The following is a 144,179-nucleotide window of genomic DNA, read 5'->3' on the forward strand; positions in this document are numbered from 1 at the left end:
AGGAAAGTCAAATCAGAAATGAGAGGGGGTAGAGTAGAGCATATTTAGACTGGAAATAAGCAGAATTTTTCTTCTACATTGAAGAAAAATTTGTATTTAGTCACAATAATTATTTTCAAATTATGTTAAAAAATAATTTTTTTAATATTTCCTGAAGGGGAACCTGAGAAATATTGCATTGTTCTTGATTAAAAGTAATGTTAACAGAAATATCTAGACTATGTGTGTGTGTGTTTATTTCTCTTTATTTTAATTAAATGATAAGCTTACTTGTAATTACTGTTACTGCCTTTCCCCCATTTTGTAATAATTAACACTTATAATTGATGATTATATCTATTTTTACTTAGCTGTCTTTGACACTATTTGAAAGTGAATCAACATCCCTGGAAAAAATTAAAACAGATTCACGGGCTGATGTAGAAATACCCACAACACTTCCAGCTGTCCCAAGAAGATCACTGATTCCTTCTTTTGTGGTGAGATTTCAGGCATGGAATTGGCTCTGGCCAATATAAATTTTGGCAACATATGTTTTCAGTTTTCCTAATAAATCAAACTGTCTTACATTTATGGTGCCAAATATTTTCTCAACTCACATATATCAGTAGTTACTGAAAATTTTGTTCCATGCCCTGTGATCATGTTGCTGCTGCTGCTGCTAAGTCACTTCAGTCGTGTCCGACTCTGTGTGACCCCATCAGTTCAGTTCAGTTCAGTCGCTCAGTCGTGTCCGACTCTCTGCGACCCCATGAATTACAGCACGCCAGGTCTCCCTGTCCATCACCAACTCCCGGAGTTCACTCAAACTCATGTCCACAGAGTCGGTGATGCCATCCAGCCATCTCATTCTCCGTCGTCCCCTTCTCCTCCTGCCCCCAACCTTTCCCAGCATCAGAGTCTTTTCCAGTGAGTCAACTCGTCGCGTGAGGTGGCCAAAGTATTGCAGTTTCAGCTTTAGCATCAGTCCCTCCAATAAACATCCAGGATTGATCTCCTTTAGAATGGACTGGTTGGATCTCCTTGCAGTCCAAGGGACTCTCAAGAGTCTTCTCCAACACCACAGTTCAAAAGCATTGATTCTTCGGCGATCAGCTTTCTTCACAGTCCAACTCTCACATCCATACATGACCACGGGAAAAACCATTGCCTTGACTAGACGGACCTTGGTTGGCAAAGTAATGTCTCTGCTTTTTAATATACTATCAAGGTTGGTCATAGAGATCCATAATATGAAAAATCAGTATAACACATGAGTTTTTCATGAAGTTAATTTGATTTATTCTCAAAGACTGTCTTTTATTATAATGGTATTCCTTTTCTTCTTTTTAATGCTAAAATAAATTCTTCTGTTTATGAAACAATGGTGACAGTAGATGATAATTGTTTTAATGTGAACTTAATGGTTCTAATTTTACATATTAAAAGTATGGCACACCTATGTTTCTTTACTCATTTTCCACTAGAGAAGGACAGATTTCACATGTATTGGAATTCAGAAGTCTGAGACCAACTGCTGCATATTCTATTCTCTGCTTCAACTATTGTTTTCTAGGAAGTGTCTGACTCAAACTAGAGCTTGAAAGAAAAGCATAGAATGTCAAAGATGCTTTTCAAGTTGTAAACTAACTTCTCAGTTGTAAACTACTGGATACTAATACTTTTCTTTAAATGGAAAGGTGTTTCTGAATTGAAAAGAGCAGTGTTTCTGAATACATTTAGAAAGGATTTTCTTGACCTACACAAAAGAGTTTTAGGAGCCTCTCATTCTTTTAAGCTCTTCACTGTGACTTCAAAGTAATCATTTTCAGATTAATGAACCAAAGTCTGCCTTGGAGTTATAGTTTTTTCTTTATTAGGAAATCTGAGGTTATCTAGAACCCAGCTGGAGAACATGACTGAAGAAGGAAAAGCTGACAAAGTGAGGCAATGCTTAATTATTTCAATATGTGCAATTAACCATTTATACACACTTCTTAAAGGCAGAGAGCTGGAATGGTGGTATCTGCAAGGAAAAAAATATGTAATTAAGTACCCCTCAGTTTATTCAGTAAAATTTCACCATTGTATACACTTTATTGTTATTTTTAATTACTTGTTGCCTCTCCACTTTGCCCTCCCCACTTTTAGAATCTTTAGTTTGATGTTCTGATCGTTTTTTAAATGATCTCACTGGGAAAAAATCATTTTATCCTTTTTTTAAAATGTGGTTGTGAATATGGACTTAAGCTCTCACCTCGAACAGTACTTTTGGAAAATTTTGTAAAAAGCACTATCAAGGCACTCTAAGGATTGAACTTTAGTATAAATGTCAATACCAGCCTACTAATATAAGTTTTCAAAACTACTTTTTGTATAACCGCAAACTCACTTTGTGATGTTTTATGAACAGAGAGTTCAAATATTCCTGCATCTGTCCAATTCATAAATATCTTTTTCGTCGCCTGTTTCCCTGTTCCCTGCCTATCCTCCCGCCCCCGCCGCCCCCTCTCGCCCCCGCCCCCCTGCTGGCAGCTTTAGTTTTTCTTTTAATACTTCCCCTCGCCTCTGTAGCCTCTAGTTTAATTTCCTTTATTGACCATTTATGGAATGAATGAACTCCCCGACCGGGTTCCAGGAGCCTGGCTGCCCACTGCCCCACGCCGTGCTGCTTTCCCTGCTGGGACTCGGGTCGCTGCACACCAGCCAGTGGAGGAAGGGCCGAGGAAGCTGCTCCAGCGACCGCGGTCGGAGCAGGGTTGGCCCGGCGCCTGGTGGCGGACGGGAAGCGAGCCCCTCCGCTGGGGCTCGGAGGAGAGATACCCCAGCTCAAGAACCTAGAAGGGGAGCTGCGATCCGCGTAGGAGGCAGCTTTTCCAGCTGCGCGGCGGTCACCTGGGAGCAGCGCGAGGACCCATCCCGCCCGAGGGGAGCCCAGGGGGCGCTGGGCTGGGGCGCTGGGCTGCTGAGCGGGGCACAGCCGGGGCAGCGCTGCGGGCCCGGGGATCCCACAAGACCTGGGGAGACCCTGGACGGAGGCGTGGCCCTGACACCCTGCACGGTTCTTCAGGATCGAGGCGGGAAGCCGCTGCGTATCTCAGTCTTGGCCACCCCAGCTTCTCTCGGCTCGAATTCAGCCTCCAAGTTGCAGACACCGGACAACATCTGCCCCCGAGGGTGGTGGGGTACGCTCAGGAACTTGAAAGGCACCAGGGACTGATCCAACCAGCCCGGAGAGAACTGGTAGGTGCCTCAGAACTCCGCAGGGCGCGGCCTGCCGTCGGGGTTCAGAAGTCACTGTGTGCCGTGCTGCATTCCTCGACACCCCCCGGAGGCCCCTGAGCTTATCTCACGCTCTAACTGCTCATCCGCCAGGTGTCCTAGGCCTTCTCCCCAGCATTCTTTGGAGCAACTTCTGTTTAGAAGACTTTTGACTCAGTTTCGCAAGAGTTCTTCTCCCTCCCATAAAGGTTGGGGCGAACTGCAGGTGCTAGCCCTGCACACTGCCGACTGGTGGTCTCGGCAGAGAGGTGCCCGCGGGAGGGAACAATGGCAGAACCGGGATCTGGGCTGCCTTCTGGTCTTGCGGCCTCCACGTTTCTGCCGTGGCTAACAGGACTAGGGGCTGGAATGGTCTTCCTGAGCTTCTTGCAGAAACTCCTGTACCCTTACTTCTGGAGTGACCTCTGGTACCTGCTGAGGATGGTTCGCTGTGGACTTTGGACAAAGAAGCACAGACAGAAAGGGGAGCTAGTCACTGTCCTGGAAAAATTCCTGATCCAGGCCGAGAAGCAGCCCCAGAAACCTTTCATCATCTACGAGGGAGACATCTACACCTATGAGGATGTGGACAGGAGAAGTAATAAAGTGGCCCATGTCTTCCTGAACCATTCCCCGCTGAAAAGGGGTGATACTGTGGCTTTGCTGATGAGCAATGAACCGGATTTCATTCACGTGTGGTTTGGCCTGGCCAAACTGGGCTGCGTGGTGGCCTTCCTCAACTCCAACATTCGATTGGTCTCCCTCCTGCATTGCATCCGCAGTTGTGAGCCCAGGGTCCTCCTGGTGGGTGCAGGTAGAGTATGGGAAATGATCTGCTTGAGCAGAATGACAGCCCTGCCTCCTATCCCACCCCCACCCCGCTCCTTTTTTTTAGAACCAATTAGCAACTAGTATTCTGGGTATGTGATGAAGTGTGGATGTTAAGGGTACAAGTGGTTTAATTTCCCCTTCCCTCACTTCAATCACTGTTGTAGATGACTATCAGGACAGCTTCTGAAGAGCTTTACTGAAATCTCAGACTTTTCTGAAATCTTATTATTTTAGCAAAGGGACAGGATGAGTCTAAGGGGGCGCATTTTACTATTCTTGATACCTTCAGTGAGTACAAGAACACAGAGAGAGAGAGAGCTTGATAAGTTCTAAATTTTGTCAGATCTGACAAAATTATCTGATGTGAAGGAAGACGATCCTGTTTCTTTGTTGAATACCTTCTGCCTCTAATAGTAGCACTATCGAGGTTGACTGCCTTTGCAGAAGAATCATGTTTAATTAGAAGTGCATGAATTCCTGTCTTCATGTCTGCTCTTATTCTGCACTGCCTGCAAGCTAGGATTTGCCTGGCAAAGTTGGACTCCCACCTCCCAGCCAGTGGCAAGCTCTTGGCAGACTCTCAGTCTCTTTCTCCCCCATCTCCTTACCCCCCCCCCCCCGGTGCATCATTTTATTTTTCTTTCAGTAAGTACTGACCTTCTTCCTTCCCCTTGGATTTAGGTTTTGGATATGTATACTGACAGTGAACTATAAAGAAAAGTTTTTGGTTGAGTGCCTGACTAATGAAGAACCTAGGATGATAAGTTGCATAACAGGGGAAGCAAAGTATGAAAATTGATAACTTATTTGGTATAATCTAAGTGGTTTATGCATATGTTTCTTTCATGAGGGTAGGAAGGTAGAGGATCATGGCAAAGACCTTAGTGAAAATATTTAAGTATTTTAGGTTAATAGATACATTCTGACACCTCATATGGACTTTTCAGATGACACTAGTGATAAAGAACCTGCCTGCAAGTGCAGGAGACATGAGACGCGGTTTTGATCCCTGAGTCAAGAAGATCCCCTGCAGGAGGGCATGGCAACTCACTGCAGTATTCTTGCCTAGAGAATCCCGTAGACAGAAGAGCCTGGTGGGCTATAGTCATATAGAATCTTTAGATTCACAGAGAAATATGGGGGGGGGGGAATCTACATTTATATACATGTGATTTATAAAGTATAATACTTTGTGTGTACCCTTTCTTATATAATAATTGTATATCACATTAAAATGAGTTAGCCAATATATAGTAAAAAAAAAAAAGAGGTTATTTATTCAAGGCTTTCACTGTTTCATTTGTCCTTCCAGCTCAATTTGTGACTAGATGAAGCAAAATGTTTGTTATTTTTCATTTATGATCATATTTTTAATGGAAAGGCATTTTATTTTAAATATAGCAGTGTGTCCATGTCAATCCCAGACTCCCAAATGTGTCTTATTTCTCTTAAGGACTGATTTTATCTTAAATTACTGGAGTGGAGAAACCAGAAAGCCTCTCTTGTGGTTTTTCTTAAAAAATTCAACAGTCATATCCTCCAAGATTGAAATTCAACTCTTCACCTTGGAAAGAGGTTAGCTAGTGTGATAACATTTCTTTGAACTGCAGCGATAAGTAGAATAAAGGAGTCACACAGAGTTTCCATAACATGGTGAAACAGTGTTTACCTCTTGTGCCACGGGCAGTGATAATATGAATACAGCAGGGAAAACTATCATAGTTCATCTTTGGATATATTCTGACATTTTAGTTGCTCATTCTAATTTAGATTGCAGTTTCTGGAGCAAATCTAAACCTTAAATTGTGCAAAGAAATTAGTAAAGTCATAAATTCTCTTTAGAAGAGCAAACTAGAAGGGCCACAATATCTCTGAAAAGATTTCTGTGGCCATGATGTTGAGGTCAACCTGAGAAAAGTCCCATTTCCTGTCTCCTGAAGTGTGTAGGGCTGTTTAACTCTCAAAATAGTTTTCAGATTTTGGTGTTGACTGAGCTGTTGCCCAATTAGGACCAATTAATTTTGAAGTTTTACTTGTGCCAGCTTTTGCTTTGCTTGCCAATAACTAATTGCATTGTTTCCTTGTTTTTGTTTTTGCCATTACCAGACAAGTTTTGCATATGAAAGCCACATTGGGATGCTGGAATTTTAAGCCAAACATGTTTAATTACTTTGCTCAGTAAGTAGGTACCTTAATTCAACCTTAAATCCTAGTAACAGTTCTTTATAGTACACCTCCAAAATATATAAATAGCATATGTTTCTTTCAAAGAAGGGACAGTTCCCTTTTAATTAACTGCTAGTTTTGTTTTGTTTTGTAAGACAGCATCAGTCACTTTTCTGTATTTGAAGCTTTTACCCAGAAAACTGTATTCTTGGCATCTTGAGTCTAATCCATGAGCAATATATATATAGTTTTTAGAACTTTACATTTCAGAATTCTTAAATTCTCATTGGATGTTTCTAATGGAGATGTACTATTAAATCCTTATATCTCCAGCAAGAGTGTATTGAAGTAGAAAGACCAGACAGTGGTTTAGATAAGCTGGACAGCCCCAGGTCTCAGTTCTGTTCTGCCTCTTCTTAATTGTGTGATTGAAAAACAAGGTCCTCAGCTGCTTTGAGTGATACTTTGCTGTGAACTGGTGATAATACCATCTCCTTCATAGTGTAATTCTGAGGATTAAATGGCAGAGTTTTGGTAAAGTGACTAGCTGAGTCACTGCTGCTGCTGCCAAGTCACTTCAGTCGTGTCCGACTCTGTGTGACCCCATAGATGGAAGCCCACTAGGCTCCCCCGTCCCTGGGATTCTCCAGGCAAGAACACCGGAGTGGGTTGCCATTTCCTTCTCCAATGTGTGAAAGTGAAGTCGCTCAGTCCTTAGCGACCCCACGGACTGCAGCCTACCAGGCTCCTCCATCCATGGGATTTTCTAGGCAAGAGTACTGGAGTGGCTTGCCATTGCCTTCTCCGGCTGAGTCACTAGTGCATACAAAATAAATCCTTGGTGAATTGAATAATTGCTACTATCATTGTAAAGTCATTGGAGGCTTTTACTAAGGGATTTCACTTGAATTTTGATGCTACATTCTAATTTGGTATTAGCTGCAAAAAAGACTAGTAAGTCATCTGTTTGGTCCAGGACCTTTAACACTTTGCTATGTTTTAGGAAAATTCATAAGTTATATAAAACCAGTGTCAAACAAATTTTATAGGGAGGCCAGATAATGTCCATGGTGGTCCGTGGTGATAGATGACATTACAGTCATGACAGTTGCCTGATAGTTCTGTCTTCAGAATAAGAATAAACCGTTATTCTTGCTCTAGTTATTGCTAATAAAGATATCAACATTGGCATTTAGTCAAGGCTGACTATGTAAAAGGTACACCCAGTACCTTTTGAAAGGCAAGTGCACAGCTGTATTTTAGAAACTGAGAGGGGAAGAAGTTCACCTAAGGTCTAGGGTGACACAGCTTAGGAGGTGCAGAACAAACTCAGAACCTAGTCTCTGATCTAAGACTCTGCTGTATTATACATTATCGCCCATTGGTTTCTGGGGCTGTTAATCACCTTTTGCTATAACCATGAAAAAATTGCATTCCAGTTATATAAGTATAGTAAAATTAAAAGTTGCCAATGTTAAGATGTCAGGTTTTTCATGCTCCTATCACTAGAAAAAATGTAAATGCTTATAACACTACTATTCCTTTTTCTCAGTCTGAAGACTCAAAAATAGTTGCAAAGAAGTGTTACTGTATTTGTGTAGTTTGATTAGAAGATGTGTCAAGTGGCATCCCAACTTTCTCTGGAAAATTTCAGCACTTATTGAATATTAAATCATCTTAGATCAAACCTAGTCCTATCCCCCCAATATTTCAACTCTGATTTTGCTAACCATGCCTGTGGCCAATATTATCATCTACCTATATAGGCTTTTCTCTTTACTCAGAACAAACATAAAGTGTTGAGATATTTGTATGTAGTATTTAAAAGTTTATGTAATCCTATCCTTTGACATATTTAGCAATAATAAATAAATCTCTTCCATTTTTAGAGCACTATGTAAGTAATAAAGTGTTTTTGGACACATTGCCTTATGTCACCTTCACCGCAGCCATAGTCTAGTTCTAAAGAGGAGGGAAGCATGGATTGGAGCGTGCAGGTACTTTTCTCAAGCTCGTGGATTTAGGAGAGGCAACGTGGGAACGGGAGCCTGGATTTTCTGATGTTGAGCACATCGTTGTCTCTGGCCCCATTTCTGCTCCTGCCCACTTCCTCATGTCCGTCTCTCGCCTTTCTCTTCCCTTCCCTCCAGGCCCCTTCCTCCGCCCTGCTGCTTTCCCGTAGCTCTCTCTGTCATCTTCCATCTGGTCATCTACTTGGTTTCAGTAATTTTCCCACCAATCCTCTTGCCTCAGGCACTGTGCTCCATGGCTCTCTTAGTGACTTAGTGGAATGGTAAAGATGTGTTTGCCAGATCACGTGGAGGTACATGTGCAACTTGGAGGAACTGGCCAAGAGTTCAGATGTAAGCTCTTTGAGCTGAGGAACTTTGTTCTGTTTGCTGCTAAATTCTTAGAACTTAGTGTAAAAGAGATGCCCGATAAGTAATTACTGCCTGGATGAATGAACAGGTGATCAAATGACCTAATGAAAAACTTTAAGGTACACAAGGGGCATTCGGTAACTCTACTTACTTGCCTGTTTTTGCACAGGAATTGTCCCTGTGCTGTTCTTCTGGTAGCTGATTTTGGCAGTAGATATATCAATGAGTTACTGGTTATGTTATTTTATATAAGTGTTGCTAAATGTTAGAATCATGACTCCCTGAAAGTCAAAGAATTTTAAGCTTTGTAGTCTTTAGTTTCTAGACTTAGTATCCACAGAATTTCAGATTTACTTGCATTTTTGTGTTTTCTGGGCTCAGCAGTAAAGAATCTTCCTGCAGTGTAGGAGACACAGGAGACATGGGTTCGATCCCTGGGTTGGGAAGATTCCCTGGAGAATGGCATGGCAACCCACTCCAGTATTCTTGCCAGGAAAATCCCATGGACAGAGGAGCCTGGTGGGTGAGTCCATGGGGTTGCAGAGTCGGACACAGCTGAAGCAACTGAGCATGCATGCATTCATGCATGCGTGTATTTTGCACTCCTTTCTCAGTGCAAAATCACATATTAAATCATTATAAGTAAATAACTGAAAAGTATGTATTAATATTACCCTGGACCTTTTTACTTTAGATTCAATAGTATGTTGTGTCTCAACCTTCTGGGAAGGGTTTTGTTTCTTTTCACAAAAAGTACACTCTTATGTCAGTTCTCTAAACTTAAAATAATGCGTGCAGCATTGCCCTGTCCGTTTTCATGATCTGTTGCATTCACACTGTGCAGGGGCAAATGTTCAGTTAACAATTGTCAAATTGTCCAGTTAACAATCAAACCACTGTAATTCTCCAAATGACTTTCAACCGTAAAGACATCTGCTTTTCAAAGACCAAGAGGAATAGTTAGAGGAAAAAAGAAAAACCCTTTACGTTCTATAGAAAGTAGGACATATTCAGATAGATGAGATGTGGCTCATGTGAACCTGTATTATTTTATCCATGTACTATGCTAGCCTCGACATCTCTATTTTCATTTTCAAGGCATTTCTATACTTTTATGTAGAGTAGAATGAATGTCTGTTTTGCCTTTTTTTTCCTCCCATTTTAGACTCAGCTACGACTGAAGTGACTTAGCAGCAGCAGCATGTCAAGGAATACCTCCATTCCGAAAAAAAAAAAAATATATATATATAACTAATTTTGATTGTTCATGGTTTACTAGTTGGAAAAGGTAGTATTCTAAGAATGATTATTTTCTTCACTGATCGTGAGGATACTGACCCTGGAGTTCTTATATACAGTTTATGTTGAACATGTGTTTGCTGTAAGGGAATGAAACTTGAATACTGACCGGAGCAAAAACAATTTAAACAGGGACTGTGCCTCCTCAGAGAAGTGGCAAGGCCGAACTGGAAAAACACACATCTGAGTAATAATTATTTATTGGAAATAGGATGTGTTGAAATAACAACAAATGAAGTATTCTACATTTTACTTTCTTGCACAATTTTGCCTATAATAAATATACTGTCTATGCCCTAAAAGATATGGGGCACAGCTGAAAATGAAACCCAGAAACCCATTTACAAACTTGTGTGTACGCATTCAGAGCAGTTAATAAAATTGCTTCAGGGAAGAATATGTTATCATGAATGAAATACTTATGCACTTCCTAGGGCTATTATTCGGAGAAGGCAATGGCACCCCACTCCAGTACTCTTGCCTGGAAAATCCCATGGACAAAGGAGTCTGGTAGGCTGCAGTACATGGGGTCGCTACGAGTTGTACACAACTGAGCGACTTCACTTTCACTTTTCACTTTCATGCATTGGAGAAGGAAATGGCAGCCCACTCCAGTGTTCTTGCCTGGAGAATCCCAGGGATGGGGGAGCCTGGTGGGCTTCCCTCTATGGGGTCGCACAGAGTCGGACACGACTGAAGCGACTTAGCAGCAGCAGCAGGGCTATTATTATCAGTGAACTATTATTTGTAAAAATAACTGATACATTATTGATGATGAGATTAGTGTCTGGCCTGATAAGAACTATTGTTATCTGCATCATGATATATGTTGCTTTAGGATTGCTTACTTAAGCATCAGTTTTCTTAGGCACCAAAACCTGCCCAGGTGTTCTGTGAGAAACCCATTGAGCTGCTGTTAAGCAGCAGATTGGTAGTTAAGAGCATGTGATGAGATCTACAATTTCAATTTGGTTTCTGTGTAAATACTGCTTTGCAGTATGGAAATCTCATGTTAACGCTGTGTAGTCTAATTTTATATTAGTTTTAGTAATGCATAAAAGTTTATTTCTTTAATATAAATTTATTTTAATTGGAGGCTCATTACTTTACAATATTGTAGCAGTTTTCGCCATACATTGACATGAATCAGCCATGGGTGTACATATGTTCCCCATCCTGAACCCCCTTCCCACCTCCCTCCCCGTCCCATCCCTCAGGGCCGTCCCAGTGCACCAGCCCTGAGCACTCTGTCTCATGCATCGAACCTGGACTGGCGATCTGTTTCACACATGATAATATACATGGTTCAATGCTATTCTCTCAAATCATCTCACCCTCGCCTTCTCCCACAGAGTTCAAAAGTCTGTTCTATACATCTGTGTCTCTTGTGCTGTCTTTCATATAGGGTCATTGTTACCATCTTTCTAAATTCCATATATATGTGTTAGTATACTGTACTGGTGTTTTTCTTTCTGGCTTCCTTCACTCTGTATAATAGGCTCCAGTTTCATCCACCTCATTAGAACTGATTCAAATGTATTCATTTTAATGGCTGAGTAATATTCCATTGTGTATATGCACCACAGCTTTCTTACCCATTCATCTGCAGATGGACATCTAGGTTGCTTCCATGTCCTGGCTATTATAAACAGTGCTGCGATGAACATTGGGGTACACGTGTCTCTTGCAATTCTGGTTTCCTCTGTGTGTATGCCCAGGAGTGGGATTGCTGGGTCTTTTGGCAGTTCTATTTCCAGTTTTTTAAGGAATCTCCACACTGTTCTTCATAGTGGCTGTACTAGTTTGCATTCCCACCGACACTGTAAGAGGGTTCCCTTTTCTCCACATCCTCTGCAGCATTTATTGCTTGTAGACTTTTGGATAGCAGCCTTTCTGACTGGCGTGAAATGGTACCTCATTATGGTTTTGATTTGCATTTCTCTGATAATGAGTGATGTTAAGCATCTTTTCATGTGTTTGTTAGCCATCTGTATGTCTTCTTTGGAGAAATGTCTGTTTAGTTCTTTGGCCCATTTTTTGATTGGGTCGTTTATTTTTCTGGAATTGAGCTGCAGGTGTTGCTTGTATATTTTTGAGATTAATTCTTTGTCAGTTGCTTCATTTCCTATTATTTTCTCCCATTCTGAAGGCTGTATTTTCACCTTGGTTATAATTTACTTTGCTGTGCAGAAGCTTTTAATTTTAATTAGGTTCCATTTATTTATTTTTTCTTTTATTTCCAATATTCTGGGCAGTGGGTCATAGAGGATCCTGCTGTGATTTATGTCAGAGAATGTTTTGCCTATGTTCACCTGTAGGAGTTTTATAGTTTCTGGTCTTATGTTTATATCTTTAATCCATTTTGAGTTTATTTTTGTATTTGGTGTTAGAAAGTGTTCTAGTTTCATTCTTTTACAAGTGGTTGACCAGTTTTCCCATTACCACTTGTTAAAGAGATTGTCTTTTCTCCATTGTATATTCTTGCCTCTTTTGTCAAAGATAAGGTGTCCATAGGTGCGTGGCTTTATCTCTGGGCTTTCTATTTTGTTCCATTGACCTATATTTCTGTCTTTATGCCAGTACCATACTGTCTTGATGACTGTAGCTTTATAGTAGAGCCTGAAGTCTGCAGATGCTGATTGCAGCCATGAAATTAAAAGACACTTACTCCTTGGAAGGAAAGTTATGACCAACCTTGATAGTATATTAAAAAGCAGAGACATCACTTTGCCAACAAAGGTCCGTCTAGTCAAGGCTATGGTTTTTCCCGTGGTCATGTATGGATGTGAGAGTTGGACTGTGAAGAAAGCTGATTGCCGAAGAATTGATGCTTTTGAACTGTGGTGTTGGAGAAGACTCTTGAGAGTCCCTTGGCCTGCAAGGAGATCCAACCAGTCCATTCTAAAGGAGATCAATCCTGGGTGTTCATTGGAAGGACTGATGCTAAAGCTGAATCTGCAATACTTTGGCCACCTCATGCGACGAGTTGACTCACTGGAAAAGACTCTGATCCTGGGAAAGGTTGGGAGCGGGAGGAGAAGGGGATGACGGAGAATGAGATGGCTGGATGGCATCACCGACTCTGTGGACATGAGTTTGAGTGAACTCCGGGAGTTGGTGATGGACAGGGAGGCCTGGCGTGCTGTGATTCATGGGGTCGCGGAGAGTCGGACACGACTGAGCGACTGAACTGAATTGAACTGAAGTCTGACAGGTTGATTCCTCCAGTTCCATTCTTCTTGCTCAAGATTGCTTTGGCTATTCAAGGTTTTTTGCATTTCCATATAAATTGTGAAATTATTTTTCTAGCTCTGTTAAAAATGCCATTGGTAACTTGATAGGGATTGCATTGAATCTATAGATTGCTTTGGATAGTATACTCATTTTCACTGTATTGATTCTTCTGATCCGTGAACACAGTATATTTCTCCATCTATTAGTGTCCTCTTTGATTTCTTTCACCAGTGTTTTATAGTTTTCTATATATAGGTCTTTTGTTTCTTTAGACAGATATATTCCTAAGTATTTTATTCTTGTCGTTGCAACGGTGAATGGAATTGTTTCCTTAATTTCTCTTTCTATTTTCTCATTATTAGTGTATAGAAATGCAAGGGATTTCTGTGTGTTGATTTTATATCCTTCAACTTTACTATATTCATTGATTAGCTTTAGTAATTTTCTGGTGGTGTCTTTAGGGTTTTCTATGTAGAGGATCATGTCATCTGCAAACAGTGAGAGTTTTACTTCTTCTTTTCCAATTTGGATTCCTTTTATTTCTTTGTCTGCTCTGATTGCTGTAGTCAAAACTTCCAAAACTATGTTGAATAGTAGTAGTGAGAGTGGGCACCCTTGTCTTGTTCCTGACTTTAGGGGAAATGCTTTCAATTTTTCACCATTGAGGATAATGTTTGCTGTGGGTTTGTCATATATAGCTTTTATTATGTTGAGGTATGTTCCTTCTATTCCTGTTTTCTGGAGGGTTTTTATCATAAGTGGATGTGGAATTTTGTCAAAGGCTTTCTCTCCATCTATTGAGATAATCATATGGTTTTTATTTTTCAATTTGTTAATGTGGTGTATTACATTATTGATTTGTGGATGTTGAAGAATCCTTGCATTCCTGGGATAAAGCCCACTTGGTCATGATGTATGATCTTTTTAATGTGTTGTTGGATTCTAATTGCTAGAATTTTGTTAAGGATTTTTGCATCTATGTTCATCAGTTTGGCCTGTAGTTTTCTTTTTTTGTGGCATCTTTGTCAGGTTTTGGTATTAGGGCGATGGTGGCCTCATTGAATAAGTTTGGCAGTTTACCTTCCTCTGCAATTTTCTGGAAGAGTTTGAGTAGGATAGGTGTTAGCTCTTCTCTAAATTTTTGGTAGAATTCAACTGTGAAGCCGTCTGGTCCTGGGCTAAAAGTTTAAAGTTAAATGTTTGCCAGTGCTTTAAGAGCTATGAGCAATTACCTTTGAAAATACCAGTTTGTTTTATGTAGAATAAAGTAATTTATGGAGTCGGAAACTGCAACCCACTCCAGTATTCTTGCCTGGAAAATCCTATGAACAGAGGAGCCTGGCGGACTACAGTCCACGGGGTCACAGAGTCAGACACGACTGAGTGACTGAGCACAGCACAAGATAATTTAAAAATAATGTCTGTCAGTCAGACAGAGAAACACATGGTATCATATGGTATCACTTATATGTGTAATCTAAAAAGTGATTCATATAGATTCAAATGGACTTATTTACAAAACAGAAACAAATTCAGAGACATAGAAAACAAACTTATGGTTACCAAAGGGTAAAGGAAGGAAGGGATATATTAGGACAGTACTATATATAAAGCAGTTAATCAGCAAAGTCCTGCTGTATAGCATAGGAAACTACATTCAATACCTTATAATAAGCTATAATGAAAAAGAATATATATGTATGTATGACTGAATCATTTACTATACACCAGAAACTAACACAGCGATGTGAATCAACTATACCTCAATTAAAAAAAAAGTTTTTAATGCAGAATGAATAACATAATTCACACTAATGGTATATTCAAGGGATATATTGCATTTTTACTCATTGATTTCATAGTCTCAAGAATTTGAATGAAACATAGCAATGGTATACAAACAAGAAATTAATTTGAAGCAGAGATCATAATTTACCTCTTTTTATGCTTGCAACCCCACCTAAACCAGTGCATGTGAGAAACAGTGTGTATTTCTTGGAAGAATCTATTGCTTTGAAAAGAGAGATTCAGTCTTCTCCTGTGTTGTAGACTTTGTTAAATCTCATAGAATTTTCATCTGTCTCAATTTCTTATGGTAATTTACTGTTAATACCTGCACCTACAGTGGATCCCATGAGTTGCGTTCCATATCCAGCACCTTTGGTTGTGTGCCAGGCACAGCTGGTGAAAGGGTAGAATAGGACAGCCATTAGTCTTTTGAGGTGCTTACAGTCCTGTGGCTTTCAGTGGTAGGACACTTCACTAAGAGTAAATCTTCACAAAACACAGCCAAGTCTTCATGAAGTATTTAAACAAAAGCTATTTTTTGGGCAAGAATAAATATGTAAAATTTACTTTCAAAGTGACACTAAAACTTGCCATTTTATCAAGAAAACCTGACAGTGACAAGGAAATAATGATCCTTTATCCCTTACAAGATTTTTCAAATTTCTATCTCAATTTTCACTCTCCTCATCCATAATTCCTACCACTGTTAAAGAAATAACTTGTTTAGATAAAATTCTGTTTGTTAATTCTAAATGTCTCAGCTAAGTCAATTTCTTTATAATGTAGGAAGGAGATTAAATCGTATCTCCTCTGATTCCTAGGAATCCGCTCACTTCCTTTTTCTTGTAAAGGTCATCACTCTTAGTAAATACTATGATTTTTTAGATTCTACGGTTCCAACAAAGATTTTGATCCAGAGTTAATCATATTGTAATTTTCTTGTCACCTATTTTGCCAATTTAGGCACACATATTATTCAGTTCAATTCAGTTCAGTCGCTCAGTCGTGTCCGACTCTACGCGACCCCATGAATCACAGCACGCCAGGCCTCCCTTTCCATCACCAACTCCCAGAGTTCACTCAAACTCAGGTCCATTGAGTCGGTGATGCCATCCAGCCATCTCATTCTCTGTCGTCACCGTCTCCTCCCGCTCCCAACCCTTCCCAGCATCAGAGTCTTTTCCAGTGAGTCAGCTCTTCACATGAGGTGACCAAAGTATTGGAGTTTCAGCTTTAGCATATTATTAAGAATATATAAAATTTGTCTTGTTAGTTTACAGTTCCAGGTGACAGATTTGAAGTTAAGGGAATGAAATGGGTCAGTTCAGACTTGTATTTATACATTCAAATTGCCAGAAAGAATCATTTAAGCAAAATCTAGTGCTAAAAATTAAGAGAAAATACAAAGTCCAGATCATTTGCTTATCTTGCTTTTTCATTTATTTATGACTCATCCTTCCCCCAGCATTCCTTATGATTTTTTCACTTCTCCTTCTTACCACAGCAATCTGTATACAGCAATATGCTGTGTATGCTCAGTAGAAAAAGATTTTTCTCTGGAATCTGACATCTTATTTTATTTGAATTTGTTAAAAAATAAAAATTAATTCAAAAAATTTCAATCGCCAATTTGCTTCCCCAATCCTAACATATCAACTCCTTACCATTTTTTGTGTTTTCTTGTGAATTTCCTAGTCCAATTTGACATATCTCTCTTGCTGTTTCTTTGTAATCAATATGGATTATAGATTTTGAGGAGGTAAATCATGAGTTTTTTTCCAAATGTTTTGTATTTATAGTAGAACTAAGTCAGGGCTGATAGATGGCTTTTTGAAAGAACCAGACACTGCTTCACATTTCTAGAAAGATGTTTAATGCAGCACCCTGAATTTAACTTTAAAATAGAATATATCTAGTGATTATTTTTTAATTCTTGTTTACAAATTATTTTTAAAAAGTACTTAGATGGACAGGTCTATAATTATGTGGACTTCACCATTCTGACCAGGGTATATTTTACATTTAGTTGTATTTTTTATCATTGGCTTCATTTATGAGGTAATACATAGATTTTAGAGTTAGTTAGACTTAGGTTAGACTAACAGTTCTATTCATCAACTTGTGACCTTGGTTGAGTTAGCTTCCCAGGGCTGCTGTAGTAAAATAACACAAACTGGGTAAGCTTAAAATACAAAAATTCATTCCCTTTCAGATATGGGGACTAAAAGTACACAATCAAAGTGTCTGCAGGCCCGTGTCCCCTCTGAAGGGTGTAAGAAAAAAAATCTTCCCTATCATCTTCATAACTTCTGGTGGTTGCTGGTGATCTTAAGCATTCCTCACATTAACTCCAAAAGTCCACTGCTTAATGTCCCTGTGGATGTTAACATAGATTTTAAGGTAAATAATGTAGCACTCAGAAATCCCTTTTATCTCAAAAAGTATGATGTGTTGTAGGACTATGAAAATAAAACTGCAGCACCCATGTAGAACATGAAAGTGGACATGGTTAAAGATCCATGTTAAAGGAGGGGAGCATTACATTTTAAAATAATTTAAAGAATATTAAGAACTGTTTGTCTGTCTACTCTAAGGGGAAAAAAAAATGATGCCTTACTCACTTATACATCATCCAGGAATGATAATGCTCTGCTTCTTTTGTGTTCCATAGAGTGCCAGATACCCTCACACTAAATATTTCTTCCTCAAGGATTTGTACCCACCTTCCAACTCCCTCCTTTTCTACCAGTATTGTCCTCCTGGAGAGATGACAGTTTCTCCTACACTGAAGATCAGATTAAGAAGGTCTAGTTCAGTGTCCCAGAGTACCTCAACACAGTAGCCCCTACACAATCACTCTTTGGTTATCTGTATAGTAGATAATTCCTGAGATGAGTATCCCTTTGCCTTTCTCAAGCCTGGATTTCAACCCAGAACCTTGATATTGTGAAGACTCCTAAGCCCTTCAGGCCTGAAGACACCCGCGTTTGCGGTGTTTTTGACTTCTTTGCTTGACGCTGGATCTAATGAGGCCTTAGATCCCACTGCTACTGTGCACTGTGAATCCTGCCACCTTTTCTGGAAAGCATTCTTTTCCTTCTTTTCCTTCTTCTATTACCTTTAATAATTCTGATCCAGAGGAAAGAGCATCTCTAAATCTCCTCCTTTAACTTTTCACCCTGAAATGGCATCTAAGGCAGACTCTTGTGAATCCATAATCTGGAATCTTGTGCTTCCAGAGCAGTCAGATGTTTCTCCTGGATTGTTGCATTACAGTGGAACTGAGCAGTGACAGACAGATGGCTTTTTAGAATAATGAGATACTGACTTGTATTTCAGAAAGAATGTTCAGGGCAGTGTCCAGAATTTAAATTTAAGGCAAATTACAGAAACAGAGTTTTATTTAAAAACTGGGGGGAAAAAAACACAGCCTGGATAATGGGATCTCCAAATTTCACTTTGAATTGGATTTTTTACATTGATGAAATCAGGTAATAACTAGATTTTCCTTTAAGTTGGTCATGTTGAAACAGAATCATAAAATGGCTAGGATGTTACTTATCCAATGTGAAAAGGAAGTTGGCCTTGTATTTACATTTCATCCCTGTTCCAACAGGCAATAGAACGCACAAGGTGAGTGGTTTGAGATTTATGTCTTATTTACTTATTCCTATCCTTTGGTTTTTAGATTTTCTAGAAACTATAGAAGACATTCTTCCAAGCCTCCCAGAAGGTATCAGCGTTTGGGCAATGAAAGACTCTGTTCCACAAGGCATAACTTCACTCAAAGAAAAACTGAGCACAGCATCTGACTGTCGGGTGCCACGCAGCCACCATGCTATCTCAAACACCAAGACTATTTATCTTTATATTTTTACTTCTGGAACAACAGGTATGATCCATTTGTTCTTGAAACTTGAAAAGAATGAAGTGTATTATATGAAAAGCAACTGGTTTGGACAAATCTTTGCCATTTGTAGCTGTAACTGAGCAAAGGACTTGAGTACCCAAGGTACAGAAAGCCAATTCTCTGATAAGAGATTGCAGAAAAATAAGGATTTATTGCAGCCCACCAAGCCTCAGATACACTTCAACTTGACATTTGAGTTGGGGGTTTCTTAAAGAAGAATAAAGAAGCTAGAGTTAGTCATCAACTTGTGACAGTTCTGTGACAATTCAGGATGTCTCCGGTTTACAACTCTCTGGCAAGGTGGGCCATGGCTTGAGGGTCTGTGAGCTCATCTTGCCCTGGAGAAACAATCTGTTAATGATATCTTTGATAATCACTTTAGTGCTTTAACTGTGTCATCAGCAACAGCAATTTTAGTCATCTGACTCTGATTGATTACTGTTCATTTCCCCGAGGATTGAGGTCAGAGGGGACAAGAAAGGGAACAAAGCTTTGGATAGAGAGTTGGTAAAAGAATTTGGTTTTAGTGGGGCTCAGTTTCATAGCTACCAAAAATCTGAGAAAGCATGTATCCAAGAAGACCTGGGTTTCTTTAGATCTTTGAACTCTCAAACTTGGATGGAAAATGTAATTGCTTTACCTTTAGCTTGGCAAGTCACCGTGTTCACTTGGCCATTGTTGCAGGTGGAAAGATTTTCAAGTTTGGTAGTACAAATGGCACTGGAATATCTGAAGACTTGATCCAGCCCAGTTACTCAGAGTGTGAAATTTGGACTGCTTCTTTGGCAGGATCTTTGCTAGCTTCCCTTAGATGCCTGATATATAAATGAAAAGATGTTTAAATGTTTGTAATCATCCTTCTGAATTAAAAAAATCCATTAGTCTACTTTAAAACAGGTTTCTATATTGTTGTATAAAATGTTAATTCCTAAACACAATCCAAGTATAGAGCTGCCATTTAAATACCTGTAGTAAGCTCTCCTGGTTTTCCCTGGGTTGACTGGAACATGTGAGAAATAGGAAATCTTGATGTCTTTGCACGTTTGAGGGAGGTTACAAATAAGAATCAAGAAACTAACTTTCCTTTTATCAGGTAAACAACACACACACACACAGAATAATGAAACTACCTGGGAATTCAAAAGAAATGTTAAACTTAATTGATTCTGAGAAAAACTGAATGGTATTTATGGTAGTTTGAATAAACTTTTGTAATTAATTTGAAGATGACCGGGAGTTTGAATTGAGATATGTTAAAAGCAGGGTACAGTCCATGGGGTTGCAGAGTCGGGCATGACTGAGCGACTTTCACTTCACTTCAAAAGTATTGGTACTTATTTATAATGCACAGGTAGTATTGTAAGCAAAGCTACTATTGCATAGTGAAGTTTTCTTACTTTGTTCTTTCCTTTTTCCTATTTGGAGGCTAACAATAATCTCTTTTATACTGGAGATCCGTTGTGCTTTGTTGTTGTTCAGTTCAGTTCAGTCGCTCAGTCATGTCCGACTCTTTGCGACCCCATGACCTGCAGAACGCCAGGCCTCCCTGTCCATCACCAACTCCCGGAGTCCACCCAAACCCATGTCCATTGAGTCGGTGATGCAATCCAGCCATCTCATCATCTGTCGTCCACTTCTCCCGCCCTCAATCTTTCCCAGCATCAGGGTCTTTTCAAATGAGTCAGCTCGTTGCATCAGGTGGCCAAAGTATTGGAGTTTCAGCTTCAACCTCAGTCCTTCCAATGAGTACCCAGGACTGATCTCCTTTAGGATGGACTGGTTGGATCTCCTTGCAGTCCAAGGGACTCTCGAGGGTCTTCTCCAACACCACAGTTCAAAAGCATCAATTCTTCGGTGCTCAACTTTCTTCACAGTCCAACTCTCACATCCACATGACCACTGGAAAAACCATAGCTTTGACTAGACAGACCTTTGTTGGCAAAGTGATGTCTCTGCTTTTTAGTATCCTGTCTAGGTTGGTCATAACTTTCCTTCCAAGGAGCAAGTGTCTTTTAATTTCATGGCTGCAGTCACCATCTGCAGTGATTTTAGAGCCCAGAAAAATAAAGTCAGCCACTGTTTCCACTGTTTCCCCATCTATTTGCCATGAAGTGATGGGACCAGATGCAATGATCTTAGTTTTCTGAATGTTGAGCTTTAATCCAACTTTTTCACTCTCCTCTTTCACTTTCATCAAGAGGCTCTTTAGTTCTTCTTCACTTTCTGCCATAAGGGTGGTGTCATCTGCATATCTGAGGTTATTGGTATTCCTCCCGGCAATCTTGATTCCAGTGTGTGCTTCATCCAGACCAGTGTTTCTCATGATGGACGACGGAGAATGAGATGGCTGGATGGCGTCACCGACTCGATGGACATGAGTTTGAGTGAACTCTGGGAGTTGGTGATGGACAGGGAGCCTGGCGTGCTGTGATTCATGGGGTCGCAAAGAGTCGGACACAACTGAGCGACTGAACTGACTGACTGACTGACTCTGCATATCAGTTAAATAATCAGGGTGACAATATACAGCCTTGACGTACTCCTTTTCCTATTTGGAACCAGTCTGTTGTTCCATGTACAGTTCTAACTGTTGCTTCCTGACCTGCATACAGCTTTCTCAAGAGGCAGATCAGGTGGTCTGGTATTTCCGTCTCTTTCAGAATTTTCCACAGTTTATTGTGATCCACACAGTCAAAGGCTTTGGCATAGTCAATGAAGCAGAAATAGATGTTTTTCTGGAACTCTCTTGCTTTTTCCATGATCCAGCGGATGTTGGCAATTTGATCTCTGGTGCCTCTGCCTTTTCTAAAACCTGCTTGAACATCTGGAAGTTCAGGGTTCACACTGTTGTTGTTACTCTGTTTAAAACAGCTCTGATAAATGAACTGGGAAATGCTAATATGTATCAAGTTGTCAGCATAAAGATGACCTAACTTGACCTTGAAAGAGACAATAAAATTTTGGAAATTATATCTTTGTAAACTTCCAGCAAATGGTACTTGACAATTTATCTTTACGCTGTTTTCTTAGAAAAAGTGACTCTGGTCTTCAGAACAGTCTTTACCACTCTCCTCTCCCCTCAACCCTCCTCACCCCAAAGAGAATAGTGTGGAGCAGACTATTAACAACTCCTGTTCTTGAAGATTAAAACCAGTGTTTGATACATTTGCACAACAGGCTGAAAACAAAAGCACTCTTAATTTTTTATTTGATATTTATTCATATTAAAGTTATGCAGTACAGAGATGCAAAATGCTAATAGTTTTAGAAATATTAGAGAAAAGTACCTTGCTTCAGTTCAGTTCAGTTCAGTTCAGTCGCTCAGTCGTGTCCGACTCTCCGCGACCCCATGAATCACAGCACGCCAGGCCTCCCTGTCCATCACCAACTCCCGGAGTACACTCAAACTCATGTCCACAGAGTCGGTGATGCCATCCAGCCATCTCATTCTCCGTCGTCCCCTTCTCCTCCCGCCCCCAACCTTTCCCAGCATCAGAGTCTTTTCCAGTGAGTCAACTCGTCTCATGAGGTGGCCAAAGTATTGGAGTTTCAGCTTTAGCATCATTCCCTCCAATGAACATCCAGGATTGATCTCCTTTAGAATGGACTGGTTGGATCTCCTTGCAGTATAAGGGACTCTCAAGAGTCTTCTCCAACACCACAGTTCAAAAGCATCGATTCTTCGGCGATCAGCTTTCTTCACAGTCCAACTCTCACATCCATACATGACCACGGGAAAAACCATTGCCTTGACTAGACGGACCTTGGTCGGCAAAGTAATGTCTCTGCTTTTTAATATACCATCAAGGTTGGTCATAACTTTCCTGCCAAGGATTGCTTACCTGTTCCCAAACCAATTGCATTTGGTATTTTTCTTGTCATTCAGTTGCTAAGTTGTGTCCGACTCTGCAACCCTATGGACTGCAGCACACCAGACTTCCCTGTCCTTTACCACCTTCTGCAGTTTACTTAAACTCATGTCCATTGAATCAGTGATGCCATCCAACCATCTCATCCTCTGTCACCCCTTCTCATCCTGCCTTCAGCCTTTCCCAGCGTCAGAGTCTTTTCCAGTGAGTCAGTTCTTTGCATCAGGTGACCAAAGTATTGGAGCTTCAGTTTCAGCATCAGTCCTTGCAATGAATATTTGGGGTTGATTTTGTTTAGGATTGACTGGTATGATCTTGCTGTCCAAGGGACTCTCAAGAGTCTTCACCAACATAGATCTTTCTATAATCATCTGCATATATCTAAATAGCTTGAGAATTTTATTGGGTACTTAATAGGTGCCCTCCAAAATAAGTACTGCTTGTCCACAATGGAAGATGAAAACTTTATCTTCTTTTTTTACCACTCTCTCCCTCCAACTCAGATTTTTTCCTCTGGTACAGATACTTTCTCTTTCTGACATCACTCTATATATTGTTTCATAATAAATATTGGTTTGATTAGTTATCAGTATCATAACTTCATATTGATAGTTTGATAGTTATCAGTGTTATAACTATTTCTAGCTGCCCTCTATAGTATAATAAAATTATATTTATTTTCTTTCATGTAAAACTCTCCCCAATCTGGAATTAATCATTTGTTTTTTCATTTGCTTGCTTAGTTTTCTGTACATCTATGACCAGTTCGTACCCATACTTCTATCAAAAAATAACTCAACTTTAGACATTGAAAAGCTTGTCTGTATTTCGTCAAGCCTATGTTCTTTTTGTTGTTGTTGTATTTTGTTTTGATTGGGGTATAGTTGCTTTAGTTCTTTAGTGAAGAGGAACTAAAGAGCCTATTGATGAGGGTGAAGGAGGAGAGTGAAAAAGCTGAATTAAAACTAAATATTAAAAAAATAAGATCTTGGCATTCGTTCCCTTTACTTCATGGCAAATGGAAGGGGAAAAGGTGGAGGTAGTGACAGATTTCCTCTTCTTGGGCTCTAAAATCACTGAGGATGGTGACTGCAGCCATGAAATTAAAAGAAACTTGCTCCTTGGCAGGAAAGCTGTGACAAACCTAGACAATGTGTTGAAGCAGACATTACTCTGCTGACAAAGGTTCATATAGTCAAGGCTGTGGTCTTTCCATTGATCACGTACAGTTGTGAGAGCTGGACCATAAAGGAGGCAGAATGCCAGAGAATTGATGCCTTAAAACTGTGGTCCTGGAGAAGACTCCTGAGAGTCCCCTGGACAGCAAGGAGATCAAACCAGTCAATCTTAAGGGAAATTAACCCTGAATATTCGTTGGAAGGACTGATGCTGAAGCTTGCGCAGTATTTTGGTCTTCTGATGCCAACAGCTAACTCATCGGAAACATCCCTGATGCTGGGAAAGACTGAGGGCAGAAGGAGAAGGATCAGAGGATAAGATGACTGGATGGCATCAGCCATGCAATGTACATGAACTTGGGCAAACTTTGGGAGATGGTGAAGGACCTGGAGGCCTGGCGTGCTGCAGTCCATGGGGCTGCAAAGAGTCCGACACAACTGAGTGACTGAACAATAACAGCATATTGCTTTACATTGTTTTGTCAGTGTCTGCTACACAGTGAAGTGAATCAGCTGGATGTACACATATATTCCCTCATTTTTGGATTTCCTTCCCGTCTAGGTCACCACAGAGCACTGAGTAGAGTTCCCTGGGCTATACAGCAGGTTCTCATTAGTTTTCTGTTTCATACATATTAGCGTATATATGTCAATTCTCGATCACATCTTTCCCAAAGCTTTCCTCCCTATGATTTCAATCTTGACATGTCCTGGGTTCATTTCTCACCATCACCCTAAGAATTCCCTTCAGACCTTGTTTCTAATCCCTTGATTCTTAGATTCTAAATTTATTTCCTTTGTTTACCTTTCATTTTATCACTGTACTTTTTTTTAGCAGCTGCTTATTAGTAGGTAAGTTGAAGTTCTCACATGCCTGAATGCCTTTTTTTTTTTTTTTTTCTACCTTTACACTTGTATAGAAATCTAGGTAAGAAATGATACTGGTGCAGGGGTTTGAAGGCATTGCTCTTTTACCTTCTGTCTTCCAGTGTATATATTGAGAAGTCTTTTTTTCTGCTTTCATATCCTTTACGTCAGCCTGGTGTTGTTTTTCTTTCTTTTGGCGGGGGCGAGGGTGGTGGGGGGCAATGGGGAGGAATTTTTAGAATTTCATGAGCCTTCAGTATTCTATGACTTCAAGATTATTTGTACTTGGACTAGTCTTACTTATCCATTTTGCTGGTAAATTTGTCAGCCTTTTAAATCTAGAAACTCATGTCTTGCAATTCTAGGTACTCAAATTTTTTTTTAAATGTCTGCATATTCTTCTCTTTATTTCTATTTTTTTCTGCCCATTCTCTCCTATTATTTTGTTCATTTGTTCATTCTTTTATCTTTGGATCTCTAACTTTTTAAAGCTTGGCCTCCTTGAACTGTTATTAATTTTCTAATCTTTTCTATCCTATTTTCCTTCTCTTACCTTTTGGTTTAATTTTTGAGAGATTTATATTTTAGCCCTATGTTCTCTGAATATTTCCCATTTTGTAGCATGTTATTTTTGTATTATTGATACTTCATAGTCTCATACCTCTCAGAATAATAGTATTTTTTAAAAAATTTCTCCTCTCTACCTTGTCTCTATTTTCTCTAATGTCCTTTTACCCTTTATTTTACAGTGGCCTCTGTTCTTTACTCTAGAGGATTTCTCAAATATCTGTTGACCTTTGGCTGCTCATGTTTAAAGTGTAGCCACCAAAACACACACACCAAAACAAACAAAATCCTAACTAGAAGCTCTGTGTGACTGAGCGGGATTGTGAGCTGGTTAGTTTTGGTGTCCAGGACATTTTGTTGGCAGATTCATGACTATCAGTTTTACTTCTAGGTACTTTAGATTCCTCAGACCAGAATCTTGAAGGGAAAACTAGGAAACTGTAAAAAGGGAGCTGGAGGAGGATCCTCACTTTCTCTTATTCCTGCGATATGTTCAGTCTCTTTTCTGACATGTTTCCAGAGGTTCATCTTTTTCCAGAGAATACGTATCAGATCTTTACCAGTGTGGGGAAAGCAATCTGGTGCTGGAATTTCATTTTATTTTTTACATTTCAAAATGTCAAAAGCATTTGTTGACATTCTTTCAAATTTGGATTGTGAATGATCCTATATAGAAAAAGTTACACAAATATCATCTCTCTTTAGCTTGAAGTTCTGAGCAACTTGGGGTCTTATAGAGAGCAAAGCAACATACAGAATTGGGCATACAGTAGATGTCATGCTTTATAAATACAAAACTGTCAAAAAATGTAGCAAAATCACATTTGCTACAGACTAGGGTCCTTGGACTCTAATCAATAGGAAATGGGAAGGGATCAGATGAGGAATTCAGGGAAGGCTTGATTGGGACTCATGCCTCAGCACAGAGAAGTGAAAACAAGTAACAAGCACTCTTGCTGGCTTCCTAACTAGGGAGGGCAGGCTGGTTCCTAAAATGGGGTGAGGGTAGGGGTGGATTGGTGAGTGGGGCTGAAGGGGTGGCTTAAGTGGTCTACCCACCCCCTTGAAGGTGCTGTTTACAGGCATCATGTACAGTAACCTCCTTTTGCTCCTGGCACCTCAGAAATGGCAGTTGATTTGTGCCCCTTTTGAATGTTTTGCAAAATTGCCTCAACTGTACATGCATGCAGTTTTTAGTCCCTTATAGTTTCTTCTGTTCTGCCACTTGAGGTGCAGGTAGCCCAAGTAAAGTATCACAGGCTCCAGATCCCAGCCTATCTCACATTGAGCCTCTTAAAGATTGAATTGCTGTTTTTTATTAAAAGCATCTCTCTCTCTCTTCCCTGATCTCTCTCTCTAAACTGATGTTTTGCAGCTCGAAACCCAGAGCTGGATTAAGTGATCGTAGTTGTAATGATCATGAGAATTCATACAGTGGAAGTGAGAAATAGATTTAAGGGACTAGATCTGATAGATATACTGCCTGATGAACTATGGACGGTGGTTCGTGACATTGTACAGGAGACAGGGACCAAGACCATTCCCATGGAAGAGAAATGCAAAAAAGCAAAATGGCTGTCTGAGGAGGCCTTACAAATAGCTGTGAAAAGAAGAGAAGCAAAAAGCAAAGGAGAAAAGGAAAAATATAAGCATCTGAATGCAGAGTTCCAAAGAATAGCAAGGAAAGATAAGAAAGCCTTCCTCAGCGATCAATGCAAAGAAATAGAGGAAAACAACAGAACAGGAAAAACAAGAGATCTCTTCAAGAAAATTAGAGATACCACGGGAACATTTCATGCAAAGATGGGCTCGATAAAGGACAGAAATGGTGTGGACCTAACAGAAGAAGAAGATATTAAGAAGATGTGGCAAGAATACACAGAAGAACTGTACAAAAAAGATCTTATGACCCAGATAATCATGATGGTGTGATCACTGACCTAGAGCCAGACATCTTGGAATGTGAAGTCAAGTGGGCCTTAGAAAGCATCACTAGGAACAAAGCTAGTGGAGGTGATGGAATTCCAATTGAGCTATTTCAAATCCTGAAAATGATGCTGTGAAAGTGCTGCACTCAATATGCCAGCAAATTTGGAAAACTCAGCAGTGGCCACAGGACTAGAAAGGTCAGTCTTAATCCCAATCCCAAAGAAAAGCAATGCCAAAGAATGCTCAAACTACCTCACAATTGCATTCATCACACGCTAGTAAAGTCATGCTCAAAGTTCTCCAAGCCAGGCTTCAGCAATACGTGAACTGTGAACTTCCAGATGTTCAAGCAGGTTTTAGAAAAGGCAGAGTAACCAGAGATCAAATTGCCAACATCTGCTGGATCATGGAAAAAGCAAGAGAGTTCCAGAAAAACATCTATTTCTGCTTTATTGACTATGCCAAAGCCTTTGACTGTGTGGATCACAACAAACTGTGGAAAATTCTGAAAGAGGTGGGAATACCAGACCACCTGATCTGCCTCTTGAGAAACCTGTATGCAGGTCAGGAAGCAACAGTTAGAACTGGACATGGAACAACAGACTGGTTCCAAATAGGAAATGGAGTACGTCAAGGCTGTATATTGTCACCCTGCTTATTTAATTTATATGCAGAGTACATCATGAGGAACACTGGGCTAGAAGAAGCACAAGCTGGAATCAAGATTGCCGGGAGAAATATCAATAACCTCAGATAGGCAGATGACACCACCCTTATGGCAGAAAGTGAAGAGGAACTCAAAAGCCTCTTGATGAAAGTGAAAGAGGAGAGTGAAAATGTTGGCTTAAAGCTCAACATTCAGAAAACCAAGATCATGGCATCTGGTCCCATCACTTCATGGCAAATAGATGGGAAAACAGTGGAAACAGTGGCTGACTTTATTTTTTGGGGCTCCAAAATCACTGTGGATGCTGATTGCAGCCATGAAATTAAAAGACGCTTGTTCCTTGGGAGGAAAGTTATGACCAACCTAGACAACATATTAAAAAGCAGAGACATTACTCTGCCAACAAAGGTCCGTCTAGCCAAGGCTATGGTTTTTCCAGTGGTCATTTATGGATGTGAGAGTTGGACTGTGAAGAACGCTGATCGCCGAAGAATTGATGCTTTTGAACTGTGGTGTTGGAGAAGACGCTTGAGAGTTCCTTGGACTGCACGGAGATCTAACCAGTCCATCCTAAAGGAGATGAGTCCTGGGTGCTCATTGAAAGGACTGGTGCTAAAGCTGAAACTCCAATACTTTGGCCACCTCGTGCGAAGATTTGACTCACTGGAAAAGACTCTGATGCTGGGAGGGATTGTGGGCAGGAGGAGAAGGGGACGACAGAGAATAAGATGGCTGGATGGCATCACCGACTCGATGGACATGAGTTTGAGTGAACTCCAGGAGTTGATGATAGACAGGAAGACCTGGCGCGCTGTGATTCATGGGGTCACAAAGAGTCGGACATGACTGAGTGACTGAACTGAACTGAACTGAATTATCTTAAAAATCAAACAGATTTTCTCAAACAAAAAATCTTATATTGTTGATAATGAAGTAAGTGTTGGTGCAAGTTATGGAGTGATGTAAATAAGTGAGACTTAGAAAAGTTTAAAATGATAGGAGCAGAGTCCTTTCACAGGCCCTTTCAAGCAGGTTGTATAGGAGCCCTTTGCTGCTGCTGCTGCCGCTGCTGAGTCACTTCAGTCGTGTCCGACTCTGTGTGACCCCATAGACGGCAGCCCACCAGGCTCCCCCGTCCCTGGGATTCTCCAGGCAAGAACACTGGAGTGGGTTGCCATTTCCTTCTCCAGTGTGTGAAAGTGAAAAGTGAAAGTGAAGTCGCTCAGTCATGTCTGACTCAAAGCGACCCCATGGACTGCAGCCTACCAGGCTCCTCTGTCCATGGGATTTTCTAGGCAAGAGTACTGGAGTGGCTTGCCATTGCCTTCTCCGGATAGCTCTGCAGCCTGCGTTAAAGTTCAACAGTGGGGGCCATATCAATCACAGCATCTTCTGGACAAATCTGAGCCCTAACGGTGGTGGAGAACCCAAAGGGGAATTGCTGGAAGTCATCAAACGTGACTTTGGTTCCTTTGCCAAATTTAAGGAAAAGTTGACTGCTGTATCTGTTGGTGACCAAGGCTCCGGTTGGGGTTGGCTCGGCTTCAATAAGGTGCAGGGACGCTTACAGATTGCTGCTTGTTCTAACCAGGATCCCCTGCAAGGAACAGCAGGTCTTATCCTACTGCTGGGGATTGACGTGTGGGAGCATGCTTATTACTTTCAGTATAAAAATGTCAGGCCCGATTATCTGAAGGCCATTTGGAATGTGATCAACTGGGAGAATGTAACTGCAAGATACACGGCTTGCAGCAAGTAAACCGTCAGCCTTACCCTGAGTACACCAAGCTCTTTCTGACTATTTTTGTAGTAGTGCAGAGAACCAGATAAACCAGTAAGCTGCTCCACTGTAGTGTTTCTGAGTGTGGCTTGTTCAAATATTTGATAAAAATAATCCACTGCTTTGGATAATCTCTTTTAAAAGTTTATTAGGCAACTGTTTGAAAATGTTAAGTGCTTTGTATGATTTAGCCTTTTGATTGAACATTTTCTTCGGAGAGCTAAACTAGCTAGGAGGTGGTAGTTGTCATCATAAAATCATCAAAAAAACTTCATCCCCATGCAGCCTTTCTAATCCTGTTCAATCGCAGTTACAGAAAATCTAATCTTTTTTGCCCCAGTTGCTTAATAATAGAATATTAAATTTATTTCCCAAGGGAAATCTCAGTTTTCTATTGAAAATTGCTCTGTTAGTAATCCTCTGTCCAGTATTATTCCTGATAGTTACCACCCCGTGGTCTTTAATTATTTTCTGATCACACAGGGTTAACACTAACCATTTTATCATTAAAAATATATATGACTTGATTGCTGAGAATTGCTTTATTATGAGAAGGAAATAGTAGCGCCTCTGAATTCTTCCGTAGCAAGAAAAATGAAGAATTTTGTGAAATTTTGTCTTAAAAAAAAAAAATCCCTCACGCTAGAGGCTTCAGCAGTATGTGAACTGAGAACTTGGAGACATACAAGCTGGGTTCCAAAGAGGCAGAGGAACCAGAGATCAAATTGCCAACATTTTTTTTTAATCATGGGAAAAGCAAAGGAATTCCAGAAAAACATCTACTTCTGCTTCATTAACTACACTAAAGCCTTTGACCATGCACAACAAGGGATGGGAGTACCAGACTACCTGACCTGTCTCCTGAGAAATCTGTATGTGGGTCAAGAAGCAACAGTTAGAATTGGACATGGGACAACTGACTAGCTCAAAACTGGGAAAGGAGTACAACAGTACTCCACAATATACCCTGTCACCCTGCTTATTTAATCTGTATGCAGAGTACATCATGTGAAATGCCAAGCTGGATAAACCACAAGCTGGAATCAAGGTTGCTGGGTGGAATAACAACAACCTCAGATATACAGATGATACTACTCTAATAGCAGAAAGTGAGCAGGAACTAAAGAACCTCTTGATGAGGGCAAAGGAAGAGGGTGAAAAAGTTGACTTGAAACACAACACTAAAAAAACCAAGGTCATGGCATCTGGTCGCATTGCTTCATGGCAAATAGGGGGAAAAGTGGAAACAGTGACAGATTTTATTTTCTTGGGCTCCAAAATCATTGTAGATGGAGACTGCAGCCATGAAATTAAAAGACACTTGCTCCTGGGAAGGATGACATCAAACCTTTCCTAATCATTTTCCTACTGTGAAGCTCACCAAAGTATTATATCCATCGACCTAGGGACAAACTGAGAATGTCTCTGAGTAAGGAAAGGACTGGTGTCAATTTTTATACCATTCATGTGTCTTTGACCTGGGAGATTCTGTAAGATCTTGATGAACAAGAGATTCTTCCCTTATTTATGACTGGTGGAATTGCTTCTTAAACAGAGCTCCCATTTAGCTCCCTTTTTATAGTTCCATATTGATACCCCACTCTGGGAGGTACCTAGTCTCCAAGTTTCTGAGCCTTGCTGGGATTTTGTGGGAGCAAATCAACTTTCTTCAGGGCTCATCTTCTTGGGTCTGCTGTGTCAGTTGTCCACCTGCCTTTCTAAAATCGTGTTGCTGTCATCTCCAATTCCATTCTTTTTTGTCTTGAGGGCCTAGGTATGTGTTCAGTCTGCCAGTATCTACTTCTGAGGTGGCTCGTTGAGTTTGGTTAAGTACCTCAGGATCTCCAGGAAAGACTTTTTAACCCTGGAAACAGCAGCCTTGTGGTCAGCCACTCCTGCAAGCAGTGGAGCTGCCTTCCAGGCTGCACTGGGACCGGTTGCAATCACCATTAAGTTTATTTCCTTTTGTCTTGCCTGCTTAATCTTAGGGATTCTTTCCCTTTTCCAAAATCATCCTCAGATTCCCCAGATTTTTCATCCCTACCCATAAGTTGGTTTTCTCTTAATAACATCTCTTCTTCCTTCTTCCTGCGAATCACCAAATCACTGGACAGAGCCTCACTCCCCCCTTTATGCCTGGACCTCCTCTCAGTGGTCTCCCCACATCTGTGGACACGTGGAGAGTTTTAATGCTTGGGATCCACAGAAGGTTAGAAAAGCAAATTTTTCCAAGCTTGTGCCACACATATCCCTTCATGTCTACAAAGAAAAAAAAAAAATTAAACTTGAAGAGGTGCTTTATGACCACAGGAGTTTGAGAAACACCATTGAAAAAAACAGTAACATTTTTGTACAGTTGGGCCCCTCAAAGGCTTTAATATGGTAATGAACCAACTCTTCCAAGAGAGACTCTAAGCTGCAGTTTTAACCAGCTTCATTTATTCTGTTGGTCCGTCTTTCTTTAAAACTTTAAGCTGCCTGAACCTTTGATCATTTTCATTGTTGGATAAGCTCCTATCTGTTGTCTCCTTTATCAAAAAGTCTGAGTACCTTAAATTATTTATAATAACTTTTATAATAAGTTAATGAGATCATTATTCACTTAAAACTAACCAAATAAAGAACCAAAACATGAATAATTTGTTTGTTACTAAAGCACTTTGATGGACATGAGTTTGAGTGAACTCCGGGGTTTGGTGATAGACAGGGAGGCCTGGCGTGCTGTGATTCATGGGGTCGCAAAGAGTCGGACACGACTGAGCGACTGAACTGAACTGAAAGTGCTTTACAGGAGTGACATAAGCACACAGGTGAAAAATAACTAGATAAAGCATCCTTCATTTTTTGATGCACCTGCAACTGAAAAATTATTTTTAAAGCTGGGTTGCCATGAGATCAGGAACAATATGGAAAGTAGGGAATATAGTAACTGAAGAACAGCAGGTAGGAACTTCTCAGAGACAGAGAATGCATAAATATTAGATTCTCTGGATGAAGATGAGAAAAGCAATTACAGTATCAAGAATCAAGGATGCTAGTCTCACTCAAAATCTTTATAATGGCTTTGACAAGAAATTTTAGAGGGATTCTCTATCCACGTGGAGGACGATAAACTCTCAGGTTGTGAGATGCCTCGCTATCAGAAAGAGTCACAGAAATTTCTTTTGAAAAAATTTAATAAATGAATTTTATTTAGGATTGTAGGCAAGACGATGCCAATTTTGTGTATGAGATCAAGTCTCTTCCAGTTGATGAAACTGAAGCACAAAAGCTGTCAGAAAATGTCAAAGCAGGTGCAGCAACAAGGCAGACATGAAGCTCACTCTGGAAGAGTGTCCGGAACCTCACTGTAGACTGGGGTTTGCAATCACATGTGCTGCTCTCACTAAAAATCCCATAACAACTTTAGTTTTATTCAGTAAATAGGTCGAACCAGAGAAAAAACTGTGTATTTGGGGCATTTTTATAGCAAATATGGCTCTTTGAAGCTTCCTGGATTTCAAATTGTTATATAATTTTATCGTTTTAATCCTCTGGGTAGATCCAAGATTCTAGAGGTTAATTAAAGTCATAGCTGACATTTGTATGGCTCTTTTAACCAAGCATATAGACCAATTTGATGTATTTTTGTCTCAATTGCTGTTGCGGTTGATACCAACACACTATCTTTTCTGTTACATTTTTTTTTCCTTTTCTTCCAGGTTTACCAAAAGCAGCTGTGATTTGTCATCTGGCAGCTATAAGGAGTTCCACTGGATTATGGGCCTTTGGTTGTACTTCTGATGACATCATTTATATAACTCTTCCTCTGTATCATAGTGCAGCATCTCTTGTGGGAATTGGTGGATGTATTGAATTAGGTATGCTTTTACTGTCTGTTTGAATAAGTTTTCACAATGTCTAATAATTAGAACTTGTTTTCATTAAAGTTTGAAATGCTATCAGAATTCAGAGCAATTGTGCGCATGTTATATAACTAAAGGACACAGCTTCATTATCCACTGGAAAGAGCAGTGCTGTGGGAATTTGGCCTTGTGGTTGGAACTGGCTATTGACAGGATTTCCTTCTCCATATGATCACTCACTGTTTAGTGGCCAAGCCCTGCCTCCTTAAATGGAGGTAGGAGCTTTCTCAATCAGAAGCCTAGTATTTCTTAAGTCTTAGCTTTGGAAGTCACATGGATCATTTTATCTGCATTTTGCTGATCAAAGCAAGTCACAAGCCAGCTCAGAATCAAGATTTGACGAGTGGGGAAATAGACCCCACTTCTTGAAAGAAAGGGTGTCAAATCCACATTGTAAAGGTAAGTGCAGAGGAGGAGTTATTGAGGCGGTCTTTGCAAACATTGTACCCCAGATACCCAAGAAGTCATTTGGTGGAACTGACAACTCAGTAGATTCCATTGATAATCATGCTGAGATTATGTGTCTGTTACTAGGTCACTCAGAAATAATATTTAGAGATCACTCACCATGATTTATATATATCTAAAATACTATAAAGTAATTTTGTAGAATGGTATGTTTAGAATGTGATACATGACCACAGTAAATAAAGATGAAGTTCGAGACATTAGCATTTTCCTTGGAACATATTCATATGACTTAAAATTGTTATTAAAATTAGGTTGTTAAAATTAGGTTCTGCAGTCATCAACGAACCTTTTTGTTGGTGCTTTCTTATTAATTCTGCCTTGCTAACTCAACCTCAAAATATATTGAGGCTGCTTTAAAATTTTTTAAAATAAATACTATGTATATATTCAAGGTCAAAAGTAAGTGAATATTCTTGATCTCTGTGAAGAAGGATGACCCTTATCTATATTCATTCTCTACTACTTATAACTGTCCTATTTTTTTTGACTGCTTCTTTCATCCCATGTATTGTAAGAAGCGTATCTACAGTAAGATATAGAATTACTGCATGAACATTTTAAAAAGATTTATTGGACTGTAAAATTAATGTTTTCAAATGAGCTTGATATAAGTGGCTGCTGATAGATTATAAAAGCCTTGAAAGTGAACAAAACTCTTCTGGACAGAGCAGCATCATTTGTGTTTTATGTTAATTCTGCCCTTGAATTTTTTTCCCTTGTGCCTTTTTATGCCTTTTCTCATAGGTGCCACTTGTGTGTTAAGGAAGAAATTCTCAGCAAGCCAGTTTTGGAATGACTGCAGAAAATATAATGTGACTGTGTTTCAGTACATTGGAGAACTTTGTCGCTACATTTGCAAACAACCTAAGGTAAGAGTAATCCTTGCCGGAGAGAAAAAGTAATTTCAGAAAGAAAAAGTATTGAGAGATAATAATTTTGTTTGCTTATACTCCATTTTTTTCCAGAACATAGTTTAACTGACTTACAAGGATATATGCAAAACCCCAAAATAAAATAAATACGAAACAATCAAAGAAAATAAAAGAATAGCTATTTAGGAATGTACTAATGTGCTTTTTATTGAGGTAAGGGAAGAGAGACTCGCAATCCGGTCCACTTCATGCTTATACTGATTAAAATTTCTGTAAACAGCAGAAAAAATTTCTGTAAACATAGCATGCATCTGATTATGAAATTACTTTCTGTTTACGAGAGCAGTTATTCCAAGGGTTGAATTAGATCATCTTTTAAAATGTTGGTCTTTTAAAAAAAGCACAAAAACTAATAACACTGATACTTGTTTTTCTATTTTTTTTTCTTTTGAACAAGTGATTTCATTAAAATATTTTTTTGTTTGGTTTTGCTGTAAAGTTAAAAAGAAATGTTGCTTTGCACTTATCTTCCCGCTAAGGTGGTCATTTTCATGACCTTTTGATAAATCACCCCTTCTGAAAACAGATAGGTAGGGACAGTTGCGTAAGCCTGAAGGCTGTCTTTATATTAGTTGGTTTGCTTTTTTGCCTTCAGGAGTTATCGCGTTATCGTCCTTTTCCTGGTCTCATTTGTATTTCAAGATGCTTATTTTTCAACTATCTGATGGTCTAAACATACTTGAGGCTACAAAGAAGGGACTCTGTCTGTAATCAAATCTAGCCAGTCCCCTGAAGGGTGCTAATAGAGGATGCCTCCCTATGCAAGGTGGAGCAGCAGAGCCTGACTGATGCTTGACCTTTGAGAGAAACATGTTTTCTAAGACACCTCTCACTCATTACCTTTTCCCATCTTCACCCTGGCTTAAGGCTTGGATGGTGGACTGGAATGCCTTCTCTGGCAACTAAAATATGGATATGTAATCCTTCCTTACCCACAGCACAGCTGAGGCTAGACTGGAGGCATTTAAATAAGACCATATTAAAGATATGGAATTACACTGGAGAGATAACACAGAGAAGAATCAGAAACTGGAGAATCTTATTTACAAAATGCTTGTCAATTTAAGCTTGGAGTTTACCATCGTGAGACCTCCCATCTGACTCCTGACCTGCCTCCTTGTAGGAGAGGCCATCCTACCCTTTTGTTTGGTCAAGAGTGCTTCAAATCCCTATGGATTCCCCACATTCACAGCTTAGACAAGGAGTCTTATAAAAGTGTTTCAGCTTTTTGACTTTTATTCTTCTCTAGGAGAGTTTGCCAATATCAGAATTGTGGTCTTACCTGAAATTCCCAGTAGAATAATTATAGTGCTACAAACTGATTTATTTCTTCTTACAGATTTTATTGTATTTTTTGATGACGTGATACCTGAACTATTTGAGGAATTAATGTCCTCCAGTAAAATGAACGGAGAAGGCAATGGCAAGCCACTCCAGTACTCTTGCCTAGAAAATCCCATGGATGGAGGAGCCTGGTGGTCTGCAGTCCGTGGGGTCGCTAAGGGTCGGACATGACTGAGCAACTTCACTTTCACTTTTCACTTTCACACATTGGAGAAGGAAATGGCAACCCACTCCAGTGTTCTTGCCTGGAGAATCCCAGGGAAGGGGGAGCCTGGTGGGCTTCCGTCTATGGGGTCACACAGAGTTGGACATGACTGAAGTGACTTAGCTGCAGACATCGTAAGCACTACCTGACAAACCTCTTCATAGCCTTTCTAGACCATGACCCCAGCCATTCCTATTTCCTCTCATGCTTTATTAGCGAGACCATTTGCTCTGTAAGTCGTTATTAAATGGTTGGATACATTCATTAATATTTTTCTGTAAGTTTTACCATCTTAAATGATGCTATATTTAGTATCTTCATGGAATATAGTCAATGTAGGACCTCAGAAGTGAAGGTAGTCAAAGAACATGGATGTTTTGGTGATTTTTATGGCATGTTTCCAGATTGCTGTTCAGAGTAATAGATGTGATTAAGAATCTCATTGACAATTTGGAGTATGCCCACTGCAGTCTCTTATTGATACTGAGTGGTATTAAAAATAATGGTCTTCCAGTGTCCTTCATGAAAAACTAGACACTAGTCGTTTTTGTCCTTGTTGTTGTTAGTAATGCTTACATTTTGTTTACATGGGTAGCACTTAAAATATGTTATGCTTTGTAAGTTTCTTCAAAACATCCCTGTAGGATGGAGAACAGGGAGAAAAGGCCAGTCTTCCTGGCTCACTCTTTCAGATATAGTGGATGAAACCCAACTTGTTTGGGCTTTGTAGTAATATTGTTTGAACAAAGAATGTTTCTTTAAAAAAAAAATGAAGAAAAGAGTTCTAATTTTATTTCAAATTTTATAAACTAGAAGCTAACATATTTTTAATTTCTTTATTAAGATTACTGGCAAGATGGGGTAGTTTTTTAGCTGTATTTCCCTTTTAAAATACCTCTTTTACTTATCTCTTTGTCACATGTTTTATCTTATTCATTTGAGCTCCTGTTTCATATAATAAAGGAATTAACAGTTTGTTATATTTGCTATAAACCTTTTTTCAAGGTGTTTTCTTTGATGTTTTTAAATGAGGTGAAATATTCTTTTCTCTTCTCTAAACTTGTACTGCACTGATTTGGGGAAAATAACTGTAGCTGCTGAAAATTTGAGAGAACTGAATTAAAAGCAGAACTCCTGGTTGCTTTTAGTTAATTAAGTATTTTAATTCTTAAAGTTCTTTGAGGAAAGGCACATGTTTGTGAAATAATCTCTAAGCACTTACCTAAAGACAAGTTGATGAGGAGAGAGAGAAATAAACATATTTGGGGAAAGGAAAGCGTAATGATATTTTTTGAACAGAGATACATTGTATTACCTAATCTTCTTTGTTGATTTCTCACAGAAAGAGTACAAATAGTTCTTGGCATTAAAGATTGGGAAAAAAAGAAAGTCATTTTGTTATGACATCTTATCCCTTCAAGGGGATCTTGTTCTCTTGCTGTCCAGTGTTCATTCCTTTCAGTGAACTTGTCCTGAAAGGAAGTGGCAGTGTGTGCTGTGCAGCCGACATAGCAGTGGGTTCAAGTAGGGCCATAGAGTTAAGAAGTGACACAGGCCACACACCCTCAAAGAAAGCAAACTGCATGTCTCATGAGACGTGGTTTTAAGCCCCATAGATATTTAATAGACATATTTAAAAGAAAGCAAAACCGCATATTCTCTATATCTAGAGTTGTTGTCCATCTCAGGGTAAATAATATATTCTGGACATTTACCTGAAGGCAAGAAGCCACAGTCTGAGTTGAGTGTTTGTCTGTAGTTGCATAAAAACCTCCTGGAGTTGACTGTCCCTAGCTGAAAGCACTTATCCAACCCCCAACTCAACCCCATCGTTTTTCTCTTTTTAAAAACTTCAGTTACAAATTTTCCTTTGGCATAGACATTTGGATGTACCTCAAACTGCTGGCAGCAGCACTGTCCTTAAAGAAAATCTAAAAAAAAATAGCTGAGGTACTTGCTCCTCTTAGTCATGGAGTGTTAGGGGAATTATCCTCTTCCCCAAGACTAGAAAAGCAGCTCTTTCCCCATCTTCCAATCTTACATATTTTCTACATTACTGAAGGCCATCATACATTTTATCATAGATATAGCTCCATATTTTCTTAATATTAGGGCTTCTCAGGTGGCCCAGTGTAAAGAATCTGCCTGCCAATGCAAGAAACACAAAAGACACTCAGGTTCAATCCCTGGGTCGGGAAGATCCCTTGGAGGAGGAAATGGCAACCCACTCCAGTATTACAAAAGTGATTACAGATAATGATAAATATTATGAAGAAACAAAACCTTTTGAGGTGATGGAGACCAGTGAGCGGTAGGAGTGAGGCATTGCTTATTAGATTGAGCGGTCAGGGAAGGCTTCGCTGACGTGGTGACCTGTGAGCTGAGGAATATCATGATGGTGTGGGTGGGATGCCGCCATGGGAAACTAGGGGACTGCAGTCATGATGGAGTAAACTGAAAACAACGCGGCCCACGGAGGACACACCGCTGAGTGCTTAATGAGATGCAAACTGTGGCTGGGCCATCCATGGGCCAGATCTTCCGAGGCTCAGTAGATCCTGGAGGTGAAATTTGGATTTTGTACCCTTCAGAGTATTTGCGAAAAGATGAAGGTAAACTGGAAAATATACCAATTCGGGAATCCATTTTGAAGGAAAGATAACAAGATAATAAGATTCCTATTAGTTCAGGAATAGGGAGTGAAGAGTGAAGAAATGGATAGAATCAAGGAAGAGTGAGTCCCGGGATTGCAGTTCAAATGTCTAGGCAAATTGTGAACTATTTGTCGAGATAAGGAAAACTGAGATCTGAGAAGTGAAAATTAAATATCTTTTGGGCATGTTAAGTTTGGTGTGTTAGACATCCAGTTTAAGTAGTAAAATAGGCAGTTGAATGCAGGAATCTGGAGCCCAAAATGTACAGGAAATGGGGCCTAATTAACAAAGCCCTGTGTTATGATGCATATATAGGATGCCTCTTTTTCAAGTTAACATTATAGTTTATCATTTACACTGTATAGTTTGTCTATAGCTCTCAATGTGGAATACCGACATTTTGACATTCTCAAAGCATTGCTTATATTCTTTAGTATATGTACATTGGTATATATGTTTTCTATTAATTATATCCTATTTCCTTTATATTATTTTCTTAAAATTTAAGAAATTTATTGGGAACTAGAAAATATACTTATGATTCTGGATATTATAGTGGATATTAATGTTGAATATTGGAGAAGGCAATGGCAACCCACTCCAGTACTCTTGCCTGGAAAATCCCATGGACAGAGGAGCCTGGTAGGCTGCAGTCCATGGGGTTGCACAGAGTCGGACACGACTGAAGCGACTTAGCAGCAATGTTGAATATTAAACTTTGACATATTAAAACTTTGACATATTATGCTCAACTCTCATCATGAAGAGAGACATTTTAAACATATTTGATAAATATTTATTGAATATTTTCATTAAATATTAAATATTCTTCATTCAATTCCATCTGGATTATACTAAACTTTCATTAGTAATGTTTAGACAGTCCTGCAGCGAGCCCCTGTTTGGTGTGTTTTTTTTGAAGGGAGCAAAATGAAAATGTTGACATTGATGATGTGAGATTTTTTTAAGACTTCAATGTGAAAAGGAACCTGCTTTACTTTCTCCAAAGAGAATCCATCATTTCTTTCAAGCTTTAAGAGGTTTCCTTCCATGGACAGAGAAGCCTGGCATGCTACGGTCCATAGTGTCGCAAAGAGTCAAACACAACTGAGCAACTAACACTTTTACTTTGTCATATTTAGATAAGATGCATGGACAGAGGAGCCTGGTAGGCTGCAGTCCATGGGCTCGCTACTAGTCGGACACGACTGAGCAACTTCACTTTCACACATTGAAGAAGGAAATGGCAACCCGCTCCAGTGTTCTTGCCCGGAGAATCCCAGGGACGCCGGAGCCTGGTCGGCTGCCATCTATGGGGTCGCACAGAGTCGGACACAACTGAAGCGACTTAGCAGCAGCAGCAGCAGCAAGGATAAAGACAATTCAATAGTACTAGAGAATAAAATTCCAGTTCTTATTGTTTAGTCCCTAAGTCCTTTCCTACTCTTTTGCAACCCTATGGACTGTAGCACGCCAGGCTTCATTGCCCAAGGGGTTCTCCAGGCAGGAATCCATAGGTGGGTTGCCATTTTCTTCTCCAGGGGATCTTCCTAATCCAGGGTTTGAACCCCCCTCTCATGCATTAGTGGGCAGATTCTTTACCGCTCAGTGACGAAATGATGCTGACTTAACCTAGATCTCTTGAACGTGTATATTTGCTTTACCAGTTATGTTTTTAATGGGTCTGAAGACAGTTACAGGCTTTCATTGGCATTACCTTGTCCCTGATTCAGGGCATTACCATTTATTCTTTTCTAATTGAAAAATGAATATTTTTAAAGCATTTGTTCTTTTATTGTGTTTTCATTTTCTTAGTCTCTGTATAACTTCAAGTGTTTTACCATTAGGTTTTACCCATTTCACATCTTGTGAAAGATGTAGTTTCTCAAAGCATTAAGCTTTGGAAACTTTTCTTATCACCTGTAGTAACTTCCAAAGAATGACACTTTAAAATTAATGTGAATTTTAGTTGTTATTAAGATGTTCTGATTTAGTTTCATTGCCATTGTCTTCTTGACAGCACTCAAAATAATTGATTTTATCCCCAAGACCTAGTTGTTTAAAAATATTTAGTACTTTTTAAATTTTTTCTTTTCCTCAGATATTTGAAGCATATTTTTACATAGTTAAGAAAATCAGTTCTTTTTTAAAACCCAGTTTTCTTGAATAAATCAGAGATGTGTTTACTATTCTCATACTAAATATGAAAGCTTTAGAAAAGTTGGCAAGGAACCAGAACTTTCTTTTTTGCTGAGAAAGTACAAATATAGAAATTTGAGGGACTAATATTTTAAAAATAGCTATTAGCAACCTAAATGTTGGTAGAATTAGAAGGGAATTAATGTTTTGGAAAGTTTTAGAACTGTGTATATATTAAAGGCTTTTTATAAATGCATTTTTAATACTTAGTGATTCATAGTTCATGGGTAGTGGTACATATAAAGCATACATAATTTTTCTGTCTATCTGCTTATACCTTTCCTCCTGTCATCTCCGCTAGAATACATATATCCTTTTTTACTAGATTTCCCCACAAATTTGCTTTATATGGAAGGCCATCAGGTGTGTTGGCTGTGGAATCAAAAGATACAGGCTCAGTTCAGCCTCTTATTGTGTGACTCTCTACCGGTCTCTTCTCTTGGAGCCACAGGTCCTGTCTATATTTGTTGTTGTTCAGTTGCTCAGTAATGTCTGACTTTGCGACCCCATGGACTGCAGCACACCAGGCTTCCCTGTCCTTCACAATCTCCCTGAGTTTTCTCAGACTCATGTCCATTGAGTCAGTGATGCCATCCAACCATCTCGTCCGCTTCCGTCCCCTTCTCTTCCTGCCTTCAATCTTTCCCAGCATCAGGGTTTTTTCCAGTGAGTCAGCTCTTTACACCAGGTGGCCAAAGTATTGGAGCTTCAGCATCAGTCCTTCCAATGAAAATTCAGGGTTGATATCCTTTGGGATTGACTGTTTTGATCTCCTTGCTGTCCAAGGGACTCCTAAGAGACTTCTCCAGCACCACAGTTCAAAGGCATCAATTTTTCAGTGCTCAGTGTTCTTTATGGTCCACATCCATACATGACTATTTGGAAAAACTACAGGTTTGACCTTTGCCAACAGACCTTTGTTGGCAAATATCTCTGCATTTTAATGTGCTGTCTAGGTTTGTCCCTGGTGGCTCAGAGGTTAAAGCGTCTGCCTGCAATGCAGGAGACCTGGGTTCGATCCCTGGGTTGGGAAGATCCCCTGGAAAAGGAAATGGCAACCCACTCCAGTACTCTTGCCTGGAGAATCCCATGAACGGAGGAGCCTGGTGGGCTACAGTCCACGGGGTCGCAAAGAGTCGGACATGACTGAGCGACTTCACTTCACTTCAGGTTTGTCATAGCTTTTTTTCCAAGGAGCAAACGTCTTTTAATTTCATGGCTTCAGTCACCATCTGCAGTGATTTTGAAGCCCAAGAAAGTAAAGTCTGTCACTCTTTCCATTGTTTCCCCACCTATTTGCCATGAAGTGATGGGACCAGATGCCATGATTTTAGAATGTTGAGTTTTAAGCCAGTTTTTTCACTCTCCTCTTTCACTTTCATCAAAGATTTCTTTAATTCCTCTTTGCTTTCTGCCATAAGGGTGGTGTCATCTGCATATCTGAGGTTATTGATATTTCTCCCAGCAATCTTGATTCCAGCTTGTTCTTCATCCAACCCACCATTACATGATATACTCTGCACATAAGTTAAATAAGCAGGATGCCAATATGCAGCCTTGATTTACTCCTTTCCCAATTTGCAGTTAGTCTGCTGTTCCATGTCCAGTTTCTAACTGTTGCTTCTTGACCTGCATACAGGTTTTGCAGGAGTCAAGTAAGGTCGTCTGGTGTCCCCATCTCTTTAAGATTTTCCTGCAGTTTATTGTGATCCACACAGTCAAAGGTTTTAGTGTAGTCAAAAGTTAATTCATGTTTTTCTGTGACATCTTATGGAAAAATCTGAATGAACTTTTTGGCTAATCCAATATAAAATAGATAATACCTACCTCTCCTAATTTGGCCATTGATTCTAATCATCCAGTTATGAGATATATGTGAAAAAATGTGAAGTGATAAGCCAAACACAAATGGAAGGATATTAATTTTAAGCAGAATGTGGTAATGTTTTCCATGAATGCTATTATAAAATTAGAGTAATTTTGCAGTGTTAAAAAATATTTGGCCTTTCAACAATAAAAACCATGCAACATTGATTGCATAGATCAATTTAGATCATTATCATTTTAAAATAAAGCTTTACTAATGTTAAAATGTTAACAGGTTTATATTGCACTTGTCACACAAAAACATTAGAAATAAAGACACAAAATCAAAAACCCTGAAAATATACCTGTTTCCTCTTGGGGTATATCCTGCTGTTACCATAAACATGGTGTATTAGTCAGGTTTTCCTACCTTCCATATTGATTTAACATTTTAAAATTTATATTCAAGATTATTTATTTTACTATTTATTTGCTATTTTCCACATTTCCTCTTCCTTTAATAATCTGTTTCTAATGTCCATGCTATGGACATATGAAGTCAAGGTCAGAAATGATGGATCTCTGCCTTTCTAGTAAAGCTTACCAGAAAATACAAGATTCTTTAGCAAATTAGCAGCCTGAATTTTCCAGCTGATGATTTTATTCCCAATGAAAGAAAGACAATGAATTTAAATAAAAAAGTGTGCTTTAAGTCCATCTTTTCCATTAATTCATCATGTGGCATGTCCCTGGAGTTGGGGAGCTTTACATTCAAGCCTGTCTTCCCTATCTTATAAGCTCTGTGATCATGGACAAATTGTTCAGCTTCTCCGAGTAGCCCCCACACCAGGTTTTTCATCTACAGGATGAGTATAATAACAATTACATCCAAAGCTGACATAAGTGTTAATGAGACAGATATTGAAGTACAAATGGAGACAGATGGGCCATAATGATGGGGTCTCCTGGAAGAGGAGACAGCCTTCTCCAAAGAAGCCTCATGAGATGTTTTTGTTATTGTAACAAATGTGCCAAAGTTGTTCTAGTCTCCAGCCTGACAGGTTCGCAATCACATCTATCAGCCCCTATCTATATTAGACTCATATAAACCAGGTTCAGGAATGCCAGTTTATAACTTTAAATTGGCTCTACTGCTGGGATCTTCCTCAGTTTTCCTGACCTCTAAATGTTAGCATGTTCAGAACTCTCAGTGAAGCCTTTCCCTTCTCTCTATCTCTGGACGTGTTCCCAGCTGCAAATACCATCTACAACTTAACTCGTAAACATGTATCTGCAGCCCTGTCATTAATCTTCCTTGCAGCTTCTCTTTTTCTCACACCTCCATGAGCACATCCTGCAGTTTCAACGTTTAAATATATCCAGACTCAAACCTCGTCTTAACTGCCCTGCTGCTCTCATCTGCATTGGTACAACTTCGCCCCCCAAATCCCAGAAATGGCCTCTTCTGAACTCCATTTTGCCCTTCTAACTTTGATTCTTACGTAGCAGTTGGAATGATTCTGTTAAAATGTAAATCAGATTATGTTACTTCACTATTCAAATCCCTCTGATCGTTTTCCTAGAGGAAAATCCAGATCCCCTTAGCATGGGGCCATACAGCTCTGTGGGATCTGCTCGCCCTGCTAGGATCCCCCCACCCCCACCCGGACACACCTTCTGCTTGTTTCATCCACCCCAGCCTCAGTGGCCTCCTAGCTTTTTCTTCAATGCACCAGGACTCTCAGTTCCTCCCCTTGAATGTTCCCCCAGATATTTGCATGTCTCAGTTCAGTTCTGTTCAGTTCAGTCGCTCAGTCGTGTCCGACTCTTTGTGACCCCATGAATCACAGCACGCAAGGCCTCCCTGTCCATCACCAACTCCTGGAGTTCACTCAAACTCATGTCCATCGAGTCGGTGATGCCATCCAGCATCTGTCGTCCCCTTCTCCTCCCGCCCCCAATCCTTCCCAGCATCAGAGTCTTTTCCAGTGAGTCAACTCGTCGCATGAGGTAGCCAAAGTATTGGAGTTTCAGCTTTAGCATCAGTCCTTCCAGTGAACACCCAGGATTGATCAATCCTTTAGAATGGACTGGTTGGATCTCCTTGCATGTCTCACTCCCTGGCTATTCAGAGCCCTTCCTCCTCCTCTTCAGAGAGGGCTTCTCTGGCCACAACCCATATTTATGTCTGATACAAGTCACCTTCCCAACTCACATGGACCCCACACTCAAAATCGGGTTGTAGTGTTGAGACTGATGATATCATACGTGCACTAAGAGAATGTGAATGGATTTTTTACTCACATAATGTGACTTTCTGGGGAGAGGAGGACAGGGGCCCAAGCAGGTCAAAGACTGGCTTGAGATAGCAGAGGAAAGAGACCAGTTCAGCTTTTATTGTGCAAAGAGGCTGGCACTAGGGTGAGGGACTTTGTGCACGTAGGGTTGCTCATGTGCTTTGAACTTCCTGTTGCTGCCAAAGGAAGGAGCCCTGGCCATTCTCAATAGTTTACCCAGATTTAGGGGAGAAGGGGTAGGGGGGTGGGGGTGGTTTGAAAGCTCTCCACAGTCAAACATAAAGAATGGAGTCAGGCTCTTCACTACAGTCTCCTAGTTCTCTTTCACTGCCTTATTTTCCTCATAAAACTTATCACCTCATTATATATTTCATAGATAATTTTTATTTGTTTTCATTTAATCCCCCCACCCTAACTATTATGTAAGTTCCAGGAAAGCAGGAGGTTTATCATTTTTATCTATAGTTATATCCTCAGTACTCAAAATGGTGCCTGACATCATAGTGCTCAATAAAAACTTATTGTATTATTTTTAAAAATAAAGTAACAAATATGAGAAGACCAGTTGCTGGGACACACAAGTGTTCATGATCGGCACGGTCTTTGCCTAGTCCCAGACCTGAAAGGGAAGCTCAATTGCAATGAGAAAGTCAGAGTTCCTGGGGAGGTCAGAGTCCAGGGAGAGTTCAGAAAAATCAAAGTCGGCATTATTACCTAAAGGGCCTGAGGCCATTGCTGCACTCAGCGCTCAGCAGAAATTATCCTGCATTTTTCAGAACATTTGTTAGTGACTCATGGCACTTGTGGCTCAGGTGAACTTTTTCTGGGTCTGCAGGGAAGATCATCCTCCCTTTTAGGTGAGTGAACTCAGTCATTTGGGTTAGAGGTGAGTCTTGTCAACTTCTGGAGCTGGTCTCTCTCTACAAGGCCACTTTGCAGCGTCACTGGTCTGAAGCATTGCTTTCCTCCCATTTTCAGGTCTCCCAGTGCTGCCAGGACAGAAGGCACCTGTGCAGAGTGGTCTACAAATGGTAGTCTTGATTACTTATTATTTTCTAGAAAATGAGTGGAAATAAGCCCACTAGGTGTCACGGTGTGATTGGAAGGACTGATGCTAAAGCTGAAGCTCCCTTGATGCAAAGAGCCAGTTTATTGGAGAAGACTCTGATCCTGGGAAAGATCAAGGGCAGGAGGAGAAGGGGGTGACAGAGGATGAAATATTTGGATGGCATCACCGACTCAGTAGACATGAGTTTAAGCAAACTCCGGGAGATAGTAAAGGGCAGGGAAGCCTGGCGTGCTGCAGTCCATGGAGTCGCAAATAGTAGGACTTAGCGACCGAACAACAATGTGATGCAGCTTTTTGTGGTAACACTTGCAGTCACAGAGGTCTTTTCTTACTGTTATTTATGACTTAGATTGGTTTGTTGAAATGATGACTGTCATCTCTGAAATTGTGGCTTGAAAACCCAGACTGAAAAGGCAGCTTGATCGTGACTTTTAGGGGCAACTGAGCCTATACTGTCTTAGCAATAGGGAACTCTGCTTTCAAATCCTCCTAGGTCCTTTCTTGAAAGAGTCCCTGGCCTCTCCCCTCCACCATTCCTTTCCTGCTTCAGTGTAAAATCTGCTCTTTTGTGCCTGTTTTCTTGTCAACAGGATTCTCTCATACCCTGTTTGAACTTAAGTTTCTTTGTCCCTGTTCTGTGACTCCCACTGAGCTTGCTGTCTGTATTTTTCCAGTGTGTAGCAGTAGAGTGTCCATGAAAGAAGCAAACTGTTGGAATGTTAGTCATTCTTCTTATTACAAGGATGTGTGGGTGTGATACTTGGACAGTGGGTTTTAGAGAAAAGAGGTCTTCTCTTAAATAGAATCAAGATGGAAGAATCGTAATCCCTAACACATGTTGTTGTATGTTTTTGATGATCCTTTACGAATTATACCATACTTTTGTTTTGTGTCTTAAGTCACTGCTTATCCAGGGCTAAAAGGTAGAATAGATTTGCCCCTTTGTTTTCACTGAGTTGTTTGGTTTCTTTTTGTCCCTTCATCTATCAACAGTCTTTGTTTCCTGAGAAATCAGGGTTGATACACAAAATTACCTGTATTAAAACAGAGCCTCCAGAGTTTCACTTTTCACAGGTATATAAAGAGGCTATTCAGCCTGGGTGTGTTGTAGATTCACTGAATAGGATTAAGCACGTGGTCTGGAAGAAGGAGGCTTTGTTTCTAAGAAGCATTGTTAAAGACCGGCATATTTCAGCACGGGAATAAATCTCTGACTGGGTAGGAGGTAACTGCAGTTCAGCCACTCCCTCAAATACAGAAGCTCAACAGACATTCCTGGAAAACAGCTCCCAGAGGATATTTTGAAGAAACAAGAGCCTTGGTACAAATTCCTGTGACTCCTCCACTGCTATGGTACATCATTGTGATGCGTGGCACTGAAACATCTACTGGAAACTGTGACCCTGGAATGTCGGCATTGAAAGCTCTGATCCATTGAGCAAGTTCTCTCTTAAATTTCAAATGGGATAAAATGTGTCTGTTCCGTGTACAATGAAGTGGCTTACTCTGTGTGTGCACCAGTGTGTAAACACTTGAGCCTTTACTGCTAAGTTAGAATTTTCTTTTTTTATTACTACTAAATAGTTTTATGCATTTATTTACTTTTGGCTGTGCTTGGTCTTTGTTGCTGCGAGGGCCATTCTCTAGTTGTGGAGAGCGGGGCCTCGTCTCTAGTCGTGGTATGAGGGCTTCTCATTGCAGTGGCTTCTCTTGTTGCGGAGCACAGGCTGTTGCAGGCTTCAGCAGTTTGGGCTCCCAGGCTCTAGAGCACAGCCTCAATAGCTGTGGTACACGGGCATAGTTTCCCCACGGCATGTGGGATCTTCCCACATCAGGGATCAAACTCATGTCTCCTGCATTGACAGGCAGATTCTTTACCACTAAGCCACCAGGGACGCCCAGACACCCAGGTTTCAATTGTTTTCTATTACTAAAATCATGCGGAAAGGCTTAGGAAAATAGGCAGGAGCTGTTGAGGTGTCGAGCTGGTTTTCTCCCTGCTCCCGTGCTTTCTTTCCTTCCGTCCGTTCCTCCTTCCTCCCTTCCCTCTCTGCCCACAGAGCACTTAGGCTTTGATGAGTTCACATTCTGTCTCTGTTTATTTGATGTTTGACTTTGGACCTGAACTTCATTATCCCAATGTGCAAAATGGGGATAATGCGTCTTATTTCATAGAGTTTTCATGGTGATTAAAATGAGATAATATAATAACCTGGTCACGGGGTACAGACATGCTTCTTCTGACATGACTGCAGGCTTGTCTTTCGTCCCCGTCCCACACTGTCCAGATTTCTGCTCTGCCCTCTTTCGTGGGCTCTCTCTGTCTTGGTTCCTGATCGTCAGCCTCTTTGTTTGCTTGTGTCTGGTTCTGCGTGCCTCCACACTGATGCCTCTGTGTGCAGCTGTGCGTCTCTGTGTATGTGTCTTCCAGGATATCCATGTCTTGTTTGTATCTTTTTGTTGTTGTTTTGGCTTTGTGTGTGTGTGTGCATGTGTATGTGTGAGAGAGAAACATCCTGTGTGCGTGCGTCTCTGTCACTAGTTCTCACTCTGTGTTGTGGGTCTCTGTGCTGTGGGACTGTCTCACTTTACAGCCCCACGCGCGCGCGCATGTGTGTGTCTTCAGCTCTCTGGGTGTCTCTGCTTCTCTCACATGCAGATGGGCCTCTTTCTGCCTCTGCATATGTCACCATGTCAGCGTTTCCGTGTTGCTCTATTTCACTGTTTCTTTTCATTTTTTTCATATTCTCTCTCTCTCTTACTCTCTGCCTTTCGTCTTCCCGTCTGTCTCTTTGTCTCTGCCGCTCTGTGTCTTTCTTTTGTGTAGGTGCTATGTGTTCATTTGTTCATTTAATTGTGCGCATATTCATGTGTGCTCTGCTCATCCTGTTCCCAACACAGCCTAGATATCCAGTGACATTTAGGTAGTAACCTCATAACTCAGGAAGAAGTGAAAGGAATTGGAATTTGTCCCAAAAGAAGTCTTTAAGAGACTTTCAGACAGAGGAACTGCTTTAAATTATAGATGGGCATTAGGAACATTGAGACTTCCCAGGTGACACTAGTGGTAAAGAACCTGTCTGCCAATGCAGGAGATGTAAAAGACAAGGGTTCAGTCCCTGAGTCGGGAAGATCCCTTGGAGGAGGGCATGGCAACCCATTCCTGTATTCTTGCCTGGAGAATCCCATGGACAGAGGAGCCTGGAGGGCTACAGTCATGGGGTTGCAAAAAAAGAGTCAGACACAACTGAGGCAACTTGGCACACATGCATTAGGAAATTTGGTTGCATTTTAGATGATTTACCACTGATTTCACAAATCGCCTTCAAAAAGGACACACATGAGATTAAGTGTAATTCACAACCTCAGACTCTCCTCTCAATTTCCGTATCAGTTCAGTTCAGTCGCTCAGTTGTGTCCGACTCTTTGTGACCCCATGGACTGCAGCATGCAAGGCTTCCCTGTCCATCACCAACTCCCAGAACTTGCTCAAACTCATGTCCATCGAGTTGGTGACGCCATCCAGCCATCTAATCCTCTGTCATCCCTTTCTCCTCCTGCCTTCAATCTTTCCCAGCATCAGTGTCTTTTCCAACAAGTCAGTTCTTAGCATCAGGTGACCAAAGTATTGGAGCTTAAGTTTCAGCATCAGTCCTTCCAATGAATATTCAGGGCTGATTTCCTTTAGGATTGACTGATTTGATCTCCTTGCAGTCAAAGGGACTCTCAAGAGTCTCAATTTTCATATATGCCAGGGTATGGTTGAAGTCTCCCTTTACCAATCTTGATAATTTTTTCTTCCGTACATTTGTCTTTTTGCTGACCCTCCTTTACCATTTCTCTGACCATATAGTGGGTTATTCCTGTTTTATCTGGATCATTTTATCTTTTATCTGGATCATTTCAGCTGCTGTCTGATGCAAAACTCTCAGTCCATCATGCCAGTGGTGCCAGCTTACGTTGTCATTACCTCAGGCTCTGCTTGATACCTCCCCTTGGCTTCCAGTCATCTTGCAGAGTCACCAAGAGAGCTTCCCAACATCACTAGGAGGGTAGGATTTTTTTTTTAAGGCTCATCTGAACAACCTTTTGCCCACCAACCAATGTGCTTGTATACATAAGAAACTCTTCACCTGCTTTACAAATAAAACCAACTCCCCTTTATTTCCAATAAGATAAAGCCCTTCTTTTAGGAAGAAAACAAAATGAATCTGGATGAAAAAGCTTAATGAACTAATTTGTAGCACCAGTGTGTTGTCCAGTTTACCAGGTGGTGTTTGCTATGTGTTAATATTGTTGCTTTTCTCACTTTGTGTATAATTTAGGGCAGAGGTCAATAAGTTAGTTGACTTAGTTCTGCATCTGTATTGCAAAAGCAGGGTAGACAATTCAAATAAATGGGTATGATTCTGTCCTAATAAAACTGACTAAAAGAGGAAGTAGGCTGGATTTAGCCCCAGGATTGCCGGGAGAAATATCAATAACCTCAGATATGCAGATGACACCACCCTTATGGCAGAAAGTGAAGAGAAACTAAAAAGCCTCTTGATGAAAGTGAAAGAGGAGAGTGAAAAAGTTGGCTTGAAGCTCAACATTCAGAAAACAAAGATCATGGCATCTGGTCCCATCACTTCATGGGAAATAGATGGGGAAACAGTGGAAACAGTGTCAAACTTTATTTTTGGGGGCTCCAAAATCACTGTGGATGCTGATTGCAGCCATGAAATTAAAAGACGCTTACTCCTTGGAAGGAAAGTCATGACCAACCTAGATAGCATATTAAAAAGCAGAGGCATTACTTTGCCAACCAAGGTCCATCTAGTCAAGGCTATGGTTTTTCCCGTGGTCATGTATGGATGTGAGAGTTGGACTGTGAAGAAAGCTGATTGCCGAAGACTTGATGCTTTTGAACTGTGGTGCTGGAGAAGACTCTTGAGAGTCCCTTGGACTGCAAGGAGATCCAACCAGTCCATTCTAAAGGAGATCAATCCTGGATGTTCATTGGAAGGACTGATGCTGAAGCTGAGACTCCAATACTTTGGCCACCTCATGTGAAGAGTTGACTCACTGGAAAGAGTCTGATGCTCGGAGAGATTGGAGGTGGGAGGAGACGGGGACGACAGAGAATGAGATGGCTGGATGGCATCACCGACTCGATGGACATGAGTTTGAGCGAACTCCGGGAGTTAGTGATGGAGAGGGAGGCCTGGCGTGCTGTGATTCATGGGGTCGCAAAGAGTCAGACACGACTGAGCGATTGAACTGAACTGAACTGAACCCTTAATAACATCTTGATGGCATCTATGACAGCATCTCCCTGGGTATTATATATCTTTCAAGTAAAGTTTCCACTCCTGTGTAATATAGTCTTTTAAAAGCTTCTATTTCTCTTCTCCCCTCACCTCTCCATATATGTGTATATATGTGATTTTGTGTGGGTATATGCCAAGTATAATTATATAGTTTGGTCTTGCTCCAGAGCTTCATATATTTTTATATCATTATTATAAATAAAAGAATCATATTATTTTCATTTCTATATTTCCATGCTCATGATTTTAATCAGATAAACAAAATATCTGAATAATGTCATTGAAACTTTAGATTATATCTCCGTAAACTATAAAATAACTGTAATTTATATGACTTATATTAATTATGTCATTTGTATTTTACTCTTAGGAGTATATGCATACCAACAACAGAAGAAATATTCATTCTCTTTTTTCCCACAACACTAAATAATGAATCTGTTGACCTTTCTTCATACCCCTCAAAGCGTGATCTCTGGGTTTTCTTTTAAAGGAAAGAAAAGTAGAATAAATATTTAAACAATTTAAATATATACATATCTGAAGAGTTAAATACATGCATTTAATATTTCTAGACAAAAGCCTTATCCTAGTTTTGGTGATTTTATTTTCTATATCATTGTATGACTCTGAATTAATATTCTTATTTATTAGTAGTAAGCTTATATAGCTGTAGACCACACAGGTTAAAATCTATGTAATTGGGTTTGTAAACAGCCTTCTTACTGGTTTTCCAGAGTGTGCCAGTTCATTTTATAATTAATGATACTTGCTAAAACTCGTCTCTTACCTGAAAAGCATCCAGGAGTCATGCCGTACGAAAGATTGTTCTCTGTTAAAGCAGAATAAATCCTAAGATTTGCAGGACTACTATTTTATATACGGAGATGGAAGTGAAAAATCCTTGAGCTGGTTCCATGCCAGGTGGGCAGTATTGGACATGCCCATGGCAGGAGAAACCAAGACAGAATTGCTCCTGGTTGTATTTAGTGGGAGAGAAGAATCCTCTGTTTTGGAAGAAGAACTGAACCGTGATTGAGTGACGTTTTTGTTTGTTTATTCATTTTGTTTTGTTTTTGTTTCTCTATCAGTGGAATATTTACCTTAAGAGTTTACGTTAAGAGTTTAAAGGCCTAAGGAAATCAGCAAGTCAGATTCTGATGTATCCATAGCCCTTGGCTCTTATTTTATTTTTTTGATTTGATTTTTATTTTATTAAACTAGTACTTTTACAATTTTTTAAAAAATCAGATAGTACTCTCAAGAGAAAACGGTACTCAATGCTGTCAATACTTGATCTCTAGAGGTAATTATAAATAATTATTTTAAGATATTTTGATTATTATTTACTTCCATATTTCTTTTACAAAAAATAATTTTATTTATTTATTTTTGACTGTGCTTGGTCTCCGTTGCTGCACGGGCTTTTCTCTAGTTGTGGCGAGCAGGGGCTACTCTCTAGATGTGGTACATGGGCTTCTCATTGCAGCGGCCTCTCTTGTGGAACATGGGCTCTAGGGCACCCGGACTTCAGTAGTTGCAGCTCCCAGACTCTAGAGCACAGGCTCAATAATTGTGGCACAGGGGCTCAGTTGCTTTGTGGCATGTGGGATCTTCCTGAATCATGGATCTAGCCCATGTTCCCTTCATTGGCAGGAGGATTCTTTACCACTGAGCCACCAGGGAAGCCCCTACTTCTATATTTCTTAATAAAACATGTATGTTACTACTTCTTGATTTTTCAGTTTTAGCTGTCATCTGCTGCCCTTCCTACTCACATAGTCATTCACACACACATATGTTTCTTCTCCCTCTGTGGCACCAATCTAATTATATTAATGTTTTAAAATATTTTGTTTTAAATATGCTTTAAAATATGTTGATGATTAGTTGTTTTCATTTTAAAAAGTCATATATAGCTTATTCATAGCTAACACACAGTGTAATTAAAATATAATGATAATTTTAAGCTTTTATCCCTGGTACTAATTGACTTCTAAAATTTTGTTTTCTAAATGCCTGTTACTAATTCATCTCAAAACTTTCCATTATAGCAGAAATTTCTGAACATGATTTAATAACACTTCAAGTGTTTTTAATCAATTTTATTCATTTTCTTCTTGAAGATATTCCCCTAGGTATCATCAAAAATCAGTCATTGTCCTACCAAATGTAAACAGTATTCTGATTTCTACCTCTGCAGATTAGTTTGGCTCTGAGATTCCCACCACTTAATATATAGGCTTACACTGAATCTACTGTTTTCAATAGATTCCTACACCTGAAATTGTATCTGGTTGGCCTTCTCCTGAGAGTAAGTCTGAAGTATTTGACCAATGTGCAGAGGGCAAACTCCTAGATACATTGTCTGTATTAGGATGTCTCTGAGTGCAACTGCTTCCTAAACAAATCTGCAACAAAAATTTCTGCCTTCCTCATGTTTTTCTGTTTTTTGTTTTGATGCTTTGTTGACACACTCTGGAGTGTGTATTGTGTTCCCAAATCCAGGCTTAGCGTTCAAAATTATCCACTCTGCTTAGTCACATGCCTCTTATCTCTTCACTTTTCAGGTTGAGAAATTACCTTCCCCATTCTCTGTGTTCTTTAAAGTTAATAGATTAAAATCTCCTTTAAGACTGAGAAGGAACTGAGATAAAGAATGTTCATTCGACCATTTTTAATTGTGTTAGGGACATTGTGTTCTCTACCTTATTATTATTGCTGACTTGTTATTATTTCTTGTTATTTTATATTACTTTTGTAAGAATGATGGTACATCAGAGGGAATCATGGTTTTACCATGACTAAGCTGATATTATATCCTTACTGTAACTTTCAATTGAGGTATAATTAACATCAAAATATTAGTTTTAGGTATGCAATATAATGATTCAGTATATTGTTTGTATTGCAAATTGATCACCAGTGTAAGTCTAATTAGTTTCAAATTTTGTTTTCCTTGTGATAAGAACTTTAAGATTTACAGTGACCCTTGAACAGCATGGATTTGAACTGCAAAGGTCCACTTATTCGCAGATTTTTTTCAGTAGCAAATATCAAAGTATTACATGATCTGCTGTTGTTGAATCTGGGAATGTGGAACTGATGATACTAAGGACCAGCTAGAAGTTATGTTTGGATTTTCTACTGCATGGCGGGTCCTTGTCCTTAATCTCCAGTTGTTTAAGAGTCATCTCTGGTGGCTCAGACGGTAAAGCGTCTGCCTACAATGCGGGAGATCCGGCTTCAATCCCTGGGTCGGAAAGATCTCCTGGAGAAGGAAATGGCAACCCACTCCAGTATTCTTGCTTGGAAAATCGTATGGATGGAGGAACCTGGTAGGCTGCAGTCCATGGGATCGCAGAGTCGGACACGACTGAGCGACTTCACTTTCTACTCTCTTAGCAACTTTCAAATATGCAGTTCAGCATTGTTAATTATGGTCACCACGCTTTGTTGTGCATCCCCAGGACTTGCTTATTTATGACTAGAGATTTGTACATTTTGACCCCCTTCACCAGTTTTTGCCCACTCCTTACCCTGACCCTGGCAACTACCAATATGTTTTCTGTTTAGGGTTTTGGGTTTTTGTTTTTGCTGCTGTTGGTTTGTTTTTCAGATGCCACATATATGTGAGATCATACAGTATTTATCTGTCTTTGTCTGACTTATTTCATGTAGCATAATGCCCTCAAAGTCCATCTGTGTTGGTAAGATTTCATTCTTCTTTATGATGGAATAATATTCATGTGTATCTAGATCACATTTTCTTCATCCATCTGTTGATGGGCATTAGGACCTTCCATGTCTTGGCTTTTGTAAATAATGCCGGAGTGAACATTTGTTATTGCTGTTCAGCGGCTCATTCACGTCTGACTCTTTGCGACCCTGTGGACTGCAGCACTCCGGGCTTCTTGTCCTTCACTCTCTGCTCGAGTTGTGTCCATTGAGTCAGTGATGCATCCCGCCATCTCATCCTCTGTCGCCCCCTTGTCCTCTTGCCTTCAGCCTTTCCCATCAGTGTCTTTTCCAATGAGCTGGCTCTTCTTATCAGGTGGCCAAAGTATTGGAGCTTCAGCATCAGTCTTTCCAATGAATATTCAGAGTTGATTTCCTTTAGGATTGACTGGCTTGATCTCCTTGCAGTCCAAGGGACTCTCAAGAGTCTTCTTCAGCACCTCAGTTCAAAAGCATCAATTCTTCGACGCTCAGCCTTCTTTATGTTCCACCTCTCATATCCATACATGACTACTGGAAAAACCATAGCTTTGACTATATAGCCTTTTGTCAGCGAAGTGTCTTTGTCTCTGCTTTTTAAAATGCTCTCCAGGTTTGTCACAGCTTTTCTTCCAAGGAGCAAGCATCTTCTAATTTCATGGCTGCAGTCACTGTCCACAGTGATTTTGAAGGCCAAGAAAGTAAAGTCTGTCACTGTTTCCATTTTTTTCCCCATCTTCATGGGGTGCAACTATATTGGATCACATGGTAGTTCTGTTTTTAAATTTTTGAGGAACCTCCATTCTGGTAAGGAAGAAAATATATATCAGGGAAAATAAGACTCCAGCATCTCAAATTTAGGAAGAGATTTTCCCAGATATAGGAAAATAAAAGCTGTATTACTCTGGGCCAGTGTTAGCTCATTAGCTACAGGACCCAGTTATGCCACGGACTTACATAAATTTTTTTTACTCCTTTCCATATACAACTTCTGGATGGTTGCCATTTAAGTAATAGCAATGAAAGAAAGAATTGGGAACTGGAATTAATAAATTAAGAGCAAAATATTTTCTTCTAACAGAGGGAAGGAGAAAAGGATCATCGGGTGCGTTTGGCAATTGGAAATGGAGCACGCAGTGATGTATGGAGAGAATTCTTAGACAGATTTGGAAATATTAAGATGTGTGAGTTTTATGGAGCTACTGAAGGAAACATTAGCTTCATGAATCACACTGGGAAAATTGGATCAGTCGGGAGAGCGAATTTCCTCCACAAAGTAAGTACAATATTTTCTTTAAAAAAGAGATATATTAAGATCCGTTAATCTCTCTTCTAGACTTTATGCTGTAACTTATAGTAAATATTATCACTTTTTTTTAAAAAAATTAAGAACTCCAATAAATAACATAGTTGCCTCTAGGTAAACTGTGGTGCCATAGATTATGAAAACCTTGCCTATCTCCCATCTTTTCCCTCTGTAATATGGGGATAATGATAGTTAATTCTTTTGTTCAGCTTTCAAATTTAATGATAAAATGTATAAACAGCAAGCATAGGTCCTGCTATATATTTGATTCTTTTCATTTTCTGTATTTCCCATCCACAATTTATACTGTCATTCATTTTTATATCACTCAAAAATTATATGTAGGCTTCTAATATATAGTTTCCTTAAAAACTATGCCAAGATATTACTAACATTTTAAAAGTAGCCAAGAAATTACCTTCTTAGGAGTAAAATACAGCTGATTTCTCAATAGCAACTGTGGAAGACAAAATATAGTGGACAGAGACCTTCAACTTGCTTGGAGAAAATAATTATCAAATAGAATTTATATTCAATAATAGTATTTTTAAAGAATAAAAATGAAAATTGGAAATAAGCAAATCCTCAAGGGGAAATAAGCAAATCCGGAATCATAGCAGGGTATTTTAGTTCTTTGATACAACATGCAAAAATTTTTTTCAATGACATAATGTATTAAATAATAAAGAAACTACTTGCACTGATGAACATACATAGGACACTGCATTTAAAAACAGCTGAATATCCGTTATTTTTAAGCATTTACAAAACATTCACAAAGATTACAGGACCACTTAGTGAATTCCAACAAATTTCATAGGATCGAATACAAGGAGATCCAACCAGTCCATTCTAGAGGAGATCAATCCTGGATGTTCATTGGAGGGACTGATGCTAAAGCTGAAACTGCAATACTTTGGCCACCTCATGCGACGAGTTGACTCACTGGAAAAGACTCTGATGCTGGGAAAGGTTGGGGGCGGGAGGAGAAGGGGACGACGGAGAATGAGATGGCTGGATGGCATCACCGACTCGATGGACATGAGTTTGAGTGAACTCCGGGAGTTGGTGATGGACAGGGAGGCCTGGCGTGCTGTGATTCATGGGGTCGCGGAGAGTCGGACACGACTGAGCGACTGAACTGAACTGAACTGAACTGATGTTCTCTGATAACAGCTTAATTAAGATAGAAATGTTTAAAACAACAGCTAGATCTTTTCCTAAATATTTGAAAATGAAGCATCTCTAAATATCTATGAGTCAAAGAAAAAATTATAATAGAAAAATAAAAATAGAAAATAATTTAACCAAATGATAATGAAAATGTTACATTGAAGAATAAGAATAATAACTGAAAATTAGTGAGCTAAATATCCATTTCTATAAGTTAATTTTTAAAAACAGCTAGAACAAACTCAAAGAATATAAAAGGAAGGAAATGATAAAGAGCATAATTTAAAGAAGTAGAAAAGAAGCATTTAGTGAGTATCAAAGGAGATAAAAGTGTAATTTTTAAAAGTAAAGAAATAGATTCAAAGCTAGTATTAATTGCTCTGATATTTGAAACTTAAAGAAGGTACAAACTGTTTTTATAAATATGTTCTTTGGGATTGTGAAGGTCTTATTTACATTTTAGAAATTCATGTGCATTGTGAACAAAAATAATTGGTGGAATAATAAGTGCTGATATTATCAAGTACTGCATTCTTTACGGTTAGTTTTCTCAGTGGATTGCACTGGTTCCATTAAAAATTTGCTATTGATATTAAACATTTTTGGTGAAGCTGAGTCATTCCTAAGTAATTATGTAGTAGGAATACAATGAAGCTTGACTTCATTGTAATTTTCTAATATATTAAAGTCCCTGTCAGACTGTTATAATGTCCACAATGCAGGAAGTTATGATTGTCTCCAGTTCATTTGGAAAAACTTCTGATTTTTTTTTCCACTTTGGAAATGGAAGAAAAAAAAGTACCTAATGCCATATGAATTCTAGTCTTTTATCATTTCATTTGCATATTGTTTCATTACATAACAGGTAATCAGAAAAAAATTAGACCAATAATTGTTTCATAATTATATGAGGAAATTTGATAAGTGTGTCTCTCAAAACTTTAAACCTATTGGAGGCTTACAGTTACTCTCTCAGAAAGGAGTCAGCCTCTAAACAGAGGGAGGATGTTATAACCAAGAGAAAAAGATGAAGCAGCAGCACAAAGTTCGTGCTACCCAAATGTGCTTCTTGTGTGATGTGTTTCCTATTTATTTAAATGCATGAAGGGAGGTGTGTCCCATAAATGCCTCCAAAGCAAATAATATAAAAAATCTGGTGACAGCCCAATTTTACGTCCACGTAAAAGTTGTAGACTGCCTTCTCCTTTTCTATACCCAGTAATTATAACTGGGAAGGAACAAACATGAAACTGAAAGAAATAAAACTTTAAAAAAAGAAGGACTTAAATGAATCTAAATAAAAAACTGCTAAAAAAAATGGATGAATATCAAAATAAGTCCCCCCAAATAGCCTGAAAATGTTTAGAAAAATAATTTCCCATGGTTCAAAAACTTGTAATAATATTCTGTTTAAAAATAATAGCCCAAAGGAAAGTGCAGGAAAGGCATAAATCAACAAAAGGAGTTGAAAAGTAGCCATGCTCAACCCAAAGGGGAAAAATATAAGGGAAAAATGAAAATGTTACAGAGCTAAACATCACATTGAAGGACTTAAAAATAAATAAGACTGTAAACACTACTAGGGAGCAGGATGGATGGGACTAAGGAGTCACACAAACAATATAAAGAATAAGCAAATAATAATATAAAATAAATGAAAAAGATAAAATGAAACCATAGACAATGATCCGACTTGTGCTTAATTTGTGTTCGTTCCTACAGAAAAAAAAACCTCAAAGTGAAAAAAACTACTTGAAACCTAGTAGAAGAAAACTTCCTGAAAATAAAGAGTTGAATGTTTAGCAAAGAGAGCACATATTTCAGGGGTGGAATATATGGTACAGAATGATTATCAGAAAATATTTTCTGGTGAAATTACTGAGTATAAATTGAAGAACCATAAGCAGATGCTAAAGCAGAAAAATCAAAAGACACACAAAGTAGAGGATGAAGATGGGAAATGGCTCAGGCATCTTTCAAAACGAAAACATCACACCCAGTTCCCCCCAAAAGGGAAAGTAATGTTTTCAACTAAGAATGACTGTTTAACAAAGTTGTCCTGCAAGTCCAAATGCAACAAGGTGGCATCCTCAAACTTTTAAGAAATCAGAGAATGTAATTCCTATGTACTTACAGGAATATGCTGCTGCTGCTGCTGCTAAGTCACTTCAGTCGTGTCCGACCCTTAGCGACCCCACGGACTGCAGCCTACCAGGCTCCTCCATCCATGGGATTTTCTAGGCAATAGTACTGGAGTGGCTTGCCATTGCCTTCTCCGTACAGGAATATACTACTGCTTTATATTCACTGAATGAAAAATTCTGGTGAACATGAAGATAAAGCAGTCTTTAGAAATGAAGGAACCACCTTCTATTAAAAGGTTTGGTTGAACCCATTTAAATGTAGAAGATTTAAAATTCTGAATTACGTTTGTAGATGGAATGGAAATGTAAATCCTGCCAACATAAGAATATTCATAACTAACAAAAATGGGAATTGGGTGGTAAGAAAGAAGAAGGTATGAGTGCTAATTATCTCATCTTTCATGGTGGTAAATCCATAGATACAAAAAGTAAAGTATGAAATTTGGTAAAAAAGGCTTCTTCCCTTCACATTTGTATAAACATTTTTATTGTCTTAGAGTAAGCATCTTTTGAGCTTTCTTGGTGGCTCAGACAGTAACGAATCTGCCTGCAATGCAGAAGACCCAAGTTCTATCCCTGGGTTGGGAAGATCCCCTGGAGAAGGGCATGGCAACCCACTCCAGTATTCTTGCCTGGAGCATCCCGTGGGGGAAGGAGCCTGGAGGGCTGCAGTCCATAGGGTTGCAAAGAGTCAGACAGGACTGAGCAACTGACACTTTCACTTTCAAGCGTCTTTTAAAGACTAGGAAATTTAGTCAACTGTGAAGTTAGAAAAAAGTTCACACAGGACCATCTTCACACCTGACTTCAGTTGCAGTTGGGGGTCCCTAAGACCACCTTTAATAATTTTTGATAATTCAGTATTGAAAACTCATCAAAAGTTGATATAATAGTTACATGTATTTCCAGGTCAGGAGGCTTACCCAGTCTTGATGTCCAGAGTTTTTTGGGGGAGTGGGGGTGCTCAATCATTTAAATCTAGTTGTCTGCCTCTGTGGTCAGCCTCCATCTCTTGTCCTTCAGGAAGTCAAGATGTGTGACTACAAATCTCTATCCTACATAACATTATTGACCTGGCTCAGAGACCCACTCTCAGTGTAGTTACTATCTGGCTGCCCAAGGTCCTTAGGCAAGTAAAAATAGTACTATCCATCATGATATTGCAAGGACTTAAGAGATTATCCCATCCTTCTGGGTTGTCCCAGGGCACTGGCTTTGAATGCCCTGTTTCATGCATCAAACTTGGGCAGGTGATCTATTTCACATATGGTAATACGTGTTTCAATGCTATTCTCTCAAATCATCCCACCCTCGCCTTCTCCCACAAGTCCAAAAGTCTGTTCTTTATATTTGTGTCTATTTTGCTGTCTCGCATACCGGGTCGTCGTTACCGTCTTTCTAAATTCCATATATATGCATTAATATATTGTATTGGTGTTTTTCTTTCTGACTTAATTCACTCTGTATAGGCTTCAGTTTCATCCACCTCATTAGGACTGATTCAAATGTGTTCTTTTTAATAGCTGAATAATATTCCATTGTGTATGTACCACACCTTCCTTATCCATTCATCTGCCAATGGACATCTAGGTTGCTTCCATGTCCTAGCTATTGTAAGCAAGGCTGTGATGAACATCAGGGTACACGAGTCTCTTTCAATTCTAGTTTCCTCAGTGTGTATGCCCAGCAGTGGGATTGCTGGGTCATATGGCAGTTCTATTTTCAGTTTTTTAAGGAATCTCCACACTATTCTCCATTATGGCTGTACTAATTTGCATTCCCATCAACAGTGTAAGAGGGTTCCCTTTTCTCCACACCCTCTCCAGAATTTACTGTTTGTAGACTTTTTTGATAGCAGCCATTCTGAAATGGTACCGGCGTGAGATGGTACCTCGTTGTGGTTTTGATTTGCATTTCTCTGTTAATCAGTGATGTTGAGCATTTTTTCATGTGTTTGTTAGCCATCTGTATGTCTTCTTTGGAGAAATGTCTGTTTAATTCTTTGGTCCATTTTTTGATTGGGTCGTTTATTTTTCTGATATTGAGCTGCATGAGCTGCTAGTATATTTTTTTTACATTCTTTGTCAGTTGCTTCATTTGCTATTATTTTCTCCCATTCTGAAGGCTGTCTTTTCACCTTGCTTTTGGTTTCCTTCATTGTGCAAAAGCTTTTAAGTTTAATTAGGTTCCATTTGTTTATTTTGGCTTTTATTTCCATCACTCTGGGAGGTGGGTCATAGAGAATCCTGCTGTGATTTATGTCGTGAGTGTTTTGCCTATGTTTTCCAATAGGAGTTCTATAGTTTCTGGTCTTATGTTTACATCTTTAATCCATTTTGAGTTTATTTTTGTGTATGGTGTTAGAAAGTGTTCTAGTTTCATTCTTTTATAGGCAATTGACCAGTTTTCCCAGCACCACTTGTTAAAGAGATTGCCTTTCCTCCGTTGTATTTTTTTGTCTCCTTTGTCAAAGATAAGCTGTTCATAGGTGTGTGGATTTATCTCTGGGCTTTCTATTTTGTTCCACTGATCTATATTTCTGTCTTTGTGCCAGTACCATACTGTCTTGATGACTGTAGCTTTGTACTATAGTCTGAAGTCAGGCAGGTTGATTCCTCCAGTTCCATTTCTTGCTCAAGATTGCTTTGGCTATTCGAGGTTATTTGTATTTCCATACAAATTGTGAAATTTATTCTAGTTCTGTGAAAAATGCCATTGGTAGCTTGATAGGGATTGCATTGAATCTATAGATTGGTTTGGGTAGTATACTCATTTTCACTATATTGATTCTTCTGATCCATGAACATGATAGATTTCTCCATCTGTTGTGACATCTTTGATTTCTTTCATCAGTGTTTTACAGTTTTCTATATATGTCTTTTGTTTTTTATGTAGATTTATTCCTAAGTATTTTATTCTTTTCATCGCATTGGTGAATGGGATTGTTTCATTAATTTCTCTTTCTGTTTTCTTATTGTTAGTGTATAGGAATGCAAGGGATTTCTGTGTATTAATTTTATATCCTGCAAATTTACTACATTCTTTGATTAGCTCTAGTAATTTTCTGGTGGTGTCTTTAGGGTCCTCTCTGTAGAGGATCATGTCATCTGCAAACAGTGAAAGTTTTACTTCTTCTTTTCCAATATGGATTCCTTTTTATTTATTTTACTTCTCTGATTGCTGTGACTAAAACTTCCGAAACTATGTTGAATAGTAGTGGTGAGAGTGGGCACCCTTGTCTTGTTCCTAATTTTAGGGGAAATGCTTTCAGTGTTTTGCCATTGAGGATAATGTTTGCTGTGGGTTTATCATATATGGCTTTTATTATGTTGAGGTATGTTCCTTCTATGCCTGCTTTCTGGAGAGTTTTTATCATTAATAGGTGTTGAATTTTGCCAAAGGCTTTCTCTACATCTATTGAGATAATCACATGGTTTTCATTTTTCAATTTGTTAATGTGGTGTATCACATTAATTGATTTGTGAATATTGAAGAATCCTTGAATCCCTGAGATAAAGTTCAGTTGGTCATGATGTATGATCTTTTTAATATGTAGTTGGATTTTGTTTGCTAGAATTTTGTTGAGGATTTTTGCATCTATGTTCATCAGTGATACTGGCCCATAGTTTTATTTTTTTGTGGCATCTTTGTCTGGTTTTGGTATTTGGGTGATGGTGGCCTCATTGAATGAGTTTGGAAGTTTACATTCCTCTGCAGTTTTCTGGAAGAGTTTGAGTAACCTAGGTGTTAGCTCTTCTCTAACTCCATCTGGTCCTGGACTTTTGTTTGCTGGATGATTTTTGATTACAGTTTCTATTTCCATGCTTGTGATGGGTCTGTTAAGATTTTCCATTTCTTTCTGGCTCAGTTTTGGAAGGTTATACTTCAAGAATTTGTCCATTTCTTCCATGTTGTCCATTTTATTGGCATATAGTTACTGATAGTAGTCTTTTCTGATCCTTTGTATTTCTGCATTGTCTGTCATGATTTCTCCATTTTCATTTCTAATTTTGTTAATTTGGTTCTTCTCCCTTTTTCTCTTGATGAGTCTGGCTAATGGTTTGTCTATTTTATATATCTTCTCAAAGAACCAGCTTTTAGGTTTGTTGATTTTTGTCATAGTCTCCTTTGTTTCTTTTCCATTTATTTCTGCCCTAACTTTTATGATTTCTTTTCTTCTACTAACCCTGTGGATCTTCATTTCTTCGTTTTTTAGTTGCTTCAGGTGTAAAGTTAGGTTATTTATTTGACTTTTCTCTTGTTTCTTGAGGTAAGCTTGTAATGCTATGAACCTTCCCCTTAGCACTGCTTTTACTGAATCCCATAGGTTTTGCGTTGTTATATTTTCATTTTCATTTATTTCTATGCATATTTTTATTTCTTCCATGATTTGTTGGTTATTCAGAAGCATGTTATTTAGCCTCCATATGTTTGTATTTTTAGTAGTTTTTTCCTGTAGCTGACATGTAATCTTACCGCATTGTGATCAGAAAAGATGCTTGAAAAGATTTCAGTTTTTTTTTAATTTAATAAGGTTAGATTTATGGCCCAGGATGTGATCTATCCTGGAGAATATTCTGTGTGAACTTCAGAAAGAGGTGAAATTCATTGTTTTGCGGTGAAATGTCGTATAGATATCAATTAGGTCTAACTGGTCCATTGTATCATTTAAAGTTTGTGTTTCCTTGCTAATTTTCTATTTGGTTGATCTATTCATAGGTGTGAGTGGGGTACTAAAGTCTCCCTTTATTATTGTGTTACTGTTAATTTCCCCTTTCATACTTGTCGGCATTTGCCTTACATATTGAGGTGCTCCTATGTTGGGTGCATATATATTTATAATTGTTATATTTTCTTTTTGGATTGATCCTTTGATCATTATGTAGTGTCCATCTTTGTCTCTTTTCAAGGCCTTTATTTCAAAGTCTATTTTATCTGATATGAGTACTGCTACTCCTACTTTCTTTTGGTCTCCATTTGCATGAAATATCTTTTTCCAGCCCTTCACTTTCAGTCTGTATATGTCCCTTGGTTTGAGATGGGTCTCCTGTAGACAGCATATATAGGGGTCTTCTTTTTGTATCCATTCAGCCAGTCTTTGTCTTTTGGTTGGAGCATTCAACCCATTTACATTTAAGGTAATTATTGATAAGGGATAGAAGCAAGGTCCGGTGCTGTAAAGAGCAATATTGCATAGGAACCTGGAATGTTAGGTCCATGAATCAAGGCAAATTGGAAGTGGTCAAACAGGAGATGGCAAGAGTGAACACAGACATTCTAGGAATCAGTGAACTAAAATGGACTGGAATGGGTGAATTTAACTCAGATGACCATTATATCTACTACTGTGGGCAGGAATCCCTTAGAAGAAATGGAGTAGCCATCATGGTCAACAAAAGAGTCCGAAATGCAGTACTTGGATGCAATCTTAAAAACGACAGAATGATTTCTGTTTGTTCCCAAGGCAAACCATTCAATATTACAGTAATCCAGGCCTATGCCCCAAGCAGTAATGCTGAAGAAGCTGAAGTTGAACAGTTCTATGAAGACCTACAAGACCTTTTAGAATTAACACCCAAAAAAGATGTCCTTTTCATTATAGGGGACTGGAATGCAAAAGTAGGAAGTCAAGAAACACCTGGAGTAACAGGCAGATTTGGCCTTAGAGCACGGAATGAAGCAGGGCAAAGGCTAATAGAGTTTTGTCAAGAGAATGCACTGGTCATAGCAAACACCCTCTTCCAACAACACAAGAGAAGACTCTACACATGGACATCACCAGATGGTCGACACCGAAATCAGATTGATTATATTCTTTGCAGCCAAAGATGGAGAAGCTGTATACAGTTAGCAAAAACAAGACCAGGAGCTGACTGTGGCTCAGGTCATGAACTCCTTATTGCCAAATTCAGACTTCAATTGAAGAAAGTAGGGAAAACCACTAGACCATTCAGATATGACCTCAATCAAATCCCTTATGATTATACAGTGGAAGTGAGGAATAGATTTATGGGACTAGATCTGATAGATAGAGTGCCTGATGAACTCTGGACGGAAGTTTGTGACATTGTACAGGAGACAGGGACCAAGACCATCCCCATGGAAAAGAAATGCAAAAAAGCAAAATGGCTGTCTGAGGAGGCCTTACAAATAGCTGTGAAGAGAAGAGAAGTGAAAAGCAAAGGAGAAAAGGAAAGATATAAGCATCTGAATGCAGAGTTCCAAAGAATAGCAAGGAGAGATAAGAAAGCCTTCTTCAATGATCAATGCAAAGAAATAGAAGAAAACAACAGAATAGGAGAAACAAGAGATCTCTTCAAGAAAATTAGAGATTCCAAGGGAACATTTCATGCAAAGATGGGCTCGATAAAGGACAGAAATTGTATGGACCTAACAGAAGCAGAAGATATTAAGAAGAGGTGGCAAGAATACACAGAAGAACTGTACAAAAAAGATCTTCACGACCAAGATAGTCACGATAATGTGATCACTGACCTAGAGCCAGACATCTTGGAATGTGAAGTCAAGTGGGCCTTAGAAAGCATCACGACGAACAAAGCTAGTGGAGGTGATGGAATTCCAGTTGAGCTATTTCAAATCTTGAAAGTTGATGCTGTGAAAGTGCTGCACTCAATATGCCAGCAAATTTGGAAAACTCAGCAGTGGCCATAGGACTGGAAAAGGTCAGTCTTCATTCCAATCCCAAAGAAAGGGAATGCCAAAGAATGTTCAAACTACCGCACAATTGCAGTCATCTCACACGCTAGTAAAGTTATGCTCAAAATTCTCCAAGCCAGGCTTCAGCAATATGTGAACCGTGAACTCCCAGATGTTCAAGCAGGTTTTAGAAAAGGCAGAGGCAACAGAGATCAGATTGCCAACATCCGCTGGATCATGGAGAAAGCAAGAGAGTTCCAGAAGAGCATCTATTTCTGCTTCATTGATTATGCTAAAGCCTTTGACTGTGTGGATCACAATAAACTGTGGAACATTCTGAAAGAGATTGGAATACCAGAACACCTGACCTGCCTCTTGAGAAACCTGTATGCAGGTCAGGAAGCAACAGTCAGAACTGTACATGGAACAACAGACTGGTTCCAAATAGGAAAAGGAGTACGTCAAGGCTGTATATTGTCACCTTGCTTATTTAACTTATATGCAGAGTACATCATGAGGAATGCTGGGCTGGAAGAAGCACAAGCTGGAATCAAGATTGCTGGGAGAAATATCAATAATCTCAGATATGCAGATGACACTACCCTTATGGCAGAAAGTGAAGAGGAACTCAAAAGCCTCTTGAGGAGAGTGAAAGGGTTGGCTTGAAGCTCAACATTCAGAAAACAAAGATCATGGCATCTGGTCCCATCACTTCATGGGAAATAAATGGAAAAACAGTGGAAACAGTGTCAGACTTTATTTTTTGGGGCTCCAAAATCACTGCAGATGCTGATTGCAGCCATGAAATTAAAAGACGCTTACTCCTTGGAAGGAAAGTTATGACCAACCTAGATAGTATATTAAAAAGCAGAGACATTACTTTGCCAACCAAGGTCCGTCTAGTCAAGGCTATGGTTTTTCCTGTGGTCATGTATGGATGTGAGAGTTGGACTGTGAAGAAAGCTGATCGCTGAAGAACTGATGCTTTTGAACTGTGGTGTTGGAGAAGACTCTTGAGAGTCCCTTGTACCGCAAGGAGATCTAACCAGTTCATTCTAAGGGAGATTGATCCTGGGTGTTCATTGGAAGGACTGATACTGAAGCTGAAACTGCAATACTTTGGCCACCTCATGCGACGAGTTGACTCACTGGAAAAGACACTGATACTGGGAAAGGTTGGGGGCGGGAGGAGAAGGGGACGACAGAGAATGAGATGGCTGGATGGCATCACCGACTCTGTGGACATGAGTTTGAGTGAACTCTGGGAGTTGGTGATGGACAGGGAGGCCTGGCGTGCTGTGATTCATGGGGTCACGGATAGTCGGACACGACTGAGTGACTGAACTGAACTGATGATCCCATTGCCATTTACTTTGTTGTTTTGGGTTCGAGTTTATAAACCTTGTTTGTGTTTCCCATCTAGAGAAGATCATTTAGCATTTGTTGAAGAGCTGGTTTGGTGGTGCTGACTTCTCTCAGCTTTTGCATCCTGGGTGTTCATTGGAAGGACTGATGCTAAAGCTGAAACTCCAATACTTTGGCCACCTCATGCGATGAGTTGACTCACTGGAAAAGACTCTGATGCTGGGAAATGTTGGGGGCGGGAGGAGAAGGGGACGACAGAGAATGAGATGGCTGGATGGCATCACCGATTCTGTGGACATGAGTTTGAGTGAACTCCAGGAGTTGGTGATGGACAGGGAGGCCTGGCGTGCTGTGATTCATGGGGTCGCGGATAGTCGGACACGACTGAGCGACTGAACTGAACTGAACTGAAAGCTTTTGATTTCTCCTTCATATTTGAATAAGATCCTTGCTGGTATAATAATGTGGGTTGTAAGTTTTTCTCTTCCATCACTTTAAGTATGTCCTGACATTCCCTTCTGGCCTGAAGACTTTCTATTGAAAGATCAGCTGTTATCCTTATGGGGATCCCTTTGTGGGTTGTTTGTTGCTTTCCCCTTGCTGCTTTTAATATTTGCTCTTTGTGTTCGATATTCATTAGTTTGATTAATATGTGTCTTGGGGTGTTTCTTCTTGGGCTTTCCTGTTTGGGACTCTCGGGGTTTCTTGTGCTTGGGTGGCTATTTTCTTGCCCAATTTAGGGAAAGTGAAATGAAATAAAAGTGAAAGTCACTCAGTTGTGTCCAACTCCTTGCGACCCCATGGACTGTATAGTCCATGGAATTCTCCAGACCAGAATATTGGAGTGGGTAGCCTTTCCCTTCTCCAGGGGATCTTCCCAACCCAGGGATCAAACCCAGGTCTCCCGCATTGCAGGCAGATTCTTTACCAGCTGAGCCACCAGGGAAGCCCAGGAATACTGGAGTGGGTAGCCTATCCCTTCTCCAGCAGATCTTCCTAACCCAGGAATTGAACCAGGTTCTCCTGCATTGCAGGCAGATTCTTTACCAACTGATCTTTGAGGGAAGCCCCTATTTTAGAGAAAATACTTGATGAGATAATAGTTGAAAATAAATTTTAAGGAAGTTTTCAACTATTATCACTTCAAATATTTTCTCATGCCCTTTCTTTTTATCTTCTTCTTCTGGGACTCCTATGATTTGAATATTGGGGTGTTTAACATTGTTCCAGAGGTCTCTGAGGTTGTCCTTATTTCTTTTCATTCTTTTTTCTTTTTTCCTCTCTGCTTTATTTATTTCCACCTTTCTGCCTTCCACCTCACTTATCCTATCTTCTGCCTCAGTTATTCTACTTTTGGTTCCCTCCAGAGGACTTTTTATACCATTTATTGCATTATTCATTATTGATTGACTCTTCATTATTTCTTCTAAATCCTTGTTAAACATTTCTTCAGTTCAGTTCAGTTCAGTCGCTCAGTCGTGTCTGACTCTCCACGACCCCATGAATCACAGCATGCCAGGCCTCCCTGTCCATCACCAACTCCCGGAGTTCACTCAAACTCATGTCCACAGAGTCGGTGATGCCATCCAGCCATCTCATTCTCTGTCGTCCCCTTCTCCTCCCGCCCCCAACCTTTCCCAGCATCAGAGTCTTTTCCAGTGAGTCAACTCGTCGCATGAGGTGGCCAAAGTATTGCAGTTTCAGCTTTAGCATCAGTACTTCCAATGAACACCCAGGACTGATCTCTTTTAGAATGGACTGGTTGGATCTCCTTGCAGTCCAAGGGACTCTCAAGAGTCTTCTCCAACACCACAGTTCAAAAGCATCAATTCTTCGGCGATCAGCTTTCTTCACAGTCCAACTCTCACATCCATACATGACCACGGGAAAAACCATAGCCTTGACTAGATGGACCTTTGTTGGCAAAGTAATGTCTCTGCTTTTTAATATACTATCAAGGTTGGTCATAACTTTCCTTCATCTTCTCAATCCTTGTCTCTAATCTATTTATCTGTAACTCCATTTTGTTTTCAAGATATTGGATCATCTTTACTATCATTATTCTGAATTCTTTTTCAGGTAGACTCCCTTTCTCCTCCTCTTTGGTTTGGTTTGGTGGGCATTTATCATATTCCTTTCTCTGATGAATATTTCTCTGCCTTTTTATTTTGTTTAGATTGCTGTGTTTGGGGTGGCCTTTCTGTAGGTTGGAAGTTTGTGGTTCCTCTTTACTGTGAAACCTGCTCCCTTTGGGTGAGGTTGGACTAGTGGCTTCTCAAGGTTTCCTGGTTAGGGGAGCTTTCATCTGTTTTCTGATGGGTGGAGCTGGATCTCTTCTCTCTGGAGTGCAATGAAGTGTCCAGTAGTGAGTTTTTGGGTGTCTGGGTTTGGTATGGCTTTGGGCAGCCTGTCTTTTAATGCTTGGAGCTGCGTTCCTGCTTTGCTGGAGAATTAGCGTGTATATCTTGCTCTGGAACTTGTTGGCTCTTTGGTGGAGCTTGGTTTCAGTCTAGGTATGGAGGCTTTTGGATGAGCTCTTGTCTATTAATATTCCCTGGAATCAGGAGTTCTCTGATGTTTTAAAATTTTAAGACTCCTGCCTCTGGCTTTCAGTCTTATTCTTATAGTACTTCAAGACTTCTCCACCCATACAACACAGATGACAAAACATCTAGGTTAATGGTGAAACAATTCTATTCTCCACAGTGAGGGACACCCAGAGATTCATGGAGGACCAGGAGGAGACAAGGGGGACTCCAAAGTGAAGAAAGCAATCTAGCCAGTAATCAGTTCCCTAAGTGTTCTCCACAGCCTGGAACACCCGGAGAGATTCACAGAGTTAAGTAGAGAAGAGAAGGGAGGGAGGAGATAGAGGTGATCTGGGGGAGAAAAGGTGAGTCAAAAGGGGAGAGGGCAATCAAGCCAATAATCACACCCCTAAGTGAAAATGGGTACTGAAGATTGGATTCTTAAAGGTACAAAATTGGTAACAAATACCAAAAAGTAAAGATTAAAAATCTAGAGTAGAGTTTAGACTCTCAAGAATACAATATTAAAAATACAAAACAAAATCAATCACAAAAATTATAAAATATATACATGTGAAATTTGCTTTAAAAATAGGGTCTTTTTTTTGCAAGGTAATAGTAGGTTATAAAAATGAAAATTAAAGAAATAATAAAGAACTTAAATTAAAAAAAAATTTTAAAGTGGTAATAGTAAAAATATATCTAGGAATTCTTTGGAGCTGTTGTGGGCAGTGTGGGGTCAGTTCAGATAGTTCCATGTTCCAGCTTGTACTTGTTCTTAAGGTCTATAGGCCCCCTCCAATGCTTAATCAATGTTAACTGCAGGATTTTAATCTGTTGCACCTGTCACTTCCAGAGTGGTTCCCTCTTCTTTATTTTGGCTTCCTCTTCTTGCAAATCTCTTTGGTGTCTAATTTCCGGTGTCTGAGGGGGCGAGGGTGGTCACTTATTTAGGCTCACTTGTTCAGTTGTGTTGTGGGGAGGGAGGAACACTGCAAACAAATATCACTGGCATATGTGGGGAGTGCTCACAGTGTATGGACCACACTGGGTTTGCCCCAGCTCACAGTGGCGTATGCTTTCCACGTCTACACTGATCAGGCTCCAGGGTGTTCTGCAGGGCACTGTCCACAGTGGGACCTGCATTTCACGCACTTCCCAGGTCAGAGCCGCTCAGGTTCAGGTTCTCAGGTTCTCTGCAAGGGCACAGACTCAGTTGGGCATGCACTTTGTGCCCTTCCCTGGTCTGAGGTGACCAGGTGCTTGGTGAGCGCACTATCCCAGGTAGGCTGTGCATTTTAATCACCTCCGCGGTCCTGGCCGCTTGGTTTCCCGAGTGTGCTGCGAGAGCATCATCTCAGGTGTGCCATGTATCTCCTCTGGGGAGCTGATATCAGGCTGCGACCCTTCTGGCAGATGTCAACCATCTAAGATCCCAGGAAGACATGGTTAGCAACTGAGAGCCTGCTCACAGTTTGGTGGAGGATGCTGATCTCTGGAGCTGAGATTGGAGCAGCCCCTTGCCTTCAGACTCTGAGTGTAGCTCGCCTGCCTCTCCTCCTCCGGCGGGGGGAGGGGCCTGTACGCAGCCGGCTTGCTCTCCTTTGGTGTTTCTTTGTTTGTGAGCAGGCCAGGCTGCGAGTTAGAGCCTTTTTCAGGTCAAGTTCTCTCTCTCTTTTTTTTCCCCCTCTCTGGCAATCCCACAGTTTGGGCTGCTATTTCACATTAGCTCCCTCAGATTGTCCTTAGGGCATTCAGGCCTGGTCCTTACCCTCAGAACTGATAATGCCACCCACGCCTCCCTGTCCAGCCCCTGCTTACTGGCGGCAGATGTGAGCGTCTGGACTACTGCTCTGCTGGGAGTTGCGGTTAGGTACCTATTCTGTGGGCTTTTTTTTTTTCCTCCCAGTTATGTTGCCCTCTGAGATTCCAAAACTCCCCACAGACCCGCCTGTGAGAGCGTTTCCTACTGCTTGGAAACTTCTCCTTCATGATTCCCTCCCTAGGTCGGGTCTCCATCCCTAACTCTTATGTCTGTCTTTTGTCTTTTATATTTTGTCCTTCCTCCTTTCGAAGAGAATGGGCTGCCTTTCTGGGTGCCTGGTGTCCTCCGCCAGCATTCAGAAGTTGTTTTGTGGAAGTTGCTCAGCATTCAAATGATCTTTTGATGAATTTGTGGGGGAGAAAGTGAACTCCCCATCCTATTCCTCCACTGTCTTGGGACCCTCCCTCCCAAATGACTATTTTTTAAATATAATTCTGTGAACCAATCAGAACTATGCTGTTGCACCTAGAAATATGTATTCATAATGGCTCAACTTTATATAATATTACATGTTACTATATATAAATATATATTTATAACAGATGAGAAGTTTATATTTGTGTGTGTGTAGGATAAATGATGGAGAAGGAAATGGCAACCCACTCCAGTACTCTTGCCTGGAAAATCCCATGGACAGAGGAGCCTGGTAGGTTGCAGTCCATGGGGTCACTAGGAGTCAGACACAACTGAGCGACTTCACTTTCACTTTCATGCATTGGAGAGGGAAATGGCGGCTCACTCCAGTATTCTTGCCTGGAGAATCCCAGGGATGGGGGAGCCTGGTGGGCTGCCGTCTATGGGGTCGCACAGAGTCCAACACAACTGAAGCAACTTAGCAGCAGCAGCAGCAGGATCAATGAGCTTCTGATGTACAGGTTTAGGCAATGTGGTATAATGTTGAGGCCAAACATCCCAAATTGGAATCACTGTACCTAGGGCTTAATTCTAGCTCTGCCACTACATGACTTTCTGACTTTGACAAGTCACTTTCTCTGGATTCAAAGTATACTCAAGTATTAATAGAGGAAATAATTTTTGTGTTCCCTTTCCAACTTCTAAATTTACAAATTTGAACATGCAGAAGCATACAGGTGTGGGAACTCTAAAGGCCAGTGTTCACAGCCACACAAGTGAGTGCCACCCAGTTCTGGGGACCCATTTGCCTAGACTGTTACAAGTGAGACCCCCTGCAGCTGTGTTCTAGACATGCATACCTCTTCCTATACCTACACCTGTATGTATACATTCAGGAGATATGAAAATGTGGCATCTACTTTTTATTTGTGTTGTTATAACACAACCATTTTTATAACCTTGTGGGACCTCTTGAAGGTAAAGAAAAAAACAAACAAACACAGAAATCTTTATAGCCGAGATTTAATACTCTGATCCAGGCTACTTCTAGAAGATGCTCTGCTATGTTTAAATTTCATTTGTATTATAAAATTACTTGATTTCTGACCATCAGTTCCCCTGTATCCAATAAGGAGTGCACTGACAGTGATTTGATGCAGAATGAATCTTACTCATGCATGCGGTTGCCAAATTAATCTCAAAGAAATAAAGTTAAAGCTGATATATTACCAGTTGCCGGGCAAATTTTTCAAGATACAAAGCATGCTAAAACAGGTAAAACAGGGGAGAGAAAGATGGGTAATAAACAGAGTTCTGTTCTTGTTTGGCCAAAATGACAAATGCAATTCTGGAGTTTCTGGAATCTTTCTTCTTACCAGTTATTAGGAAGTGGCCAGTCTCTTGTTATGCCAATTAAAGATGAAAACCAACAAGATGCAAGCTTGCATTCTAACAAGAATCTTTATGTCTAGAGTAACAATATATTTTGCTTTGCTGTCTCTTTCTTTGGTCCCCATCTTAAAATAGGATAATATTAACTTCTACCTCATAGTGTGTTTAATGATTAAACTAAAAGCTCTTAGCACAGTGACTGGAAAACAGTAAGTACTCAGTTACTATTAGTTGCTCTCATTTGTATTTAATTGAAATTCATTAGCTCATTTGAATTGTGATTGTGGTCACATGTTGATTATCCAGAGGCAGCGGTGTTTAGTCTTTGATAGCAAATAGCATTATTACATTTAACTCACTGATCTGTATCCATCTTTTCTCCTTTGTTCTATGTTTGTTCGTTTCTCTCCTCTTCCTCATGCTCCTCCTCCTTCTCTCTTGCTCTCTTTTATTTGTCCTTCCTAATCATTTTTTTTTTTTTACTTTATTACCTTCGTTTTAGTTTACTATGTGCTGGTTCAGTTTAATAAGATTGCTTTTTTAACTGATCGGGAAAACCTCAATTTTCTTACGTATGATATGAGGGAATTGGATTGAACCAACCTGCAGTTCTCTCCCAGGGTCAGATTTTGAGGTTCTGTGAATCTGTATGATATGGCAATATGAATGTTACAGGACCAGAGGAGAAGGAAATATGGAGAGTCAAGGAGAGATGTCCAACTAGCTTGTTTCCTGATGTGATAAGTGTGTTCCAAAAAGTTCCCATCTTACACAATAGTGTGCAAAAGTGCTGAGGGTTAGTTTAAAGACATTAAGGTGAAAGACTGGGGAAAATGTCTAGGTAAATGACAACAACAGTACTTTTAAGGCATCTCATCCCTTCTCAGAGGATGATAAGTTAAAATATACAGCAAAATCCTCGCATTCCCATACTATCTATTTTGTTGTTTTTTAGTCACTAAGTTGTATCCGACTCTTTTTGCAACCCTATGGACTATACAGCCTGCCAGGCTCCTCTGTCCATGGGATTTTCCAGGCAAGAATACTAGAGTGAGTTGCCATTTCCTTCTCCAGGGTATCTTCCCAGTTTACATTTTAGTTCTATTAAAATTTCCATTTCGAAGGATGTTTTGAAAGATTGCAAAAAGATAAGGCAAGAAAATGGTCCTCTTAACTGTAGTTAACAAAGTATGTGATATAGTACACAGATTGCTTCCTGGTATTCATTCAAGATTAAAACTAGTAAAACTTTTCTAAGGTAATATGCAACATAAAAAGTGAAAGTGAATCCCAGTACAGGAGTGCTGGTTACTAACAACTTCAGTTTTGATTCTGAAATATTCATTTAATTTTTTTACCAAGAAAGCTTACTTGTTTTTAGTAAATCCACATTCTAATTCTGTATTTCAATTGTTCTTGTTGTTGTCCAGTCACTCAGTAATGACCGACTCTTTGTCATCCCATGGATGGCAGCACGCCAGGCTTCCCTGTCTTTCACTATCTCCTGGAGCTTGCTCAAACTCATGTTCATTGAGTCAGTGATGCCATTGCACCATCTCGTCCTCTGGCATCCCTTTCTTGTGTTTTCAATCTTTCCCAGCATCAGGGTTTAAAGTTCAGTCAATTGAAACAAACAGTGTTTCAACTGACTGAACTTTAAATCTCCTACCAGTGGATGTTGCTACACAAATAAGTTACTAAATTTTGTTTTTAATTTTGCTTTTGCAGCTTTTTTTCAATTTTCACTTGATAAAGTATGATTCTCAGAAAGATGAACCCGTTAGAGATGAGCAGGGCTGGTGCAGTGATGTGAAAAAAGGTAAGATTATTGTATTTGAAGATGCCTTTTCAGGTAAAGTTTCTGAATTTCTCTTTAGTTACTGAATTTAGAAAAGAAAGAGTGGTTATTTCTGATGTATTTGGATTTTTAGTGCAAGTAGAATGGTTTAATTGTTAAAAGTTAGAGGCCCCATGTGTGTCACTCAGATGGTAATTACAAAAAGTTCCAAGTGGTTACTGTTGGGCTTAAAGTTTTCTTAATCCACCACTCCTACAGTGGCATATGTCTAATGTCCTATGTCATCAAGATATAAAAATGAATGGCAGTTTATGATTCTATGTACAGAGGAAAGTGAGACAGACTTGGATTTAAATCTGGGCTCTCACACATAGAAACTGTCCAGCTTTGGGCAAATCACTTAACTCATCAAAGTCTCATTTTCTTTATATGTGGGGTAGCAGTGACAATATTTTTTCATTAGGTTGCTGTTGACAGCTAAATGAGATGATGTTTGCAGAGCCCCATGGAAGGCCTGGCATGTAGCTTGTTACCTCCCTCCCTTTCTCTTCGTCATCCAGCTCCTCCTTCTCCAAGCTAGTCTTTCTTATGGTTTTGGGTTAGAAAAATTTTAATCAAAGCAAGTGCCCCAATTAATAAGCAGCTGCATATAATCAAGGTAGAAAATTTAATGTAGAGATGTACCCTTAAAATTGGTTTGAGATCCAGTCTGAGAAAATCAGGCCAAAGTTACTTTTTACTGCCTTATAATGTTTCAACTGCATTTCAGAAGATGACTTCAAATATGGAGACAAAGTTCATAGACCTGTTCCCCGCCTCCCCTCTGCCCCACACTACCTGAAAGATTGGACAAAAAGATGAGCCTTATCTATGAAAAAGCAAATAGTCCAGTCCTCTGAATTTCAAGCCTAAGAGCATTTATCAAGTGTTTTTTTCTAATTAAACTCCAAAGACAGTGTCTAAGGGAAAAGTCATTTCTAAGGAGATTGAAAAGACCTTTGTTTATCTCCACTTTTCTAGTGTGTTATATTTATTATATTTACCGTAATGTGATATTGGAACTTGGATCCCCAAACTGCTTATGAAATCTCAGGGTTTTTCAAAAGCAGATTGTCCCCAAATATCTACTTTATAATTTTGCAATTCTCGAAGAGGATCGCTCAGTTTTTTTCCCATTAAAGCATTGTATCTTTCTCTGTGCTTTGACTGCAGTGAGGCATGGGTTTGATTGCTCCCTAGTTGGGGAACCAAGATCCCACATGCCACGCAATGTTGCGCCTCCAAAACAAAATCATTGTGTCTTTCATAAATTATTCCTAAGAGGGAAAGATAAGAATACACTCTAACCTTCTTAGCATTTGCAATAATTAATTTGTCAGGTAAGGAACTATCACCTGTGTCCTGAAGAAGAAAAAGAAAGAATATAAATTTTAAGGAAAATATAAGAGGCTTAGAAAATTCTGAAATGTATATAGGAAATGTAGATTGATGGAATAAGCAAGGGAGGAGAACCTTTGGAGTCAGATGAAAGTGAAAGTAAAAGTTTCTCAGTCGTACCCGACTCTTTGTGACTGCATGGACTTTACAGTCTGTGGAATTCTCCAGGCCAGAATGGAGTGGGTAGCCTTTCCCTTCTCCAGGGGATCGTCCCAACCCAGGGATAGAACCCAGGTCTCCTGCATTGCCGGTGGATTTTTTGCCAGCTGAACCACAAGGGAAACCCAAGAATACTGGAGAGGATAGCCTATCCCTTCTCCAGCGGATCTTCCCAACCCAGAATCGAACCGGGGTCTCCTGCGTTGCAGAAGGATTCTTTACCAACTGAGCTATTTTTTTCCCCTCAATTTCTTCACCTGTAAAATGAAGATAATAAGAGGGCCTGACTCAATAGTCCATCAGAAGATGAGACTGAGATGGAATACATATGTAAAGTGCTCAGAATAGTGACTGGTACCCAGAAAGTGCTCCTAAAGTGTAACAATGGCAGTGATGATGATGATGGTATTGGTGATGACAGTGACAGAGAGGGGTCTCTGCTGAAGCAGGGCAGGCGAGTTTTGGCAAATGGCTTGTGTGCCCTGGGAACCCTCAATGTCCAGAAGGAGTGGGAGCAGTAAGAGTGGAAAGAGTGTTAAAATAACAGAAACTGCTTTAGAGTTTGCTGGAATATAGCCTCATCAGACTCATTACATAGATGTTAACTGTCTTCACAGTGGCCAAAATAAGTCATTGGCCTTGAAATCTTCTGGGGAAGTGATTGCTGGTCCCCTTTGTCTTCTACTATTAGAAGTAGTTTTTTACCTTGCTGACTGCTGAGCATTATCTTGATTAATTTGAATATACCTGATTAAAAATTATTTTAGATAATGTGTCTAAATATAAGTAAAGCCAAAAAAAATTCATGGCTTATCTCCTATCTATTGAGGATTTCCAGAGGAATAAACATTTTCTTACACTTTTAATAACATATTAATTAAATCAAATCTAATATTATACAGAAAGATCATAGAGACTTGAATTTGAGTTCTAGGCCCCTTCCTTTCTATCTGCTGAACTTTACTAATATACTTCACTCTTTTGGGCCCTAGCACCTTCCCTATGAAATAGGGATTATATTGATCAACTTCAAAGAATCTCTCTGAAAAAGTAATGACAGTTGCATTTCTCATGGGACTTGCTCCACAGTAAGTGCCCAATAAATAAATATTGCCACCATCATAATCTTATTTAGTTGTTATTTATATTATGGCCATTATTATTGGTGTTAGAATCTATGAAATCCAAAACATAGCCATTAGTGTATCCACTCAGGATGTAAAATAAATTTAAAATTACTTTTTTTACCTTCTATTTCCTTTTTGTTAACTTTCCCAGAGTTATTTATACTTTGGTAAACGGAGAAGGCAATGGCAAGCCACTCCAGTACTCTTGCCTAGAAAATCCCATGGACAGAGGAGCCTGGTGGGCTACAGTCCATGGGGTCGCTACTAGTCGGACAAGACTGAGCAACTTCACTTTCACTTTTCACTTTCACACGTTGGAGAAGGAAATGGCAACCCACTCCAGTGTTCTTGCCTGGAGAATCCCAGGGATGGTGGAGCCTAGTGGGCTGCCGTCCATGGGGTCGCACAGAGTCGGACACGACTGAAGTGACTTAGCAGCAGCAGCAGTCTGTAAAAGGGTATGCTAGACTTAGGCACCCAGAGTAATTGATGTCAAGTATAATAAAAATAAGTTCAGAGGAAAGAAGGATAAGCTGCACTGGATGTATTGGTCAGATGTAACAAGGTCCACACATAGTGTGTGTAATAATAGTTTTAATCAAATCACTGAAAATGCCTCTCTCTCAGGGGAACCCGGACTTCTCATTTCTCAAGTGAGTGAAAAGAATCCCTTCTTTGGCTATGCTGGGAATAAGAAGCAGACAGAAAAGAAATTGCTTTGTGATGTTTTTAAGAAAGGAGATGTTTACTTTAACACAGGAGATTTAATGGTCCAAGACCAGGATAATTTCCTTTATTTTTGGGACCGGATTGGAGACACTTTCAGGTATGGAATAGCATTGGTTGCAAAGCTTGTTTTTCGATTGTGAATACTGCTCTGAGGGAGGCTCTGTGGAAACATTATACACACACCTGCTCTCTCCCTTCAGGGCACAGAGTGCTTTTATCTCAGTAATGGCTCCCCATTTAAAAATTCACTGCCCATCTGTTTCTAGATTGAAACATAAGTTACATTTTGATGTCATTTTTATAATTATCTTAATGAATCACTTGGGTCAGTTCAATTCAGTTCAGTTTAGTCGCTCAGTCGTGTCCGACTCTCCGCGACCCCATGAATCACAGCACGCCAGGCCTCCCTGTCCATCTCCAACTCCCGGAGTTCACTCAAACTCATGTCCACAGAGTCGGTGATGCCATCCAGCCATCTCATTCTCGGTCGTCCCCATCTCCTCCCGCCCCCAACCCTTCCCAGCATCAGAGTCTTTTCCAGTGAGTCAGCTCGTCGCATGAGGTGGCCAAAGTATTGCAGTTTCAGCTTTAGCATCAGTCCTTCCAATGAACACCCAGGATCGATCTCCCTTAGAATGGACTGGTTGGATCTCCTTGCGGTACAAGGGACTCTCAAGAGTCTTCTCCAACACCACAGTTCAAAAGCATCAATTCTTCGGCGATCAGCTTTCTTCACAGTCCAACTCTCACATCCATACATGACCACGGGAAAAACCATAGCCTTGACTAGACGGACTTTGTTGGCAAAGTAATGTCTCTGCTTTTTAATATATTATCAAGGTTGATCATAACTTTCCTTGGGTCCAAATCAGTGACTTCTTTTTTTTTTAAGAATATGATACAGGCAGACTGATGTGAAGTCTAAATTGTATGGTTAAAATAGAAAAACTAATACTGTCTAATTTTTGACTTTGTGGCAAAAATAGAGAAATAGTAAAACTGACTTTTCTTATATGTTTTTTTAATTCTTTATCTTAGGCTTATGAATTTATTTTGCTTTCTAATCAATGACTATAGAACAGTGGAGGACCAGATTATAGACAGTCCAGAAACATCCTTTTTCCTCACCTTCTTTGTGTCATGTTAGAAGGGCACCTTATGCAAAATCATTTAAAAAAAATATTCATTCATATGCATTAAAAGAGCCAAAGAAGTTAATCCCTAGAAATTAAAGAGGCGCAATAAACTGAAAGACAGCTATAACTTTCTTTTCAGGTTTTCTATCATTATATCTAGAGAATGTTTTATACTTAACTGTTATTATCAATATATTATAAAGCAGAGAGATTTGTAGTTATTTTTATGACATTTGAAAAAAACACTTTACAGTAAGCAATTTATACCAATAAGACAACAGATGAAGTAATTTTAACTGGAAACAGATACTGATTTTGTTGACTTACAAAGTTCTTCCTTAGAAATGTCTTTCATTTTGAAAACTGCCATTATTTTTGGTAATTAGGTGCCTGCACAGAGCCAAATGCAGGGCACTAAAACTTAAAACTGGTTCTTCATTCTTAACATATAGGTGTACTAACTGGAACTTGTTTTTTGTTTAGGTGGAAAGGAGAAAATGTAGCAACCACAGAGGTTGGTGATATTATTGGAATGCTGGATTTCATACAGGAAGCAAATGTCTATGGTGTGATTGTGCCAGGTATGAATTGATTTCAGATTTAGGAGGGATTCTTAGAATGAAATGAAATTTTTCTTTCATTTGCAACACTCTTGCTAATTGAACATTTCATTTTTCACATATTAAGACATCTCAGTTTTGGCTTGGCAAAGTGATGTCTTAACCCCAAGCTAGCAAACTTCACAGTCACACCTGGGAAATGGTACCAATTGTGTTTTAATGCATGTGTGTATTTTTAAGCAGAGCTTTTGAAAACTGTGGTCAAGTTATTTAGTGCTAGAAATAGTTTCAGCTTTTCAATGGCCTATTATTTTTCTCTTGATGGTGAGAAAAATGATTAGAATTTATACATACCACTATGTGTAATGATGAGATGACTAGAGTTTATACATACCACTAAACAGGAACATGTTCTAATTTAAATGTTTAATAACATTGACTTGTAGTTAAGTTGAATCTTTTTCAGAAATCATTTTAAAAGCTGTTTGGCCTCATCTTTATAAATATGTATATGAGTATTGTCTCATGTTGGCGAAAATGGCAAAGAGAAGTAACCAACTTGAAATCACAGTATAGCTATTCCCCTTCACCATGTTTTTGTGTGTGGTTTTTTGTTTTTTTTTTTTAACAAATGACAGTATTTTCCAACTGATGTTTGCATGTGCAGGGGATACTGATGGTGGGGATGTTTGGATAGGGCAGCAAAGAAAAAGTCTGTTTAATAGTCTCTGGGTCCTGGGGAAATGCTACAAGAGATTCTGAACCCCTGGGGAAAAAAATGGGGTGTTAAGCAGTAAGTGATCTGTGGATTTAGTCATGGAAATATCAGTCTCTAGTTTCTTATTTTTTTCATTGATACTTAATGTGACATTAAAAAAATATATTTGTCTTTAAAATGTTTCATCTTAATATTTCATATTAATAGCAATGGCATACAAATTATGGGTAATTTATGGTGTTTTCTATTCCACCTATTTCATTTTTGTAGTGTAGGTAATTAAACATAGATTCTGCACTTTCTCTTTCCTAAATCATTTCTAGAGAGTAAATCATAAGCTCAAGGAAAGGCTACTGTTGCCTTGTTATTACTGCAATAGATGTAATGTGTATATTTGTAACAGTGTATAATGAACAGGATTTTTACAAAAATTCACCTACTGCTTGTAAAACTAACTCTATTACAAACTTTTCTTTCAGGTTATGAAGGAAAAGCAGGAATGGCTTCTATTAGTCTAAAACCAAACAAGTCTTTAGACTTGGAAAAAGTTTATGAGCAAGTTATTACATTTTTACCAGCTTACGCCTATCCGCAATTTTTAAGAATTCAGGTAATTTTACCTACCCCTAAAATTTAAGACCAGGAATTTACAAGATAGTTTAATTACAAAATAATACTTACCACTTAGACAATATGTCCATTTTGTTTTTATTAGAAAGTTTCAAGAACAATGAAAATCATTAGGATGCTAATTTATGCCATATTTGAAGCCTAATTACAGACAAGAGCACAATAAAATGCTAGAGTCTTTGCCCTTGTCCTATTTGTTGCCCTCCTCCTCTTCAATCTGGATAAATGATGTTCCCCGAGATGGTGGCAAGACAAACCCACATCTTACATGTGCCTTTGTGCTTTGTGAAGATATTTGATGCTGTATACCTAAAATTAGATCCCACCAGGCCGCCTCAGAGCATCTGCAGAATGTGTGTAGACCCTCAAGGCAATTGGTTTTAAGCAATATTGCTTTTAGTTTTTATCCTCATTCTGTCCAGTCTCCCTCAGCGACTATATATCTTGGGGGAATTCTGAAATCATTTGTTTTGAGAGGTGTGTGTGTGTGTTAGATGCTTACTCGTGTCCAGCTCTTTGTGACCCCGTGGACTGTAGCCTACCAGGCTCCTCTGACCATGAGATTCTCCAGGCAAGAATACTGGAGAGGGTTGCCGTTTCCTTCTCCAGGGGATCTTCCTGACTCAGTGATCAAACCCGTGTCTCCTGCATTGCAGGCAGATTCTTTACCATCTGAGATATAGGGAAGTCCTTTGTGAGATGGGCCCTCTCTTGTTAGGTTGCTGGAGAAAAGTCCAGTAAAAAGAAAGCAAATTTACTCAGCTGCTAGGTAACTTACATGCTCATTTAGTCAGCCATTTATTCATATAATACTGTGCCTCAAAAATAATTTCCCCAAACTAGTCTTCAACATCTCTTAACATCAGTTCAGTCACTCAGTCGTATCTGACTCTTTGTGACCCCATGGACTGCAGCACACCAGGCTTCTCTGTCCATCACCAACTTCCAGAGCCTACTCAAACTCATGTCCATTGCATCAGTGATGCCATCCAACCATCTCATCCTCTGTCGTCCCCCTCTCCTCCTGCCTTCAATCTTGCCCAGCATCAGGGTCTTTTCAAATGAGTTGGTTCTTCACATCAGGTGGCCAAATTATTGGAGTTTCAGCTTCAGCAACAGTCCTCCCAATGAATATTCAGGACTGATTTCCTTTAGGATGGACTGGTTGTATCTCCTTACAGAGACTCTCAAGAGTCTTCTCCAGCACCACAGTTCAAAAGCATCAATTCTTCGGCGATCAGCTTTCTTCACAGTCCAACTCTCACATCCATACATGACCACGGGAAAAACCATAGCCGTGACTAGATGGACCTTTGTTGGTAATGTCTCTGTTTTTTAATAAGCTGTCCAGGTTGTTCAGAGCTTTTCTTCCAAGGAGCAAGCGTCTTTTAATTTCATGGCTGCAGTCACATCTGCGGTGATTTTGGAGACGCCCCAAAATAAAGTCTGTCACTGTTTTAACTGTTTCCCCATCTGTTTGCCATGAAGTGATGGGACCAGATGCCATTTTCTTGGTTTTCTGAATGTTGAGTTTTCAGCCAACTTTTTCACTCTCTTCTTTCACTTTCATCAAGAGGCTCTTCAGTTCTTCTTTGCTTTCTGCCATAAGGGTGGTGTCATCTGCATATCTGAGGTTATTGATAGTTCTCCTGGCAATCTTGATTCCAGCTTGTGCTTCATCCAGCCTGGCATTTCGCATGATGCACTGTGTATATAAGTTAAATAAGCGAGTGACAATATACAGCCTTGATGTACTCCTTTCCCGATTTGGAACCAATCTGTTGTTCCATGTCTGGTTCTAACTGTTGCTTCTTGAGCTATATACAGATTTCTCAGAAGGAGGGTCATGTGGTCTTGTATTTCCATCTATTTAAGAATTTTCCGCAGTTTGTTGTGATCCACACAGTCAAAGGCTTTGGCGTGGTCAGTAATGCAAAAGATGTTTTTCTGGAACTCTTGCTTTTTTGATGATCCAGTGATGTTGGCAATTTGATCTCTGGTTCCTCTGTCTTTTCTAAATCCAGCTTGAACATCAGGAAGTTCATGGTTCACGTTCTGTTAAAGCCTGGCTTAGAGAATTTTGAGCATTACTTTGCTAGCATGTGAAATGAATGCAATTGTGCAGTAGTTTGAGCATTCTTGGGCATTGCTCTTCTTTGAGATTGAAATGAAAACTGACCTTTTCCAGTCCTGTGGCCACTGCTGAGTTTTCCAGTTTTGCTGGCATATTGAGTGTAGCACTTTCACAGCATCATCTTTTAGGATTTGAAATAGCTCAACTATTTCTTATCTTAACATAATCATGTAGAATTTTTCTAGGTATATGTGTCATATCACTGTTAGATCCCTAATAGAGCAACAGCTGACTTAATATTCTTTTTTAAAATATTTGCTGAGTAATCACTGTGGCCAAGTCACTGCTTGGCCAATGAGATGTATCATCTAAACTGTCACAAATACATATCCATTTACATCGTACTTTAAGAGCTTTTACATATATTATCTCAGATTATTTTTATAGCAATGCTCTAAAATGATAAATGTAGTGCAAAGTGCAAGTTCTTCAGTTGTGTCCAACTCTTTGCGACCCCATGGACTTTACAGTCCATGGAATTCTCCAGTAATTATGAAAAAGAAGTAACACATTTTTAATTGAAATTTTTGAAATAATTGTAGATTCACATGCATTTGTAAAAGTCAATACAGAAAAATCCTCTGTGCCTTTTACTTAGCTTCCTCTAATGGTACCATTTTTCACAATGATTATTGAATATTGACAATGATACAGTCCACTCGTCTTATTAAAATTTCCTCTGTTTTTACTTGTACTCATTTATGTGTATGTGTGTATCATTCCATACATTTTTATAACCTTTATGGCTTGTATCAATTACCATAGTCAAGATGTGAACAATTCCACTACCACAATGCTCCCTCCTGTTACCCTTTTATAACTCTACTCAGCTCCTTCTGTCCCTCCCATCTTGCCCCAGAAGAATATATTTTAATGGAGTAGAAAGTTGATGGATCAAATAATATTTTAAACATGTAGCTACAAGGGCAACTTAAAATTCACAATCATTAATCAGAAGAAATATTTTGGGCACAGGACTCCTCCAAAGATTAAATCAGTCTTGTACAAATTTAGAAGATATTTGAGAATCATTAAACACCTAAAACCCATGATCCATGAGAGTTATGTTTATTATAGTATTTGCTATAATGTCATGTATCGTGCATGACAGTTGGCAGCATGATTATTTAATAAATAAATAATATAATAATAAATAAATGATCTGATCTAAGTAACTCAAAAGTATGAGTTACTTCTGGCAAAATGAATAGAATGACTATTTATTAAAAATTTGTTTAGCGCATATTTTAAAAGGATCCTTTTGCCAGTAAATTTACAAAAAATTTTCAAATGTGATATTACTCAATATGGCTGAGATGCAGTTAAACTGGTCTTTTCAGTCTGCTTGTGGAAGCACAAATTGCTATCATCACTTTAGAAAACAATTTGGTAAATGTGTGATCATACTCTTAAAATCTGCATATATTTTGATTTTGTAATTTCAGTTCCAAAAATTTACTCTTAGGACATAACTAAAGATGCATAAATGTTATGTATAAAATGTTATTCCTTATAGTAGTAAAATTTTTTTTCTGTTCTCTATAAGTTCAAGAATGAGTGTAAGGTTAATTAGCATATTATACTTAGAGGAACTCTTATGAAACCATTAAATTGTGATATTTTGATGAAAATTACCTAATCTGGAGAAAAATACCAAGTATAATGTTTCTGTCATTTTTTTAAAAAAAGGCAGAACATTAAATTTTACGTAGTGAACTTCTAGTTTTCTAAAAGAGAAAAAATAATATATGCTTCTACACAGTTACATCTAATTCTGTGATGACAGTGTGGGATAGGGGATGAGATTACAGAAGAAGGTTCAAAAAGAAGTAGATTTAGTTGAATTAGCTCATAAGGATGTATAAAAATGGCCAAACTACTCATAGAACCTGTGAGTTATATGGACCCTGCATGTCATCTGACTTAAAACAAGGTTGCTTCTTTATGCCTGAAACTACCACACAGATCCTTTAAATTCCTTGTCTCCTTTAAATTCTTGAAAGCAAAGATTCGTAAGCTTTCTAGATCCATAGGACCTTTAGTGTCTTAGTAATTATTTCATGGCACTCTTGGGTCAAAACCTACGGCTTCCCTGTGGCATCTATCTGCAATGCGGAAGACCCAAGTTCGATCCCTGGGTCGGGAAGATCCCCTGGAGAAGGAAATGGCAACCCACTCCAGTATTCTTGCCTGGAAAATCCCATGGACAGAGGAGCCTGGTGGGCTACAGTCTGTAGGGTCGCAAAGAGTTGGACATGACTGAGTGACTTCACTTGGGTCAAAACAAATACCTAACCATTCATTTATTCAGTAGTTAGGACAAAGTAAAATAAATATTTAGGTCTAATAAATTAGTTGCTATTTGTAAAGATAACGCATATAAGTAGAAATAAAATGCTTTTATTTCATATTTAAATAATCAGATGTATTAAGGAGATGTTACATTGGGTATTACACAGCTCCTCAAATTTTGGAGTTACATTATATTGAACAGGACCAGACTAATTCCATACTCCACATTGATTTTTGATTATGCTTGCTTTTTATGATAGCAACCACTGAAAACCCTGTTTCCCAGAGACATGACATCATGGAAAAAAATGTATCACAAAATAATATTGAAACTGTGAACTGTTCAGTACCTTGAGTCAGTAGTTTTCTTATGTGATATCAGATGTCACTGGATTTACCTTGAAAAATTTAAATATCCCGTGGAGACCCTGGAAATTCACTGAGGTACCATGAAGCACCTCAGTGTATAGTTTGGGAACCCAAGTTTTAGATTACTCCTTATGCTCTCTGGTTCTTGCAGTATTCTGCCTTGTGGAATAGATTCCTGTCTTTTGTAACTTTTATCTCCTTACAGTCTAGTAGCATTCTTTGTACATGATATTGTATTGATGTTGGACTGGAGAGATAAATCTATATGTTTTAGACATATTTGTAATCAGTTATAATCAGTTATTAACTATATTCATATTTTTTATATATTGAATGAAGTTTACAGGAAAATCAAGGTAAAGATTTAAGTGTTCTAAAGGGCACTTAGAATTTAAAAATCTAAAAATTTTTAATGTTAAATTATTAGTAGTAAAAACAGAGATGCTTACTGGATATAAAAATGTTATAATTAAATATTATGGTCTGTATTGTTGAATATTTTATTTGTATATTATAGATAATGTTAAATGATTCCACTAATCCAGGTCATTGCTTTATAGGAAAAGATGGAAGCAACAGGAACATTCAAACTAAAGAAGTTTCAGTTGGTGGAAGAAGGATTTAGTCCACTGAAAATTTCCGACCCACTTTACTTTATGGATAACTTGAAAAAATCATATATTCCCTTGACCAAAGAAATTTATGATCAGATAATATTAGGGGAGATTAAACTTTAAGATGTTTTTATATATGGGATTTTCATACGCTGCTTAGGAGGGATGAGAGGAGAGTGATTCTTTAATATGAAAAGGGGAGTGGGAACTGACATTAATTAAGCATGCACTGTATTTCCTTAATATGAAACAATTTTTCCTTAATTAAGTAATAATTTAAATTTGTCTCAATTGATAACAAACTTTAGTTGATTATTCTTTTTACATATTTGGGATCCAAAGTGCATAAGTAAATATCTGCCTTAAAGTTTTTAAATAATAAATAAGTGGTTAACAATTTAGACACATGCTAAAAATATACATATTAATATTTAAAATTTCTAGCTTTGAGTGAAGGGTTGAATTTTACTCAAATATTTGATTTTTATGTGCCCTGTCTTACAACTCAAAAAAACTATCCTTATTAATATGAGTTTTGAGGTTTTGTTTTGATTTTTTTGATTGTAAATTTTCATTCAAAGGAAGGTAACTGACTAAATGCATGCACTCCTATATCCTTTTTTCTAAATTCACATGAAGATGCTAGAAGAAATGTAAAAATATGAAACAATAAAGCAGGAAAACTGGTAAGCCCCAAGCATTTAGGAATTTTGGGAAGATATATAAATGGGATCAAGTTGATGCTAAAATCCAATGGAGCTATGCTTGTGGTGGTTTAGTTGCTAAGTCATGTCCGACCCTTGCAACCCCATGGACTGAGCCCACCAGGCTCCTCAGTCCATGGGATTTTCCAGGCAAGAATACTGGAGTGGGTTGCCATTTCCTTCTCAGGGGATCTTCCGTACCCAGGAATCAAACCCAGGTCTCCTGCAATGCAGGTGGACTCTTGCATTGCAGGCAGATTCTTTACTGACTGAGCTACGAGGTAAACCCTCAACAGAGCTATAGAAACCACTAACAATACAGTGAAATGATAGACTAGAATAGGACCCATGTGTTAACACCAAGATCAGATGCATAAAGGCTTTGAATGTGAACAGGTTTTCTGAATAGTTAACCAGGAAATATATCACAAAAATTGTGTAATAATCACAGTGGTACTTATCTCCATCTGGAAGCACCAGACTCCAGTGTTTGGCTGAAGCCAAAAGCAGGTGAAAGACTCTTATCAAAGTAAGCTAAGGAGTGGGTGGTGGAGCTGGTCTTAAAAGTACTGTATAGCGCAGGGAATTCTGCTCAGTGTTATGTGGCAGCTTGTATAGGAGGGGTGTTGTAGTATAATGAATACTTGTATATGTATGGCTGAGTCCCTTTGCTGTCCACCGGAAACTCTTGCAACATTGTTAATCAGCTAAACTCCAATACAAAATTGGAAGTTAAAAAAGAAGAAAAAAAGCAGGCCCAGCAGGCAACTCCTTTGCCCATAAACCTAATTCTCTGTACAACCAGAAGGAAATTTAGCTTTGTGTCCTGTTGCTTCCCCATACTAAAATGTTTATTTTGCCTGGAAGAGAAGTTGCAAATAGTTCCTTTTTGTCATTGTCAGAAAAATATATATTATAAAGGTAAAATATTTTTTAATGTAAAGATTAATCATAAGTAGCATATAAACAAAAGGTCACTCTTTCTAATGAAGAAAATAAAAGAGAAAATAATGTCAACTTTGAAAAAATCCATAATTTAAGAGAAAAATTTTAAATGAATAGGAATAGAAAAAGTTAAATAAATCTAAGGGTATCCATGTTCTTACTATGTAAATAAAAATGGATTATTGTCTTTATTAAAAATTTATGAAGTAAATGAAATTTTTATTTAATTTTTGTATTGGTTATCTGACTGTTATTTACCTTTTCCATTAAAAAACTGTTTTGCTTTTATGTTTATATTTTAAATTTAGATTAACATGCAATAAATTTGAATGAACTTTTTTTATACTAATTCATAGCTCCTTAAAATCTTTGGAGGCTAGATTGAGAGACAAGATGATGGAGTAGAAGAACATGAGCTTACCTCTTCTTGTAGAAACACCAAAATACAGCTAACTGCTGAATGACCATCAACAAAAAAAAACAGTGGGATCTACCAAAAAAGATGTCCTGCATCCAAAGACAAAGAATAAGCCACAACAGGATGGTAGGAGGGGTGCAATCATGATAAAATCAAATCCCATACATGCCATGTAAGCAACCCGCAAACTGGAAAATAATTATAACACAGAAGTTTTCCCACAAGATTCAAAGCTCTGATCCCCACATCAGGCTTCCTATGCTGGGGATGGCAGGGGGCAGGGAGCCGTCTGTCAATGGGAGGAGGAACCCCCAGAGGATCTAGCTCTGGTGGTCAATGGAGTTGGAGCTCAGGAATTCCACAGGACTGGGGGAAACAAAACACTCTTGGACGATGCATACAAAGTCTCATGCACACCAAAGCCCAGGGGAAAAAGCAGCAACCTCATAAGAAACTGGACCAGACCTATCTGCTAGTATTGGAGGGTCTTCTGAGAAGGTGCAGTTTGGGGGGTGGCATGAGGGGGTGCAGTTCACTACTGGGACAAAGACAGTGGCAGCAATAATTCTGGAGAGTACTCATTGGTGTGAATCCTTTTGAAGGTCACCATTTTCTTATCAAGATGTAACGCCACACAACAGTCTGTAGGCTCCAGTGTTGGGACTCGTCTGGTTAAATAACTAATAGGGAGAGAACACAGCCCTACCCATCAGCAAACAGGCTGCTTAAAGTCTTCATCAGCACTCAGCTACGCAATAAATAAGCTCCTTGACACAGCCCTGCCCACCAGTGGGACAAGACCCAACTTCACCCACCACTGGGCGGTAACCAGTCCCTCCCACCAGGAAACCTGCACAAACCTCTTAGACAGCCTCATCCAGCAGAGGGCAGACACTTGAAGCAAGGAAAACTACAACTCTGCAGCCTGCAGAACATAAACCTCAGTCATAGAATGTCACATAAAATGAGACAGCAGAGGAAAATGTCCTAGATGAAGGAACAAGGTAAAATCCCAGAGCAACTAAATGAAGTAGAGGTAAGCAATCTACTGGAAAAGGAATTCAGCATAATGATAATGAAGATGATGACCCAAAATTTCAGAAGAAGAATGGAGGAGCAGATTGAGAAGATACAAGAAATATTTAACAAAGACCTAAAGAACAAACAGAGAAGAACAATACAATAACTGAAATGAAAAATACACTAGAACAAATCAATAGCAAAGTAACAGAGGCAGGAGAATGGATAAGGAAGCTGTAAGACAGAATGGTAGAATTTGCTGCTGTGGATCAGAATAAAGCAAAAAGAATGATTAGAAGCAAAGAAAGTAGAAGAGACCTTTAGGACAACATTCAGTCAGTTCAGTTCAGTTCAGTCGCTCAGTCATGTCCGACTCTCCGCAACCCCATGAATCACAGCACGCCAGTCCTCCCTGTCCGTCACCAACTCCTGGAGTTCACTCAAACTCATGTCCACAGAGTTGGTGATGCCATCCAGCCATCTCATTCTCTGTCGTCCTCTTCTCCTCCCACCCCCAACCTTTCCCAGCATCAGAGTCTTTTCCAGTGAGTCAACTCGAAATGCACCTAAATTTGCATTAAAGGGGTCCCAGAAGGAAAAGAGAGAGAGAGAAAGGAACTGAGAAGGTGTTTGAAGAGATAGTAGTCACAAATTTCCCCAACATGGGAAAATTAAACAGTCACCCACGTCCACAAAGCGCAGAGAGTATCAGGAAGGATAAACCCAAGGAGGAGCATGCAAGACACTTAGTAATCAAGTTGACAAAAATTAAAGACAAAGAAAAAACATTAAAAGCAATGTATAATGTATTACAGAATTCCTATAAGGTTACCAGCTGATTTATTAGCAGAAGCTCTGTAGGCTGAAAGGGAAGGGCACAATATATTTAAAGTGATGAAAAGATAGAACAACCAAGAATAATCTACCAAGCAAGGCTCTCATTCAGACTTGACAAAGAAATCAAAAGGTTATAGACAAGCAGAAGCTAAGAGAATTCAGCACCACCAGACCAGTTTTGCCACAAGGACTAAAGGAACTTCTCTGGGTGAAAAAGAAAATGCTCAACTAGAAACAAGAAAATTATGAACAGAAAAGCTCACTGGTGAAGCCAACCATATAGTAAAGGTAGGAAATAATTCATACACAAGAATGATATCAAAACCAGCAACTGTGAGGAGAGCACAAATGCAGAGTTTTGGAAATGCATTTGAAATGAAAAGACCAGCAACTTAAAACAATTTTGGCTATATAGAGACTGCTTTTATCAAAATCCCATAGTAATAATGAACTGAAAATCTACAATGGATACACACAGAAAATAAAAAAGAATCCAAACATAACACTAAAGTTAGTCATGAGATCACAAGAGAACAAAGGAGGAAGGGAAGAAAAAAGACCTATAAAAAACACATCCAAAACAATGAACAAAATGGCAATAATACATACCAATAATTGTCTTAAAGAGATTAAGTGCTCCAACCAAGAGAGATAGACTGACTTAATGGATACATAAATAAGACCTGTATGTATGCTACCTACAAGAGACCCAGTTTAGATCTAGGAAGACATCCAGACTGAAAGTGAGGAGATGGAAAAAAGTATTCCATGAAAATCAAAAGAAAACTGGACTAGTAGTACTCACATCCAACAAAATATATTTGGAAATAAAGACTGTTATGAGAGACAAAGAAGGAAACTGAATAATGATCAAGGGATCAACCCAAAAAGATGATATAACAACTATTAATAAATATGCAAATAATATATTTCAATATTTAAGGCAGGTACAAACAGCCATAAAAGGACAAATCAACAGTAACACAATAAGTGTGGGAGACTTTAACACTTTCATCAGTGGGCAGATCCTCTGGACAGAAAATCAATAAGGAAGCACTGGCTTTAAATGACACATTAGGCCAGATGGAAGTAATTGAAATTTAAAAAGCATTCCATCCAAAAGCATCAGAATACACATTCTTCTCAAGTGCACATGAAACATTCTCCAGGCTTGATCACATGCTGCACAACAAAGTGAGCCTTGGTAAAATTAAGAAAATTGAAATCATATGAGACATCCTTTCCTACCACAATTCTATGAGATTAGAAATAAACTACAAGAAAAAATACTAAAAAACACAAACACGTGACAGCTAAATAGTATGGGAGAACTGAAGCTCCAATACTTTGACGACCTGATGCAAAGAACTAACTCATTGGAAAAGACCCTGATGCTAGGAAAGATTGAAGGCAGGAGAAGGGGATGACAACCAGATGGTTGGATGGCATCACTGACTGGTTAGACATGAGTTTGAACGAGCTCTGGGAGTTAGTGATCAACAGGGAAGTTTGGTGTGCTGCAGTCCATGGGGTCACAAAGGGTCAGACATGACTGAATGACTGAACTGAGCTGAACTAAGCAACCAATAGATTACTGAAGAAATCAAAGAGGAAATCAAAAAATACCTAGAGACAGATGAAAATGAAAACACATGATATAAAACCTGTGGGACAGAAGCAAAAGCCGTTCTAAGAGGGAAGTTTATAGCAATACAATCTTAAATTATTTACTTAATAATTTACTTGAATTATTTACTTAAATCTCAGTAAATAAAAATCTCAAATCAATAACCTTAACCTTACACCTAAAGCGACTAGAGAAAAATAACAAACAAAACCCAAAATTAGTAGAAGGAAAGGAATTATAAAGATCAGAGCAGAAATGATTGAAATAGAGATGAAGAAAACAATAAAAAATATCAATGAAACTGAAAGCTGGTTCTTTGAAAAGATAAATAAAATTGATAAACCTTTAACCAGACTCATCAAGAAAAAGAGGTAAAGAGCTCATATCGATAAAATTAGAAATTAAAAAGAAATTACAATGGACACCACAGAAATACAAAGGATCAAAAGAGACTACTCAAGTGGCACAGTGGTAAAGAATCCACCTGCCAATGCAGGAAACACAGGTTTGATCCTTGGATTGGGAAGATCCCATGGAGAAGGAAAAGGCAACTCACTCCAGTATTCTTGCCTGGCGAGTGGACAGAGGAGCCTGGTGGGCTGCAATCCATGGGTCAGAAAGAGTTGGACACAACTTAGGGACTAAACAACAGCAAAATGCAAATAATAATTATAGCAATGACTGTGAAATTCAATGGAAAAATTATAGATATTTATGAAGCACTGGGGAAAGAAATCTTAAAGTTCTTTACAAATTAGGAAACTCCAACTTAAAATAAGGATGAGATACTTTTTACCAATGAAAGTTGAACAATTATAAAGATTGGATGGTTCTAGAGCTGGCATCATACTGAAAATAGAACACTTATAGGTATCAGTCAGTTCAGTTCAGTCGCTCAGTCGTGTCCGACTCTCCGCGACCCCATGAATCACAGCACGCCAGGCCTCCCTGTCCATCACCAACCCCCGGAGTACACTCAAATTCATGTCCACAGAGTCGGTGATGCCATCCAGCCATCTCATTCTCCATCGTCCCCTTCTCCTCCCTCCCCCAACCTTTCCCAGCATCACAGTCTTTTCCAGTGAGTCAACTCGTCACATGAGGTGGCCAAAGTATTGCAGTTTCAGCTTTAGCATCAGTCCCTCCAATGAACATCCAGGGTTGATCTCCTTTAGAATGGTCTGGTTGGATCTCCTTGCAGTATAAGGGACTCTCAAGAGTCTTCTCCAACACCACAGTTCAAAAGCTTCGATAGGTAGGCCTATAAACGAGTACAACTTTCTGGAGACTAGTACCTGTCAGAATGTAAAATGCATATAACTTTGACCCAGCTATTCTACTCCTAGGAATAAAAAGTTATTGATAGCGAGCCAGTATTTATGTTATATTAGATTCAATTCAGGGCAATATTATTAATGGAAGACAACCGAAACATAGAGAAACTAAATAAATCTTGGTAGAATCTATATTTTGTGATGCTCTGCAATGATTACAAAAATGAGATCAAAATGTCAGTATGTGCTAATGTGGAATCATTTCCATGTTATATGAGTAAGTACAGAGTTTGCAGAGAGTATCATTTGTTAAAAATGCATTGAGAAATACAAGTATCTGCAAGGACATAGCCTTAATTAAGAAGTATAGAGTTGGATGGGCAATGGGTGGGTTTTTACTTTTTACTCTATACGCTCTGTGTCATTTGAATTGAAAAACTCCGCTTATGTATACTTTTAAGACCGCTTAAAAGTTAACTGTCTTTTTTAGAAAAAAAAAAAAAAAGTTAACTGTCTTGACACCTCTAAGGAAAGCATAAGATAGATAGCAGAGAATTGAATTGTGTTGTTACAGGAGAAAATGTAATATACGCAACCTTTCTCAGTGGAAATAATTTTTAGGTTGTCATCTTCTCTTTCAATATATTTTACTTCCCTGTAGATTATACCACTTCTTGACATAAATAAGATGAATTAAGACAGTTCAAGAGAAGAATAAAAAAAATTTGTTATTTTTTTATAAACTTCATACATGAGTGTTATCTTCTTGAGGAAGCACACTCTGGCTATTAATTCTGCCTACATTTCAGTTACTTTGCAAGTAAATTTTAAAATATGTAACAGAAACCAAATTTGAACCACATTCTTGATGATCTTTCATGATTTGTTACACCTGTTTTTTTTTTTAAACTGGTGAAAGGATTTATCATTGGGGCTGTAGTTTCCAGACCAGAAAGCTCTGGGTAACATCTTCACCAAATTAAAAGTCAAAGTTAATATGCAATATTAAAAATGTCTGTGGAGTTTATTGACCTCTTGCAGTGCTCTCATTGTCTTTTCCTTAGTCAGAATTTTGGTTTCCTGATTTAAACTGACATTTCATCCATGTGAGCTATTTGACTCACTTCCTTCTGGAGAAAGGGGCATAGCTGTACTATTACCATCTGTGTACTCTGTCATATTTCAACAATGAGGTAAAAGGGTGAAAGTGGGATTGCATTTCCCAATCAGCACAGCCTGACCTTGTGAAGAGAGATGATTTCTCCTCTTCATCTGATTACTACAGGAAGCCTTTATTGCCACAGTCCTCAGCCTCCAACAAGAGGCCATGATTCTCAGGGTCAGAGTGAGCAACAATCATTTGTGCATCTTTTAATATGTAGATTCTCAGGTGCTCCCCCAACTCTACTAAATCAGGAACTCTGTTGGATATAGGTCCTGGGAACTTGCATTTTAAATATCTCCTCTAAGATTCAGTCCCAATCTTCATTAAACCAACTGGTCGCTCATGTTTTCTTTACTATGTCATACTTCTCCATGCTTTCCCAGTCTTCCAGCCCACATCCACCCCATTGCATTCAGTTGACAGCGTGCCTCACACTTATTGAGAACATACAAGTCACCATCTGGGGATACCACTATTTTCATAGCACTTGAAAAATTATAAGTCCACATGCCAATTACTTTCATTTTTCTTGCCATGGAATGAACGTTCCTTTTACTATCAAAAGCGCTTACCTTCTATGTTCTGGAAGTCATCTTCTCTCCCCCAACTTAAGAATTCTTCCAATTTTAGCACACTTAGTGGCCCATCACTTCCTTAGACCTGGGAATGAGCCTTCCCAACACTGCGGGACACAATGGCCATGAAATGGTGTCACATGGTCAGATATGTGACTATGAAGGGATCTTGCTGACTGGAAGTTGGTTCTTGCCAGCTGCCTCTACAAAGATTACATCATGACCATTGCAAGCTGCTGACCTTCAACACCCCCTGAAAGAAGTTCAGGGTGAAAATCAGGAATGAGGCACTCTGTGCTCTGAAAAAAAAAAACAAACTGGCAGAACAGGCCTTCAGATAGTTAGATCTTTTCAGAAAAAGGTTTTATGAGTTCCAATTCTTACATCTTCTCATACCTAGAAAAAGGCTGACGTCATTAATGGGGAAATCTGCTTTGGCTATTAAAAAAAAAAATTTTTTTTTTTTTTTCAATTAAAAGTCAAAATAGAGTAGCTATGGTTCAGACATCCTGGGAAATAACTATTTCCCAGATATCCTGAAAAATGATATTATGGGTGTGATTTCAGATTAGACGCTGTGACCTAATGTAGAACTTAATGCTCCTGTAATGCATTTTTGCTTCTGTACTTTGCTTGCTGTTCGTAAAACCAAAGTTACTCCATTTTAAGATAAGGTTGTTTTTAAGTAAAGATTCCTAAACTTGTTTTTGAAAAAATAAAAATAAATAAATAAATAAAACCTAAAAAAAAAAATTCTTCCAGATTATCTTCCTTTCTCTTCTGAATTTAATCTCTCCTCTCTATTCAATTATTTTCCTCAGTATATAAATATGACCTGTTATTTTCCACATTTAAAAACAATTCCTTTTTCTAGAACTATACTAAACTAGAACTCGGTAATTTTAAAGTATGTGTGGAAAAATAAGCAGGCAAAAGTATCTAAGATAATTTTGCAAAAGGATGAGCCATGAGGGCTAATGAGTCATATCTCATATTAAAACATTTCATAAACACTCAGCAGTTAAAGCAGTGTTTTCCTGGTTCATGGATAGACAGGTCGGCCAATGGAAAATGATCAAAAGGTTGAAAGAAAGACAAGAATTTTAATGATGTGGGTAACCATGATGGTGTGGTCACTCACCTACAGCCAGCAATCCTGGAGTGTGAAGTGAAGTAGTTCTTAGGAAGCATCACTATGAACAAAGCTAGTGGAGGTGATGGAATTCCAGCTGAGCTATTTCAAATCCTAAAAGATGATTCTGTTAAAGTGCTGCACTCAATATGCCAGCAAATTTGGAAAACTCAGCAGTGGCCACAGACTGTAAAATCAGTTTTCATTCCAATCCCAAAGAAAGGCAATGTAGACTTACATTTTTCAAGTACTATGAAAATGACTTTGTTTCCAGATGGTTACTTGTATATTTGCAAATTACTGTACAATTGCAATCATTTCACATGCTAGAAAAATTATGCTCAAAATTCAATAAAAATTATGCTCAAAATTCAAGCTAGGCTTTAGCAGTACGTGAACTAAGAATGTTGAGATGTACAAGCTGGATTTAGAAAGGGCAAAGGAACCCGAGATCAAATTGCCAACATCTGTTGGATCATAGAAAAAGCAAGGGAATTCCAGAAAAATATCTACTTCTGCTTCATTGACTACACTAAAGCCTTTGACTGTGTGAATCACAGCAAACTGGAAAATTCTTAAAGAGATGGGAATACCAAACCACCTTACCTGCCTCCTGAGAAACCTGTATGCAGGAAAAGAAGCAACAGTTAGAAGTGGACACATAAACACAGACTGGTTCAAAACTGGGAAAGGAGTACATCAAGGCTGTATATTGTCACCCTGCTTATTTAACTTCTGTGCAGAGTACATCATGCGAAATGCCAGCTGGATGACCCACAAACTGGAATCAAGCTTGCTGGGAGAAATATCAACAACCTCAGATATGCAGATGATACCATTTTAATGGCAGAAAGTGAAGAGGAATTAAAGAGCCTCTTGATGAAGGTGAAAGAGGAAAATGAAAAAGCTGGCATAAAACTCAACATTCAGAAAATGAAGATCATGGCATCGAGTCCCATCACTTCACAACAAATAGATGAGGAAAAAGTGGAAATAGTGACAGATTTCATTTTTGGGGGCTTCAAAATCATTGCAGACAGTGACTGCAGCCATGATGCTCGCTCCTTGGAAGAAAAGCTATGACCAACCTAGACAGCATATTAAAAAGAAACATCACTTTGCCGATAAAGATCCATATAGTAAAAACTGTGGTTTTTTCAGTAGTCATGTACGGGTGTGCGAGTTGGACCATAAAGAACATTGAGAGCCGAAGAATTGATGCTTTTGAACTGTGGTGTTAGAGAAGACTCTTGAGAGTCCCTTGGACAGCAAGGTGATCAAACCAGTCAATCCTAAAGGAAATCAATCCTGAATATTCATTAGAAGGACTGATGGTGAAGCTTAAGCTCTATAACTTTCACCACCTGATGCAAAGAGGTGACTCATTGGAAAAGACCCTGAAGCTGTGAAAGGTTGAAGACAGAAGGAGAAGGGGCGACAGAGGATGAGATGGTTGGATGGCACCATTGACTCAATTGACGTGAGTTTGAGCAAACTCAGGGAGATAGTGAAGGACTGGGAGGCCTGGCTTGCTGCAGTTCATGGGGTCACAAAGAGCTGGACATGACTTAGGGACTGAACAACAACAAATGACAGCAATAGAACATGTTTAAATAAATGGTCTTGAGACAAAAAGATTACCATCTGGAAAAGATAAATTCATACCACATACTGTATATGAGGATAACCTCTAAGCACATGAAATATTTAAATGTGAAACATTGAAAGAAAACATGAGCCAATATCTCTATAACACTGGAGAGGCAAAGGCCTTTCAAATATAACTCAAAATTCACAAATCAAAATGGAAAGATAAAAATATTTGATGACATAAAAGGAAAGAAGGAAAAATGAGGATACAGCAGAGGGAGATGATGGGGAGAAAGTATGAAAGAGAGAGAAGAAGAGAAGTTGGAGGAGGAAGAAAGAAAAGAGAAATTCCAGTTTGGGGAAAAGAATACCACAAAATCAAATGACAAATGAAAAACTAGGGGAATATCTGCAACTCACATCACATATAAGGGATAATCTCTTAAAGATCTCTTCGAAAAGGTAAGTAGTGTGGTACATATATACAATGGAATATTACTCAGCTATTAAAAAGAACACATTTAAGTCAGTTCTAATGAGGTGGATGAAACTGGAGCCTATTATACAGAGGGAAGTAAGTCAGAAAGAAAAACAGCGATGCATTATATTAACACATATATATGGAATTTAGAAAGATGGTAACGATGACCCTGTATGTGAGACAGTGGAAGAGACGCAGATGTAAAGAACAGACTTTTGGACTCTGTGGGAGAAGGTGAGGGTGGGAAGATTTGAGAGAAAAGCACTGAAACATGTACATTACCATATGTGATAGATCACCAGTCCAAGTTCAATGCATGAAGCAGGGCACTCAAAGCCAGTGCACTGGGACATCCCAGAGGGATGGGATGGGGAAGGAGGTGGGAGGGTGTTTGGGATGGGGGGGACACATGTACACCCATGGCTGATTCATGTCAATGTATGGCAAAAACCACCACAATATTGTAAAGTAATTAGCTTCCAATTAAAATAAATAAAAATTTTTTAAAAGAAAAGATAAGTAGACAGTTAACAAAAACAACAACAAAAAATAAATGAAGTTTATAAAATAAACAGTTCAGAGAAATTACTTTTCTCAAGTGTATAAAAAATGTCCTTGCTTATTCATAATAAGAGAAGCACATACATACTGAAAGTACACTTTGCTTCTATTTTGCACTTATATTGTCAAAATTCAAAAGTTTCCCAACAGTTGGCAAGGGAGTAAGAAAACAGGCCTTCATATATTGCTAATGGAAGTATAAAATTATATAACCCCATAGAAATCACTCTAGCAATATCTATAACTTGATAAAGCAGGTATCTTTGGTCTATTGATCTCATTTCTGGGAATTTATTCTAAGAAATGCACCTGGACATATACAGAAAAATATTTACAAGGTCACTGACTTGGGCATTGTCTGTAGTAGTACAATACTGGGAACAATCCAAGTGTACTTGTCTCCACCAGTTTAGATCTCAGTGGATGGTCTGAGTTAGAGAAAAAAATTGAAATTGCCACATAAATAAGATATTTAGAATTAAGGAGCTCAAGGACACTCAAGGAGCTCAAGTAGCAGAATGAGAGTTGACACAAGACCAAGCTCAGAAAGCCTAGGACCAAAGTATAAAGAGAACCAACAGAGATCAGGTGGAGATAGAAATACAGGAGTGATCAGAGAAGGAAGAGGTGAGTGAGTGCTACCTTGTCACAGACATGAAGGTAAAGTTCAGCAGTGTAGAATGACTCTGATTGATCTAGAAAGACAAGGCTAGAAGGAAAACTGTTACATGGGTTTGGCAAAATGGGTATCAGTAATGACTTCAGAGGATGAGATGGTTGGATGGCATCACCGATTCGATGGACACGGGTTTAGGTGAACTCCGGGAGTTGGTGATGGACAGGGAGGCCTGACGTGCTGCGGTTCATGGGGTCGCAAAGAGTCGGACAGAACTGAGCGACTGAAACTGAACTGAACTGAATGACTTCAACAAGAGTAGTTTTTAACTGCTGGGGAGGCAATAAGACAGATTCAAGTAGGTTGAAGAGTGAATGGTAGGTAAGAAAGTGGAGATAATGAAGTTTGCATTAAATGGGGACAGAGATGAAGAACTTGAAGAGTATGTGATATCAAGAGAGAACTTAAATATTTGTATTTTCTTTTAAATAGACCATATTGTTTTAAATAAAGCAAAATATAAAGCAAGATGAAAAAATTACACAGCAAGTCTTGGTTTCATCCTCATTTGTCTCTCACCCATGGTAGGGAATCATGTTTATTTATTTCTTGGGATAACTTTCAGTATGTCTTTATGACAATATAATAAATAAAAATACATGTCCTTATTTCTGTGCCCATTTCAAGCATATAAAATGCTATTCTGTTTTCCATTTAATAATGTATATGGGAGATCTTTGCAAATTAGTATGCAAGGAGCTTTCCTATTTTTTACAGTAGTTTTTGATGCAAATATCATTGTTTATTTAAGTAGCCCAATGGCCCCCTCCTCCCCAAGTGTCCTTAGCACACTCTCAAAAACTTAGATCCAACGTTAAGAGAAATTATAGATGTAAGAAAAGTCAAAACTGCTTGAAATTAAGTGCTGCAATCTTGCCTTTTAAAATGGAAATTAATTCTGGCTTGAACTGAAATTTAAATTCCCTAACCTTTAATTCTTGACATAGAATTATAAACAGCCTCTCTAAAGACATTCAGAGGACTGTTTACTGACTGTGCTTCTTGGGGTCTTCTAGTATGATTCATGGAGCAGATCTCTTAGGATTGACAGCTATTTTACTTCTTTCCCGTTGTCTGTGAATTAGGTCTGGAATAGGAAGCACAGCCAAGGGACTACTATGGCCTCATTGTGCATGATGAATTTGAACAAGGAAGCCATTATGAGTAATGGTGTGTCAAAGAAAGACTTGTGCTGACACCGAGCTGCCGTGTGTGGAAATGGAAATAAGTAAGGCATTTGCTATCTTTATTATCATAGCTCTTTGTGCTACTTCTTGAATGTACTATTATCTGTAAGTGGACATCTGAGCCAAAAAATGACGTTTTCTATAGATATATGTTTTATAAATTGTCAATAGCTTAATTGAAATTTAAAGCAATTCTTCATTATTAAGAACTGCAGCATGGAGACCAGATATTATATTATCGTGCAGACATCTTAAAATTATTGAAGATGATACATGAAAGCTTATGCCAAAGAGGCAATAACATAATGAAAAACTTCTATCAGATTGAGTTTAGTAAACAAAAAGGAAATTCTTTTTTGACATTGCCAAGAAAGTCAGTAAGGGAGAAATATGAACTAATTGGTTTATAACAAAACTAATGATCAAACCTATGCCTATAAATCCTGTGTCAAATATTTTGGTGATTGATAAGCAAGACAAACTATTAAGCTCAAAAAGGAAATCTATGAATAGTCAACTGTTTTTCATCTTCATCAAAATACCCGATTTTACTATTTAGTTGCCTTCAAAACCTATTTAAATAAAAAAAAATTTGGCTCTTTTAAGATCTAATTGTGTGCTATATGAAAACATGAAAGACATTTAGCTCAAATTGAGTTTTGTAGTAAAATGAATGAAATTTGTATAGGCTATGTGGGAAAGTTCTGTATACAAAGAGAGCAAAGCAATAATACAGACTTCTTATATGTTTTCCTTAGACATTAGTTACTGACTCAGAACTAAAAAAAAAAGACAACATGTGGACAATAACCTATAGATAACCCTATTATTATCATGAAAAAAAATTAAGAACTTTTTACAAAATACCTGTCTTGTACTCCTTAAAACTACCATGGTCGGTAAACACAAGGTGTTTAATTAAATAGCAATTAAATGAATGGATAATGTATGGTATATTTATTTACTTTTATGTAGCAGAAGGAAATGGCAACCCACTCCAGTGTTCTTGCCTGGAGAATCCCAGGGACGGGGGAGCCTGGTGGGCTGCCATCTATGGGGTCACACAGAGTCGGACACGACTGAAGTGACTTAGCAGCAGCAGCAGCAGACCCCTAAAGAGAGAGTATGCGCTTGATTGGGGAGGTTTGCAGGAGGGGCATAGGAAGGAAAGAATCAGATATAAGAAATTTAGAAAAAGCCTGCTTGAAGCTCCATGCTGAGGGAATAAGCCCCCAGGGTATAACTGGCAAGAGGCAGAAGTAGGGGTCTCTACTAGAAAAAATAAGTTAATAAATGACCAATCTGTTTAATTTCCTAAATCTGTCTGAATTGCTGATGATAGTGATGATGATGATGATTTTCTCCTTCTACTTATATGATCTGTGTGATTGATCTCATGGGGTAGAAGTGGTTGGTCTTGCTATTGCCTTTACTAGTGACTTGTTAAGAACAGAAATAAGCTTCATATTCTAATTAATGAGAAACCAGGGCAGGTTTTCTGAGAAAGTCCTTCCTTACATTTAATGGAGAACAATAGAAAGCCAGACTCTCCAGCCAGACATGAATGAATGAGGATGCAGGATGCCATTACTGTTGATGGCAACATTGTTGATGACATTCTGTTACAATGATGAGGGGAATCAAGTTAAAACAAACAAGCAAAAGAACCTGACACCTACAGAAGAACAGGGCTTCCCTGGTAGATCAGCTGGGAAAGAATCCACCTGCAATGCACCAGACTCCAGTTCGATTCCTGAGTGGAGAAGATCTGCTGGAGAAGGGATAGGCTACTGACCTCAGTGTTCTTGGGGTTTCCTGGTGGTTCAGATGGTAAAGAATCTGCCTGCAATGCTGGAGACCTTGGGTCAAACCCTGGGTTGGAAAGATCCCCGGGAGAAGGTAACGGCAACCCACTCCAGTAATCTGGCCTGGAGAATTCCATGGACAGAGGAGCCTGGCAGACTTCAGCCCATGGGGTCACAAAGTGTGACTGAGTGGCTTTCACATGGAAGAACAGAGTTTGACAACTGCAGAGAAGTGGAGCTGAAGCCCTAATTGGACCACTCTACAATTTGTTCTTCTTCTGGACTGTCAGTTATAGGAGGCAATAAATTCCTGTTAGTTTGAGCAGAGTTCCTGTTACCTATCACTCAAAGTATCCTGAAGTGATCACTGTCTACTAGGAATCACATCAGGGACTTCCAGGAGGGCAGCTAAGTCAGGTTCATGCAGAAGTCAAGCAGAGTCTGAAAGTATTAGCAGCAATAGTGAACCATAACCAGAAGGAAAAAAAGGAGAGTAAAATTAGAAGTGGCCATGATTAGGGGGGAAAAATCACTTACAAGAACACATTTTGCTGCATATTACCTTATATAAATTGTACTTTAAAGATGGATTAAATAGGCTTTCAAATGCCAAAGTAAATTACACGAGTGAAGATATTGGTGTACTGCTTTGCTGCTCACTGGTGTTAGTAGCTGGCACCCTAGTTCCTGAGTGCCCAGAATAGCTGGGGTTGGCCTGTGTGGCCCAGACAAACATGCCCATGTTGCCAGCTTCAGACTGTTCCCTTTACAGACCCGTGGCATCACATTATTCATAGGCATAAGCAGACTGTGTACTTATACCAGGAGACTATAAGGCTTTTATGTACTGGTGCCTGGATCCTTTTCCTGTTACTATGTAGAATAAAACTTACACTGTGCTTTGAAAAATACAATCCTCTAGCAAGAATACAAGTATTACTTTAGCAACCATTTGTTTGTTGTTTAGTTGCTAAGTTGTATCCGACTCTTTGTGACCCCAGGCTCCTCTGTCCTTGGGATTTCCCAGGCTAGAATAGTGGAGTGGGTTGCTGTTTCCTACTCCAGGGGACCTTCCCGACCAAACCCAGGTTTTCTGAGTTGGCAGGCAAGTACTTTGCCTCTGAACCACCAGGGAAGCCCCTTAGTGACAATATAAAATTATAAGTTTAAGAAAAAAAGAGAGAAAGAGAACTCCAGTTCATAATATTTGATAAGTTATAAAAATGAGTGGATTTTCTGCTCCAACACTTTCCATTCCTCATAGCATTAAAAAAAAAAAAAACTTAACATTTAACTTATTTTAAGAAAAATGTTAACTTCTAACTTCTACAAAATGTTAGAAGTGAGTTTAAAATATTAACTGACATTAAGAGTTATTATTCATTTTATTTTACTGATCTTGAAAGTAAAGGTAATCTACCAAGAGCTAGTGCATGTTGCTGCTGCTGCTGCTAAGTCACTTCAGTCGTGTCCGACTCTGTGTGACCCCATAGACGGAAGCCCACCAGGCTCCCCCGTCCCTGGGATTCTCCAGGCAAGAACACTGGAGTGGGTTGACATTTCCTTCTCCAATGTGTGAAAGTGAAAAGTGAAAGTGAAGTCGCTCAGTCGTGTCCGACCCTTAGCGACCCCACCGACTGCAGCCCACCAGACTCCTCCATCCATGGGATTTTCTAGGCAAGAGTACTGGAGTGGCTTGCCATTGCCTTCTCCGAGTGCATGTTAGAAAGATGTAAATAAAATTAAGGCTGTGGTGGACAGAATAAGGTCTCCCCCACATACACCCTAAGGTGTCTATGTCCTAATTTCCAGAACCAGTGAATATGCTACCTTCAATACAAACGGTTCTGAATTTGGGAAACCTAGATCCCTCAGTTGATCGCTGTTTCCACAACAAATTGGTTGCACTGACCCGGAAAAGGGGGCCACAGTTTTTCTCAGTTTCTCAAAGTAAGTCTAGAACCTAAAAAAATTTTAAGAAAGAAGCACTACATTAGAACCACGGTTTATTGTTCAATTTAATAAATGGTCTTTAAATCTCCAGTTATCATTAAAACTGCAGTTGTATGAAGATGTGAAATAACTGAAGCTTCAATGACTGCTCATGAGTTCTTTCTGACCTGCTGAGATGTCTGAGTTGTGCCCGCTTACCACACAAGGATGCTCTCACGGATGCTCTGGATCTCCTATCAGCATAGTGAGTGAGAAAGCTCAGTTGTGTCCGACTCTTAGCGACCCCATGGACTGTAGCCTACCAAGGTCCTCTGTCCATGGAATTTTCCAGGCAAGAGTACTGGAGTGGGTTGCCATTGCCTTATCCAGGGGATCTTCGTGACCCAGGGATGGAACTCAGGTCTCCTACATTGCAGGCAGAAGCTTTACCATCTGAGCCACCAGGGAAGCCCTCCTATCAGCATAGTGTTGGTAATTAATGGACTCTGGGATTTGTGGTCAGACACCTTGGAAGCCATTTAACTTAACGTGTTCTAGTTTAATTCTTGGAGCTTCCTAGGGGGTCACAAAGAGTCTCTCCTGAAGCACATGACTAATCAGAAGTGATCTGGGATTTCAATGCACACCAGAATTTTCACTGACTCTAGGAAGTTAACTGGTGATGACGTTGGGTTGGTGGCTGGAGAATGAATGGGGGTTTCTTAAGTACCACACAAGGAAGGAGATATTTTGAGCAGCTAGGTCAAGCTGGGCAGTGGTTCTCAGGAGTGGTTCTGGAGCTGCGGCAGCAGCATATGAGAAGTTGTTAGAAATGCAATTACCTGTTTCTTCTCCAAACCTACTGACTCAAACTCCAGAGGCAGACCCAGTAGTCTAACAACCGTCCAGGTGTTCATAAGGTGAAAGTTGGTGAATCATTGAGCTAAAGCATAATATCCCTGACCTATCTATTGAATATTTTGCATTGATTTTTTTATTCAAGAAACAATATTCAAAGTATTGGTTTTTCAGGATAGGAAGAGAGATAGGGAAGGGAAAGAAGGAAGGCAACATAAGTTAACAGAAGACAGAGAAATTAATTTGATTTCCTTTTTATCACTGATTTTCTCTCCTTGTGTATGTGCATGCTAAGTTGCTTCAGTCATGTCCGACTCTTTGCATAGCCCACTAGGCTCCTCTGTCCATAGGATTCTCCAGGCAAGAATACTGGAGTGGGTTGACATGCCTGCCTGCAGGGGATCTTTCCCGCCCAGGAATCGAACCCACATCCCTTCAGTTCAGGTCAGTTCAGTCACTCAGTCGTGTCTGACTCTTTGCGACCCCATGAATCACAACTCGCCAGGCCTCCCTGTCCATCACCAACTCCCGGAGTTCACTCAAACTCATGTCCATCAAGTCGGTGATGCCATCCAGCCATCTCATTCTCTGTCGTCCCCTTCTCCTCCTGCCCACCCCCCAATCCCTCCCAGCATCAGAGTCTTTTCCAGTGAGTCAACTCTTCGCGTGAGGTGGCCAAAGTATTGGAGTTTCAGCTTTAGCGTCAGTCCTCCCAATGAACACCCAGGAATGATCTCCTCCTGAATTGACAGGCAGGTTCTTTACCACCACTAGTGCCACCTGGAAAGCACCTTTTCTCTCCTTAAATATTAATACAATCCTTTCCTAATCACTTGTGGCTGCAAATAAATGCTTCTTTCTAGGGCACTGGGTTTTAACCTAGGAGCTAGGAGACTGTGAGAAAGCTTCCAGGGCCTTATGAGCCTCTTAGACATTTTTCCTGGGATAGATTTTTATCATCAGGTCAATAGTTCAGTCTTAGCTAATTTACCATAGTCTGAACAACTAAAGTTATATTACCAAGAATAACAAGGTCAAATTAGATAAAAGCAAATTACATTGGGAGTGGCTTAGGACAAATTCCAAAAGACATCACCATCTGATTTAAAATTCTTGGCATCCTAACTTGACATATTCACTCAACTCCAGTGTGACCTTTCTCAGTGTAAGCATTCCACTGCTGCTGCTAAGTTGCTTCAGTTGTGTTAAGTTGCAACCCCATGGACTGTAGCCTGCCAGGCTCCTCTATGGGATTCTCCAGGCAAAAATATTGGAGTGGGTTGCCATGCCCTCCTCCAGGAGATCTTCCTGACCCAGGGATCTAACCCATATCTCTGATGTCTCCAGCCTTGGCAGGCAAGTTCTTTACCACTGGTGCCACCTGGGAAGCCCTTCACATTCAACTGCTGCTGCTGCTAAGTCACTTCAGTCGTGTCCGACTCTGTGTGACCCCATAGACAGAAGCCCACCAGGGTCCCCTGTCCTTGGGATTCTCCAGGTAAGAACACTGGAGTGGGTTGCCATTTCCTTCTCTGGGATCTCCTAAATAGATAAGGAGGCTGTAGAGCAGGCAAACAGGGATGTGTGATCTCTGACTAAATTGCAAAAGTTAATATGAACGGAAGATTCCTAGGTGCAGCGAGTTGTAGTGAAAGCTTCAAAAGCTCTTTTCTGAGCTCTTATGTTGTATCATATCTTTAGTCATGTCCTCTTCTTTGGCTTCTGCTGTCTCAAATATTCACCCTGTCCTGAGGGACTGTATGTACTTAAAGTCTCAGGGTAGCCCATCCAATGAGAATATAACCTTTGTGGAACATGAGCAACTCCCTTATATCCCATAATTGTCATTCAACCTCAATCTTGTGCACAAGATTTTTATTAAAATCTAATGATTGGATTTGTTCACAGTATAATTTATCTTATTTAGATACTTTATTATGTGGATGACTATTATAAATTGTCATTCCTCGTAACTGTAACATCTACATTAAAATCAACTTCTACTGAGTTTTCAGAGTGCAGCTTAATTAATCAATATATCTTGCTCGGCTTAGGGTCTGGGTCATGCATCATCTACACAACTCATCTTCTATAAACATATTCACATCTGTATCTTCCTTAAGCAATTTCACCTGTCCTCAATTGTTAAGCATGTCCTTCTACTTTATAACCAACCACTTTCTATTACTTTCTGTTAAGCCCCCCTTTCTCACTTGGTATTTTCCCCAGCAGTTATGAACATTTTCTCCTGTGTGTATCCTATCAGTCTCCTGAGCCTTCCTCAGTCTCTAAGTTTATTCCTTCTGGCGGAAGAAAAAGAAACCCTCCCTCAATCTTGCATTTCTTTACAGCTGCCATCCCATCTCACTGTAACTGAGACAGTGAAAGTCTTGAAAGTCTACTCCGACCTTATTTCCAGTTACTTACTTCCTTTGCATCTTAACTCAGTGATATCTTATTTTTGATGCCAACGTTGCTCTCTAAAAGTCCTTACTGATCAACATACTGTTAAATCCAATGATTCTGCAATATTTTCTGTTTAGATGTAGACTTTATTTGACATCTTTGAGTGCTTATTTCTTCTTGAAACTCTCACATCTCTCAACTTCTAAGACACGACTTTCTCTGGCTTTTCTGTGTTATCTCAAAGTGCTTTGCCCCTCTTTCTCAACTTATTTCTTAAATATTGATGCATCACAGGATTTCAACCTACTACATTTCTGGTAACAGTAAATGGCACCATTATCCATCCACACAATTACTCAAGTCAGAACCTTGTGTCTTTTTAGAGTCAGAAATTGCTCCTTTGGCGGTCACATAATAATATCTTAAAATATATCTCTTAGATGTCTCCCTACATCAGTTATTCATCCCCTGTGCCCTTCTCAACATTTCTAATTCATTCTCATTATTCAATAGTCAAAGTTTTTCTTTATCAGGAAATCTTCCTTAATCCATAAACAGTTTCTGAACAAAACTGCATTAAGCAAAACTTGAAGTATTAGAGTAACTGAGACCGTCTCTTGCCAATTGACTGCACATTGTTCATTCACACTAAGAAAAGCAACTGAAAGCCTTTGAGTTATTTAAGACTAACTTCTATTTATTTAAGTTCTGGTAGCTGTCTCATCCAGCCTGTTAACTGGCTATACCATCTGGCTTTGTTTTCATTATCAAGAATAGCCAAGCATAAAGTTGTGAAACTGAGATGGGAGAAATATCCACATGAGCCCCCAATTCAACATTATTTGCATACTCGAAAAACTGCAAGCTATTCTAGAATAGCTGCAAAGAGCTGTAGCAGATCCTAGGAATACAGAGAGACAGTGGAATTTGTCTTCTACACATATCTACCTTAATTTCTATCCTTCCTTTTAGCTTCATAGTATTCCTGTCTTGTTTCTTCTAAGCTACAAATATTTGGAGTCCACTTTCCCCATATCCCCAATATTTTATTTGTGCTCCCTATATTTTTCCTTCATGTTAGCTAAGGTAAAGGAAGTTGATGTTAAACATGTTTGCATAAAATTTATGCTTGTTTTAATATTGATAGAATTGGGTATGAGGCATTGCATACCATGAATCTGTTAAACTCTTGACTTATAAATATTAAATAAAATACTAATGATTGAATTCAGAGATTCTGACTTTCAATGAGATATTATGCTATTCTATTAAAACTCTTAGTTTTAATAAGTTTAAGAAATAAATAAACCATTTAAACTAGATTACAAAGAGATGAAATGATAGTTCTTACACACATGAAAAACAAGAGGGGAATTATCTTTGTTGGTAGTAGCAAATTAGGTAATTAAGACCACTCTTCTCACTGAAACCAGCCAGAAAACTTGCATAAAATTTGTTATAAAACATTTATTTGAAAAGATCAGTATCTTAACAAGACAGTAAAACAATTAGTGGCTGAGAAGACAGAAATGCTGAGAATTAAGTCTTGACACAAATGCAGAGACATGCAGCATCTCTTTGGGATTTTGGTCCAGTGGGTCTTTGATCAGCCCTGAAGTCATGGTAGGGAAGCTGAGCAACACTCTGGAAGAAACTGGGAGGATACGGGACAAAAGTTATCTTCCAGAGCTCACCAATGATGGGGAACATTATACACCCCAATGCTATAAATTAAGGCACAAAAATTACATTCCAAAAATTAGGGTAAATGGAATTAATCAGCTCCTGCAGAGACTATAGAATAGCTTTAAGACATCTGAGATGTTCTGAAAAAGCCCAACCCTAGCACTTAGTAATTTACTTTTAATATAATTATTATTTGAAATTATAACCAGTATCAATAGTATTTGAATTAAAATTTACCATCTTGCTACTTTCTTTCTACATAGCGTGTCTCTTTGCTTTTCCTTTCTCAACTGTTATTACGTCTTTAAACATCTTCATATTTATCTGCTACTAGCTTAAATTTATTTTGATTAATATCTGAGTTTCTTGAATCTAACGATTGAAGCCCTTCATCAGTTTTAGGAAATTCTTAGCCATTATCTCTTTAAATATTACTTTTGTCTCATTCTTTCCCTCTCTCTCTCCTTTTTCCTTTCTCGGACTTTAGTTAAATGTGTGTTAGATCTTCAGAAAAATACAACTTACTTAAGCCAATGCAAAAGAAAATGGTAAATCTGAATATCCTTCTATTAAATAAATTCAATTTTTAATTAAAGGTTTATCATACAGTTAAATTACTTTTGATATTATCATAGCATCACAGACAAAAAAGTAAAAGAAAAAAGAAAATAGGGAAATCATAAACATACCTGTATGCATGTAAATTTCTGATTTATGAGAAAAGTAGCACTAGAGAGTGGTGGGGAAATTGCATCGATTTCAAAATATTATGTTACGAAAAATTGGATATCCATGTGGGAAGATAATGAAACTTGTTTTGACATCATGCCACAACCAAAAATCAATACAAGTTGATTGCAAATCTCAGTGTGAAAGCAAAAACAATAATTTTTTAGATAATGAGAGATTAGGAACTCAGGATGTGAAACATTTGAATAGAACCAAAACACTATGAAGATGGCTAATATCTCTAATTCAGTTCAAATTAAGATCGTATGTTTCTCTAAATTTATCATTAAGAAGATGAAAATTCAAGCCACAGATGATGAGAGAGCATGAACACATGCAGAGAACTCACTTTTTATTGAAAAAGAATACTTACCATTACATATATGGCTAGAAAGGGCTTCCCACGTGGTGCTGCTGGGAACCCATCTGCCAGTGCAGGTGGACGCAAGTCTGATCCCTGGGTCGGCAAGATCCCCTGGAGGAGGGCGCAGAAACTCTCTCCTGCATTCTTGCCTAGAGAATTCCACGGACAGAGGAGCCTATCAGGTTGCAGTCCATAGGGTCTCGTAGAGTCAGACACAGCTGAAGTGAGTTAGCACGCAGGCGTATGGCTAGAATAGCAAAACTCATTAACCTTGTATTAAACTTATCTTTGAATTTTACCTTGCATGAGCATGGGTATTTTTATATTGCAGTCATAACTCACATGATGTAATGGATGTAAATAATAAGCTATTATGCATAATAAAACTTGAAGCTAATGTATATTAACATTTTAAAGAAAAGGAACTTTACTGGTGCACAAAAAGTATGGCATAAGTGATAACATTTGGAAAATACTAAATAAATTAGTTTTACCATTTTATATTTTATGGTTTCCATTACAAAATTGGATAGATTAAAGCAACTTAAGAAGAGCTTTCAGATTTAAAATTTTGATAACATTTTGTGAAATTAAAATTTCCCTGAGGTAAAGCCTTAATGTTTAAATTAAATTTACACCAAATTATTTAGAAAGTAGAAGAGTAAGCCCATAGTCATAACAAACATTAACAATATATAGTTATAAATAATGGAAAAATATTTCTAAACTGAAGATGAAATTTTCATGTGATGGTTTAAAATTCTAGAAGAACATGACCTTGAAACCATACCATTCAAATTGTAATTTGATTCTTGTTTGAAAATCATCATGGACTACTACTGTAATTAATCTTAATTAAAATATTTAAGCCTCAAAGTTATTAGATATAATGTAAGATTATGATCATGGAAACTAGATTCTGTTCCATATTCTGCCACTTATACCATATGTGACCTTGGATACACTTAACTTCCCTGTGTCCAAGTGCTCTTTATTATATAAAGATACTTATGTGACAAAGATTATACTTTTTAATTTATAATACATTTTACATATTTGTATACCTGATTTATGCATGTGTACATTTACAGGAATATGTAAGAACACAATGGTAAGACACTTCTCTACGTAAAATTGTTTTTTCAGATTTTATGTTCATTGTTCAGTTCAGTTCAGTTCAGTTCGGTCACTCAGTCATGTCCGACTCTTTGCAACCCCATGAATCACAGCACGCCAGGCCTCCCTGTCCATCACCAACTCCCGGAGTTCACTCAAACTCATGTCCATCGAGTCAGTGATGCCATCCAGCCATCTCATTCTCTGTCGTCCCCTTCTCCTACCACCCCCAATCCTTCCCAGCATCAGAGTCTTTTCCAGTGAGTCAACTCGTCGCATGAGGTGGCCAAAGTATTGGAGTTTCAGCTTTAGCATCAATCCTTCCAATGAACACCCAGGATTGATCTCCTTTAGAATGGACTGGTCGGATCTCATCCACATAAACTTTCTCTCAGCAATTACATTCTACACAGCAAAATAAATACTTCTAGTCCAAAAGGGATAGTTTGCTCCTCATGATAAATAGTCACCAAAACCAACTAGTTGTCAGGCACTGTGTTCAATGCTGTCTTCTGAATGTAAGAATATGTGAACAATTTTATTTTTTTCATTTTAAGAATTTTCATAACTGTCATTTAAATGAGTGCCAGTACCAACAGACATGAATTACCAAGTGATGTATTTAAGATGCAGACTCTGATTTTGTAAGTTTCAAGACTCAAGTTTTTGCGTCTCTAACAAATTCCCAGATGATCCCCATGCTGCTAGTGCAAAAATCATGCTTTGACAGCAGGAGCGAGTCTCCTTCACTGACTTCTGTTTAAAAGTTCCCCATGTGTTTTTCTTTTCAAAGGCTTATTCCCCTTGGTGTTTGGCAGTCTGTACTTCTTTCAGGGTTATTTCATTAGTTCCTGGTGTCACTCCTCTTGAAGTTTAATATATATATTAAAAGATATCCCCATACTTTCTCATTTATAATTTATTTTTCAGCCAATTGTGCCATCAGTTAATGAAAAGGGTTGCTCTGTGAAAATTCCCATCCTTGTAAAAAAATATTCCCTTTCTTTTTATAGATCTATCTTCAGTAGGGGAAAAATCAGTTGGGACCAAATAAAATAGATGCCAGAAGCACAGACACTAGACTTCAGTCCAAATGAGCTCAGGGGCTTATAGACCACACAGGTAGGACAGACGGGAAGAAGATGAGGTGGAAATAGATGAGAAATACATTTACTAAAGGAGTCTGGAGTTTAAATTTAGTCAGCCCCACAAGGGAATTTAATTTTGCAGATCTAGAAAGCTATAGACATGCCTGGGATAAAAGTAAACTGTGTCATATCCTGGTGCCCAACTTTATACAGACTACATAAGAGTTTTAACTTCATCACATTAATTTGGCAAAATATTGAGTATTGGAAGGCCCTTGTGTCTATCTTTTCCAGGTATTGCCCTATCCCTAGTTTAGCATGAATAAAATGCCTGACTCATCATGCTCACTGGTAAAAGTCACAGAAGAATTATCACTAAACTAGTATTTTTCAGCAGTTCTTAACTTCCTGAACTGGCCTCCTAGTGCTGCCAGCATTAGCCCATACATACCCTAATGTATGGTATGTGTGGGCATATGTGTATGTGTCTGTTGGACTTTAACTTGGTGACAGGTTTTCATTTCTAGAGTAGCTACATCCAAATTTGAAGTAGAAACTGATGACTATTATGCAGAGATCCAAGATATTGAGCTTAATGACATGACTGAGTGGGATTTTTTTTTTATTCTACCACGCAGTATTCAGTTTATTTAGTTCCCCAACCCAGGATCAAACTCATGCTCCCTACTTTGGAAACCTGGAGTCTTAACCACTGGACCACCAGGGAAGTCCCATGAGTAGGATTTTTGGATTGTCTTTCTTGGAGTAGGGGTAAATGTAATCTCTTTGTGGGGCAAAGAGTGAACCATGGAACCAACATTTTTATAAACAGAGTGACAGCTTTAGGTAGTCACTACGCTCTTTGCCAAATATCTCCAATTTCTTTCCAGGCATATCATGGAAAGTCTGTCAGTTATAGGTGGCCATGAAATTTGCTGGGGACAACCAAGTGTGGTCAGAAATGATGTATACCAACTTGAGGAGAAAGCTCTGATCACAGAAGCTTTCACCTCCCAAATAACTGCATTGGTCAGAGCCTTCTCTAACCCATACTGAATATGTAATGTACATAAGGAAAATTATTTATTTGGTTAGGTCATTATACTAGGGGTTGTCTGTTACTGAAGCATGAACTTTCACGTATTCTGACTCAGGTAGACTTTAATTTGGTCAATTTCTCTTCTCCTAATCTTTTCTGACTCTTCTCTTTCTTACATCTGTCTTGTGCCTCCCTCAAGCTTAGAGAGAGTTCTTTCAGTCTGTACCTCACCAGCTGTGAAGAATGAGTAGGCTTTTTCAGAGTCTTTCAGTAAGTCAACATATAAGGAGCCTCCAGTATCTACTGTTAGGGTCAACCCTAGGAGACGCCACACTATTCAAGTGAAATTCATACAGACAATATAAATGATCTATCATCTGGAAATGACTCACATTAGCTAATGACTGACCTTCCAAGTGCTGGCCACATGTTTTTGTTGTAAATACCATTAACTGCAGTCATTATCTAAATTAGCAGATATTTAAGCCTGGATGAGCAATACGAAAATCTTTGACAACTGGCAACGTGTTTAGATTCTTTTGTGTTTACCTGCAGGGAAGGTGAACAACAAGAGATTCAGTGCAATTGCATACGTATGTACTAAGTCACTTCTGTCATGTCTGACTCTGTGCTACTCTATGGACCATAGCCTGCCAGGCTCCTCTGTCCATGGGTTTCTCCAGGCAAGAATACTGAAGTGGGTTGCCATGGCCTCCTCCAGGGGATCTTCCCAACCCAGGGATCAAAGCTGCATCTCTTGATTCTCCTGCATTGGCAGGCAGGTTCTTTACCACTAGAGTTACCTGGGAATCCCAGTAAGCGATAACAGTGTAACAATTTCTTTAGTAAGTGCTTTAAATAGTTTAAATTCCAATTAATCTTCAAATCCCCTTGAGAGATGATTATCTCAACTAAAAATTAGACAATGTGCAACTTGGCTAAGAGCTCCAACTTATGAGGACCAGAAAAAGTCAGTGAAGTGAAGTCGCTCAGTAGTGTCCAACTCTTTGCAAGCCCATGGGCTGTAGCCTAACAGGATCCTCCATCCATGGGATTTTTCCAGGCAAGAATACTGGAGTGGGTTTCCATTTCCTTCTCCAGGGGATCTTCCCGACTCAGGGATTGAACCCAGGTCTCCCACATTGTAGACAGATGCTTTACTATCTGATCCACCAGGGAAGTCCATGAAGACCAGAATCCAACATTCAAATTTGAATATATCTATCTGTCCTTGACACTTATGTGGTCTGAGTTCTGGGTCTATATCCCCACTACATTGTTTTTTTTTAATATCCAGTTTTGTTTCTTTTGAAAGATTGATGTGGCAGAGACTGTTCATTAATCAACAAAAGGTTAGATCCTCTTGTATCTGAGTACATAGCTTGATTACATTCCCCAGCCATCTTTCAGTTAGGTGAATGATGAGTTTTCACCATTGGAAGGTGGGGGAAGTTATGTCTGTCACCTCTAGGTTAAAGTTTTAAGTGAATGTAGCTTCCCTGTGCTCTCTTTCCTCTTCTGTTTGCCAGGTGCAGATGATGGTGGCATAGGGTATGGCAATGCTTTAGAAATGCATTTAGAAAGAAGTCTTCTCATTTCTAAGTCATCTCTAAGTCAGGTTGTCTAGGAAAGTCACCCTACCCAGGCTACCTGAGTACTTACACAAGTGAGAACTTAACTTCTTTTGTGTTTAAACCATTTACATATTTGTTTTTAAACCAATTTACATGTTTGGAATAAGTTACAGCATCTCAACCTATAGCAACTTATGCAATAGAAATCTTAGATCAGAGATCATGAATATGTTTAAGATTTGTGATACATGTCAAGTCGTTTTCTTAAAAGGTTACATTAATTTACATGCCGAATGGAAATATATGAAGAACTGTCATAGTGTACCCACCAACATATATTTTTAAAAATATTTTAATTCTATGATTATTATTCTTTGAATACATCTTTCCAGTATTTTGTAGAACAGCAATACCTGTGGTGTCTCACAACTGGTAGGACAGCTTAAGGCTATAAACTGAAGTGCATGTGAGCTCTCATGCTAGTTTGGCCAAAAGAGAATGAGATTTTGTAGAAAGAAGATGTGGCCTTTGGGCCAAGTGACCTGACCCTCAGAGTGTGGTGATGTGAAGAACTATGAAATTTGTTTTGGTGAAACTAGGTTTATGGGGGATAGAAACAGAAAATGATTTCACTAAAAAGGTGCTATAAAGAATGTAGAGTTTGAGAAGGGTATAGATAGCTTTCTGGAAGGAGCCCTAGAACATGCATACAGAGATGGGTTTAAATAGCCTGCCCTGAGCAAGACACAGAGATTGATGAGTCAAAGATTTCAAGGGGCAAAAACCTTCTGGTCTCCATAGCCCGAAGGTTCCAGGATTGTCTGCCAGAAGTGTGACAAACCTGATGCCATAGGATGTTTAATCTAGAAAACCTTCTCCTGGGATCTATGAATTGCTGAAGAAGGTTTAACTGGCTGAAATATTGAGAGTACAGAATCTAGAAAGCTTTTCTAGAAGGGTCTGTCTTCAATGTTAAAAATGATAGGGAGTACCTGGCTTATTTACCACTTATTGTTAACAGTGATATTCCTTTGATGGATTGGTTAAACATCCATTCATTCAGCAAATATCTCAACAGAACACAGTTTGTGCAGTATACTTTTCTCATGTTACTCTAAAAGCCCTGCACTTAAATTGATTGTGTATGTATGAAAGGATGAAGTATACACTAGAACAAGGAGTCCTGCCACAGATGAGACAGTGAGGGGAATTCCACAATCTAGGAGAAAACTTTAAAGGAGAAAACTCTTTTCATTTGATCTCTGTCTTGGCACCTTCAGCTGGAGAAGTACTTCTATAGGAATTATAAAACTTGAGTTCAAATCCAGATACTGCCATTTAATGACTATTTGTTCTTGGAAAAATTGTATATTCTCTCTGTCTCCATTTCCTCATCAGTAAATGGAAATAATAACTGTGTTTCCCTCAATAGCTGTGTGAATTATATGAAGTACAATGTACTGTGCATGACTGAATCATGACTTTCACAGATATGTGTGTGTGTTATTCACTCATTGTGTCCAATTCTTTGTGACTCCATGGACTGTAGTTCACCAGGTTCCTCTGTCCATGGGATTCTCTAGGCAATAAAACTGGAATGGGTTACCATTCCCTTTTCCAGGGGATCTCAACCCAGGGATTGAACCCAGGTCTACTGCATTGCAGGCAGACTCTTTACCATCCGCGCTACCAAGGAAGCCTAGCTTCCACAGATATCTGGTCCTAATCTCTGGAACCTGTAAATGTCTTCTTATATGGCAGAAAGTGACTTTGTAGGTGTGATTAAATTAAGGATCTTGAGATGTGGAGATTATCCAGGTGGCCCTAGAAGTGACCACATGTATATGCATGTATCACATGGAAATATAAGAGGGAGGAAGATGTGACTACAGAGAGACATAGGAAAAGGTGATGGGAAAATGGAGGTAGAAGCTGGAATGATATGACCACAAGCCAAGGAAAGCCAATACCCATCAGAAGCTGGAAGAAGCAGGTTCTCCTCTAGAGTCTCTCCAGAGAGAGCATGGCCTTGATGACATTTTAATTTCAGCCCAAAACTTAATGGAGATGACATAATTAACAATTTAGGGCTTCCCTGGTGGCTCAGCTGGTAAAGAAGCCACCTGTAATGTGGGAGACCTGGGTTCGATCCCTAGGTTGGGGAGATCCCCTGGAGAAGAGAATGGCTACCCACTCCAGTATTCTGGCCTGGAAAATTCCAAGGACTGTATAGTCCATGGGTCCACAAAGAGTCAGATATGACTGAGTGACTTTCACTTCACAGAGGCAATATGTATTACGAGAGTGGAGAAAGTACAAGGCTTCCCCGTCTTCTTCAGTCACAATGCCCGTGTGTTGCAAACATTGCAAGTTTGCTAGTAGAGTAATGGAGTGGAAACTGGGGCAATTGCCATCTGCTGCCTTCACTAACTGGAGAAGGCAATGCCAACACTCCAGTACTCTTGCCTGGAGAATCGCATTGACGGAGGAGCCTGGTGGGCTGCAGTCCATGGGGTCGCTATTAGTAGGACAAGACTGAGCAGCTTCACTTTCACTTTTCACTTTCACACATTGGAGAAGGAAATGGCAACCCACTCCAGTGTTCTTGCCTGGAGAATCCCAGGGATGGCGGAGCCTGGTAGGCTGCTGTCTATGGGATCGCACAGAGTTGGACACGACTGAAGCAACTTAGCAGCAGCAGCAGCAGCAGCCTTCACTAAGCAAAGTCAGAAAAGGGAGACTGGATTTGCCTAACCTTGGGGTAGTTTATAGCCCTTATTCTTTATTGTCCATCAGAAGCCATTCCCTCCTTCTTCCTTAGTACTAAAATACCTGCTTCTCCTAATAGTTCTACAGGTGGCTGTGTGAGCCGCTTCTGGCCAATGACATGCCAGCAGAGGTTTGTGCAGGATTTCTGGAAAGGGTTTTTTCCCTTCAATAATGGCCAAGGAAGTGGAGAAACCTTCTTTCCCTTGTGCTTCCCTTGCTGTCAGGCACTGAATATAATTGTGTGATGCTTGGAACTGCAGTGCCTATCATGGGACCAGAAGAGGCAAGGCAAGAGAATTAGATGCCAACCTTAAACCAGACATCACTGCAGCCATCACCCTCCTCTGGACTTGTAGTTATATGCAAATGTAAATCCTTTGCCAGGAATTCAATTTCCTGCAAGTAAAGGTGTTTCTAATAGATACAATACATGTAAATAAATTCAGATTGTCAATAATTTAGGTTCAGGGAACTTGGGGCACAAAATTACATAACTGTACTGCAACATCTTTGGGGAGAGAATGGGAAATAACTTTGAATTATTCAACCAGCTAATAAAAAAGAATGTTAAGGAGAAAGATGAACCTATTAAATTTAGTTATTCACTGGTTTGTTCAAGTATTTACTGAGTTGTTTTTGACTGGTACTGAGCTACTGGGAATACTTTGATGAAAGAGGTTGAACAAAGTATCTGCCTTTGTGTGGTGTGTACATATCATCAATAGATTTATGGAAAAGATAAATACTGGATGGCAAGTGCTAAGAAAAAAACAAAGACAGTAATATGAAGAGGAAATGGGTGTTCCATTGATAGAATCTCCTCTAGATAGATTTAAAGGATGAAGAGGGAGCCCAGCAGGGAAAATCTTGGAAAACAATGTTGCCAGCAGAGTAAGTGCAAAGCTTTGAGGCAGGAAAATTTCTAGAGAATGTGATGTTGCTGGAGCAATGTGATATAAAGACGAAAGTAAGGTGAGCACAGAGAGACAGTGCCTAAGTCAGGCTTCGTGATCACCAGCAGACAAAGGTAGGAAAGTGGATTTCATCTCACTTTAAATTGAAATCTACTTTTTCACACTTTCAATGAGGGTTTTCAAGCAGAGAAGTAGAACATTCTCATTTACGTTTTCAGTTCACTCTGCTTGCACCATGGGCTGGGGGCAAGAGTCGAATCAGGGAAACCACTTGGCAGTAATCCAATTAGAGCTGGTACGCTTACTAAGAGGACTGCAACCTGAGAGTCGTTGGTTGGTAGGAGCAGTGGACTTTGCTCATAAAATGAATGTTGTGGTACTGAAGGGGTATAAGTCAAGATGGACTCAGGTTTCTATCTTGATCATTTCGAGGCAGTCTCACTTTCTAAAACAGTGACACTTTCTAGGATGGGGGAAGACTGAAAAACAATGTATAGAATGAAAAATTAAAAGTGCTGCTTTGACCGTGGTATGTTTGCAAAGTCCTGGGGACATTGGTGGAGAGGTCAAGCAGGCAGTTTGACACATGAATCTGAAGGTCAAGAAAGGAGTCAGCACTGGAGATATAAACTTGATTGTTGTAACATCTAGATGGTATGAAACTGATGGGAATATATCAGAATCATTTGAGAAAACTGTGCAGAGAGAAGAGGATTCAGGACTGAGGCCTGCTGTGTGCTGACATTTAAAAGTCGGATAATGAAAGAACAACATTTTTAAAATAAAGGTTGGTGAGAACAGTCAGTGAGAAGGAAAATCAGGGGAATATAAAGTAACGGCAGGTACAACCTAAAAAGGTTTCAAAAAGCAGAGAGTGATCAGAGATGTGTTGAATATATTTGAAAAGTCTGGTAAGTTCAGGTAATAGGCAGGTCTTTTGCAATAGACATGGTCACAGGATTTGGCAATAAGATCACTCACGACCTTGACAAGAGCAGTGGCCTGAGGAAAGCAGAAAGGCATAACGGGGTGAGTTAAGGAGTAAACGGAAAGAAAATTGGAATCACCTTTCCCAAGAAGTTTTTCTGTGGAGAGCAGAGAAATGCGTTCGTATTTATAGGAGAAGAGGAAAGAGTTAATTTATTATCACCTCACTTCAAGTCTAATCTCTCACTGAGAGATCAGCAGAGAGGGAGGAAGTGTTTATGATGACTGGAAACAGAAATCGCTGAGAGATGGAGGAGCCCTCGGGAGGAGCTAGGATGCTTCCTTCAGCTTGTGAGGAGGGAAGATGTAGATGGTAAATGCTGTGCTGACCCGAAAAGTTCTCTATACAAGGGCATTTTACATAAGGGACTTTAGCATTCACTGCAGCCATGAAATTAAAAGACGTTTACTCCTTGGAAAACAAGCTATGACCAACCTAGACAGCATATTAAAAAGCAGAGACATTACTTTGCCAACAAATGTCCGTCTAGTCAAGGCTATGGTTTTTCCAGTGGTCATGTATCGATGTGAGAGTTGGACAATAAAGAAAGCTGAGCGCCGAAGAATTGATGCTTTTGAACTGTGGTGCTGGAGAAGACTCTTGAGAGTCCCTTGGACTGCAAGGAGATCCAACCAGTCCATCCTAAAGGAAATCAGTCCTGAATGTTCATTGGAAGGACTGATGCTGAAGCTGAAACTCCAATAATTTGGCCACCTGATGTGAAGAGCTGACTCATTTGAAAAGACCTTGAAGCTGGGAAGGATGGAGGGCAGGAGGAAAAGGGGACGATAGAGAATGAGATGGCTGGATGGCATCACCGACTCAATGGACATAAGTTTGAGTGAACTCTGGGAGCTGGTGGTGGACAGGGAGGCCTGGCGTGCTGCGATTCATGGGGTCGCAAAGAGCAGACACGACCGAGCGACTGAACTGAACTGAACTGAGCATTCACAGATTTTGGTATCTGGGATGCGGAGTGTCTGGGAACTAATCCCCTAGGGAAACCACGGGACGAATGTGCCAACTTTTGTCAAAGAATGGTGAATCACAAAATTGCATTTGCCACGCATGACATGGCCATCTGCAGCAGAGCAGTGGTGACAAGCAAAAATGTGATTAAGGACTCCACACCAACCATAGCTGAATTTAGGGAAATTAAAGCCTAAGTGTAAATTGTGATAAAATTAATTGGGAATAGTGAGATGTTGCTAAACTCTCTTAGGTTGATGATTTCAAGAACTGAAAATAATTTTAGACACAACAGGAATTCTGGGTTTGGGAAAGAGTTTATAATTTTGCTTTCTCACTTCCACTCCAGGAACCCCTTTACTGAAAACTGAACCAAACTCAGCAACGGACAGAAACTTCTTGATGAGATATGTGGAAATTCTAAAATACAGAATATAGTAAGTTATAAACACCTTTCTACCTTCAAAAGATGATCATGGTGAGATGACTGTTTTAAAACAGAAATGTTACTCTGAAAATATGCTCTTTGAAAAGAAAATAAGACAGGTAGGAATACCTGACCAGGTCAAAATTATGACTGCCTTTAGTATATTAATCTGTATCTAAATAATAACAAGAAATAAGGATAATAGACATTTAAGACAAAGTTATAAATAATATAAAAGAAAATATGATCAGGCAATTCCCTTATTTTCTTATTCCAACGTTATTAATCTGCTTGTGTGTTTATCCAAATTTCATTCTCAATAGAACAGCTGTCCCTGCCCCACAGGAAGCCCAAACTCCCTTCAATCTTATTCATTGATTAAGTGAATTCATGAAAAATTCAAGCAATTCAAGTTTATGTTTATGTGAGGGTGAGCAGATTATTAGTGACATAGCTGGATACACTAGCAATTAACTGTAAGATCTTTGATGTTGTAATCAAATAATAAATTCTAGCATGAAGGTTCTGCTAGTTGTCTCTATTAAATGATCTCTAAGGTCTCCTCTGTTTTAAATTTATCCCGTAGCTCTTTAAATCATTTGACTGTACCATAATCTATGTATAAAGTGACATCTTGACACTCTTCCCTTTCCCTTGCAGAAAATTGTCAGAATTCCCCAAGGAGGAGAGGGTAAAAGCTGTTTTGATACTTGATTCCTTTGCTTTCCTTATCACAAACTTTCCAAAAAACACAAATGAAGTCAGATAATCTTGTTTGGAGCCTGCTGAGAAATCCAGTAATCCAATAAGTTATCTCAGGATTCATTACAGTGCAGACAGAGCACTCACCTAAAATATATCCCTTTTGACAGAATATACCCTGGATTTCTCAGTATGGTGAGCTTGAAAATATATTCAGGGTAACAATCCTTCAACAAATATTTGCCGAGAGCCTACTGTGTACCAGGTTGCGATTTAGCAGGGAACAACAGAAGCAAGTCTCTGTTCTCACAATATATACAAATGGTGGTAAGTGTTAAGAAAGAAAAGAAAATGAAGCAGGAAATGAGTACAGACTGTGATCACAGTAAGTAATCTATTTTATATAAGATAACAAGGGTGAACTTCTTTGATTTGAGGTCCCTATTTGAGTACAGATCTAAATTAAATGAGGGAACAAAAAAACTCATATAGACACACAAAGCTCAGAGAGTATAGCTCTCTAAGAGAAAAATGGTTTTCAGGAGGAAAGAACAGCAAGTACAAAACATGAGGAACGACAAGGGGTCAGTGGGACAGGAGCAGAATGAGGGACAGAAATTAAAATCAGAGAACTAATATAAGACATTGAATTACACTTTTTATTTTCAATTATTTTAAGGTAAAAATTCATGTCCAGTAAAATGCATAGATCCTAAGTACACAAATAAATACAGAGTATTTCCATTACCCTAGAAAATACTGTCACCGCCCTCCAGTCATTCCAGTCCTCTCACAGGCAATGGTTGTTCTGATTTCTATCACCAGAGATCAACTTTATCTCTTTTCAGACTTGATTTGAATGGAATTATACAATGCATATTTTTGGTGTCTGGCTTCATGTTTTTGTTTGTTTTCAGATTCAACCATGTTACTAAGATATCAGATATTAATTCTTTTCTATTTTTGTGTAGTATTCCATTGTATAAATATATCACTACCTGCTTATCAAATCTTATTGATATTTGGGTTATTTCCAGCTTTGGGAAACTGTGAATGGATCTTCTATGAATACTGATATGTGATGCCTTTTGTGGAAATATGTTGTCATGTCACTTGCGTAAATAGAATCGAGATTTGTGGTTAAAGGCCAAGTACATATTTATCTAAGTAAAAAACTTCCTTATCAATTTTTCCAAAGTGGTTGTGCTGTTTACACACCCACTGCAATGCACACAAATCTTAGCTCTATATTATTGTCATGTCCTTTCAATTTTAGCTTTTTTTAGTGGGGTGAAGTAGTATTTTTTGTTGATGTTGATTTAATGCGTACTTTCCAGACAACTAGTGACGTCAAGCACTTTTTCATGTACTTGCTAGACATTCATTTATCTTTTTTTAATGAAATTTCTGTTCCAGTCTTTTATCACATTTTAATTTGGCTATGTATTTGTTAGCCACTCAGTCGTGTCCAACTCTGTGTGACCCCATGAACTGTAGCTTGCCAGGTTCCTCTGCCTATGAGGAACTAGGCAAGAATACTGGAGTAGGTTGCCATTCCCTTTTCTAGGGTATCTTCCCAGCTCAGAGATTGAACCTGGGTCTTCCGCATTGCAGGAGGATTCTTTACCATCTGAACCACCAGAGAAGCTTAATTGGGCTATCTTTTTATTATTGATTAATAGGAGTCTTTTATAAATTCTGGTTGTCTACCTGGTAGGATAATATTTATCCTCTAGCAGCTCCTTTTAGAGAGCATTACTACATGATATGAAAATTGTCACACTTGGTGCTTATTCCCATATGAACACATTCATGTGTCTATTCCAGATCTCTTTGTTCCTGATTGTCCAGTCTTTCTTCCTCCAGATTCCTGACTAGCTTGCCAAGCTATTTACCATTGCCCATGATTCTGTGTATTTTCTAAGATCTGTTCAGGCAACTTCTCTTTCCAAGGAAAGTAGATGACCAGGTCACTGGTCACTGGGAGTTTTGCCCACTGGGAGGATTTCCCCTCATTTTTGTCTTACACCAGTATATTAAGCCAATCCAAACTTTTTATCGCCCAAAGCTACTGATAATGGATTTCCAGCAGGACCTGAGGGACAGGCACTGGTGAGACAGAGGTGGTTGGTGCAGGTGTTTAGACTAGCTACTCTTATAGTTCACTGTTCTGCCCAGCCTTGCTTATTCTTGATCCCATATGCATCGTGCCAACTTTCTATTTCCTCTTGCATTTCTTCATCATAGGTTGTGGTGGGTCTGACAGAAGTCAGCTCAGGATGGGCTCTTCCACCTGCATTGTCACTTTATGTCCTCAGTTCAGTTCAGTTCAGTCGCTCAGTCGTGTCTGACTCTGCGACCCCATGAATCACAGCACGCCAGGCCTCCCTGTCCATCACCAACTCCCGGAGTTCACTCAAACTCATGTCCATCGAGTCGGTGATGCCATCCAGCCATCTCATTCTCTGTCGTCCCCTTCTCCTCCTGCCCCCAATCCCTCCCAGCATCAGGGTCTTTTCCAGTGAGTCAACTCTTCACATGAGGTGGCCAAAGTATTGGAGTTTCAGCTTTAGCATCAGTTCTTCCAATGAACACCCAGGACTGATCTCCTTTAGAATGGACTGGTTGGATCTCCTTGCAGTCCAAGGGACTCTCAAGAGTCTTCTCCAACACCACAGTTCAAAAGCATCAATTCTTTGGCGATCATCTTTCTTCACAGTCCAACTCTCACATCCATACATGACCACTGGAAAAACCATAGCCTTGGCTAGACAGACCTTTGTTGGCAAAGTAATGTCTCTGCTTTTTAATATGCTATCTAGGTTGGTCACAACTTTCCTTCCAAGGAGTAAGCATCTTTTAATTTCATGGCTGCAATCAGCATCCGCAGTGATTTTGGAGCCCCAAAAAGTAAAGTCTGACACTGTTTCCACTGTTTCCCCATCTATTTCCCAAGAAGTGATGGGACCAGATGCCATGATCTTAGTTTTCTGAATGTTGAGCTTCAAGCCAACTTTTTCACTCTCCTCTTTCACTTTCATCAAGAGGCTCCTCAGTTCCTCTTCACTTTCTGCCATAAGGGTGGTGTCATCTGCATATCTGAGGTTATTGATATTTCTCCCGGAAATCTTGATTCCAGCTTGTGCTTCTTCCAGCCCAGCGTTCCTCATGATGTACTCTTCATATAAGTTAAATAAGCAGGGTGACAATATACAGCCTTGACGTACTCCTTTTCCTATTTGGAACCAGTTTGTTGTTCCATGTCCATTTCTAACCGTTGCTTCCTGACCTGCATACAGGTTTCTCAAGAGGCAGCTCAGGTGGTCTGGTATTCCCATCTCTTTATGTCCTAGCAGAGTATTAATTCCTGCTGCAGGTGCCATGGCTTCATTCCAAAACTGATGACTGATGGTCTGCATTGTAATCCTTGCATGAGGATTTGCCATAAATCTAACAGCATCTTTTTGTACCATTAGTGTTTCCATTACCATAGGATTTGTCAGGTTGTGTGGTCTGAGAGGCAGAGGTTCTTGCACCACTACTGGGATCTACTGCAAAGTCATTTCCATTGCTCTAGCCACACTCAAACTTGGCAGCATTTCATGGCACGCAGAATGAGTCTTGGCGTATGCTCAGTTGTGGAAGATGCTGTCTCTATGATCTAAAGGGGCTTCCCTAGTGGCTCAGATGGTAAAAAATCTTCCTGCAATGCACAAGACCCAGGTTCAATCCCTAGGCCAGGAAGGTGCCCTGAAGAAGGGAATAGCAACCCACTCTCCAGTATTCTTGCCTGGAAAATGCCATGCACAGAGAAGATTGGTGATCTACAGTCCATGGGGTTGCAAAGAGTCAGACAAGACTGAGTGACTATCACTTTCACTTTCACGATATAAAGAGGTCTCGTAGGCTGTTTGCTTCCTTCTTCATGATGGGAAGTGCAAGTGCAAGAAGTAATTATTTGTTTTCACCAGGTGTCTCAGAACGCCCTAGATACTGAACCCTAAAATTTTACTATGTGGTGGGTCCTTGAAATTTCTGAGATTCTCTATCCCTTCTGGAGCTCTTTTGTCTTACCAAGGTCTGCCGCGAATAATTACTTTTTCCTTATCTTCTCCAAATAGCATGATGTTATCAATATAGTGGACAAGTGTGATGTTCTGAAGGATGTCCAGTCACTTTATACCTCTTTGGAGGGAAAAACAGCTACCATGGCTTTGGTTTGAGAAATGTAAACATATGGTCCATGTAGAGGCTACCCTAGAAGCAGCTGGTCTATCTCCCAAAAGCTTTACAAGGGTGTTAAATCCTGTATGCTGGTAGTTTCTTGATTGATAAACTTATGCTTCACCTCCTTGACTGTGCACCCTCATATTGCAGGACCATGCATGGTCTCAGTTCCTGCTGGTACATGCTTGTTAGGTGCTGTAATTCCTATGAGATATCACCCCTTTCCTTCTTTAAAAGGCCCAGTACAACGTGGCCTGGTTTTGCTGTTGCATAAGCCTATGTATGGGCCTAGGTACCAGGAAGGAAGGTGGAGGGAAATTCCTGAGAAAATTCACATCTTGCTAAGGAAAAGCCTTGTCTTCAAAACATGAGGGAATGCTGGTCATTAAGGAATCTGAGGTTAAATGCTAGCGTTAATCACTCAGTCGTGTCCGACTCTTTGCAACCCCATGGACTGTAGCCTGCCAGGCTCCTCTGTCCATGGAATTCTCCAGGCAAGAATCCTGGACTGGGTTGCATGCCCTTCTCCAGGGGATCTTCCCAACCCAGGGATCGAACCCAGGTCTCCCACACTGCAGGTGGATTCTTTACCATCTGAGCCACCAGGGAAGCCCAAGGAGTCTGAGGATTTAGGATTTTTAGTTATATCAATCCCATTGCCTGTGTCATGGTTCCATTTCCCAATCAGGTCCCTGACCTTGGCATGGAAAATATATATTGTTTAAGAATTTAATGTTCTTTGGAGCTCTGCTCCTCCAAATATTAAGTCCTAGCCCTGATCCTCAATGTTCTCTGTCTTCTCACTGCAGGAATTGAGAGCCTTGTAGTAAATGGCCATTTACAAAAATCAACACTAGGCACTGTTTAAGATGATAATGGGAGAAGGCAATGGCAACCCACTCCAGTACTCTTGCCTGGAAAATCCCATGGGTGGAGGAGCCTGGTAGGCTATAGTCCATGCGGTCTTGAAGAGTCGGACACGACTGAGCGACTTCACTTTCACTTTTCACTTTCATGCATTGGAGAAGGAAATGGCAGCCCACTCCAGTGGAGAATCCCAGAGACATTGCCTGGAGAATCCCAGAGACAGTGGAGCCTGGTGGGCTACTGTCTATGGGGTCGCACAGAATTGGACACGACTGAAGTGACTTAGCAGCAGCAGTAGCAGTAAGATGATAGTGTTTTAGTCAGATGAGGGACAATGGTGGTTTGGCCTTGGGTGGTAGGACTGTATGGATGAGAAAGTTTGGATTTTGATGATCAGATCTTGCTGATAGACTGGAGAGGGAGAGAAAGAGGAATAAAGGAAAAGCTAATGGTTATTGTACTTAGTAAAATGAGGTTGACATATCCTTACATGCTAACACAGAGGGAGAAATTTTGGGAAGGTGCAAACCAAATTAAATGTGAGAAATATATTAGAGATCCAAGTGGTGATATCAAATAAGCACTTGTATATATGAGTCTGGCATTCAGGAATGAGGCCTTGTGTGACATAAATCCGGAAATCAAAGGTCTATGGGTGGTATTTAAAGCCACACATCTTAAAGACTATTGTGAGAACTAAGCCCTGGTGTACTGAAACATTTAGAGATCTGGGAAATGAGAAGGGGGGAAAAGAGCTTGAAAATGAAGTAGAAGGAGAAATAAAAGAGAATGGTATCCAGGAAATTAAGAATATGATTCAAATGGGAAGAGTGAGCAACTTGTCAAATATTGCTGCTCATTAGGGGGAGTAAGGAATAAGCCTTTGTTGTATTAATCCACTGAGATTTTGAAGTTTGTTTCTGTAGTGCATTAACATATTAATCAATACTGTATAAACTAACTTCTTGAATTGATTAGAATTTAAATTCTGAAAGTAAGTACTTTTATTTAACTAGTAAACCTCCTGAGAGTCCTCTATGAGACCATTTTGGGCTTTTATCTGTGATGATTTTGTCAGTTAGGATAGTTATTTTCTACTTGTCATTAGAAAATCTGCTGATAGATTCTTATTTATTGACTCTTTCCAATGACATTTATCAAATTTAATACTCTAATAATTAAATTCTTGAGAAAAGTAAATTCTCAATGAAAGCTATTCTCATGGCCCTTTTCTAGCATAAGGATGACACAGTTGGTACTCAATAAATGTGAATGTGTCCTTCAAATATCTGCTTTATTAATGCTATTTGTGTGTGGCCAGAGGCCAGTCTCAGGTAGTACAATGGATATGGATTGGTTTCTTTGGAAACCTACTTAAAAAAATCTGAGACCACCAGAAAGCACTGTGCAGATGCAGAGGTGCTTGTGGACAGGGTCTGAGGTTCAGATCAACTTCTCTAACCTGCTCTGTCTCAGAGGCATTAGTAAGGAGAAGGAACTCTTTTACAGTTAGTCTCCCTACACTAATACCTAGAATAGGCACCTTTTGGTAGTCTAGACAAACTATCATTCTATTAGCATAGATTTGCACACCTGTACACAGAAGACCTTGCAGTGAAGTGATATCTGCAAAAGTATCATTTGGGGTCTAATGGATTCAGACAACAGTTTTAAATGGAATCTCAAAGTTTGATGAGGTGCCACCAACTTTTTCAGTAGCTTGTATATCAGTCAGTTCAGTTCAGTCGCTCAGTCGTGTCTGACTCTCTGCGACCCCATGAATCACAGCACGCCAGGCCTCCCTGTCCATCACCAACTCCCGGAGTACACTCAAACTCATGTCCACAGAGTCGGTGATGGCATCCAGCCATCTCATTCTCCGTCGTCCCCTTCTCCTCCCGCCCCCAACCTTTCCCAGCATTAGAGTCTTTTCCAGTGAGTCAACTCGTCGCATGAGGTGGCCAAAGTATTGCAGTTTCAGCTTTAGCATCAGTCCCTCCAATGAACACCCAGGATTGATCTCCTTTAGAATGGACTGGTTGGATCTCCTTGCAGTATAAGGGACTCTCAAGAGTCTTCTCCAACACCACAGTTCAAAAGCATCGATTCTTCGGCGATCAGCTTTCTTCACAGTCCAACTCTCACATCCATACATGACCACTGGAAAAACCATTGCCTTGACTAGACGGACCTTGGTTGGCAAAGTAATGTCTCTGCTTTTTAATATACTATCAAGGTTGGTCATAACTTTCCTTCCAAGGAGCAAGCGTCTTTTAATTTCATGGCTGCAATCAGCATCTGCAGTGATTTTGGAGCCCAAAAAAATAAAGTCTGACAAGTGAGAAGTAAAGGCCAAAGGATGGTATTGGCATTACTTTAAAACAGTGGCTCTGAACTAGGTGCAAATTTGTCTCCTGGGGTATATTGAACAATGTCTGGAAAAAATTTTTTGATTGTCAGATCCAATTAAGTGTGAGAGGGAAGTGCAGGGTGATACTGGCATCTAGTGGGTAGAGGTCAGAGATGCTGCTAAAATCATACAAACACACAAGATAGCCCCCACGGAAAGGTAGCATCCATTCCAAATGTCAACAGTGCCAGCTAAGAAACCCTGCTGCTGCTGCTGCTGCTGCTGAGTCACTTCAGTCGTGTCCGACTCTGTGTGACCCCATAGACGGAAGCCTACCAGGCTCCCCCGTCCCTGGGATTCTCCAGGCAAGAACACTGGAGTGGGTTGCTATTTCCTTCTCCAAAGAAACCCTGCACCTTCCTTATTTCCTTCTAAGAGGAGGAAACCCCTGACATCTAAAATTTTATATATTTAGATTCATAAGCCTATCTTCCGAGGACCTGACCTTTAAGGAAACTTCGTTCGTAGCGTATACTTTTCTAATTCCAGCTAATTATAGCGCCTTAAAGTGTTCACAAGTAAAAAAATCATTTGAAGGTGATTGTTTTTACTTGCTTAAAAACAAAATCCTCAGCTTGAATGAAAAAAAAAAAAAAGATCCTGATTTTCACTCTTAAACCCCTTTATATATGCCAATGTTCAATCCAAGTTCTCCCGGAAATTGGGTTGAGACATAGAGGGGGTAAGATCTCAAATCCACGACTGGAGAGACTGTGTTTCATGGGGTTAAAAAAACATGAAATTCTAGGTCTTGGATGACACTCCTAAGGAAGCCTTGACTTCCACCGCTCTTCCTAGGATATTTATCAGCTGCCCTACCGGTTTTAATATTACTACCGCCGTCTTCAAGGACTGCCTGCCTTCCGACAAGGCCGACAGGTAACGCACCCCAGCAGATCTCGCCGGACAGCCCCGAATTCCTCAGCACAGCCCCAAACGCACACCACTCGACGGGGGGCGGAGCGGGCTGGAAGCGGGGGCACCGATCTCCTCTGAGGACCGGAGCCCCGGGCAGCCCGGTAAGGTCGAGGGTGTGCGGGACCGCCAGCCCGCCGCAGGTTGGAGGGGGCGGTCGCGGCGGCGGGCTCGGGCGCTGGGCCCAGCCCTCCGCGGGGCCCGCCCTCCGCCCGGGCGAGGAGGAGCGCGCGGGAGCCGCGGCCGCCAGGACCCGCCCCTCGCCTTCCCGAGCGGGCGGCGGGCGGCGCGGGGAGGCGGGGCCGCGCGGCCGGCGGTGTCTGCGCCTCGCGGCCTCGGAGCTCGCAGACGCTCGGGGAACATGGCGGCGGCGGAGCCGGCGGTCCCGGCGCTCCCCGGCGGCGGCGCGGGCGCGGGGGCGCCGTCGGGCACGGTCCCCGTGCTTTTCTGCTTCTCGGTCTTCGCGCGGCCCGCGGCCGTGCCGCACGGCGCGGGCTACGAGCTGCTCATCCAGAAGTTCCTCAGCCTGTACGGCGACCAGATCGACATGCACCGCAAATTCGTGGTGCAGCTCTTCGCGGAGGAGTGGGGCCAGTACGTGGACCTGCCCAAGGGCTTCGCGGTGGGCGAGCGCTGCAGGGTGCGCCTCGTGCCGCTGCAGATCCAGGTGGGTCCCGCGGGAGGGCCGCGCGCCCCGGGCCCCCGTGCGCCCGCGTCCCCGCCGCGCTCCTCAGGTGCCCCGCGCGCCTCGCCGACCCGGAAGGGCCGCGCCGGTGTCGCCAGCCTCGTCCACGGCCCAGCCCCGGCGCCTGCCCGAAGGCGACGGCCACCGGCTGTCCTCCGCCGAGGCCGGGGCGTGGGCCTCCCCGCCCGAGCGGCGCGCGCGAACGCCCCCACGTGTGTGGTCCTCGGCCTCCCGCGTCCGCTTTGTGTGCCGGGAGCGAGTCCCAGCCGCCTGCGTGACCCGAGGGCTGTGCGGAGTAGCTGTGGTTTTCTTTGCGGTGATGCAGAACCGGAGAGAAGAGGTTGTGCGGGGTGTCGGCCTTGGGGTTTGTTCCCGGAGTTGTGTTTACCACTTGCGGAAACACAAACTTCTGGAGTCCTATCCTTTCTCCCCTCCTCTTTACCAGCTTTCAGCTCCTTTGATCTTCAGCCTTCCCTGAGTGAAATAACCGTGTTTATTAGCCTCTTCCTAGTAACTGTCAACTGAGTCTGTTGATTACACGTATACATTGACTGCCTTGAAAAAGTCATTCGAATCAGGCTGCAGTACCTTCTTAAATACCCAACTTTAGCCAGACCATTCTTTCCTGGTAGTGCTGGCTGGAAAAGTTGTTATACCTGAGGATTATTTTATAGCTTTTTAATATTTAAAAAAAGCCGTGTTCTGATACTGCACAGATCTGCCTCCTGTGTTCTTTTTGTGCTCTGCTCAGAGGATTCACTCGAGGATTTACACTGTTGCAAAGCAAGAATAATGGGTGTATTTTAGGTACTACACCATCAACAGTTTTTTGGTTGAGAGACAGGTAAACCATTTCTTTGAAAAACCAAACTGAAATGTGGGATTCAGGTTTAGAAGTCACGTTAATATTCAGGTGTCATTTCTGAGGACTGTCCTCTAGTTTTTTTTTCAGTTGTAGTTGTCTGAGGAATTGGATCTTGTTTTCTATCACTCCAGCATCCAGTCCAGAAACTTCCAAAGCAGGTACTTTAATCAGAGGACAAAGGCTATGAGATTACACGGTCAGCCCTTGATGAGCCAAAACAGAAGAAGGTACTTGGTGTCTGATACCCTAGAATTTGCCCTGCTTTGGGGAGTTGTGGTTGATAGGGGTTTACTACTCTCCGTTTCTATGTCTTCAGGAGTTTTCATGGCGGACACCTTCTGCAGCCTTCCTTGTCAGTCTGTTTAGATTAATGCTGCCAAAAATACCGAAGAAGTTGGATGCACCTTTGACAAACCCATTAATAAAGGCGAGAATCCAAATACTAGCTGAAGAGATCTGGAGCTTTACTGAGGAGGCCAACTTCTTTGTGATGTGTTTCCTATAGTGGCTGGGAGGGAAGGTGGAGAGATGTTATGCCAGACTGGTGCCCTCCCCAAGTCTTTAAGGCCTCCCCCTCCCCCAGTAATAGGATTTTTTTATTTTGAAAAATTCAGTCTGGGTCTGACAACTCTTTTTAACTAAAAGAAATTAAAAATATGAATGTATATACCTGAGATGGCTTGTACATTCTCAAAAGGCATTATGTAATTCAAGACACATGTGGCTTTTGAAATATTTTGCTTGGTATTGGAGATAAAATATAGTTTAAGTTAGGGAGGTGGGAGGGGGGTTCAGGAGGGGGAACTTACGTAAACCCAGGGCGAATTCATGTCAATGTATGGCAAAACCAACCAATATAATATTGTAAAATAATTTGCCTCCAATAAAAAATAAATTAATTACAAAAATAAAAAAATTTAAAAAAAATAAAATATAGTTTAAGTTTTTGTGGTGATGTTTAAAATAATAATTATAGTAGCACTACTTTGCCCCGTCCTTTTAAAAATGTAATTATTTTTCACCAAATAGTCCAAGAATTCCTAAGCATCTGTTACATGGTACTTTAGATATTTTAAAGTATTTAAAATATTCTTATATTATTTCATTTTAGTAATCATAGTAGCTTGATTTCTTCAGCCAGGTGTCTCCCCAAGCTTAAACATAGATAATGTGGAGGGTTGCACACTCATACCATATATATCCATATGCTTATTCTGATACCTGTTTATACCTTCCATATGAAGAGAGATATATATGTGTGTGTGAATACATGCTCACACACATATGTGTATATGTATGGATACTCCCAGAAGGAAAAGGGAAGATATTTCTTTTCATGACTACTTTACTATATTTTTTGGAGCCCAACTGTATAATCCTGAAGACATGGGGACATTTCATGGCTGGACAAGAACTTACCAGTTCATTCTGCGTTTGAGTGGCAGCTGTAAGTGCCTGGCACAATGAATGTAAACAGGGGTAAGACCGAATTCATGCTCCTTACCTAAAATCCTACTCCTTCGTTTTGCCAAAGAGCAGAACATGTAGGAAATTGCCCAAGGTCCCATGGTAAATCAAGCATGTGAAGGTCCTACAACTGGCCACGGCATTCATGTTCTCTTTTCATGCTTAATGAATATATCAAGCAGAACGGGAAATAAGTCACAAACTTGGGCTTGTCATATCAGTTGTGTTGATGCTATTCATTGCTTCTGTGGAACAGATGCCTGTCAGTCAAAAAGACTCAAGGTGACCGGTCAGGGAGGCCATGCTCAGGGGACAACAGGCTCCTACCAGAGGCAGGGAGGAAGGGCGTGTTTGGCCAGATGTAAGCCATGGCTGAAATAATGTCATTTGTTGTTTTGGAGAAGGCCTTCTAACCTCTACAGCTCTGGCTAACATCCTGTATATTCTAGAATGTATTCTCAATTTCCACAGGGGCCTAAGTTTGCTTTCAGGCTTGTACTGACTGTTGCTAATGACCCTGCAAGACACACTGCCTGCACTGGTGGTTGGTTAATGGTTCTATGGAGATTCATCTTTAAGACCCCCTTTGCCAGTATTAGGCTATGATAACTTTTTAGTGTCTTCCTTTCTGAAATATTCTGTAACAGTGACCGAGTATCTGCTGACAGCTCAGGTAGCTAAAGACAGCTCATATTTCAAGTACTTTTTATGTGTCTTCGGCTTTCTCAAAATGCTTGAAGTCTGAGGCATTTTGAGACAAAGGGGAAGAAATATAAAGGAGAGGCTTATACAGTGGGAATTTAGATCATTTTTATGACTTACAAGTGTTAATTTTTCACAAGGTATTTCCCAAGTTTTAACTAATGGAGAATTCAACCCTGGAAGCTCATGTAAATTTGATATCATACCACTACCAGTGTATTTTTCCAGCTTGTCACCAGGGAAGGCAGAACCCAAGTAAAAGAGAGGAAGAAATGGACATGGTTAAGAATGACACCAGTGAGAGTATTTTACCTGAGTACGTGGGAGGGACAGCTCTGGCAGCTTTGTGTGGGCAATAAGGGCTTTCCTGGGAAGGTTATTTTGACCTTCTCTGAGATGTTTAATTGGGAAGGGATTCTGCTCCAGGTTTTACTTTCTTGGAAGTGTATTAGTATGAAGATTATTTTAAACAGAGGTGTGGACATTTTATAGCTAGAAGGTGCCCCAGAGTTCAGGGTGGGAAGGAAGAGAAGGCATGGTTTGAAAAAAAAGGGAAAGGACTTGGGTCTCCCTTGGGCTTTCGAGTTGGAAGGCGGTGATTTTTGTTTTCAGAACCTTAACCATGGAGTGTGTAGGAGGAGCATGTAGATAAGCTAATGCTCTTGAGTTAGAGAAGTAGGCAGGACTTGTCTCAGGAGGCAGACAGTGTCAGGGGCTCTGGAGATAACAGCTGAATCCTAAGGGATTATCTCTTGCCCACCCACCCGCCTTGTAAAAAATTTAACATTTCAAATTACTGCCCAAAGCACTGTACACATTTTGCTCTTTGTGGATGCATGAGAGGCTACCTGTAAATAAACTGTGTGCCAGCGGAAGCTATGATCTGTGTTCGGGAATTTTTTTCTATGTTTAATTTGCCAGGGGAAGTTCAGTGTAGATTCAGATGTCACTGTGTTCCTGGGATCTGGTCAGCTTCACCGTCACCCCAACATCAGGTACAATGTAAAGAAACCCCTCTGTCCTCAGCACTGAATTGGGTGGAGTTGGCTGGGCCCCCGCGGGCAGTTGGAAAGCTCAAACTTTAATTGATAAGCTTGAGTTGTAATCTTAATGCCAGCCACATTGGTGTTCACAATGGGTGAGTAGATTGCAAAATCAGGGTAAAATAAATATTCTCTTGCAGTCTAAATTAAAAAGCCCCAAACCTATTTTTCCAGAAACAGATCAGGTACCAATAATTATAAGTCTTTGGTAACATTTGGAAATCTACTTTATGAACCATCTCTTAATTCTATACACTGTGTTAACAAGTTCGACATTATCAATGTTTTTCTCTATATATTTCTTGGTTTCTTAAAGGATCATATTAGTAGTAAGTGGTATTTTAACCTCATTATGAAGAACTGTTTTTAACATGTGCTAAACTTGAAAGCACAGTGTGTGTTTCCTATAGGAGGGATGCATAGTAACCTAATACTTTTATTGATGGATTTACATGAAACTGATTGTCTTTGAAATAGCCCTATGCTGCTGCTGCTAAGTTGCTTCAGTCGTGTCCAACTCTGTGCGACCCCATGGACTGCAGCACACCAAGCTTCTCTGTCCTGAGATTGTCCAGGCAAGAACACTGGAGTGGGGTGCCATTGCCTTCTCCATAGCCCTATGAGGTAGCAACTATTTTTATTACTTTGTTACAGATTGAAGTGAAGGTGTTTAGTTGTATCTGACTCTTTGTGACCCCATGGACTGTAGCCCACCAGGCTCCTCTGTCCATGGGATTCTCCAGGCAAGAATACTGAGGTGGGTTGCCATGCCCTTCTCCAGGGTATCTTCCCGACCAGGGATTGAACTTGGGTTTCCCACATTGCAGGTAGATTCTTTACTTTCGGAGCCACCAGTGAAGCCAGATTAAGAAGCTGCTGTTTAGAAATGTTAATGATTTGCCATTGAAATTAGTGAAGTTGACATTTGAACTCAGATTCTGATGCCCATGGGCTGACTTGTATTAACTGGGAGAGTCGTGTCACAGGCCTCTGTTTTGAGTCAGTGTTGAAACAAAGCCTTCCTGTACCTGTGATAGTCAGGTTTCCTTGGAAACACTTCTCAGTGAAATAATGATACTTCATATTCCCTTCTGGACCCCTTTCCCAAGCACATCATGCCTATATTGTTGCTGTAATAGACAACTAAAATTTTGAAAACACCACATTCTCAAGTTCAAACTTCAGTCATTTCTAAAGATACACAGTTTACGCACTGTAGTCACTTGCTCCGGTGCTGCTGTAACAAAGTACTACAGACTGAGTAGCTTATGTAACCAAAATTTATTTTCTCACAGTTCTAAAAGCTTTAAGTCAGATTTGGGTCCTTGTGAGGACCGTGAAGGAGAAGGCGTTTCATGCCTCTCCTGGCTTTTGGTGGTAGGTTGGCCGTCTTTGGCATTGCTTGGCTTGTAGACATACCACACTGATCTCTGCCTTCATGTTCACATGGCCTTCTCTGTGCTCAGATTTCCCTTTTCAATGAGAATGCCTCTGATGTTGGATGAGGCATCCACCTGAGTTGGGGAGATCCCCTAGAGGAGGAAATGGCAACCCACTCCAGTATTCTTGGCTGGGAAATTCCACAGACAGAGGACCCTGATGGGCTGCTGTCCATGGGGTCACAGGGTTGGGACACAACTGAGCACGCACGCACATGCTGCTACAGTATGACCTCGTCTTAACTATGTTTCCAGTGACTGTTTCCAAATAAGGCAATACTGGAGATTAGGAATTCAGCGTCTGAGTTTCGGAGCACACAGTTCAACACACATTACCCACCATGTGCTGCGTTTATGGAAAGATCAGAAGTGGCACACCACATATCACCGAACAAGACCAGCCATCGTGTCTGTGCCTGTCCCGGGAAACCAGGGGGACCCAGCAAGGGAGGAGCAGATTCCTTGCAGATGTAGCAGCTGTTGTTAGAAAACGGTCAGGTCACATGTGGATGTGAAGCAGGGTGAATACTGTTATGATCGTGGTAGTCATGGAATTTGGGGATGAAGAGTCTTTTGAATATGAAATCTAAGGTCAGATTCTAGCTATGACAGTTCTTAAGAAAGTGGGCAAAAATTTTATACTTGAAATTTGCCTTAAACTATTGCTTGAGGAAGCCATTGATGGTGATCAACTTTTTGTGTTGAAATATGTATTCAATACCTTAAAATACATATTTTTTATATATATGTATATAGTGATGTATATAGATAGATATATAAATATATGAAGGTGTGTATATATAGACATTTTTATACGTGATTTCTTCAGACTTCTTGAATATGTGCTGATCTCTAATTGCTACATGTTTACCTATGACAGCATTTGGTCAAGTCCACTTTTAATTTGCTTTCTTGCAGTTGCAACAGGTCTGATGATGAGCAGCACTTTTAGTTATCTACAAGGTTTTGGTGTAAGAGGAGTTTCTGAGTCAAATTATGAAGTCCCTGGATTATAGAGTTAGTGTGTAATTTAACAATTATTGAAATTCATGTGGGGTTGGGGTGGATAAGGGGTTGATTGGATGCAGTTAGAGATTTTCAGTAGGTTTTTTTTTTTTTTTTTCTGGTAGCCTCAGCTCCTCCTTTTTCTCCCTTGTATGGTATGGAGATTATTCATAAAGTAGTGGCTTTTCCCAGAGAAGGCAATGGCAAGCCACTCCAGTACCCTTGCTAGAAAATCCCATGGATGGAGGAGCCTGGTAGGCTGCAGTCAGTGGGGTCGCTAAGGGTCGGACACAACTGAGCGACTTCACTTTCACATATTGGAGAAGGAAATGGCAACCCACTCCAGCGTTCTTGCCTGGAGAATCCCAGGGACAGGGGAACCTGGTGGGCTTCCGTCTGTGGGGTCGCACAGAGTTGGACATGACTGAAGTGACTTAGCAGCAGTAGCAGCAGCAATGGCTTTTCTCACTACTATTATGACATAGGGAGACCATTTAATTTTTTTACCTAAATTTTAAATTTTAGAATAGTGGTGATTTACGAGAATGAGATGGCTGGATGGCATCACCGACTCTGTGGACATGGGTTTGAATGAACTCCGGGAGTTGGTGATGGACAGGGAGGCCTGGCGTGCTGTGATTCATGGGGTCGCGGAGAGTCGGACACGACTGAGTGACTGAACTGAACTGAACTGAACAAGGAGAGTTGCAAAGATAATACAGAGAGTTCCTGTATATGTGGCATAGTTTCCCCTCTTGCCAACATCTTCCATCAATGTGGCATATTTGTCACAACTAAAGAACCAACGTTAGTACATTACTATTAGCTGAGTGCCACACTTCAGTCCAATTTCACAAGCTTTTCCCTAATGTCCTCTTTCTGCTCCAGGATCCAATCCAGGATACTAGTTATGTTTAGTTGCCACATCTCCTTAGGCTCCTCTGGGTTATAATTCCTCAAGACTTCATTGTTTTTAATGAGCTTGACAATTCTGAGGAGTACTGATTAGATATTTTGGTAGAATGATCTCAGTTTGGGTTTATCTGCTGTTTTCTCAGTGCTTAAACCAGGGTTGTGGGGTTTTGAGAGGAAGATCATGAAGGTCAGTTCTCATCATATATCCAGGCTGAATACCATCACCAGGACTTCACTGATTGCTTCAGTCTTGATGGCCTGGCTGAGGCCCTATTCATAATTATCCTCTCACTCAATTCTCTATTGTGAGGAAGCAAATTGCTCAGTGCAGGCCACATTCAAGGGGTGTCCACTCCTGGAGAGGAGAATATCTAGGCATTTTTGTTTCACAAAATTATCACCAGTCATCTCTGCCCTCACCCCCTTGTCTCTGTGGCTTCTTTCTTTAACTGAAAGTTTAGAGATGATGGATTCCTTTGCTGGAAAGGATTTCAGGGCTGTGTTTGCTGACCTCCTCTAATATGACATATGTCTGATGAGGTCCCCTGCCCAGAACAGATATCTCACAGCTGTAATGAGGTGTTGGGAAGCACCAGGTAACAGGAACCCTGGGAGACCACGACTCTGAATAATCTAGGATTTCTGAGTAGGTATGGTTTTATTCCTTTAACATCCCAACATTCAATAGTTTGACCATTTTATATGGTAGTCCTGAAATATTATCTAACTGATTTTCTTAATGAGTGTAAGACAATGATTTTGTCCCAGTTTATTACTTAACATAGAGCTTGTTACTCCTTCATTGTAGTCTAGACAGAACTGGTTGAGTTTTGATCCGCATTTACTGTATTTTGAATCTCTTCTTCCTTGGCTGTTACTTCTTGCTGCTATCCGTTTGCCTATCTTCAGCAAACTTTCACATTTGCTGTTTCTAACCTTATGTTAATTTATAATACAGGCAACCAAACTTGTTAGGAATGTATGCAGTTAGTCCTTATAGTCTGAGATAAGATCTGAGAGCTGGAGATCCAAGCAAGCGTAGGCTGTCAGTGTGTTAGTGAATGGCTATCCAGCATACCCTGGCAACTTCGTAGAGTTTTATTTTGCCTGCTTGCTTGTCTTTATATGTTGTAGAATGGCAGGATTGCTGAGTTGCATTGCAATTGTTTTAAACAGGGCAATTGCAGCTAAACCGCTTTTCATAGTGTTCCTTCAACATATCATTTTTCACTGGGGACCCCGGTTCAAATTTCTAAAATTTTATATATATATATATGGATTTTGAGCCAAGATTTAATATTTACTGAGAATTTAAGATGCATGATCATAAATAGTGGTTGGTTTTCAACGTAATACCCTAAGTACTTGTATAGTCATCAGAATAATGACTGAAATGGAAGCATGGTACTTGCATTAAAAACTTAAGAAGCAGCCAAAGATGAGCATATATAATTCAAAATGCTTGAATATTTATTTTAAACATTCCTTATTGACAGAGTAGGAAAACCCTCTACGTAGTTTTAGAATTACAGATGGTGCTCCCATTCTCACACGGACATGGTGTTGGACTGCATGTGGTTAATCAGTACACGTCTGTAGAGTTAATACCAGAGGGAGATTAAGGTGCCAGAGTCCTTCAGACCAGGATGCAGATAAACAAAGTACATGCTGACTAGAGCAGTCATAGTGCTAAGGATCAAAGATTCCTCTTAATGATTCATTTAATTCTTGGAGTAAGTGTTTCTTAAGTGTGATACATGTGCCGAGGTACTAAGGTAGAGTCTAGGGTCAGGCTGGTGGTGAAGCCACCACCTTTGTAATCTGGACTCAGGTTTCTCTAGAAAATTAGAAATAATTATTATCTGTTGGTGGTTTAGGTTCATTAGAGGGGAGCCTTAAGGGGTACCAGAGTAGTGGCACGGCCTCATTCAGGGTCGAACTGCATCCTTGCCAGAGCTTCTCTAATTTGAGAAGGTGGAAAGAAAAGCACAGTGGGCTTTTCAGAACTCAGTCAGATTAAATTCTTGCATTTAACAGTGAATTTTCACTTTTTGGGAGATCCATGTTGGGCCCAAGTTATTGTAGTAGACCAACTACAGCAATTAATGTAAAGCTTGGTAATCTAATACCCAGTTTTCATCTTGATTCATTGATTTTCCAGATTGTGATAAATATGTGTAAGAATTCAGATGTCAGGTTTATGTCTCTCCATCTGACGGTGGTGATGTGGTTGGCATCATTTCATTGCATTTTTTTTTTGAACTCTTAAGAAGGTATTCTTGAGAATACTGACTTAATATTTCTGTCTTAATGATAGCAGTAATTCTAGGTTTGTTTCTTTTTTTTTTCTTTCATTTTTTGTTCCACATTCTTTGCTACAGATTATTTTAAATTTTATTCTTTGTACTTGTAAGCAATATTGTCATCAAATTTAAGGGTTTTTTTTTTTTTACTATTTTTTATTATAAAAGTAATACATACTTTTAAGTAACATTTAGCAAATGTTTTAAAACAGCATTTGAAAAACAGAAGAAAGGTATTAAGAAAGAATATTATCGGCATCCCTAACTATGTAACCACTTGTCAATATTTTCATATATTTACTTCTACTTTTTATTCATATTTTGAGTTTTGAAATACTATTGACCTGTGCTCTTTTTAAAATTAACATTAGATTATAAGCATTTCTTCTTAGAGGTGTGCATTTTTTGAAAATATATATGCTTATACTATTTTAATAGGCTAAACATGTTTTGTGAAATCATTTTTTGTATTGTCAGTTCTTGGTTTATTTCAAATTTTCACTATTAAAAGCAATTCAGTGGACATCTTTGGGGATAATTTTTTTTCCTATTATTCATATCATTTCTTCTAAATAGTTGTTAAAACTGACTTAATGGGTCAAACAATAGGAATGTTTTTCTCTCTTTACTGACCTCCAGCTGAAAATAAATGTCACTGTATAACAAATGCTAAATCATTCTTTCTTTTTTCCTCAGCTCACTACCCTGGGAAATCTTACACCGTCAAGCACTGTGTTTTTCTGCTGTGATATGCAAGAACGGTTCAGACCAGCCATCAAGTATTTTGGAGATATTATTAGTGTGGGACAGAGATTGGTATGCTTGCTTGTTTAATTTTTCCAGTTTGCTGAAGCGTGATATACATGCATACACAAATGTATGAGTATTGGTACTTATCTTTGTGCTTTCTATTTTCCCCCCAGTTACAAGGGGCCCGGATTTTAGGAATTCCAGTTATTGTAACAGAACAGTACCCTAAAGGTCTTGGAAGCACTGTTCAAGAAATTGATTTAACAGGTGTAAAGCTGGTACTTCCAAAGACCAAATTTTCAATGGTATTACCGGAAGTGGAAGCAGCATTAGCAGAGATTCCTGGAGTCAGAAGTGTTGTGTTGTTTGGAGTAGAAGTAAGTACCACTTGTTCTGTTTAACTTTGTATATAGAATGTGTGTGTGTGTTAGTCACTCAGTCATGTCTGACTCTTTGCGACCCCATGGACAGTAGCCCACCAGGCTCCTTTGTCCATGGGATACTCCAGGCAAAGATACTGGAGTGGGTTGCCATTTCCTTCTCCATGTATATAGAATATTGTATGGGTAAAAAGAGCTTCCCTGTTGGCTCAGTGGTAAAGAAGCCGTCTGCCAGTGCAGGAGACATGGATTTGATCCCTAGGTTGGGAATCCCCTGGAGAAGGAAATGGCAATCCACTCCAGTATACTTGTCTGGAGAATCCCATGGACAGAGGAGCCTTGTGGGCTACAGTCCATGGGATCCAAAAAGAGTCAGATATGACTTAGTGACTAAACAGCAACAACTGATAGAAAATAACCCCCACCATTTATTAAATGTTAACTATTGTCATGGCACTGGTTCAAACACTCTTTTATCCTTTAATTTGTTAAGCTCTCAGAACAATCCTCTGATGTAAGTACTTTTGGTCTCCTCATATTATAGAGATGGGGAAACTTAAACACAGATGCTGTGTGTCTTGCTC

General features: G+C 39.6%; 2 protein-coding genes across 2 annotated transcripts in view; both read left to right on the plus strand.

Annotated features, from left to right (window-relative positions):
- The first annotated feature begins 2,679 nt into the window (after positions 1 to 2,679).
- Positions 2,680 to 89,939, plus strand: SLC27A6 (solute carrier family 27 member 6). The gene is made up of 10 exons (XM_055430666.2): positions 2,680 to 4,054; positions 18,628 to 18,831; positions 33,408 to 33,566; positions 34,827 to 34,951; positions 56,699 to 56,893; positions 76,090 to 76,180; positions 79,510 to 79,708; positions 81,231 to 81,328; positions 82,505 to 82,635; positions 88,011 to 89,939. The coding sequence occupies exons 1-10, from the start codon at positions 3,529 to 3,531 to the stop codon at positions 88,185 to 88,187; spliced, it is 1,905 nt and encodes a 634-aa protein (XP_055286641.2). The 5' UTR covers positions 2,680 to 3,528; the 3' UTR covers positions 88,188 to 89,939.
- Positions 89,940 to 132,331: 42,392 nt separating this feature from the next.
- Positions 132,332 to 144,179, plus strand: part of ISOC1 (isochorismatase domain containing 1) — an 18,957-nt gene continuing 7,109 nt past the window's right edge. Inside the window, exons 1-3 of the mRNA XM_055430412.2 lie at positions 132,332 to 132,708; positions 143,162 to 143,281; positions 143,389 to 143,592. Of these exons, the coding sequence (XP_055286387.1) occupies positions 132,403 to 132,708; positions 143,162 to 143,281; positions 143,389 to 143,592 (630 nt within the window). The 5' untranslated portion in view covers positions 132,332 to 132,402. The remainder of the gene's footprint in view (positions 132,709 to 143,161; positions 143,282 to 143,388; positions 143,593 to 144,179) is intronic.

The sequence above is a fragment of the Moschus berezovskii genome, chromosome 8 (genome assembly GCF_049115385.1).
Source record: "Moschus berezovskii isolate FMDL1 chromosome 8, NW_MosBer_1.0, whole genome shotgun sequence".
NCBI lineage: Eukaryota > Metazoa > Chordata > Mammalia > Artiodactyla > Moschidae > Moschus > Moschus berezovskii.

Excerpts from the sequence above, each read along its gene's own strand:
- SLC27A6 (XM_055430666.2), top strand. The coding sequence starts at position 3,529 with ATGGCAGAACCGGGATCTGGGCTGCCTTCTGGTCTTGCGGCCTCCACG. Across the intron at positions 4,055-18,627 it reads GGTCCTCCTGGTGGGTGCAG|ATTTTCTAGAAACTATAGAA; the intron begins GTAGAGTATGGG and ends TTTGGTTTTTAG. Across the intron at positions 34,952-56,698 it reads ACATTTGCAAACAACCTAAG|AGGGAAGGAGAAAAGGATCA; the intron begins GTAAGAGTAATC and ends TTCTTCTAACAG.